Consider the following 143,221-nt stretch of genomic DNA (forward strand, 5'->3'; position numbering starts at 1 on the left):
AGTTCATCCACTTGCTGGGGAAGTCCCTCCGTCTCCACTCCAAGACAGGCTAATTCCTTGCTTCTTGGTCTAAGACTGTCAAAGACTGTCTCCCTTGAGTTGCTTTTCCTCTTCATCAGTATCTCTACCATTTCTTCCTAATGTCTTTTCTATTACCACAGGAAGCTATTTTGTATCAACTGTCTTATTCTCCCTCAGATGCAGACCAGTTGTTTGGTGGAAGGTGAAGAAGTTCCAGGGAAAAAATTGGCATTCACTTCAGACTAATGAAACACACCAATTATCCAGAAGGTCAGATTCCATGAGGGGGCAGTGTAGTAAGATCATCAAAATAACGCTGAGGTAGAAGAGGGGGAACTTTGGCTTTGTCCAGACTCTACATCAACTTACTGACTATCTTGTAGTGCAGGTAACCTCTCCATATGTCAGCTTCCAGTAAAATGAGTGGTGAGGATGAGATGATCTCGGAGCCCTCTTTCATGTCTAATATTCAGAATTAAAGGTGTATTTTGTGTCACTACAAAACAGGATTGTTTGTATGTTGAGAATAGTTTGAGCCAAGGCCAAAAAACTGGTCTTGCATTAGGGCCAAGAGTGAATCTGTATGATCTTAAAATAAACAAATGTGGTTAAAATGTTAGTGAATCTGATTCTCTACAACTGTGAGTTCACAGTTGGTGGACAGTTAAGCAGGCCCCACTGAGGAACTTCGTAAAATGGTTAAAGAAAACTGGACTGATTGCAGCTTCCAAAATGAGTGGGTCTGCTAATCACATGCTTCAGTGGTTATTAAAATTATAACCATGTGCTATGTCTTTCTTGTATCACACCAGCATCACATAGAATAGCCACTATTGCCATTTTCCTGTGCTATTCTTAAGAAAAAAAATGTTGTTGCCTAGTAATAGAGATTTGTTTCGCTTGAGACTGCAAGCACATGGATCATTCATTCATTCTTCAGTGAACACGGAGAACCTGCTATGTGCATTGCTTGAGGTACTGATTGCACCTTATATGTGAATCTGACATATATTCATTGGAAGTTCATACACAAATACCCTCTTACATACACTCATACAACTATTATAAATGGCAGGAAGTGATAAGTAAACCTCTTGGAAGAGATATAGATTAATAGAGAAGGGAGATATCCCAGTTGAGGGCTCAAAGCAAGAATTTTATGGAACAAGCTTATAAAACAAATCTTGAAGGCTGGCTTAGATTTGGACCTGTGGAAATGACAAGAAAGAGCAAAAGCAAAGAAAGAGAGTCTAGAAAGCACAGCACATGTGAGAAAAAAAATAACACCAGTTATAACATCTAACTTACTAACTGTTTACCATGTACTAAGAACTCTAAACACATGATCTTGGTGAATCCTTGTAATTCTAAGGGAGTGGTTTTATTAGTATGCCTATTTTCAGATGGGGAAACCAAGGCCCAGAAAAGAAGAGTACTTTGCCCAAGCTATCCCATTAAAAGAAAGAACAGGTAGTTCAGGATTACTGAAGCCTGTGGTTGTATTAAAGAGGAAGGAAAATATAATCTGAAAAGTTCGTTGTGGCTAGGTGGTAAACAGGCTAGAATACTAGACTCTTGCAGTGAATCAAACTTAAGAAAAACAAATAGCGAAACAAATAGCGTATAATATCACTTATATGCGGAATCTAGAAAAATGGTACAGATGAACTTATTTGCAAAGCAGAAATAGAGACACAGATGTAGAGAACAAATGTATGGATACCAAGGGGGGAAGGGGGTGGGATGAATTGGGAGATTGGGATTGACATATATACACTACTATGTATGAAATAGATAACTAATAAGAACCTGCTGTATAAAAAAATAAAATAAAATAAAATAAAATTCAAAAATAAATAAATAAACAAATAAAAAATAAAAACAAACAAAAAGAGGAACACAAATGAACTGGGAAGTAAAAAGTGAAACCTTCTATATATATCTTTTAAAAAACTCTGCTCCATATCTTAATTAAAATGACCAAAATCAGTACTCCTTTAACACTTTTGTCAATGTTGAAGCACAAAACGGCAGTCACATCTGGAAGGGATATGGGTACCCTTGCCAGTACAGCCTTCTACTTTTTTTTTTTTTTTAATCTTTTAGTTTTATTTTATTTTATTTTTTTAAACATCTTTATTGGAGTACAATTGCTTTACAATGGTGTGTTAGTTTCTGCTTTATAACAAAGTAAATCAGTTATACATATACATATGTTCCCATATCTCTTCCCTCTTGCATCTCCCTCCCTCCCACCCTCCCTATCCCACCCCTCTAGGTGGTCACAAAGCACAGAGCTGATCTCCCTGTGCTATGCGGCTGCTTCCCACTAGCTATCCATTTTACGTTTGGTAGTGTATATATGTCCATGCCACTCTCTCACTTTGACACAGCTTACCCTTCCCCCTCCGCATATCCTCAAGTCCATTCTCTAGTAGGTCTGTGTCTTTATTCCCGTCTTGCCACTAGGTTCTTCATGACCTTTTATTTTTCCCCTTAGATTCCATATATGTGTGTTAGCATACTGTATTTGTTTTTCTCTTTCTGACTTACTTCACTCTGTATGACAGATTCTAACTCCAGCCTTCTACTTTTGAAGGTTGCAAAAATGAGGCTGAAATGTAACTAACTGTGATTAAATGTTCCATTCAACTTAATCTTTAAATGAAGAATATATATATATATATATACGTATATAGGCACATGACTATATAATTCTTGCCAATTATTTCCATACTACTGTTGGGAACTGACAACTAAAGATGATACTAAAGACTTAAAATCCCCTGGCATTCATGCAATCTATGCACTGCTCGGAAAACTATTAAGTTGTGTTCTCTCCTGTGCTTTAATCATAATAATGTGATTCTATTACTCCATTGAGTTGGTTGGTAACCAGAAGTACATAAGGCATTTAACAGAGACAGATCCCCTAAGTGGACACATTAATTCCCTCCTAAATGCCTTGTAAATAAAAGATGCACCAGTACCTCAAAGGATGTTCTGTTTTCACAGAGCTTAGTAAAGTGGCTTAGATTTTCTCTTGTTTGATCAGCTGTTCAGGAATTAACTTCCACTAAGCACGTTCATATTAAAAATGTGTATTATCTAACATAAATATTTTCTGTAAAATAAGAAATTCCTCTTAGATGTTTATATGCTCCCATCAGAAAGTTCATACTATGGGGATTTACACTGAGTTTCTGTGTTTATATTTGGTTTCTTATTCTAGCAGTTATGCAGAAATACAGTTGATAGTTAAAACACACATCCCCAAAGGGACACCTTTTTAAGGTCTCTGTGAATTAAATTAGCAATGTTTTTATCTCTGTCTTGAGCAGTACCACTTAGTATGTTATTATAGTACTAATAATAATAGCTAGCAGGTACTGACTATTTTTATTATTGTTTGCATTTTTATTTGACTCTCACTTTGATAAAATCAAAAGAAGGCTTGAGATATCTCCTTCTGTTATTCTGCAATTATGATATTGTACTCCGATACCTTCAATAGTGTTGCATTCACTGAGGTGACCCAACACACCTGTTTCTTGCAACCCATAGCTCTCATGTTGGAATCTTATAATTAAATTGGTATTTCCCCCTGAGGAAAAAAATTTAGGGGCTTACTTTTAAAACAGAAGCAGTCATTTAACCTTGTTCAGTTACAGAGAGGATTGTCAAAGAAGATATTAAAGCAATGTTCTTCTCTAGATAAATGTTCACAAACTATAAACACATTTTAAAAGCTCAGAACTTTATTTTAGCTATTTAAGCCAGCTTCTTTCCTCCAACTTCTAAGTGATTTTTCCCTTCTATTCTTTATATATCATTTATTTTACATATCAGCCTGGTGGTTAGTTGGACATTTCAGCCTGCCTACCCATTAATACGAATACTCATTTCAACATATAATTTTAAGGGTATTTAAAATGTAATTGATGTTTGTGGCAGCCCCTTCCAATAACTACCGCTGGATTAAAACTAGAATTCATAGAGTTAATTGAGATTATTTATGTTTAAAATAACCCAAACTATCTAGGTTACCATTTAAAACATAACTTTTATTACCACAGGGAATTTTAAACAGTATGTCTGTGAGATTTGGAGTGCATATCTCAAAGAACTTGACTGAAATCACAAACGAAGTTAATCATATAGTATTGAACAGAAAGGTTTAACTCAGTAAGAAACCAAAATCCTTTTTTTTGTAATTTCATCATAATTTTATTTTGTATTTACAGCCTTCAATTCCTAATGCAAGGGTCTTACTGAGGATTGGGGGGATTAGGGAGGAGAGATGGGGTTTGGAGGAGAGGAATCAGAGGTCTTATACGGACAACAATAATTAATAAAGTTAACAGGATGTGAAAGTCTTCCAGAAGAAATTCTTGCAGCCAGCTTTGCGTTCTCGGGGTGCCATGGCCGGGTTTGAGTTCGCGGATCTCTGCAGCTCCAGCCTCATTTCATCCTGCTCAGCAGCCTGGGACAAATCTTCAGGCTCCAGGGCATCGTTCTCTGTCTGGTTGGGTTCAGAGAGAAGTTCTGCCAAGAAGTACTTGGCCAACTCCTGTATGGGTTGGAAGGAAGAGCGAAAGAGAGAGAGAGAGAGGATAAGAATGAGGATGGTGGAGAAGGAGAAATGGAAAAGCCTGCTTGAAAAACAGATTTAACCACACCCAAACCCCAATTTTCACAGCTGTGCTCTTTTTGTCACACTTAAAATGGGTTAAGGATATAAAAACAAGGGCTGTTGTTATAATCACCAAGTACCCAAAGAAGCTTTAAAAACTCAAATGTTTCTGCAAGTTTTCTGCTTCTGTAGGTTTAAAATACACACATAGAAAGAAATAGATCGTTAGTTGTTCAACATGAGCCAACAGTTTCTTTAACTCAATTTCCATATCATGAGCGGCAAACTAGAATTGTTCTTACCATTTTTACTAAGTCAGCTGTGGAGAACGAGACCTTTCACAATCGTAAACATGTTGTGTTCTGGCTGTAGAGCGCCAGTTAGCCCCCAATCCCGCTGCATGGGAGGGAGGTGGTGCTTAGGACAGTAGCAGCTTCAGAGGTCTGTGCTTTCAGCACCTGGGTCAGCACCTCCCGCGGTCAGCACCGGGGGTAAATGCCATTATCCCTTCGAGCTCAGTTACCAAGGTCTTGGAATTTTCTTGAATGCTAAAGAACTCACCTGAACAGTGACCTACTGCGCTGATCAGGGGAAACAAAGAGGTAAAAAGGGATTCTGGACTTTGAAAGTTTTCCTGTGAGCTTTGGTAGCTAAGGGACCCAGAAAAGCACCGGCACTCTTTGGGAGCACCTCTTAAATTCACCCAAGGGATCAGAGGCAAGGCTAGGGAAGGTTGGGAGGTTCTGGAGAGGGGAAAGAAGACGTCGAGGGAGTCTCCTTACCTGCTTCCCAGCGGCAGCAGCCAGGGATTTCTGCAGAAACTGACGGAGTCGGGGATCTGAGGGCGCGCCGGTGACACCGCCCAGAGCCAGAACGATGGAGAGCGCGGCCAGCGCGCACTGGAGACGGCAGGACAGCATCTCGGCGGCGCCGGAGAAGCCGAGCTAGAGTGCGGTTGGTCAAACTCTAGGAGCTGATCGCAGGCAGCAGCAACGGCTCTGAACCTCGCGACTCCTAAAGCGGCTTGTATGCTCTCTTCCGTCTCCCCCTTTTTAAACTCTCTCTCTGACGTCAGACTAGGAGGCGCCCCCAGATCTCACCAGCGCTTTTACGCACCATTACCCTCGTGAAATCAATCACAGAGGTGAGAGGAGGCTACACAATCAGAAGTGGCTTATTAAAAAAAATTAAATCCTGCACAGGCACAGGCCCACACGATTCCACACGTCACACCATCTACACAATCTTTTTATATTCACTCAGTGCCACGCACATACACACTCCATAATTTCACTCACACATGTGCACACTTAATTACACACACTCAAACACTCAGCCCCTGGAGAAGCAAATGCACTATCACACTCAGCCGCACACACATAAATGTACCCAGACAATTCTATCCATCATCATGCTCAAACATTTTAGGAGAACCAAATGCAAAAGTATATGACTGTGACAAGTGGAGATGGTTACAAGCATTCTTTGTGACAGTGAATGTCATAAGCATTCCTCTAAGAACAGATTTGAAAATGGAATGTGGATTTTAGAAGGACTAAGTCACCTTTCTCCATTAACTCTGTAAAGAGTCTTGTAGATTAAGATGTAATGGGGCTCGAAAAGAACTTCACTTTTCCTTATAATGGAAGAGTACCTTAAACTCACCCTCCATCCCTCTTTCTCAGCAGCAGAGACACTTCTAGTCTGCTTGCCGTTCCACTGTGACAAAAAATGCTGAAGGAAAAAAAAGTGAGATTGACTTCATTTTGGTCCTAGAAACTTGGAGCTAGAAAGAAATCTCAGAAAACATCTACTAAATCTCAGAGTTTGAGTCACTGAGCCTAGAAATAGGCAGTGAAATTCTCTGGCTCACATAGTACACAGCTGGAGCAAGGACCAGACCTCCACATTCCAAGGCTAGGATTCTTTTCACTCAACTCTGAGTTTTCTAATGGATTCCTGGCTAGTAGTAGCAGTTTTAGGTCAGGGACTCCCAGTCTGGACATACAGAAGTCCAGGAACCCCCTGAATGTAAGTGACCATTATTGTAAGTCTCTGTGCGAGAAAAACATCAACGGTGCTCCCCTGCTCCCCACACAAATAAAAAGGAAGTTTGAGAAATGCTGTTCTGGAATTCTGGTTGTGGTCTATTTAGATGTTTGCTGTCCTGATCAGAGTTCTGGTAGCTTTTTCTTTTCTTTTTTTTCCCCAGAATAATTCCTTATCAAGGAATGGCCAGCTAATATCCTGGCATGGACCAGATGATCCCTGCAGGCTCTTCAAGGGCTGACATTTTATAAGCTTCAGGTTCATAAGAGCTGAAAAAAATTCCTGTATCTCCAGAAACCAAGTGAAGCAGAGAACTTGACTAATCCTGTCACCAGCCAGGCCTCACATATGTATTCTCAATACTTAGACCAAGACCACAGTGTTGAGAGGCAGGAGGGGTTGGGAGGTGTCCTGAATGGCTTGAATAATTGTCACCTTTTCTTTTTGTGTCTGTAAGCTAAAGCAGTAAGAGAAGGCACAGCAAGGAGTGCTAAAGCTTCCAGGGCTTGGTGAGTCCAGACAAGGCTTAGCACAAGTAAGGCATTAAAAAGTCACTCACATGTGTTGGAATAGTCTGGGAGAGCAATGGATCTCAGACTGCAGAACACAATGCATGTTATTTTCTCTAGATATCCTGGAACCCTCCTAGGCCTATAGCTGGGGGTTCAGAGTCTAGTTATGTCAACCCAACTGTCCCAAGGCACCCTCAGATGATCTCACATCTCTTCCACTCAAGACTTGCCCTTGGCAGCCCCATTGAGTAGAGAAGAATTTTCCTAAAACAGGAGCCAGCCAAAGAACAAATAGCAGCCCCTCCATCTTGCTCTATGCTCTCTTCTACTTCCCTCCCCAGACTCCGGCCCCTCTCCTTCCACATCTTTATCCTCCTTTTTCCTCTTTCTCCTTTCCCAAACCTTTCTCTGAATTTCTCTCTCCAAATCTTCCTTATTCAATCCCCCTTTTACTTTCTTTCCCCACTCCCTATCCTCATTCCTCTCTGTTGGACTTCCCTCTCTCCAGTCATTTTCTGACTTTGGTCTGGTTCTATCTGGCTTCCTTCTGCCTTCTCTGCACGTCTCCCTCCCTTCCCATTCTGCCTACCCAATATCTATCCCAGTCTCTGCCTCTAGTCTCTTCCTCTCTTAAGCCCCTCCTTCCATTTCTTCCTCTTTCCTTCTCAGCTGTTTCTCATAAAAAACACTCATGGTGCTCGCTTCAGCAGCACATATACTAAAATTGGAACAATACAGAGAAGATTAGCATGGCCCCTGAGCAAGGATGACACGCAAATTCTTGAAGCGTTCCATAGTTTTCAGGAACAAAGAAAATGCAACATACAATGCAATATCAGAACTTAAAAGGAAAACATTTCAGTTCAGTCAGTCTATTTCAGTCTAATTTATATCCAGTAAAATGCAAAGGTCTTAAGTGTACAGTTCAGTGAGCTTTGACACCCCTATAAACCTATGAAGCCAACGTGGGAATGAAGATATAGAATATTTCATCACCTTCAAAGTTTCTGTGTGCCCTGTTTCAGTCCATTGCTCCCCAAGAGGCAAGTACTCTTCTGATGTCTCTCATTATAAGTTAGTTGTGACTGTTTTTGAACTTTATGTAAATGGAATGATTTGGTATTAAAAAAAAAATACTCATGATCTTTAGCTGTTTAAGTTACTTGGGAATAGTAAGTCTGGGTGGCTTCCCTCATACCTCTGCTGAAGTGCTGAAGCTGTGGATGAGATGACTTCCAGGCTTTTTGTTTCATTTAGTTTTATAATCCTCAAATTGTTAGGAGTCTAGGAGCCACTTAAGAAAGAAAGAAGAACAGAAGGGGACACAAATTCTGCCTTAAGCCCCCTCCCCATGACCAAGTTTTGCATAAAGTTTGATTTAGCACAAAAGCACTTGAAACTTCCCCAACCTGAGCCCTTTGCAGCTGACCCCCAGGGTCTTGCTCCCAAGTCCCAAAGGCTGGAGGGGGCGGGGGGGGGGTGCTGTCTGTGGTTGTACTGGGGACCCTATTTCCCGGACCTTGGTCACTAAGAATGATACACCCCACCCTTGTGCAGCCCTCTGTGGTTCACAAAGTATTTTCTCACCCAGTACGACAGGGCATGCTAGCCCCATCTCACAGAGGAGGAAATTGAGTCCCTGAGAGCACAGCTGCTTCTGCCCCGCACAAGGGCACGCAGGCAGGAAGTGGCAAGGTTGAGGGAGGCTGTTGATCAGTTTAGCAACTTTCCTTCTCCCCTGACTCAGGGATGCCAGAGACACCTCCTGGCTGAGCAGTCTGCAGCCAGGATGCAAGGGCTTCGAGGGGGCATCTAGGCCTCTTTCATGTGCTGCTCTCCAACTGGGATATGATTTCCCACCTCCCTGTGAAATGTACATTTGGGCGTGACTACCTGCCAATAGGAGGAGCAAAAACTCATTTTAGTAAGAGACAATAAAATCTATGAGTAATCAGGTGTTCAATATTAAGCAGTGCAGGGAAGCAGAAAGTAACTGTATTTGGAGTCCAGAGGCCTGGGTTCTAGTTCTGGTTCTGCCACGGTCCAGCTGGGGGCTTCCTCTCTGGGCCTTAGTTTCTTCATCTGCAAAATAGAAGGCTTGATAGGCAACCTTTGTGGTTCTCTCCAGCCCTGATCATCAACAAGCTTGAGTTTGAGAAAATAAAGGGGCAAACTAGAGCACACTGTGATGTTAAAATGCTGTTTCTCAAATTGAGAACTTTATATTGGAAAAGAATCTGGCTTTTATGTAATATGAGGGAGGAAGCCGGATGCAGCGGGTATTTCACAGGCCTGTTAGAAGGAAAATTTGCTCTTGCATCTTGCTTCTGGTGCTGACCTGCCCTCCCCACCTGGACCTCAGTCTCTCCATCTGTAAAATTGATTCACTCAAATTCTTTCTACAAATAAGTACTGAGAATCTGCATTGCTTGAGAGGTTCATAATATAGTAGTGAACTAGATAGACAAAGTCCTAGTGAGAAAGACAAACAATAAACACATCAATTAATTAATTATGTTCAATTTGCTAAGAATTAACACAAGGTATAAAGCATGATGACTAGGGGAAAACCCTCCTGAGGAGGAACCATTTGAGCAGAGACCTGAATGAGATGAGGGAGCTAGCCATGCAAATGTCTGAATAAAGATATTTCCTTGTCAGGTGGAAAGACAATCTGTTCAAAGGCCCTGAGGTAGAAGCATGCTTGGTACATTCAAACATCAGAAACAAGGCAAGGGAACTTGAACAGAGTGGGTGAATCAGAGAGGGCTGGGAGATGAGACCAGCAAGGCAGAGAAGGGCCAGATCACATAGAGCCTTGAAGACCACAGTAAGAAAACCACTGGAGGATTTTGAGCAAGGGATTGACCTGATTTGATTTTTTTAAATCAATGCCTTCTGCTAAAGTGGAGAATTAACTGTAAGAGAGCAGCAGAGTCAGGAAGATAACTTAGGAGTCTAAGAACCATTTAAGAGAAAAGAGGAGCTAGGATAAAAGGGACACATTCTCCCTTAAATACCCAAGCTGGTTGGCTTGGCATAAAGGCATTTCATACCTCCAACCCGAGACTACTGTAGCCAACCCCCAAGGCCTGTTTCCATGGAAGGGAAGGTGGTTTGTGCTTGTTTGGGGGACTTTATTCCCCAGACTAGTTCAGGCAAGAGAAGACGGTATTTGGGCAAGAGTGACAGCTATGAAGGAGCTGAGGACTGGTTAGGTTTGAAGTTTATTTTGAAGTACAGTTGACAAGACATGCTAATGGTTTGTTTGGATCTCAAGTTAAGGAAATGAGAAGAACAATTGGTAACAAGTGATCTAGACATTCCCTAAAATGCTTTCAAGTTCCACAAATTTCTGAGAGTGCAGGAAGTGGATTTCTGACAAAAATTTCTCTTGGACCGTTTGTAAGTGAAAAACCATTTTACTTCCAAGCCAGAATAAAGCGAGAATTACAGGCAGTGGGGAAAAGCAACATGGTATAGTGTAAAAAGCCCTGGCCTGGATGTCTGAGGCCCTAGACTTAAGTCCTCAGTTTTCTCTTGCTTAAAATGGGCCTGATAATCCTTGCTTTTGCTATAATTATGATTTAAGAACCAGATCAGACAGTGTAGGTGAAAGTGCTTGGTTATCCATAAAACATGATAAAAAGATAAAGTCCTGTTTTTGTTGTTGCTGCCCAGAGGGAGGCCGTCAGCCAGCGCCAAGGGGTGATATTCAATGAGCCAGCTTCTGGAAGCTGGAGTGTCCTCAATGATACTCTGACCCAAATAGTCAGACTGCCCTTCCTCTGGGGACACTGTAGGGTATGATCTGAAGATCCAGGAAGATCTCTCACAGAAATGCAGCAGACTGGTGCTGAAATTCAACCCTTAGAATTAGTCTATGACTATTAGACTATTAGAAAATAGTCTCTTCTCTACATTTTCTTGGAGACGTAGCACATTAAAACTTGATAGTTATTAACACTTTAGTGTGAATATATATGCTGAATTGTCTTCTTGCTTATAGCCGCCTAAAGGATAGTTTTGACGTAAGTAAAGTTGGGAGATCACTTGGAGAAGAGGCAGATTTATTGGGATGTACTGCTGGGGATGGGGGCAGGCTATAGGGAGCACGCAGACCCCTCTTGCCCAAGGGCAAGGGTGCTTAGGTGAGGATACACTAAGGACCTTTCCTTCTAGAGCAACCCTACCACCACGGACCATGAGAATGAGAGCTTGCAATTCTCTAAGGGCTTCTGCTGAGTTGGATTTCAGCTGGAAGAGTGCCAGCTCATGCCCCTGGAGTTGCTGATGGTAGAGAAGCCAGACTTTCCCACCAAATTGGCTTTCACCAACTTCCACAAAGCCTGGCCTAAAGTGATCGCTTTAGACAATGAAGGGTGAAGGGGTCACTGAATGAAGCCCAGGGCTGAACTTTTTCCATGGGTGGGTGAGTGATGACCGCTCAGGCCTGGTCTCCTGCAGTAGTCTCCTCTCTGGTCTCTATCCCATCACTTTCCGGCTCAGAAGCTCTCAGTGACTCCCCAGTGCCAGCTAGTTCAAATGCAAACACATCAGCCCGGCGGTCACGTTTCCTCAGACCCTAACTGTCCTGTACAGTCTCGCTCTGTGTCACTCCTAACCTCTCCACCTTCCCATTCCCCACCACCACCTGCTCTTCCCCGTACACACTCTGCAGTTTCCCGCATCCACTTCTGTGTGCGTGCTGTTCCCTCCACCTGGAATACCTTGGACCCATCTCTGACTGTTAACATCATACAGCTTACTTTACGTCAAGAGCTTCTCATTTAGAATTACTATGGCCCCCTCCTGTGCCCAAGGGTGTGTCTTTTGTTCCTCTAGTAGAGACCATTCTAGATCACTTCGCATTCCTGTTCCTTGAGAGTCTGTATGTCTCATCTATGAGCCTAGAGTTTCACTGAGAGCAGAAATCTTGTTTCTGTCATATTTGTATTTTCCTCAGAGACCATAAAAATGTGAAGCATAGAGTAGTTGCTGAAAAATGTTGATTTAGTGGAAGACACATTCTTCTTCTTATATGTGAGGTCTCTGTGGATTCTGTAGGTAGAACGAACCTCAGGTGAACCTCAGGTAACTGAGGACTGTATCACTTGACCCCCAACCCTAGGTAGCTGATACTTTCAGGAACACATATCCATTGATCCCTTAGTAATCTCTGAGCTTCAGCAAAGGAAAAAACCCTAAACACTGTTCTGTGTAATTGTTCCTATCTGCTAAAAACTAACTGAAGCTATCATATGAATATGCTAATATAGTCATTGGAAAGATAAGGGACTTCACTGGAAGGCCTAGGGAGGACACATCCACCAACCAATGAGGAACACGTATGTCCCTGGCACACAATAGAAGAGAGTAGCACTGCTGACTCACCTTTGCATAGTTTCATGTTTGATCGTGTGTTAATATCAACCAAACAAGGGAATGGAGGCCTCAGGTTACATTGTTAGTGCCGAGCTGGACTGATGTCAGATCCCTGTCTGCCACTCCAACATTTCCTCTCTCACCAGAGAGAAGCAAGGAGACTTTGCCCCTAATTATCCTCTCAGATTCCTTTCTCTTTGTGGGTCCATTGGACTCTCCAGAAGCATCCCACTTGCTGATCTATGGTTCTGCTCAGAGCTCCCCAGTGAAATGAAATCGAGCTGTGCTCTGCCCGACTGTGCCACCCAGAGAACGTCTCCCAGTTCTCTTTACCTATTTTCCTCCTAAAAACAAGGTGTTAAGTCTCAGGTCTTGCACGAGCCTTCCCGGTGCAGTTGGCAGAGGAAGAGCTGTCTTGACCAATGGGGATTGAGAAATGAGGCCAGAGACCTACGGCCCTGTTCCTGGAATAGTACACAACAGATGGCGAAGTTCCTCTTCAGGGTGCTCCTGAGACCCACCCCCCCCCCTTTGAAACGGCATGATAGGGGCTATATAAACACAGAAGTGCCCCATGGAGTGAAAGTATCCCTTTTACAGCTCCGATTTCCCACGCTCAAACTATAATCTTAACCTAGACTGGTGGACCTTAACTCTGGCTTCACACCAGGATTGCCTGGGAAACATTTTAAAAGCACAGATGCCTGGGACCCAGCTGCAAAGATTCTGACATATAGGTCTATATATTTTAAGAACTGAATTATAGTCTGCTACTAGGATGGGCTCCACCTTTGTAGAAAATGATGGAGTCACAAACCACCGCCCACCACTGGTCTTCTCTCATCTGACTCTGCCCAGTTCCTTCTCCCTTCTACCATTCTCTTCTTTCCCACCTTTGACTTGGGGACCCCCAAGCACAACGGACTTGGCTTGGCCCCGTCAGGGCCAAAGCACCTGCTTCATTGGCTTTCCTGATACAATACCAACTGTTGAGGGCAGAGGCAGGACTGCGGCCGGAAGTGGACCCAACCACAGACCAGGACCTTCAAAAGCATCTAGTGCTTCCCCTGTGTTTACACGTTGGAAAATTGAAATCAAGAGAAAGGAAGGGTCTCTCTCAAACCCACATAACTAGTATTAGAGTCAGATCCTCTGATTCTCTTAGTTTTATGTTTTTTCTGTGAGGTTTCTTGAATCCCTTCCACCCAAGTGGTTGAAATCATGTTGTAAGATTGGCAGTTCCTACCCTGTTATCTATGTGTCTCCCCATCAGCCTGAAGCAAAACCTTATTCCCTGACAAGAGTATGATCCTAGAGAGAAAGCTTTGGGGATTAATGTGTTGGGCCTTCATGCTTTGTGTCTCCATCCTTTTCTGGCTGTGCATTTCCTAATCCCATGAAACAACTGGACCTGCTCCTCAAGGCCACGGCTAAGCGTGGCTGCCTCAGCTCACCCAGAGGAAGCTGTTGTTAAACTGAGCTCTCCTGCCCTCTGCTGGCTCAACTGGTAGAAGACAAGTTCATCTAAAATTTTAGGGCGGGATTGTATTCGTTCCTTCATTTATTTCCCTCACCAACTTTTTTAAAGCACCCACTATGCGGAGAGAACTGTGCTTGGTGCTAGGGTTGTAAAGAAGTACTCAGACAAAAATCTTTTCCTTCACACAGTTGATTATTGAGCACGTTGTGCCAGACACTGTGTTGGAGATTCAGAGATGATCAAAACTCAATCCTTGGCTTTGACAAGTCGCAATCTAGGAAATTATACAGATTACTATCTGAGCCGTAGAATCAAACAATTAGCACTAGAAGGAACTTCAGACACTTTGTAACCTGTGTTATAAAGGCTTCCCAGGCTTCCCAAATTAGGTCCTGGGCTCCCTGCACACAGGCCACAGCTCCTGCAGAGGCAGGGGGAGGGGGTGTGTGGCAGGAATTCTACTTCATTGAACAGGATTCTGCAACAAAGTTTCATAGATACAAAGAGCTTGAAGGGGAAGCAAAGTTGGAAAACCGCATTTCTAATACAAACCATCCTCATATTTAACCTGAATACCCTCCAACCTCATGAACCTGTACTCATAATCAATGTCACATTTATAGCTGGTCTCAGATTCACTGACCTAATCACCTTTTTGAACCCACATGGCAGTGAAATCTCACTCCCTTTGCAAGGTGCTTCCAAGAAGGTCTCACATGTGAGGGATCCCTTGCCCCCAGGTCATCGCCAGTGTTGAGAACCTGGGAATGTGACCTTATCTGAAAAAAAAAAAAAAAAAAGGTCTTTGCAGATATAATCAGTTCAGTTCGTCAAGATGAGATCATCCTGGATTATCTGCATGGGCCCCAAATCCAAAGACAAGTATACTTATTATTAAAAAATAATTATTTAAAGATCACCTAATATGCATCTAAATCTATATCAGTTATTTACTTATAACTATCTTGTTCTAGTGAATATTCAAATTAGTTTACAGGAGTAGATTTTTATAATGCAAATTAGCAACTAGTAATTTGAGGTTCAAGATAGTGAACTCAGCCTGTGCACCCACCTATTTTGCAAACCTTCCAAACTTTGCAAATTCCTCATTGGCATAATCAAATGCAAAGTGGGGAGAGAATAGGGTTTTACTTCAGGCTGATGGGGAGATACATGAAAACAGTCTAAATGCCTCTCTCTCCCCTATGGACAAAGTTACTACAAGAAACAATAAAACAAACAAACAAACAAGCAAAACCTTAGAAACTCTCCAGCTTATATTCTCTACAAGACTTGTGAAGTTATTGCATCAATTTTTTTATATATTACATTAGGCAATGTAAAAGGAAAGAAGCATTAGGCTGATAACGGATTTTTTTTCTACCTGAATAAATTCCAGAAGACATTGAAATAATGCCTACCAAGTTTTGAGAGAAAAAAAAAGATTGTTGTGATAAAAAATAATACATGGCCAATCTATTTAGGGGGGATAAGAGCAAAAAAAGGCCATTCTCAGATAGGTAGACCAGTCACATACTCTCTCTCTCTCTGAAAATATTACTCACAAAAGTAAGAAAAGAAGAGAATAAATCAAAATAAAGAACTCAAAAGTGGAGTCGGCTGGTATAAAGATGGTGAGGAGAAGTAAACCTATATGATTTAAGAGTTGATTCTTCAATTAATATTATGAAACATAACACATTTGTCTAATATAATTCTTGAAAGAGAATGTATGAGCTATCAAGTATTTTATTAATTTAGTTATAAAATACTAGATTATTCTAACAAAATTGGAAATCCAAGTTGACAAGAAAGAGGGTATGTGAAATTCTTCCCCATCTACCAAAAGAATTAATAACATGTGAAACTTTCTTGAAATAGATATAAGAATGTGAATGAAAATGTATTTTCTAAAGATGCAAAGATAACCAGTATTAGAATAGACATTTGTTGTATAACTTTCTGTGGGAAAACGATTTTTAAAAGTCTAACAATACTGTGAAATAAGTTTTTAAAGAACTAAGAAGCACTAAAACAGATATAATTTTTATATGTGATGCTTTCCTCCCTAATTTCTAAATAAACTGCAAATATATTTTATTTCATTTTTATCCTAAGATTTAGAAACACCCATTTTAAATTTAAACACACGTGTCACTGAACAAAGTTGGATTTTTTGACTCATTGCAAAGAGGGAGGATGCCCTTGGGAACCATGAAGAATCTCAGTAAGAGGGTTTAGAACAGGCACACTCTAGCACTGGGGCATGTGTCAGGTGAGGGAAGGTTGTAAATGACTTTGCTCTGGATTGGATGCTGTCAGAAAGTGGAGAATATTTTATGATTGGAAATCTTAATGATTCTTATCTAGAAGATGAGAAGACAGAGAGGAAGCAAGCTAAAGCTGTGACTGGTAAGGTAGCAGCCCCTCATAGTGGCCAGAATAGGGGGTTGTAAGTCGTTTTTGTGGTTTGGACCATGTTTGTGTTCTTATCTATATTCAAATGTGACTACGGAGTGGTCTTAGGCTTGCCTTGATCTAGTATCATCCCAGAGTGGTCTGGTCTGAGGTTGCTGCTCAGTGGAGATATGTTCAACAGGAGAGCACCATGACCTAGCTGGGAGTGCCAGGCCGGCTCTCAAGGCTGCTTTTCTCTTTCTCATCTTTTATATAAACACTTTGATATATGAACACACACACACATAAGCATACACAATCAAAAGTTTTATATATTTTATTTTATTAGGGACATTTATTCTTGTTTAAAGAACTATGATATGTATATAATGAATGTGGATATATACATATTTAAATCATAAGAAAGTAATTCACTTTTATTGTAGAAATAAACAAAAAGGAATAAAAAAGCAAAACGGAAAATCAGCGGTACTCTAATTGTTCTCAAACGAATTCAGCATACGTGAACAATTAGGACCAGAAACAAATTGTCTACTTTCACTAATTATTCAATTAGTTAATTGACTTGATTTTCAGCATGGAATAAACAAATCTTTCTGTGTTGTTTGACCACAGTTGTTAGTTTTGGGACTTGCAGCCCAAATTCTCCTTACCCACAGCACGTCTGAAGAGCTCATTCATTGCTATACCTAAAGATGAGAACTGGGACTATTCTAGCCCCTTGAGTGTGAAAGAAAGATGCATGGAGAAAGATCAGAAAGAGGGCGAAACTGAATGCTTCCTTTAGTACATACATAGTGCCTAGTATAAAATATGTAGGCATTCAAAGTTTTGTAGAAGACACAAGGGTAGGATTGCTGTTCAGCACTCCTTTTTTTTTTTTGCTTTTGAAGACAAGTTCTAAAAATGATAATAAAATGTCTCTCATGCTCCCTCCTCACTCCTTAGTTGAGCCAAAAGAGCTGTCTTTACCTAAGTCCAGCCCACCTTGCTTTTCTGCCCTCTTTCTCTGGTGCTGCCAGATTCCTCTTGGGCTCCATGCTGCTCTCTTCTGGTACTTGGTTGCTTACTCTTCCTGAGCATGAAATAAGCTCTGTCTCTGGGTCTTCCTTTTTCTTCTCTCAGCCCAGGATGCCCTTGGCTCCCTATCAGCCCCATCCTTGACCCCCTGACCATTTCTACAAAACATACCCCTGCATGACTGGTTTAAGAAACCATCTCTGACCCCTCATCTCCAGCTATGACAAAGTTGTTCCCTTTCCTAGCACTGACTAGCACACATTGTGAGCCCTCCAAGTCAGGGATTATGTCTAATTATCTTTGTAATCCTAGAACTTAGGACAGACCAGGAATAAAATAGACCAGAGTAGATAGATGTTGACTTTTGGATGAAAATGGAAGGATAACTGCTGTATAACCATAGGATATACTCCATGCAGTTTTTCCTGAATTGGTAATGGGTTTATATTGACTCACTCCACTGTATTGTTGGACTGGTACCCAGATATCCTGAGTCTCAGCACAAACTCCTTTCCCTGCATCACTGTCCTCTTCATCAGGTACTCTGCAAGCACCTGCCAACCAGCAATCAGCACAAGCCATATACGCTTACTCAGCGGTATAAAATCAGCACAAAGACACACACAAGGGTTATAGGGCACTGCCTTCTTGTAATACCTATAACACAGATGCAGTTACAGAATATGCACAGAAACAAAAGAATAAGAATAGTAAGAAAGGGCCTCTCTTGACAGGTCACCTAGGCCTCATGAGAGACGAGGAACAAATATTCACTCCACATCACAGCGACAAACGTCCACGTCCACAGGGTTAATCTCACACCAAGTATCGGCAAAAGTTCTCTCCTAAACCTCTTGTCAGCCATGCTGGCAAACAATTTTTGCACATCTTTCAGACATTTCTGTTTCCAGGTTTCTAGAAGTCCAGTTTCCCTCCCTGTCTTCAGATGCTGGCCTGAAGTCCAGCTGTCATCCAGATGTTAGTGGGTGCCTCTGCCCTCTGGCAAAGTGTTTCTTGAGTCCCTCTCAATAAACGGTATGTATTGTTAGTATCTGGAAATGAGGTGTGCCCGGCTAATGAGACTAAGTGTTATCCACTAGCAGGAGAGAGCACAAGCAGGGGAGAAAGCCGATCACATCCGATTATTAGAAAATCACCCCAGGGTAGTGGTAGTGTGGAGGGTGGGCTGTAGCAGGGGAGGCTACAGGCATGACAATAATGAAGGAGGCTGCAGAGGCAAGGGACACAAATGATGAGTCTGGGCAGCAGTAAATGGGAAGGAAAGAAAGAAGATCAGCCTCAGAGGTATTTGGGGAGAGCATTCAACAGGCCATGGTGACCGATTCTTGCGGGATGGGGTAGGGTGGTGAGAGAGGTCAGGAGATACCTCCCAGGTTTCTGAAGTAAGAGGAGCAAACAGGATGGCAAAATGATGAGATCAGTTTTGGTCATGCTGAGGGATCTCCCAGCGGACAGGTCAATTGGTCTGTGGGTCTGGAGTTCAGTAGAAATACTTAGCGGAGCTATAAGGACCAGGAGTTCATATGCAGTAGAAACCTAAGTCATGGCGGGTGTATGTAACAGAGAGCAAACCAGCAAGGTGAGAGAACCTCAGGGAACACCAGCACGTAAGGGATGCTGAGAGAAAGAATATCATCACAGCAGAGAGGAAACAGACGTGGGAGACCGAGGAGCGAGTGCTCCCTCCCTGACTCGGAATCTTCCAGGAGGGAGTGCAAAAGGCAGCAGGGAGACCAGGTGAGATAGAGATGATTTGGCAATGGGGTGCCGGGTGACAGTTTTAGGGACATGGAAATGAGACTTCCACGAATTAAGGAGTAAATAAGAGGTAGAGATAAATATAATCTACTCTTTGAGAAACTGGGCTTTGAAGGAATTAAAAAATACCTGTTAATAGTCAAAAGGGAAGTGAAGACAGTGAGGGGGTCATTGGCATTAAATACGAAGAAGACACAGGTATATTTATATACTGAAAAGAAGTGGCTGCGGAAGGAGAAGATGTTCATCTTCCGGAATTTTTCTCAGATCTCATCTCATTTCACCTACTCTACCCCCCTCACCCCCACTCTATTTTCAGTGGCTCTTCATCCCTCAACCCCCAGGCCCACCGCAGAGGTCTCACCTTTGCTGACCCACCTGAGGCCTGACTCTCCCCCTGACACAATCTGAGCAGTCGACCCCTAACCTCATACCCCACAATTTCAGTAAGAGCTGCTGCTGGTGCTGCTTCATCAGGCTGGGAGCAGTTGGAGACCTCTGGAAACCTCATGATACCTGGCCTGCTGACATCCCTCTTCCCAGAAGCCACCATATGTCTGCAGTTGAACAACACCCTGTGAGGCACAAGCTCTACACAGGCCCAGCTGAGTATCCTGTGTAGCTGGCAGAGGTGAACACAACCCCACATGCCCACTGGTTCACAAACACACCAGCCTGATGCTCTTCCTGTACCTCTACTGCACCCAGTCGAAGAAAGGTAGATTCTTCCAGATTGCCTAGCTCTCGGTCCCTAGAGGAATCCGGACAAGTCACCAGAAGCTCCCTGCCAAAGCCAGAGAAGAGTAAAGCCAGCCTGCACATAAGCGGACAGGCGGGACACAGTGTCCAAAGCAGTCCGTCTCTGGAAACACATCCAGACAAACACACCACCAGACAAACACACCACCTTGAACTTCATCTTCAGTTTTCAGGTCCCACTTGGGGCAGAAACTCTACAGATGAGCTATAGAAAGGTGTGAATGTCAGAGAACAATTAGGGGTGTGAATGGGACAGTTTTTTTTCCTATTCCAGATAATAATAAGCACAGGGTCATCTGATGTCAGTCCATGAATCAAATTGCCCAAGTCACAGCTATGCCTGAGGGAACAGGCACAGCAAATACGTTCCCCCTCATGGGGCAGTCTCGTGGACTGGGCAAGGGGGAGGGGCTGGGAGACAGGTGCTGTCTCCACTGCTCATGCTTCCCCTTGGTCATCACGCCCCCTGAATGGAGACACACAGCCCCACTGTCACCTGGAGGATCCCAGATCTGCCTCATCTGCCCTTTCCCTCAGCATCCCCAGGATCTAGGACAGCTATAGAATCTTCTACAGGGTATTTTCATCTAGGAGGGCAATATCACACCTGATACTTCATCATGTGTAAGTAGTGGTGCCACAGCTCACACATTTCTGCAGAGCACAGGAATATATTCTCCAGGCCCCAAACCAAGACACACACACACACACACACACACACACAGTCATCCTCTTGTGGTGAATTTCTACAGCTCTTCCTTCCCAGGAAATAAATTTAGGCAACACTGGGACTCATAGATTCTAATCAACTGACAGAGCACAGAGGTTACATATTTATTTGTGTATCTATACCCCACCCCACCTGTCCCTGCCCCCAGAAGGCTTCAGGCTGCGCCTTTAAACCTGTACCCACCTCTTCTTTTATGAGACAAAATACACTGAAGTGGGAATTTCAAGTTCTAGACCAGTGCTATTCAATAGAAATTTCTATGAATATGTTCTATATCTGCACAGTACAGTATGGTTTCCAGTAGCCACTACTAGATATATGGCTTGATATATGGCTGGTACAACTGAGGAACCGAATTTTTCATTTTATTTTAATTAATTTAAATTTAGCCACACATGGCTGATGGCTAACATATTGGACAGTGCAGCTCTAAATAATTCCAGACAAACAGATTCTAACACCAGAGTAAAAAATGAAGCTTTTCAGAATGGTGGGAGCTGGCTCTCAAGGAGAGGGACGGGTCAAGACGCACTGAGTATTGACTGAAGATGCTTTGGGGGGGCCACTGCCCGCCCCAAGGGGAACCATGGTAGGACGCTCAGAAGCAGCTGAAGATGAGCTTGAGAATCAGGCGGGGACAAGACGGGACCTAATGGGGTCCTAATGGGGTCCTAACGGGGTATGGGATACGGAAATGCAGCAAAAGGAGGTGTAGAGATGGAGGTGGAGGAGGTGGAGGGAAGAGATACCTCCCTGTGAGATAACTACTAACACCAAACCTGGAGAGTTCTAAATCCACCTTAGACCCTTCTCCCCGTGCCCCCATCACTGTAAATTTTAATGGAAAGATCATTAAATATCTCCTAGAGCAACTCACATTCTGCAGAGTAATAAACTGAGGTCCAAAGAGGTAACTGGGCTGTCCAGCGTTATATATTGAATCTGTAGCAGAATCAGGACCAGAACCGCATCCCCACTCTCACCCCCACGCACCCTCCTCCCACCCTCAACCAGCTCCACTAAAGGAAGGTGGAGCTTCGGAAGGAGAACTGCAGGTAGACAATGAGCAGGCAGAGTGAGGCCCAGAAGAGGCCCCAGCGAAGGGAGAAGAAGTTGTAGCCCGACCCCTCCTGGGCACGTGGCTTGGAGGCACCGGAGAAGGTCGCGTCCTCCTCCAGCAGCTTCTCGCTGGGCTTCCAGTGCACGATGCCCTCCTGGCAGGCCTCGCAGAACTCGCCGCGGTGAGGCCCGCCATCCGGGCGGCTGGCCACGTGGATGCGGTACTGGCCGCCGCGCTCCCCGTAGCACTGCTCGCGCAGGCTGGTGATGAGGTTGTCCACCAGGCTCTCGATGTTCTCCTCCAGCATGCTCCACTCGTCCGGCCGCGCCGCGCCGCACTCGTAGCACAGCTGCTTGAAGACGCGCATGCGCACCGAGCCCGCCCGCTGGGCGCGGTCCAGGTGCATGTGGAACAGGATGACCACATGGGGCGACTGCCAGGTGTGCCAGCACCAGGTACAGTGGAACCTGCGGGGAAAGGAGGCAGGGATGGAGAAGGTGGGCCTCCCTCCCAGCCACAGCCGGCCTGGAGGAGCCTGGAAAGGAGGAGCCCTGTGTGCCTATACGTGGAAGTTGAGGCGGAGTGTTTACCGCCCCCTGGGTACATTAGTGCCTGAGCCGGCATCTCCGTCTCCTCCTGGTGAGCTCCCCTCGGCCTGCAGCAGCATCCTCAGGAGCCAGACGCTGGAGCCATCTGGCTTCCAGCAGTGCTCTCCAGCCTGCCTCCTGCGGGCCCTCCCGTGGCCTTGGTCCCCCCAAGCCTAATGCACTCAGGGCATTGGTCTGGATGCTGCACGGGGTCACTCCCCCCAATCTGGGCCTTATTTCTCATCTGTGAAATGCAGGATAATTGTGCCCAATAAGCATCCTTCTATCAGACCTCAGTCTGATAAGGGGGATGACCACACATCTCACTCGTGCATCCTGTCTGTTCTGGGGCAAAGAGATGCCTCTAGCGGTCCCAAGCACAGATCACCAAGAATCCACCGGATGGACAGGGGGGTGGGTGGCGCACCAGCAGGGGGAGGACTACACAGTCTGGTCCCTGCACCTTCACAAAGAACACTCTCCTGTCCCTTGACAAATCATCCCTAGATCCCACTCCAGGCCCACAGAAGAGACTGGAAAGGTGTATCCTGCTCTGCATCCCCCTCCACACACATACACACACGTACGTTTCCGTACACACAGGCCACTTTGTCTAACCTGGGCCCCTTCGAGTTCCAGCCTCAGGAAACACGGAGGGAAGTGGCCTGGGACGCATATGGCCTAGACTTCATCTCAGCCCCCACCCAGTGCTGGCACCCCTTCAGTGGCAGAGAACTCATTACGTCCAGTGGCAGTTCCTTCCATCCCTGAGATAAAGCTCTTCCAGGCCCCTGTTACCAAGGCTTTACAGGCAGTCCAGGGTACACTGGGTTGAGTCTGCCCTCACTGCTGACCCTCTATGGGATCCCTGTTGATGGCCCTGAAGGACCTCTGATGAGGAACTCAGTTCAGACCAACAGACACCACCCAGCACCTACTGTATGCCAAGCACCACGCAACGCAGTGGGGTGGAGATGAAGCCAAGCCTGGCCCTGAGCCCTGGGGCCCACAGACAACGTAAGTGCAGCACAGTACCCAGTGCAGCCCAAGGCAGGATTGGCAGGCCAGAGCATCCTGATTGGTCCTGAGCCAGAAGGGGAGTGTCCCCCTCCATCCTGCCTCCCTGTGCTAGGCCAGAGCTGCAGGGCACCAGGGTTACAATGCTTACAGGTAGGGTGAGCCGCTGCACAGAATATGCACAAGGATGATGCCTCTCCAGCCCTGCCTGAGGCCAGCTGGGAGCCACAGATCACCAGCCAGGAATAGGACCAGCTGATCCCTGAGGCAAGAGGGGCCACGAGCCTATGCAGCTCAGCCCCAAACCCCTGGACCCCTGCACCTGAGTTTCCAGCCCTTTGCACCCCTCCCACCAGCCAGCCCGGAGCTTCACGTCTTCAGTCCCCTCCTTCTGCACCTTTTTAAATCAAGCCAATCCAGAGGTGTTTCCCCTCCCTCAAGCCACACCTCAGATCTTAAATCTCAAAGCATCAGACCTAGTAGGAGGGAACCTTAGGGTCATCTAGTCAAACTTTTATTTCACTGAGAGAAAGAGAGCCCTCTGCACACACAGCTAGTCAGAGATGGAGCCGAGACCCAGCCTGTAACAGGTGCCCAAAAGATGTCTCTTGAATGGATTTGAATTGAAATGAACCAACCAACCTCTGCCTCTCTTGACTTTTGTCCCAAAGGCAAGTTCACTCTAATATTTGCAGCTCTTGGGGCAAGAGTACAAGTGTAAGCTCCTCACCCATGGCCTGCCCCCTTCTGTTCCCACCCCCAGCACCATAAGGAGCTTAGCATGCAAGCATGTGTGAACAGCCCAGTCTGTGTGTCCACACCCCCAGGACACAGCCCCCTGTTGCCCTCCCCAGGGGCCTAGGGCTACTGTCTGTCCTTGATTCAATGGACCCAGGGAAGAGGCCCATACAGATCCTGGAGATGAGCTTGAGGCAGCTTGCGCAGGGAATTCTGAGGCCCCAACCCCAAGCCATGCTCTAGAAGAGGGAGAGGCATGTGGGCTTCAGATGGACGTCCTGACCTCAAGGACTCCTTGCTTTATGAGAGACTTGCAGCTCCTATAATGTATGTGATGCTGGACCCTAAGGACCTACCAAACTCCTGCCCAAAGCTTTTTGTCACAGACCCATATGTAAAAGAACCGGAAGGGACTTGATTGATCACCCAAGGCCAACTCTCTGGTTTTGCAAGTGTGAAAACTGAGACCACACAGGGAAAAGGACTTGCCCAGGTTCACAGTTAGTTAGCTGCAGAGCCAGTTTCTAGAACATGGCAGGTGGACAATATGTGTTTTTTGTATTCAAATCTAATTGCACTGAGTTGACTGAACGGACCTAGGACCAGAGCTAAGGCTTTCCCCAGTGGACCTCATGGCCTCCTCCGCTCAGTTCCTACCAATCTTTAACAAATTATGAAAATACGAAAACACGTAAAATGTCAGAGATTGCAGAGGCATTGAAGAATTACAGCTCTTTATTTACCCTGGAAAACCCAGACCCAGAGACAGAATACAATTTGCCAGGAGCATCCAGGAGTCAGTGGTACAGCTGGGATTAGAACCAAGGCCGGTTCGACTCACCTGGCAGCTCCTTCTCTGCCCCCTAGCCTGAGTTGACCCCAGGATGGGGCTCCACGTATCTCTGCCTCCCCTTGGAAGGAGCCCCCAGGGCTGCGCTGCAGGGCTCTCCACAGCCCGCCACATCCTTCCTCTTACCTGCCCGAGGCGTGCTGCTCCAGGTACTGCTTCCAGCCGGGGGCCAGCTCACTGGGCTTGAGGTTGGGGTCTATGATGAACTCCCAGCTGTCGGCCGGCTTGGCCACCTCCATCTTCTCATAGAAGACTTTCTTCCACTCGCAAGTGGTCAGGCTGGTACACATGGTCCTGCTGGCAGGGCTGGAAGTTTGAGCTCAACCTGAGTGAGAACACAGAAGATGGCCAGGTAGGTGGAGAGCAGTGCAGTCCGTGAGGTCTGAAAATCCTCCTTGACAGGACCAGAAGGAAACAGGACTGAGCATCTTCCTTTGTCACCCTGGAACCTGTTACCATGGCAGCTGGAGCCGGGGCTGGGGAGGAGGGAAGTCCCAAAGGAGCGTTCCAGGGCCCCGAGCTAGGCTGGGGGAAGCAGGGCTGGGCAGTGACATAAGCGCAGCAAGCAGGGCACGCTGACCCAGGCCTCCAGGAGTCTCCAGGAGGCAAGGACAATTCGCTTCACCCCTACTGTTCTTCCAGGCATTCTCCACTTCATGTGCTGTGGTGACTGTGACACCCTAGGGGACCAAGGAGAAACAAGGGATGGGGAAATGCAGAGCCTACAGTTCCCACACCCCCTGATGTGCTGGGACCATCATTTACTGTGTGCCAAGCACTAGCTGCTTGACCTGTGCGCTGGCCAAGGAGGGGATTATTCTCTCCTTCATCCAGATCAGGAAGCTGAGGTTTACACACCTCTAAGTGGTTCATCCATGATTCAGATTCAGGCCTTCCAAACCTAAACTCATATGTTCATTTACTGCAGTACTATCGCGCTCCTGACACATAAGGATTGAGAGAGAAGTAACATGCGGTTCCCTTGCTTGGGGAGCTCGCAGACCAGTTGGCGAGATAGACTATAACTTCATGTGCTGTGAGAAGCACAGTAATAACGATGTAGATTCATAAAGTCCTAGAACCGTTAGAGCTCCTGTTTGGTTCCTGGTCCCAGGCAGCTGCTGGGGAAGCAAGCTGGTGCTGTGCTGACGGCCGCTGCCTCCTCCAGTGCTGCTGAAAGAGGCGGGCGATAGGGTGCCCACAGCTCCCTGATGCCCAGTTTAAATCCTTTAGGGACTAAAAGGGAACTTGGCTCCAAATTTGCATAATCCAGCTGAAGGCACAGTCCCTGGCGAGAGGCAGCCTCTGCAGGGAAAAGGCCAGGTGATTTGGCAGCTGCTCCCAGCTCTGCCCCGAGGTCTGTGCCATCCTCGGATCCAATCATTTCCCACAGTGGCGCTCAGTCTTCTCACCCACACAGGGGAGGCCATGCTAGGTAACATCTAAGGGCTCTCCTGGCTGTAATCATCTTATGGTTCTTCAACCTGGAAATCGGATCACAGAGTGAAGAGCATGCAGCATTAAAACAGGCTGCTGGGAAGCAGAAGGAAAGCTTTCAGTGTTGAGCTCCAGACTTGGTACTTGCCTCCGAGTGGTGTTCGCCTAGGGAGGGGCCGGGAGAAACACCATTGGAACCTTTCTTGGAAGGGGGAAGTGTCCTCCACTAGCTGTGTGCAGAAGACCTCAGAAAGGACAAAACTCTGTCTTAGAGCCCTTGACTGAGAGCACTAGAAAGGCCATTTATTTATTTATTTATTTTTAGCACTCAGACACAGCTTTGCTTTATTTATTTATTTATTCCCCCCCCCCACACACACACACTGTATTTTATTTTTACAAGAGATAAATAAACTGACACCAAGCATTGTAAATGGAGGCCATTTATTTTTAAAAATCTGATTTCCTCATGGTACTCCTCATCTCTTACCTGAAACCTCTTGACACTGAATTAAGACAGCTCAGGCCCACAAATGGGAAATTAGTTGGCCAAGGAAATTACTGGCCTCAGGACCGGGCTGCTCACTCCTTGCTCACTCCCTCTCAGCAGTCAGCTACCAGCCAGGAGAGATGGGGGTTCGCGTGAGCTCCCGGGAACCGAACCAACTGAGGAGCTTATGGCCCAGTCCGGAGGGAATCTCTGGGAGACATTGTGTCATTGTTCCCAGAACAAATGACAATGAAGAAAAAAACAAAAAGATAGAGGGTGGAATTGTCAGGGTTTACCTGCTTGCTTTTACTCAAATGATGCAACCCCCTTAGGCCTAGAATCAGACTTTATTTGAGTGGGAGCCGTCTCAGCAGAGACCAATATGGCATCTTTCTGTACCACCGACCTGTTTTCTCTCAAGAAGAAACGCTTGCTATACAATCAGTGAGCACAATTACAACCTCACTTTTCTGCACATGGGTTGCTCCAGGAATCCCAGTGTAAGAGCTCACTAATGTATAAATGTATGTAGCTGTGGCCACATCACACACTGGCAGTTTCACTATGCATTGCTGCCATACTTTTTAATCTAGATAATACTTCCAAAAATAAAGGAATTTGTATTCCTTTATAAAATTAAATACTATGCGCCTGTATTCTGCAAACAAAATTGGCAAAGGGGTGGGGGATGAAAGAACAATTCCCCCTCTCCAATTTGGAAAGTGGGTTAATAAATACTTTTGTAAAATATTCATGATTTATATGTTACTTCTTAGAATAATAAGGAATGTCAATGGGGAACCTAAAAATAAAAGTAATGAAGAGTGAGGGAGGTGAACAGATATCCCTGGGGGCTTTTGAAAACTCTATGTACCCTTACCCCAGAGATTTCAATACATGGTCTTGAGGGGGATATACCCCCTCCACCCATTCTGGTTCTGGGAAGACCCCCTGCCATTGACAGCCATTGTTACTGATGGGAATATGTTGTCCCACAGGCATCTTGGTGCAAAAAAAAAAAAAAAAAAAAAAAAAAGAAGGTTGGGTAAAACTGAGATAGTGGTTCAGGATATTTATTTACTCAGGAACAAATCCAGGGGAAATGCAAGCTGAGTCCTGTCTTCTCCTCTTTCTCCACAATTCAAGGAACCAAGGAAGGTGCTACAGGGCAAAGCAAAGGTCCCAGGGGGAATCTTTTCAGTAGCGGTTAGGATGGCCTCTCCATCCCCAAGACGCAGGGCTCAGAGGCAGCATGGTCCAAGCTCCACTCTGGGCGAGAGGTGACCTCTGAGTGTCAGGGCATTCACATGGTCAGACCAGCCCACAGCTCTCAAACAGTGTGTGTAGTGAAACACCCTCTGGGGAAGATTTCACACCGCTCTGTTATCAGTTGGCAGCAGACAGGACAACAGCAGGCAGGCAAGATTCTATTCCTGCTGGTTTTCAAATTCTATGGGCTGTGCTTCCTAGGCAGCCCAAAGTCTGTATTAAGGGTGGCCATACCTACTGTCACTTTTTTTCAGGGCCTTTTTATGTTAGGCAGAGATTCGGTGAAGAATTGTCACACTATCTACGGGAAGAACATAAATAAAAAGAGGGAGGTGGAAGCAGGGGGCACTCTACACAAGGAAAAAAAAAAAAGAGGATGGGGTTTGAATAAGTGAGTTAGTGGTTCAGGAAGGAAGACTATAGAACTCTCTGCTGAAAAGAGACAGTTGGATTCAGAAGATCTGGAGATACTTTCAGCAGGTGCAGCCAGTGCTGACTTCTGTCCAATAAGTAGAGGGCCTCCATCAGAGTCCCCTAACTATACTGAGAACCTGTCAGTTTCTGATGAGCTCAACACACACAAAGAACCATGACTCCTCTCTGGGACAGTCATGGCAGAGCAAAAAGGAAGCTTGGGAAAGCTTATGCTGGCTCTTAAAGCTCCCATTCTGAAATGACATTTTTCACTTCTCCTCACATTCCATTGGCCAAATCAAGTCATGTAGCCAAGGCTGATTGGGCAGGGAAATATATTTTGCCAAAGGAGGGAGGGGGGCACCTTAAGGAGTGGTACCGAGCACTTTGGACAACAATAAAATCCATCACAGCATCCACCTGAATGATGGGCACTCTCCTGGAACAATGCAGCTAAACAGATTTTATGGTGCAATGTAGTCAGAAATGCTGAATTCTAACCTCTAACTTCTCTTAGACCTTCTCTGTGACCTCAGTGAAAGGGAGACCTGTAGAGGATGGAGACCACATGTCCTGAGTTCTCCAGAAGGATCTGCATTTCAAGGCCACTGCGATGTTTCCCTAGGAGAATACATACTTAGCAGACCATGGGGAACTGCGGTCAGTATAAGTTGTTGAACCGTACTCCAGACCCTTGAGAATCCAGCCCCAAAGTCCTAGAAAAATGGCTTTACTAAATTCCCTTGCATAGTTGGACAGAAAGACATATTTGTAAAAATGGTAATTAACAAAATAAAAGCATGCACTTAAACACTGCAGATTCTAACCACCACCAAGACTGTTCCAGAGGCGATCATACCTGAGTTTGGCAGCAAGGATGTTACTCTGTCTAGTTCCAGTTCTTGGAGGACAGGATTATAAAGACCAACCTTTCTGCTGACCACAACTAAAAAATACTGCTTAAAATATTGTTTATAAAAGCATTAATTATATAACAAGATCCTTTTGCACCATTAGGGCAAAATCTCCATGAAGGCAGGAACCCAGAAAGACGAGCAGAGCGCTAAAGCTGCTTTTACTCTGAAGGCACTTGTCAAATCAGATGAAATAGAGCTGCTGTATTTATCCCTTCAGAGGACCCAGCACAACAGGAGACACAGTCTAGGGTCCACCTAAGGCAGGGAGCATAATAAGAGACCCTCTGCCCAGAGGGCTGGAACCAGGAAGGGCAACACCTCCAGTGTAGCAATGAATGGGAAGCATCAGCCCCAGCCACTCCCAGAAGACTGCAAGGATAATTGCCTTGACCATGAGGAGGAAAACGTATTGGTTAGCTTCAGAATTGGATAAACACTTATAATGTTATGGGGATAATTACTAAATGAATAGGGACAGAATATATCTAAACTTTCATACTAACAGAGAGAAAATAATATAATTATTAGAAAACATATAATCCAAAAGAAAACAAGAAAGAAGAGAGAGATAATCAAAATACAGTGATACATGAATTCCTTGGTGGTCCCAGTGGTTACGACTCCGCGCTTCCACTGCAGGGGACACAGGTTCAATCCCTGGTCGGGGAACTAACATCCTGCATGCCGCACAGTGCGGCCAAAAAAACAGTAGAAGAAGAAAAAGAAGAAGGATCTTTAAACAAAATACAGTGAGGCATAGATAACAAAAAATCAGATAATGGCAAATAGATTAGCAAATACATTAAGTATAAATAAACTGAATGTCCAGTTATAAGTCAAAGATTGTCTGACTGAATTAAAAAACAAAATCAAATGACAATCCCAACAGAATATTATTAGACACCCATCTGACAGGCAAAAATGAAAATGTGTGATCAAGCTAAGGGCTGGTGATGTTAACAAGTAACATGAACTGCAATGTGTGGTTGGTGGAAATTTATATAACCCTTTTGGGGAATTTGTCACTGCCTTGCAAGGCTTAATATTCAAGAACCGTATGATCTAGCCATTATACTCCTGGGTGCATATCCTAGAGAAACTCTTTCACATTTTCACTAGATTACACCTATGATAATGTTCATACATCATGTTTGGAAGGATCCAAATCACATTCCGATGCATTTCATTCCACTTCTCTCTACCCTATTCCATTCCTCTACGTTCAATTCTATTCCTTCCCAGTCCGTTTTATTCTTTTCCATTTCCCTTTACAAATGTCCATCAACCAAAGGATGGACACACACACACTGGAACACTACAGAGCAATAAAAATTAGTTACTTCCACTCACATCAACATGATAAAATTTCATCTTACTTCTTTTTCTCCACTTCTATCATGTTGATGTGAGTAGAAGTAATTAATCTGTGATTTAATGAATTGATATATTAAATGTATATATGTTAAAATATTTAAATATATGAATAAAAGTATATATAGTTATTAAAGTAACTATAAGTTTTCTCCGTGGGAAGGGAGAGGGGTGCTTGTGTTAGGGGATTATTACATACTGTGAATGAAAGAGTTTTCAGGGGGCTGGCAAAGTCTTTCTGACCTAGGTGTTTGTTATGTAAGTTTTCAGTGTATAATTATTCTTTAAATTTTATGTGTTATGTCTTACGTACACTTCTGTATATAGGATATATTTCACAATTTACAGCAAAGTGGATACCACCTCCTGTCTGGGAGAGATCCCCTTTCCCATTGCTCAGATGGCCCCAAAGTACCAGCATCTAACAATGGCCCTTCTGAATATTTTCATTAAGATGGTCATAGATTTTAAAACTGAAAGAGGACTAGAAAAACCATCATCCCCCTACTCTGAGAAAAGCTTGGGCAGATGAGCAAAGGAAATTCAAATAAGGAAATAATGAGACAGTGCCTGGCAAATAGTCAGCTCTTAGTAAATATTCCAGGTTCTTCTTCCACAGCACCTGCCATACTATCATTGCATTTCCTCCACAAGTCCGATTATTCTTTGTTTTCTCCAATGACTAACAAAAACCTTACACAGTAGGTACTCAGTAAAATTTGTTTAATGAATGAATAGTGGTGAGACGTTACTGTATATAACCTTTACAATTTAGATTGAATGTAAATTTTAATAACACAGGAACCATAAAAATATGTCCCTACAGATCCCATAGCATATGGATTTGCATATTATAGAAGTACAATAGGTGTTGTGAATTCCATTCACTTCACAGCAACAAAGATTCTTTTAACATCCATGACGTGCTAGGATGGAAGCGAAGTGCCATGGGGGACACATAATTACGTGATCTGCCCACGTGGGCAGGAAACAGCCCTCAAATGGTGGGATTGAAGGGGCGCTCTAACACCTGCAGCTTCTTGGAATTAGGTTTACGATGCACAGGTCTGGAAGATTATTCTTCCAGGCATTGTAAGCTTAACACAATGCCAGTTATCAGAAAGGGGGAAAGCCCTGAATCTACCAAAAACTACCCTCAAAGAGGATATCTAATTTTTAAATAGAATTTTTATTTCACTCAGACATATCAGACTCGTCAGTCACTATGTATATAATGGACATAAAATTTCTAGTATTATTATTAAGAATCTTTCTGATGCAGCACCCAGAACTCTTGGTTTTAAACTTGGGGCAAACTGCCATTGACCTCAATGTTATAGGCCAAAAAGAATGCAAGACAGGTGTTCATTTTTTTAAAGATCTTTACTTCACATCAATTTTTAAAAATTTATTTATTTATTTATTTTTGGCTGTGTTGGGTCTTCGTTGCTGCGCGCGGGCTTTCTCTAGTTGCGGTGAGCAGGGGCTACTCTTCATTGTGGTGTGCGGGCTTCTCATTGCGGTGGCTTCTCTTGTTGCAGAGCACGGGCTCTAGGTGCCCGGGCTTCAGTTGTTGTGGCTCGCAGGCTTTAGAGCGCAGGCTCAGTAGTTGTGGCGCACTGGCTTAGTTGCTCTGAGGCGTGTGGGATCTTCCCAGACTAGGGGTCGAACCCGGGTTCCCTGCATTGGCAGGCGGATCCTTAACCACTGCATCATCAGGGAAATCCAAGACACGGTTCTTAAAACACCGTTTTTTACACGTATCCAGCTCAGCCTCAAGTTCACTAAATCCTTTCTCATCTTTTCTTAATATTAAAGTCTTTACATCTGTCTTTCCTCCTTTGCAACACTACAAGTTTTTCCTCTGAGCACACAATATATTTGGATAAATATGTGCACCACACATATTTAGAAGAGACTTCCAGAAGGGGTGATGCAAACCCTTGAAGAATGAGCAACTGACAGCTAAACAAAGAAGGGGGATAAATGTATTTAAAGTAGAGGAAACCATTGGCAAAGACTTCGAGGATGAAATAATCTAGAATCGTTCTTGAAACTCCACCGAGAGATATGTGGGACCTGGATTATAAAGGATTTTTCAATGTCATGCAAAGCATTAAGACTTTGTCTTAGAGGGAACATGGAATCATGGGAATCATTTTAAGCCTGAACTACCTGATCAGATTTGCACATCAATAGTGGGCCAGTAAAGGGCATTGCTCTCTCCCCCTTTCCCCAGGAATGGCTGGTGCTCCACAGTGCTGCTCCCATGACACTGTAGCCCTGGGCTCTGATCTGTCTAACTTCTTGCGAATCCACACCCCTCTGCAGGAGGGATGGGGAGAACTTTCACTCTGTCATACAAAAAAACTCTAGAGAGTTTTGCTCTGCCAGTTGAGACCTACTGGATTCAGTGTCATGAGAAAATAGAGAAATAAATAGTTTACAATGTTTATACTGGAAAGCAATTAATACTCAGAATTTGAACATTAAACGTTTTAATCAGTTTATATTGTCAATAAAGCTTCTATGGATTGTTTTCCAACAATGGAGATCCATGTGAATAAGAAATAGATACACTGATGCTTATGTTTGCATTAGTACATCAGTATTTGTCAAATGAACACAGACACCCCGAAGACATACATATCCATCAAGTTGCCTAATATCTCCTACTTAGTTTTTTTTTTTTGAGACAATCTTTGTTTTTATTTTATTTTTTATAGTTTTTAATTTTATTTTATTTTTAATATTTTAACTTTATTGGGGGTATAGTTGATTTACAATGTTGTGTTAATTTCAGGTGTACAGCAAAGTGAATCTGTTATATATATATATATATGTATATATATATATATATATATATATATATATATATATATATATATATATATCCAATCTTTTTTAGATTCTTTTACCATATAGGCCATTACAGAGTACTGAGTAGAGTTCCCTGTGCTATACAATAGGTCCTTATTAGTTATCTATTTTGTATATAGTGGTGTGTATGTGTCAATCCCAATCTTCCAATTTATCCCTCCCCCTGCCCTTACCCCCTGGTAACCTTAAGTTTATCTTCTACATCTGTAACTCTACTTCTGTTTTGTAGATAAGTTCATTTGTAGATATATTTTAGATTCCACATATAAGCGATATCATATGACATTTGTCTTTCTCTGTCTGACTTATTTCACTCAGTATGACAATCTCTAGGTCCATCCATGTTGCTGCAAATGGCATCATTTTATTCTTCTTTACAGCTGAATAATATGTCATTGTATATATGTACCACATCTTTATCCATTTCTCTGCCGATGGACATCTAGGCTGCTTCCAAGTCCTGACTATTGTAAATAGTGTTGCAGTGAACATTGGGGTGCATGTATCTTTTCAAATTATGGTTTTCTCCAGATATATGCCCAGGAGTGGAATTGCTGGATCATATGGTAGCTTTATTTTTAGTTTTTTAATGAACCTCAGTACTGTTCTCCATAGTGGCTGTACCAGTTTACATTCCCACCAACAGTGTAGGAGGGTTCCCTTTTCTCCACACCCTCTTCAGCATTTATTGTTTGTAGATTTTTTGATGATGGCCATTCTGACCAGTGTGAGGTGATACCTTGTTGTAGTTCTGATTTGCATTTCTCTAATAATTAGTGATGTTGAGCATCTTTTAATGTGCTTTTTAACCATCTGTATGTCTTCTTTGGAGAAATGTCTAATTAGATCTTCTGCCCATTTTTTGATTGGGTTGTTTGTTTTTTTGAAATTGAGCTGCATGTGCTGTTTGTATATCTGAGAGATTAATCTCTTGTCGGCTGCTTCGTTTACAAATATTTTCTCCCATTCTGAGGGTTGTCTTTTCATTTTGTTTATGGTTTCCTTTGCTGTGCAAAAGCTTTTAAGTTTAATTGGTCCCATTTGTTTATTTTTGTTTTTATTTTCATTTCTCTAGGAGGTGGATGGAAAAAGATCTTGCTGCGATTTATGCCAGAGAGTGTTCTGCCTATGTTTTCCTCTAAGAGTTTTATAGTGTCCAGGCTTACATTTAGGTCTTTAATCCATTTTGAGTTTATTTTTGTGTACAGTGTTAGGACGTGTGGTCTCAGAACTTAATGAAGCTCAGGTTCTTCATATCTCATGGCGGAAAGAATTCAGTGAGAGACAAAGTGATAGGTAAGAAGTGGATTTATTTAGAGAGAAACGCACTCCACACACAGAGTGTGGGCCATCTCAGAAGGCGAGAGGCATCTCCTACCTAGTTTTTAAAAGATGATATAGGAGGACAGGAAAATCTTAATGTGAATTTATGCCAGTAAGCATGGGACAGAGAGTTTGAAAACAACTTATGCTAGAGAGTAAATTCTGTGATGATAAAGTAGATGCTGCAGGTGCAAAAGGCATTACAATTACTTAATTTGCTTTGCTCCCTGCACAATTAAGCAAAGTCCAAAAGGGTGAGGGGACTCTAAGGTCCAGTCCAGAATGGTTTCAATGTCCAAGGGGACCTATTGATGGAAACCAGTCAGAGTACAACACCAAACTCATGGGTAGCTGCAGTTTCCACATGGGAATCCAGGTCATTCTTCTGAGAGACTTTATATGATGCAAGAAACAGCAGAAGCCACAAACCAATTCTTGAGACATCAGGAACCGGCCAAGAAAACAACAGATTATTTCTTCACCTTAAAATCTAGTTGGGAGGAAAATCCTGATAAACCTCAATTATAATAAAAGTTAATAGTGACAGAGTGCTTACTTTACGTCATGAGTTTTTCTTAGTATTTTACATATGTTAATTTATTTAAGCACACAAGAACCCTATGAGGTCAATACTCTATTTATTATCCCCATTTCACATATGAGGAAACTGAGGCATCGGAAGGCTAAGTAATTTACTGGCAGTCACATAGTTAATAAGTGACAGTTCCAAGATTTGGACCCAAACAGTCTGGCTCACCAACTATGTGCATTTTATCCAGTAAGCTTTTCCCTAGGCCCAGTTTTAAAAGTAATAAGCTCATTGTAAAATGTTAAGCAATACAACAATATATTAAAGAATAAACAAAAGTTCAACATTCTCTTCACCTCACCTCTCCCTGCCCTTCATTTTTTTGTCCAGTGAATATTGGTAAAAATTTAGAATTTTTGATTACAGAATGTGTTTGATTAAAAATAGAATCATAACATTTTTAAGTGTTGTACAGCACTGATATGTTTCCAGTTCGGTACATAATGATTCATGAGATACGGGGCCTTGTTCGTGAGCCTGTGTTCGACCCATCCAGCGCCAGCATCAGCACCTCAGCTGCAACATCTCCTTGTGCCTTGCACGTGCAGTACCTTGTGATGTCATTAAAATACTGCCTCTGTGTGAAAAACGACTATCAAAAGAAGGAGGAAACTTTATTAAAAGGTGAAAAACTGGTTAATTTGTGATGTGAGGTCATGCTTTGGCAACCCACAATTCTCCCTGACTGTAATTCCAGTAAGAGCCAGAAAGCTTTTGTAAACATTTCTGAGTTTTCAACTTGGGGATTCTTGGAAGTTCAGGTAAAAACAGTCTCTGGCAGTGTGAAGGGTCTACTTTTAGCATAAAGCTCTCTATGGAGAGCCGGAGACCTGCGTATACTTATCTCAAATTTGTAATAACCTAGGATCAATCACTTTCATTCCTGAGCATTGATTTTCTATTTCCAAATGTCAAAAGTCCTCACCACCCCAGCCCTGTTCGCTGCTGAGATTTTGGTGTCTAGAGGCACCGTGACAAGCAAAGTGGTCTCACCAAGCCTAATACAGATGTCCATCCCCTAACTTTACTGTTTCTATGTATCTTTGTCCCTGTTTTGGTGTGCTTTTGCTTCTGGAGACCCATAGCTTCCTCCAGCTTTGTCTTACAGATTTAAGGGAATCTAGGTATTATCCACCGTGAGGTATACTTTTTAATCCATTAGTAAACAGTTATTGACTCCTATTAGTGCAGAGTGAGGCTCTGAGGCTACTGGGATGAACAAAACACAGTCCCTGCCCTTCTGGATTCCATCTGGGGCAGCACAGTGTTGCCTTTGTGGCCATGAAACAATCGCACCTTCACTGCCATGACATTCTATCCATGAACCTGTAGCTCTCTTGTTAGAATAAACTCCTGCTTCTTCTTCTTTGACCGGTGAATTGTTTTAAGGGTTTTTTTTTGGTTTGTTTTTTAGTTTACAGACAAATGGAATTTTTCCAGTTCTCTTTTTTTAATTGATTTTTAGCTTAATTGCATTGTTTTGAGAGAACGTCTATATGATACCAAATCTTTGACATTTTCTGAGGCTACTGTTGTCCTTTCTTTATTATACTTTTCTGTATTTAGTTTTTAAAAATTTGTATTAAATATATTTAGAGAGACAGTATAATATTAAAATTAAAACCTCAGACTCTAGCACCAGATCTGGATTTTAATCCCAACTCTGCCAGTTAATGGCTGCGTAAAATTGGGTGATTATCTGTCTTCATGTCTGTAAAGTAGGGATAGTAATAGAGACCACTCCAATTGGTTATTGAGAGGATCAATGAGCTCATAACTGTACAGAGCTAAAAGCAATTCTTGGCACATAGTGAATGCTCAATAAATGTTATTTATTATTATTATTTCACTATATTATATTGCTATTAGTCTATTCCATTTATAGAACATTCTCAAAATGACAAAATTATATAGATGGAGACTGGGATGAAGGGAGGAAGAGGATAACTATGAAGGGGTAGCATGAGGGATTTTTGTGGTGATGGGACAGTTGTGAATCTTGGTTGTGGTGGCCATAAATCTCTACAGGAGATAAAATTGCATAGGGCTGTACACACATACACACACACACACACACGCACACACGAGTACATGAAAAACTCGTGAAATCTGAGTAAGATCTGTGGGTTATACCAACTGCATCACCTTCCTGGCTTTGATATTGTGCTCTAGTTAAATAATATGTTACCACTGGGGGAAGCTGGGAGAAGGGTACACGAACTTCTATGTACTACTTTTGTGACTTCCTGTGAATCTACAATTACTTAAAAGTAAAAAGTTTCTTTTAAAAAGATCCTAGAACATTGTGAATATTCAATAAATGTTATTTAGTATTATTATTTTGTCATAGCTGTTTTTCAAGTTTTTCTGCATTCAAAACATGTATTAATTTCAGAATTAAATACACAGCAATAAATGTTATTTTTAAAAGGAAGATTGTGCTTCAGCAAAGTTACAAATTGTTAAATATATAGAAACTCTGAGCCCCTTGTGAACTGTTAAGTAGGTTAGAGTTGAGAGGTTTGTAAGCCCCTCTTGAACTGTGAAAATATCAGGAGGCATGAGCAGGGAAGCCCCAGAGCTTGGGTGTGTGAATGTTGGCCTACTGGCTGCAGGAAACACTGGGAACAACAGATGAAAAAGGGCCAGCCTCCAGCAATTAGAACTCCGTGGTCTGGATGCCTGAATTCTATTCCCAGGACACCCCCAGTGAGAGCAATCGCCCATCTCTGTCTCCCAGCTACATAGGCTGGAAAAGCCAGAGTCATGGTTTCCAGAAGGGGCCTGGGAGACTGACTGAAAAGACAGTCTTTTCATTTAGAGCCAGAAAATGAGGGCCAGGGAGAAGCTTCCTGACCAAGGCCAATGACCTTGAGTCAGCCAGAGCAGTTTGCCCTGGATCTCACTGCGTGGAGCCCAGGTCAGCAAGGATTGGCTGATGTCCTCCACCTACAACTTCCCAGGGTCACTGAGGATGACCAGGGGAGCACAGCTTAGGTCCCCCCACCACCAGGCCCTTGGCATTGAAAGTGAGCGACAAGGCAGTCAGTCCACACCTGGTACCAGGCACTCAGAGTTCAGGGCAACGCTCTGACATAGGGGGTGAGCTCCATGCCATGCCTAGTGGCTTCTCTGTTTACATTAAGTTTGTGATTTTAACCCAAAGAGAATTCCAGTTCTGAGATCCTGAACTCTCTTCTTAGCCTGTGTTGTGCAGTCGGAAAAGCTATGCACTAGGGTGCATGAAGATAGCACAATGATGCAGAATTAATTTTTAACTCATCCGCCAGCACACAAAGGTATTGCCTGCGTGAGCTGAGCCCCCAAACGCAGTCAGAAGGCAAAGGTTCCCTTTCCAGGCCACCGCTTCCTCATCACACGTTCTTTCTATCCTCAGATTCTTCATCTGCCAAATGGGATTCTTTCTTTCTTAATTGGCAAGATGACAGAGGATTAAGAGAGCTCTTGGAAATGAAAGCTCCTGGTGATCTCTAAACTTAATTATTCTTATTCGTGTCATCTCCTTAGCCCCTGCCTCCTGCCAGGGTTCTACTAGGGATCGGTCTCTTTTTCCTGAGAATTGGTAAATGACCCCCTCCTTTCCAAGGAGAACTGCAAACACGAAACTCAAAGGAATTCCTTTCTGAGAGGAAATTTACACACTCAAGTAGGTCTCCGCAGGAGAGACTTGGGGGCCAGAGGACCTCAAATCACATCTCACAGGACACCAGCCAATTCTGCTGGATGGCTTTGCTGAGGTGAAGGAGAGCTATAGGAAGAAAACAGGCACAAAGGCATAAGAGGCCGATTGGAAGAAATAGCCCTGACCCCATTTACACCTTCCTACTTTCCGGGAACCAGTGGCACCTGCGGCCTTAATGACTTGGTCTACCCTGCCACCTTGTGGCTGTTTTCTAGACTGCACAAATAGAACTGCCTCAAACAATCTGGGTGCCAAAAGAGCTATAAACCCAACTGGAACCCTTAATCACATGCTCACTCTCTCAGTCCGCCATTCAGCAAACGTATACAGATGCTCACAGTGTTCCAGGCTGAGGAAATTCATGGATGGATGGTCTTTAAAGAGTTCCCAGGGTGGGGGAGAGTAGAAGGAGAAAAATGACATGCTAAGCAGAAAGCGTGGTGTATACAAAGACACTGAAGCCTGGTATGTTAGGGAAATGATGCATTTATCTATGAGCCTGGAAGATAGGGAGCACCAGGTAGGAATAGAGGGAGATGAGGTGAAGTCCCACTCTCAGCAAATGATGTGTGTGAACCCCCAAGAAAAACGAGATGGACACAAGCCGCCCCTGGAATAAGTTCAGGGGTACAGGAGCTGTCCTACCTACACAAAATGACCCCAGACTCATGTGATCATGCCCTTCTCTCTTGAGATTCATAGCAGACCCATACTCCTGACTCTTCCCATGATCAAAACCAATTTCTAAATGGAATAGGACCTTAGAAAACTCTCAAGCTTGAAAGGCACCTTAGAGTCATTTAGACCAACTCTCCCCACAAGTCAACATCACTGCAACTCATCGTGCAGCTTCTGCTTAATCATCTCAGGGATGCGCCCAGGAGCCCGCCCAGAGCCCATTCCGTCCTTAGCTATGCGAAACTCCTTCATTCTATGCCGCTGAGTTCCTCCTTTTTATAATTCTTGGCCCAAGTTTCACTCTCCAAGGGTCACACTGAAGAAGTGATTTGATATAGGAAGATATATGAAGCAGGCAATCATTTACGGGCTGTGCTCAGGTCTGTGGAAATAGAAAATCATGGCAGTGATTTTAGTGGAAAGAACACTGACTTGGGTGTTGGGAGAGCCGTGTCCGAGTCCTGCTAGAAGCTTTGCTTAATGTCACTTGGCTTCCTTTTATATATGATGAAGGGGCTGGATTAGAGTGGAGATTCTCCCCTCTGGCTGCATGAGTGTCGCTGGGGGGCAGGCAGCAGTACGATTACACGCTGTCTATGGCAGAGAGCCGGATTAGGTCACCACCAGGGTCAGTGCAAACACTCCACGACGTTTCAAAATACCATTAACTATAATAGCCTCCTGTTCCTGTTACGGGGCTTTTATCAAACCTGTAATGGTCTGTATACACATTCTTGGTGATCCCTATTCCATAGAGACCTACATGGAGCTAGATTTTTCTTCCTTCTCCATAACGGAAATGTGGTTGCTCACTGAGCACAGTTAGTTGGTCCCCTAGCGCTCCTCTGAGGTGAGACCCCCCACCACCACCACCTCGCATTGATAAGAGAGACACAGCTGGTTAGAGGGAAAACAGAAGAGGCTTTGCCCGACCTCAGCCAAGTGACCTGGCCTCTTCGTCTTGAAGAGGTCAAGTAAGCCCCCCGCCACCAGTGGTTTTTTGTGACATGACTGAGACCACGGTACAAAGCCCGGTGCCTGGAGTCAAGAAGTCCCTCCAAATCTCAGTTCCCTTCACCTTAGACAGCCGGGAGAAGGCTCAAAGCAGAGGTGAGGGTGGTGCCACTCCTGAGAACATCTCACCAACCCCCTCCCACAGACAATTCTTGTCCTGGTTGAAATATGTCCCTCCCCCCCCAATTCTTATGTTGAAATCCTAACCCCCAGGACCTCAGAATGTGACCTGATCTGGAAATAGGGTCGTGCAGATATAATTAGTTAAGATGAGGTTATTAGGGTGGGCCTACTCCCATTTGATTGGTATCCATATAAAAAGGGGAAATGTGGACACAGAGACACACACATAGGGAGAACACCGGGTAAAGATGAAGACAGAGATCAAGGTGACACTTCTGCAAGCGAAGGAGTCCCAAGGATGGCCAGGAAACCACCGGAAGCTAAAGGAGAGGACTGGAATAAGATGCTACCTCACAGCCCTCAAAAGAAACCAACCCTGCCGACACCTTGATCTCAGACTCCTAACCTCCAGAATGGTGGGACAACACACTTCTGTTGTCCTGGCCACTCAGTTTGCGGTACTTTGTTAAGGCAGCCCTAGCACACTTAACCACCTCCAGAAATGGCTCCTATTGGTGACATTGAGGAGGAGAGCTCTTTTCAGACAGAAGGAGGCACTGCAGTCCCACAGAAAGGAGGGAGATGCTTGCCAGCTCTGGGAGTGCTTCCGCCCAGCCCCCAGCTCCGCAGGCCAGCTACCCCTGTGCTGCCCTGAAAGAGCAGTTTGCCATCCGAGGTCCCCCTGCTCAAAGCCCCCGAATCCTCAAGAACATCATCTTGTAGCCACAATGGTATGTCTCTTCATGTCTGTTTGTGATTTTACTTCCATATTAGTCCATGTTTTGTCTTCCCAGAGTGACCGCACACTCCCTGGAGGCTAGGACCATGTTACAAACCACCTGGGAGTCAGGACCTCTTTGATAAAAATTCTGGGTGTGACCTTAGGCATGTCGCCTTTCCCATGGCTTCTGCACCTGTAGACTAGCATCATAATCACTAAGGCCCCTGCAGTCATGCTATTCCGTGATTCTGATTCTAAGCATGCTTGATATTTAACCAACCTGCCTGTTCGAAGTACAAAAGGGAGGAGAGACCCAGGAAACTCATCTCTTAAATGTACTGAGAAGCCAGTCCCTTGGGGTTACATGAGTCAGAATCATTTAATAAAAGGGCAAGACCCCAGGGGCTTAGGGGTAAGACAGCTTTCCAGGGGCTCCAAGCCCCACTGAGTGCCCTTCTTAGACTCCAGGACCCTCCTGCTTCAGTGCCTGCCTTTCTAGAAGCCACTTCCTTAGTGACGCTGAGGCTTTCTCCTCCTTCAATGAAGGTGCGTGGCCCTGGATACTATGTCCCGTGCACCCACCAAGGGCGGGGCTGCTGTGTGCCTTTTAGAAGCCTCCTGCCACTGCTTTGAAGGCTAGGAGGAACACGGTCTTTCCATGTGGTTGAAGTATGTTGGATGGACCACTCTTTGTGTCTTCCCTGGGAGGGATCACAGCATGCCTCAGCCTGAACCCAATCTAAGAGTGCTGAAGGGCCTTCCTGATGGCTGACACCTCAACTGGATACCTGTGTAAATTGTGCTCTTTCAGTTCCAGGAAGCAGGGACTCACACAGACCAGACCAAGTATGGTGGGTGATATAGGAGTAGAGGCAGAGACCTTATTATGAAGCGGTTATAAAAGGGATGGAATCTTCTAGAATTCTGAAACCAGAATCCCCCAATCAATGGCAAGCTTCCTAGAACGTGGTACTGGAAGGGCATTCTAGTTGCAAGCCTTCTCCAGGGACCTCACTGTGGTGCCATTAATGAAACCCAGCTTCTCTCCAGAGGGTCAGCTTCTCTCTGCATCATTCTCCTTCTCTTCCTTATCCCATTTCTCTTAGTGTTTTGCAAAGCATGTCTCTGGTAGAATACGAGACAATTTCTAGAAGGCATATGAGTGAACATTTTTATTTTGAATACTAACTCTATTTTTATTTATATGGGGAGAACCATATCTTAAAAGTGAGTCGATTTAAAGAAAAATAGTGCGTAAATATTCAAGGTATGATGTTACAGCAAAATCATGAAGGTGGATCACAAAGGACCGAAATTCGAGAAACACTGGACTGGCTGGTCATCTTCATGTTTCACTACAAAGCCCCAGGACACAGGATCTCATGGCCCAGCTCATCAGCACCCCCTCTCAGGCAGCACTTTACCTGCTGTGATAGGCTACAGGCCTGCCTGTGGGATCCAGTGTCCATCCTTAGACAAATCAGGGGTCAGGGAGGGCGGTCACATGGTATGAAATGTGGCTGCCCAAGGTCTGACTCTTCCTCCAGGGCTGGGGACAAGGCAGTTTCTTTCAGAAAATTCTGTGTACAGGTGTAGTTTCATGCGTTATTATGGGCCCCTGGTTCCATTGTAACTCCTGGCACTGCTGTTGTTGCGGAGTTTCTGAGGTTTCCATCCCTCTGTCACCTCTACTCTGAGGAGTGGTTGTGAGATTGAATGTGATCATTGATACCAAGGTGTTTTGAAAATCATAAGCACCTCACAAATGCAAGATGTTATTACCACATTTAATAAATATACTACTGTGAGTGACAGACAGAGGAATGGGAACCCAGGTTCCAAAGGAAATAGCTCATTTTTCCCAAGAAAAGGAAATGATTGAAGTTCTACCAACAAGCAGTTGTGTGAACTCAGATTAGTTGGCCACTTCTTAGCTGTGTGACCTTGGACAAGTCCCTGCCTCAGTTTTCTTATTTCTAAAATGGGAACATTTGTGACTGTGCTTCCTTCCCTCAGGGTGGGGTCAGGGGCAGGGGACTGCCCTCCACTCTCTGCCCCAGTGCACCCTAGTTTCTTTTTTTTTTGTGATACCAATCACTTGTATTTATTTCAGGACATAATATACTATTTTGACCCATGGACGATACTAAACTATAATCCTGTTAAGTATCTATAGGATATTTTATTTTTGTAAAGATAGGTCCTTAAAAAAAAAAAAGACAGATTAATAACATACCAAAATTAGATTAAAAACATAGGACATTTCTTTCATTCTCTGTCCTAGTGTTAAAGATGTTACAAAGACACACAGAATATCACCCAGCTGGTCTCTTTCGGGGAAGCAATATTCAAGTTGACAAAAAGTACCCCTACATTTACAGACACAGCTGTTGCCAAAGGGGTCTTTCTCTGATTTTAGCAAAGAAAAACAGACCAAATTGTATTCTTTATACTAGGTGATTTAACTAGTATATACCATGTTTGGCACATGGTATTATTTTTCTCCTACTGGAACAAGTTCTTGTTTTCTCAAAGCCTTTCCCCAACTTTTCTAAAATTAAGCTTAAATATCATTTATTTCAAGCCTTCAAAGTAAAATGCTATCCTCATATATACATGCACCAGGTTGGTATATTCATATCTATCCTTTCCAATTGCAGGCTAAGCAAAGACATGCATTTAGAGCTGTATTAATGTATTAAAACAAAGGACAACCCAACTTAATATCAAGAGAAATTGTGACCTTCCATGTAGTGCTTGACAGAGAAACACTGATTTTGACGCATTGTCTTATTTTATTCAAATAGCAGTCTGCTCACACATGGTCCAAGAACACCCAAATAACAAAGCAAAGATTGGTCTTCAAACATTATAGCCCACGATGCCACGCTTGCCTATGATCTCGCCAACATAAAACCACATCCACACCTCAGTAGCCACCAAACCATTCAGTAGAGCTTCCTTAACTGTGCGCTGTTTGAAGCTACCAGTTTGAGCACTATTGATAATTTTTTTCAAGCTCTGAATAGCTGTAGGGATCTCAGCAGGGGTTGGAGGAACCAGCTCAACCTTGGCATAGTGCCAAAATGTGGCCAATCGAGGCTTCGAGTAAGTCACAGCAGCGCTGACCAGCGCCGGGGCCTTCTCCGCGAGGTTACGGACAAACTGGGCCATGGTTCTAGGACGGAAAGCCCCCACCCTAGTTTCTTATCTCAGTCCCTTCATGGGTTGAGGACAGATTTGAGCTAGGTAATCCTTACCATCCCCCATCCCTTCCAGCTCCTAAATTGATTCTAACCGACCCCCCTCTCCAGGTCCACCCTCCAACCACCACTCTGGTCCTTAGAAACCTTTCCTCTAGAAACCCCACAACATAGAGAAAAACATCATGCACCCTGTTTTGTAAGTTATGCATTTGTGAAAAGTTGCGTTCATGTCACGCTTTTGTAATAAAAATTTTATATTCCCTTTGCCCTAGCTTATCTGCTTAGAGATGTTTGCCTTTTACTTATTATTGATTGTCAATTGGCTGCAGTTACTCTTTGATCTTTCCTTTTGTTTGAACTTGAATGCCACCCACACTGTCTGCCCCAGCCCCTCTATTAAACAGTAATGATACGTAAACAATCTCAGAGGCCCTTGGGGAGCAAATCGGCCCTGGGGCCAGCCTCCCTCGGGCCTGTGAATTGTCATTCCTGAAGCTGTCTGTTTTGTAAGTTCTTCTGCCAAGTTTCTGTGGGATCAGAGGGATCATTTTCTCCCTTTTCAAAGAGCAGGGTGAGCTGAGGCCTCGAGCTGGCAAGTCCTTTAAAGTCATTTTCAAAGGAAACCTGAGTTGCAAGGCCATGTGGCTGGCAGAGGGCGGTGTGACTTTCTGAGGCTCTCTCTGGGGCTTTGGGTGGTCAGCTCCCGCAGGCTTCCCAGCACGTGCTCGGAGTCTGCTGCAGAGGCACTGCCAAGGGACACCACTGTCCAGCCAGAGGCCCGAGGGCGCAGAAAAGGCTCTGCTTCATGTCCCCACCCCCACTGCTACCCAGGCATGGGGACAGAGGAGTGAGGACTTTCTCCTCTGCCCCGGTGGCCAGGACCACATTTGTCCTCACCATTCTTAGTTCTCATCAATCAAACTTGGCTCTTGAGGTTTTCTGAGGTAAAATGAAACGGGGTGTCAAAGTAAGCTAGGGTGAACTTCTGTCTGAATTATGGAATCATAAACAATCTAGTTAATCCAATCCCCTCAGGGGTGGTTGGGAAGGGGACCCAGAGAGGTCATGGTTGTCCCAGGTCACACAGGAGGAGGTGGCTGACTTCCAACACAGAGTTCTTGGGACAAAGAACACTTCTGCAGGGATGGAGATGGGCTTGGCTCGTATCAATGCATAAGGTTTCTGAGTCTATAGATGTCTGTCCATCACACAGCAGACAGCAGAAAGTCTCCAAAGACACCAAGGCTGAGGAATGCGTGAGTTGAGGCAAATGCCTCCGTACTGTCCTTGGACCCCAGCAGAGAGAAATTGTTTATGAAGCCAGGAGGTGCTGAGCCTTCTCACTTCACAGAAAGGGCAAAATCTCCAAGGCCCAGGGGAGGAAAGGACACATACATTGGTGTCAGAAGGGCTATAACTGAGGTCATTCATCTAAAGCTCAGCCTAGAGCTCTGAGTGAGAAATAAAGTGAATGAAGCTGGTTAAAACAACAACCAAAAAAAAAAAAAAAAACAGAAAGAGGAGGGAACCGGCCAGAGATAGAGGCGAGAGGTCCATCCAAAACCCCCCACCTGAGCGCTTCATGACCAGAATCTGAAGTCTTTGGTCCAGCCTGTTGCCAGGGGCCAAAGGTGTAGGTCCCCGCCCAGCCAGCAGGAGCAAGCCCCGGCCTCTGCCTCTCCGAGCCCCGCGGCCAGGAGCGGCTGCCCTCCGTGAGCACCTCCCACCAGGTGAAGAGCTGGGGAAACAGACTCGGATATCCAAGTCTCAATTCCGGCACAAGGAAAAAAATCCCAGAACAAACCGAATTGACTTTTCAACATTTTATTCTTGTATTTGTACAGCTATATTTTACAACTCAGTAATGCAGTTTAGACACAGCCAAACCCTGTCTCCGGAGTAGTTATAACACAAGCATGACGCAGAATGGGATGAGACAAACATTCCCAAAGAGAGCTTAGTTAGTGATAACTCCAAGTCCCTGTGTCTGCCTACACTTCCAAAAGGGATGGTGCGGTCGTTCCCCGTTGAAAACTTCCATGAAAAAAAGGCACCGTAGGACACGTTGTACAGGTATATACAAACCGAAAACTAGAACAAAACTACACATTTTTCCTTCCGCAGCTTTTTTTGTTCTTTTTTTTTTAATACACACTTTGTAAATTGTAAACCTTCACTTGCAAAAAAATACAAATACACTGAGGCATTTTAGACAAAATATTTTCTTACTTATACAGATGCAATACTTAAAATATTCTCTTAAGTGCTCTTTCTCAATAAAGATTCTCAGATCCGTGTCTGCCTGCAGATACAAAATCGAGCCTTTAACGCAGTTTTATATTTTTAATATATCTTTTTTAGGTTTATATATATTTATTTTATATATATATATATTTATATATTTACAACTCTGCCATATATTCCTTCACCTTTGGTTAAAAAAATTAAAGCCCTCTCTTTGATAACATACCGAAGTCTCTTCTTTTAAAAGAATGCACATTTACATACAAAAGAAACATCTGATCCCACAAAACATACACATTCCTCATTTTGCAGACTAAGTCAAGTCAGAACTTTTGCATACTCCCCCAGCTTTGATATATAAAATGATTTTGCTTTTTGCTGACATGGTTCGCCTTACACATAGGAGAAGAAGCAGTATTATTTTCTTAATGTTTTACGGCAGTGGGGGAGGGGAGCGGCCTTGGCTCCCCCTCCCCCCGCCCCTCCCCCCCCCCCCCCCCCACTCCCCCAGCTATGATTTGCACTAGTGGATGAAAGAGGCACTACATCATGGGATGAACATGGTAAAGTGTTACAGTATCCTTTGGGTAGATTCTGAGAAGGGGCTCGAATGGAAAGCATCAACACTCCATGCTTCAGCAGGCTTTGGGGAGCTCCGGGGGCAGGTCAGTGGCGGACACACGGTATTGCACCTTGGTGTTGGTAATGGCACCGTGCTTCTGGCGCAAGTGAAGACGCAGCTGGCTTTTGTGACGGAAATGCAGGTTACATTTCTCACACTGGAAGAGAACCAGAGGCAAACTGTTAGTCATCAACTCAAGAAACATGTCATTGCTCAAGGACCTTGACAAGGAGATTCTCCCTTCAAGGGATGGGGCAGCTCTTCCCTCTGGAAGGCCAGTTTGAGAACCCACATGAATTCTGGCTTCTGCTAAGGGACAAGTAAGTTGTGTACAAATGTCCCTTCCTTGCTTTCCAAAGTGTTGGTCATGCTTTTACCCTGCTTGAGATGCATTTCCCTGCTTCAGCTCCACAAGTTCAAGTCTAAACCAAAAATGCAGTTCCGATGCAGACTCCCCAGATTTTTAAGGCTTTCCTGAATCCCTCAAGGATGAAAATAATCCCTCTTTCCTTTGACTTCTGTAAGATTTCTAGCCTTGCCATGTAATGCCATCCCATGCATTAGCATCCTTCTCAGGTAGGGAATCCTTTGATGGTGGTGATCACTTCTTACTAAACCTTGTAATCTTCCCAGTTCCTAATAGAATATACCTCAGACAATTATGCAATAAATCTGAACATATTTGGATAAATGGATTAGAACCGTCTGAATTCATGAAAATTCTGGAATCTAGGATATGCTTTTAAAATGCAGTTATATTCCTTTAAGTTAGTGTGTATACCTCGGATCAGCTAACAAGGCATTAGCAAGTACAGCTGTTTCTTGCTTTGATTCAATGAATGGATGATAATGGTTTTAGTGGGAAAGTTCTTTAAAAGTAAAATGGATGACTAAATGTAATGGGGTAACCTGATGCAATCCTGGAACAGAAAAACATTTTAGGTAAAAACTAAGAAAACCCAAATAAAGTATAGACTTCAGTTAAAAATAACATACCAGAATGGGTTCATTAGTTGTGATGAATGTACCCTAGTAATAAGACGTTAGCAACAGGGGAAACTGGGTGCACATGGGAACTCTCCATACTATTTTTGCAACTTTTCTATAGATCTAAAACTATCCCCTAATAAAAGTGTAATAAAATATGTTCATATAGAGAATATGTTTTAAAATAAAAATGGAAATAAATTTAGAAAAAGAAACAAATTAAATGGGCAGGCAGTGAGTAGAAAGAGCCCCGGTCTTGGGAGACAAGGGCCCCTCATATCTATGGCACCCACTGCTGTGCGTCCTGAGTGCGGCATTTCTCTCTGAGCCTTGGCTTTTCCTTCTGTAAGGGACCGAGTCAATATACTTGAAGGTCACTCTTAACTCTGACATCCCTGTGCATCTAAACATCCAGAGAATAATTGAAACAGCAAATATGTATTGGACTCTCACTATGGGCCAAGCACTGTTCTGAACGCTTCAGGGAATCCATTAATTTAATACAACTCCATGAGGTAGGTGTTATTATCAGGCTAATTTTACAGATGAGGAAATTAAGGTACTGAGAAGATGATTCATTTGCCCAAGAACAAAAGCAAGTAAGGAGATATTCACTCAAGGATTGATAAACAACTGAATGAAAATAACCACCTTTTCAGGTTAACATTTGCGATACGGGTTAACGATTCATTCATTCGTCCTTGTGCCCATCACGACCTACAGCGATGCCATAAACTCAGCAAAGCCAGCCTCATCTATAACAGTAGTTTCCACACCTGTAAACCATGGGACTCTTTTTTTCAAATTAAATGGAAACTGGAAAGGGAAAGAGACTGCTGCTGTCTCATTCCAGTCCTGCCCTGCGGGGTTGCAGAACCTCAACGATTGAAAAGAGCACAGTTTGAAAACTGCTCATCTACAGCATCTTCACTATTTCATAGAGAAAGAAAACTGTGGCCCAATGAGAGGGTCAGGGTTTGCCCACAGCCCTAAAAAGGGTCATTGTCAAAGCTGGAATAAGAACCCAGATATCTCAGCTACCTGGCCAGGATCTTTCCCCTTTACAGCAGAGATCGGCAAACTGTTTCTGTAAAGAGCCAGACAGTGAATATTTTACACTTTGTGGGCCTGATATTCTCTGACACAACTACTCAGCTCTGCACTGTAGTGTGAAAGAGGCCAGAGACATACGTAAACAAGTGAGCCTGGCTGTGTGCCAACAAAACCTTATTTGTGGACGTTGAAATTTAAATTTTATATAATTTGTATGTCACAAAATATTATTCTTTTGATCTTTTTTTTTTAGCCATTTGAAAGTATAAAAACCATTCTTAGCTCATGGAATTTCAAAAATTAGCCCACAAGCCATAGCTGGCTGAGACCCTGCCCTAGAACACTGTGATTCCTATGGCCTGATCATGGCCTTTTGCTGCTGGTCACCTGCAATTGCCTTTTCTCTGTTTTTTTCCCTTGTATCACCACATTCTTCTGGGTCTCCTCCTACTCTATTGACTGCTCCTTCTCAAACACCTTAGCTCCCCTGAAGTAGACATCTAGCCCAGTTTAGGGCCGTGTTGGAAGCACTCAATAAGCGATTGTGGAATGAATGAATGACTCCGATATCTATGTCTTCACAATCTAGACCTCCTTCCTAAGGCCCAGATCACCTCGCCCAACACCTCCACTTTAAAGATGAGCAAACTAAGACTCAGGCCAAGGTCAAGCTGGTTGTCTTTGAAAATCAGGCCTAAATCCAGGTCTTAGGACCGTTAGAGTTCAGTGGTCATCCCACTGCGTGCCTGAGATTAGAGCAAACAGTCCTGCGGCCTCAGCCCTCCACCTCCCCACCCATCCCAGGCCAGCCAGCAGCCACGAGAGGCTAACGTACATGGTAAGGTTTCTCTCCCGTGTGGATTCGCAGGTGGCTCTTCAGAGTCTGAAGGTGCCGGAAACGGGTGCCACAGATTTCACAGGGATAGGGCTTCTCGCCAGTGTGGATGAGCACGTGGGCACGGAGGTGGGCCACCTGCGCAGAAGAGCAAAGAGCGAACTGAGAGGCTCTGCCGGGGTGGGCTACAGACGCCCCGCAGCCTCTCAGCGGCATCCGGGGTTAGGGTCCTTCCCCACGCCCTCTACTCACCTGGACAAATCTGGCTCCGCACGTTTCGCACTTGTAGGGCTTCTCTCCGGAGTGAATTCGGGTGTGGGTTTTCAGGTTGGCTGGCCGGTTGAACTGGGCCCCGCAGATGTTACAGCGATAGGGTTTCTCACCTGTCACCGAGAGAAGGGGAAAAGGCAAGCCACACTCAGCAGACGTCTCCACAGTCCCCGGGCCCTGGATTTCAAAGCAAGCTGCCCTTCCTGGGGCCACTTTAGCTTTCTTTCCCTTGGAAGATGTCAGAGAGAGGTGTCAGGGGTTGGCCACCCCCGCCTGCCAGCCCTCTCTTACACACGCACCAGCACACCTCGCCTGCCCACGACCAGGGTCAAGAAGCAGGTGGTGACGTGGAGGGAGGGAAACGATGCAGGGCGTGGGACAAGGAGGGAGCGAGGTTCCAAGAACCAGCCTTTTCATTGGGATTATATAACTGTGGGATGTGGACATGTCACTCTCCTTCTCTGGGCCTCAGTTTCCCTCTCTGGAACCCAAGGGGTGAGTTTAGATGACCTGGGAAGGCTCTTCCAGCTCTTCCCTCGGGTAAGACTGATTCAGTCATCAACCCACTCCCCAGAGAGACACAATCAGGCCGCTCTAGTTTCTCTCTTTGAGAACAAACATGCTTTTCCGCTTGTGGCAACTGCAGCTGGATTCCATTTGCAAGAGGGCTGGGGCCTGAGTTGGAGTAGCTGCTCAGACAGAGGAAACCAATAGGAGGGCCGAGCCTTCCTTCATGGAAAGTTTCTGGGATAACAGACCCATTTAAAATACCAGGAGAGAGTCAACTTTGGACAACAATCAGGTTATTAGGCGCTACCTGGGAAAGGAATGTGAGTTGATAAGGAACAAGCCCTCAGAGGGAATCAAGAGGCCTGTAGCGTTTTTCTGATTTATAAAAACCGAATCGACTTTGCCCCTCTCAGCCAAAGTTTCTTCCCCTGTACAGTGGGATTAACACTTCTGACCCCAGCAAAGGTGGAGAAGCAAGACAGAGCATGTCAGAGGAAAGACAAAGGATGCAGGGAGTGGCTGGGTCACTAAGCAAAGGCGTGACAGGGCTAGGCCCGCACTCAGGCCAGGACAGCACCTGCTCCCTGCCTCACCCCACCGGGCGCCAAGGCCCTACACTGCTTTCTCGAGAACGCTCTCCCCGTCCTGCCCCTGGGGAACCCTGGTGAGCTCGGGGGGTGGGGGCAGGGTGTACAGGGCCATACCCGTGTGGACGGTCTTGTGGCTGGCGAGGTTGCCCTTGTAGCGAAAGGAGGCCTGGCAGCGGTCACACTTGTAGGGTTTGTCACTGTGGGTCTGCAGCATATGCCTCTTGAGGGAGGCCTCCTCAGAAAAGCGGCAGTCACACTCATTGCAGAAGAAGGCCCCATTCTCTGTTGGAGGGTGGGAGGGGGCACCAGCGTCAGAACCACAAGGAAGGGAGGTAGGGCTCCGAGGCCTCCCTCCTCCGGAGCTACCCCCAGGGCCAAACTGAGCCCCCAGTGCCCTGTCTGCCCAGTGTTCACGGGAGCCCAGAGCAAAGGGCCTGTGCGGATTCTCTTTTTCTTAGCGTTTAGAGTCTCGATCGTGGAGGAGAAAGGAGACAGATTTGAATATTAAGGTATAGGAGGGAAACTCAAACCCACAGGTACCCACATGGCCTGCGCCAGCTTGAGGAAAGTTTGGCACTTCCTTCTCTCGAGAGCTCTGAGGACTGACTTTCCTTATCAGGTCATAGTTCTACTTACATTCATACCCAGAAGCCCTTGGGTAAGACAGCCTCTGTCTGTGTCTCTATCTCCAAAATCAGGATAATAAACCCCTGTCCTGCCTACCTCGCAGGAGCACGTTGTATAACATAAAGCATCATAGGAATGTAAGATATGAATCAAAGTCAAAGATACTTTGAGGTCATCGAAGGAGGAATTAACGATGACCATGGTCACCCTTGCACCTATCTGGATTTCATGTCTCCCAAACAGTTCTGAGATAGGGAGACCAAAGATGATGGTGGAAGTAGAAACAGAGGCCCAGAGAGAAGGAACTGGAGTGTAGAGCAAAGGCAAATGGCCACGGGGCCAGGAGGGGACAGTCCCTGCTCTCCCAACTATCGGTCCATGACCCTGTGCCAAGCCTCTCAGTGTAAATAACTAATTTTCTCTTTTGTTTTAACAATTTGGAAATGACACATCATGGTGGTTTACCCCTGAAGAGGTATCACTGGGCTATCCTGCTACAGACAGAGCTGGAGGAAGAGGTAAAACCTGGGGAGGCCAGTCACACACTATCCAGAAACGTCAATTAATAATCAGTTCAACTAATCGAATTCAGCTGACAAAAACTGAGTGCCTACTCTGTGCTAGACTCACTAGGCCCGATGGGAAATGCTGGCATGAATAAGGCCGGATGCTTCTCCTTCTAGAATGTACAGCCTAGCAGGGTGAACCAACATGCACACCAATCAGTTTGGGACCAGAGGGCCTGAGAAGGCTCCGGGAGCTAGTTATGGCCAGCCCCACATCCAACTTTGCTGGAAGGAAGCTGAAAGGGCTGTGTGGTCCTTCTGTAGTCCCCCAGATTAACTCAAATTCCCCATCCCTTGCTTTGGTCAGCCTAGTTCCCTACGAGGTCAAGCGTGGGACTATGGGTTGGTGATTTAAATGCCAACGGACTTCCAGCCAGGGGCTTCTCCCAATCAATGACAACAGCGTAAATAAAATGGAAACACAAGGCCTGTGGAGCAGAGGCTGAGGCCAGGGGAGGGAGGGGGAGGAACTCACCACAGCTGGAATCTGAGTACTCGGACTGGGTCTCTCCCAGCTCCTCGGGGAACGTGGGGCCAGTGGCGTGGAGGCACATCTCTGCGTGCTGCGGGGACTGAGAGCCACAGGACGTGCACTTGGGGGCGTGCAGGTAGAGCGGAGAGTGGCTCTCACTGCTGCTGCGTGGGGAGCCGGTCAGGGACCTGTGGGGAGGAGGAAAGGGCCTCAGCAGCTGGAGCAGGGCAGGGCGCTCTGCCTGGCCTTTGTGCATCCCCTCCTCCCTGTGCTCAGGGCAGCCCAGAGGCCACTTGGAATCTGGAGCCACAGAGTTATTTGTCCCCAAGCCTCCCTCCAAATAGCAGACACATCGAGATCACGGACGGGGGCCACACTGAGCCCGAACTCCACTCCCGGGCCCAGTTTCCTCCCCGCAGTGCCACAGTCCACAGCCTCCCGCGGTCCAAGGCAAGTAAGAGGACTCCCCCCTGCCACAGAGATTGCAGGAGCTTGGGATTCTTGGAATGCTCATCTACCATGGAGGGGAATTCTCTCTCTCTGTGAAAATATACCGAAGCTTAAGGTCCTTCCTTACTTAGGCCAGTTCAATCAATAGGCCTTGGCCCATAGCTCCAATGTGCTCAGCATTTCAGGCAAGAGCAGAACACAGCCCCCTGCATCCATCAGAAGTGACCCCAGAACCCTGCCCAGGTAAGCCCCGACCCCAGGTCCGGACTGCCTCTGAAATCACCTGTTGACGATGTTATTGAGCCTGCTGGCCTGTGGGATGGTGGAGTCCTCCCCATTGGTGCTGAGCTTAGTTGGGGACTGGAGGTCAAGGGTCTCGGGCTCCATGGGCGGCTGGCAGGCCGGCGGGGCAGTGTAGGCTCGAGGGGAAAGGCGGCCCAGCTCAGCCTGCTCGGGCCCCTCTGGTTTGGCATTCTGGTTGAGGCTGTTGAGCACGATGAACTTGTACTTCTTCCAGTTGCAGGCTTTGGGGTCAGTGGGGCTTTTGGCCGGAGGGGACCCGGAGGTCTGGAGGATGCAGGCGTTCTTGCTGCTGCAGGACTCCGTGGGCGAGTTGGGCTGGCAGTCGGACTTCTGGGGGCTCTGCGGGCTAACCAGACCCTTCCGGTTCAGGGGTGCATTGGGCGGCTCGAAATGCAGGGCAATCTCATCCTCCGACGAGGGCCTCTCTTCCTCTTTGCTGGCCTTGTCACAGGCGAAGTATGGGGCGCTCCGGGCCGAGGGGGCGGCAGGCTTGGGGCCCTCGGCCACACTGTAGTGCATGTCACTCCGTGCCTCCTCCAGGGCTGCCTCCTTGGGTGAGTACACGTTGTTGTGGCCCACAGTGGGGGACAGCTCCATGGCCGGCCGACTGTACTCACTGGGGACTGGCCTGGCGCTGTCGCAGGGGAGGGTCCGCTCCTTGGGGAAGGGGTTGGCCACAGGCATCCGGGCGTCCCGCAGCTCCTCGTCGGAGAAGAGGAAGCTGCTGACCGGAAGGTGGCCATACACGGGGTACGAGGCTGGCGGCGTGGACAGGCCGTTGTACAGGCTGGGGGCGAAGGCTCTGCTCTCACAGCCAGGGGCGCCCCTCAGGGGCAGGCTGTTCTCCACCACCTCCCGGCCCCGATAGGCCATGATGTCTTGGGGCATCAGCATCCGGCTGTTCAGGAAGTCTTCACGGGGAGGCTTAATGGCAGGGACCATCTCTGCTTCACTGCAGGAGCAAAAAGAGAGAAGACCCCGGTCTCCAAATCAGAACCTTCCAAGTGACACTGGACTATGAAACCACATTTGCACTTGAGTCAGCCAGACATGGGCGATGTGGCCCTGGAGTAGGGAAACACTTGCAGTTACAAGGCAGTTCCGCTAAAAGTCTAGCAATCTAGCCCACAGCTGGGGAAACAAAACCCAGAGAAGGGAAGTGAGTTACCCACACAATCAGTGCCTGTTTAGATGTGATTTTGTATGTTTAAGTCCCATATGTATACATATGCATGAATCTATAATTATTCAAATGTTATAGAATATAAAGCTGTCAGAGTCCTTATCTTATTTCATCCTTACAGAAGGGATGTAGATCAGGAATTACTGTCTCCATTTTACACACCTGGAAACTGAGCTTCAGGGAGGGAAGAATTTATACGATGTTGGTGCCACATGTTTGGAGGGTCATTGTCATACTGGTGCCCTGTGAAGAAGGGACTCGCTCTACATACTGCCTGGAGCCGTGGGGAAGTTTACTTTGGAGAACAGGCAGCACGTGCCAGCGTAGGAAGCCCTGGCTCTGCAGCCGCCAGACCTGGTTTCCAGTCTCCGCTGTGCCACTTAGCAGCTCTGTGACCTGGAGCAAGTTACTGAACGCTCCAAGCGCAAGGCCTGACCCAGAGAGAGCATTCATAATGATGATCTTGCCACCATTATCACCCACAGGAGACAAAGAGCTCAAGCTGCGTATACTTGAAGGGACATTATGTGGGTGAAAAATAGGCCAGCTCAGTCTGACCGCAGTTAACAGAGCTAGAACCAAGGAGTGAAGGTGAAGGGAGCCAGATTTCAACTCGCCGTAAAGAAGAGCTTTCGAACTATCCAAGGGAGAACTGCATGGCATGGCTCTGGGAACACTGAGTTCCTGGCTCCTGGAGATGTTCAAAGAGAGGCCGGAAACCTTTCTGTCTGAGAAGGGATGCAATTACCCTGGAGTAGCTGAATCAAATGGTTCTACAGAAGTCAAGGCCCAAGTCTCTGTCCCACTTAGCAAAGCTCTTCCCTTCTTTGGCTCTCAGGTTCCTCATCTTTCCGTGATAGTCATGTCTTACCAGCCCTCAGGTAGGGGGCTAGATCCAGTGAACCCAATTTAATTCAATAAATGTTCTCTCTAGTAGGAGCAGGGTGACATAAAAGATGAGTAAAGCAGCCCACAGTCTGGTGGGGGAACTAAGGGGCATATGTAAATAGTTACAGTGGAAGCCTAAAGGAGAACCAAAACATGTATGCAAATAGTGAAAACAGAGGCAAAGCCTAAAAGACAGGCAAAAGGCTTTCAGACACAGCTGAAGAGCTGAGGAAACAGCAAAGTGATAACTGCACAAACGTCTATGAAGAAGCTGGCATCCAGGCGTGGTCTTGCAGGATGGGTGGGAGGAAAGGGTCTATCAAGTGAATGGAAGGAAGCAAGAAGTGGGGATGCACACGGCATACCTAGGTAGCAGGAGTGTGCAAAAGCAGTGGAAAGGTAGGCTGTGGCGTATCCCAGTGGATTATCTTTTCTGCATGCAAGCATTATCAAGCATTTCTGACCCTGTCTGATCCCTTCCGTCTCCAAGGCTTCCATCTGGGCGGCAGCTCACCTGGCCTTGATGAACTTCCGGCAAGTGTCCACAACATGCTCCATCTGCAGGTACATAGCTGTGGCCATCACGGCCATGATGTTGCCCTCCCGCAGATTGAGCCGAGACGTGTACATGAAGTCCAGGAGGATGCAGAACCCCTCCGGGTTGATCTCAGGATCCAGGTTGATCACACTGAGGTTGCATTTCAGCTGGTCTGTGAAGATGCTGTAGAACAGGCCACTGTAAAACAAAGAAATGTCTCACTGTAACAGACACATAGAAACTGTTATCAATTACAGTCAGCACGGACGCTCAGCCCCTCTCCCCTGGACCTAGCTTCAGAGCTTCCGTGGCAATTAATAATAGCTGCCATTTATGGAGAATTTACTAAATCCCAGAGAGTCATTACACACTTTACATACGCTATCCCGTGCTCCTCACAACCTTGCAAGGCAGATTCTATCCTTCTCTCCCTTTACAAACGGGGGAACTAAGATCAAAGAGGTCAAGTGATTTTCACAAAGTCACAGAACCTGTATTCTTTTGGTCTTAACTGCACAGCTTACCAGAGCTAAATTTAGCACTCCTTTGCAGTAACTATTTTGAGTCTATATCTTTGGGATAAGCATTTCTTTTCTTGTTCCACCAAATTATCCTTATTTTTAAAACCTTATTGTATTTTTTTAGAAGCAAATTAGGTATTGATGACAAATAAAATGATGCCTACATCTACAGTTTACTGATTTTCTAAAAGTCCATAGACTATCACAAGGTCAATACTCCTAGGAGAGCCAAGTCAGTGTCAAGCCATGCCTCCAGGTACCATGATGTCTGGTAGAGGAAAGAGCACTCAGTGAGAGGCCAGAATTCTGGACTGTCACCTGGATTCTACTCTTTCTGAGCGTGTTGCCAGAAGTGAGCTAGACTTCACCCAGTAGGTAGCTAGGCAACCTTGGGTAAGAGACTTCACTTCTCTGCACCTTGGTTTCCTTCTCTGCAAAGCAGAAACAAGAGTGTCTCCCTTACAGGCCTGTGGCAAGAATGAGAATGTAAAGGGGACAGATTGATGCCTGGCACGTAGTAAGCATTCGGTTAGCGTTAGCTATTATTTTTCTCTCTATATAAACCTCTCCACTATTTAAAACAAAGGTGCTTGTTGTAGATGTTGAATAAGTCCTCTACTAGCAATCAAAATCCCTGGCTCTACATCAGTTCACCTATGAATGTCTTCATTTTATCAACTATGAAATGAAGCTAATCGTGCCATCCATAACACAGGCCACTATGGAGATCCAGGGAGGTGCTGTAACATAAATTGCTCTGAACACTTGAAATACTTGACAAGTATGAAGAATTAGCCAGCTCACTTTCACCAACATACATATGCTCTGAAACACCCATAGAAATATAGTCATGGTATAAATAAATACAGTCACAGAAAAAAAGAGCAAAAGATCTCAAATTAACTTGCTTAAAATATTTTAAAACTCGCTTTCACTTTTCATTTTTTCACTGGTTCACCGAAGTTAGTCTCCATGTTTGCCCAAAACACATCTCTTCTGGACACAGTATATGATTTCTTCTCCCTCTATCCCCACAGAACGGAAACTCTTTCTTTTCTGAAAGTGTGCTCATTCGTTTGCTTCCTGGGAACCCACTCTGCCAGGCCATGTGCTGGAGATCTGGAGAAAAATGAGATGTGATCCCAAACACAGCCAGAGACCTCCGCGCTCCACACTGGCAGCCGGCACCATCGCTCCCCTTATATCCAGCGTCCGCCTTCCGCTTCCAGACCCCTCACCTGCAGGCCATGAGGACCGTCTTATGGGCTCGGAACTGCTCCCGGCTCACCACGATGACAACATCCGTCAAGATGTCGCGGCTCCGGAGGCGATTAAGGTTGAGAAGAACGTCACTGGCATGGCGGGTGAACTGGATACAGCTGTCAGCCGGCGAGGCCATTTTTTTTCTTCACCTGAAAGAAAAGGTCAGAATCCTGTTAGTCCTCCAGAACCTGTTTCTTTCTTACCAGGAGTGTGAGAGCAGGCGGCTTAGCCTGCTCCCTTGTGTTTGCTTTTGAACAATTCATGGCCCATCTCTGGGCATTACTCTTCATGTCTGTACAATGAGCTAATAATCTTTAACCAACTTGTTAACAGAAAACCCTATTGGGGAAAGAGGAAGGGAATGAATATTTGTTGAATGTTTTGTCCACATACCAAACATGCTGCCAGCATTGAGAGGCAGTGAGTGTGTGACAGGGGAGAGAAAGCATGCTTTGAAGGTTAGCGCATGGGCCATACCTTTTGCAGGCTGTGTGACTTGGAGCAAGTTGTTTTACGGTTTCTGGACTTCAGTTTCCCAAAATGGGAGTAGTAATTCCTATGCGGTTGTAAAACTTAGAGATACGTGCCTGGTCCACAGTAGATTCTCAAAAATCGTAGCTATTCTCATCGGCATCTCATTTCATTATCCCAGCCACCATCTGTCTCTCCCCTGCTAGGCTTCAGGATTGTCTGACTGTATCCTGAGCACCTAGCGCCTTGCTGGTGTATCGTAGGTGGCTAAATTAATGTGAACCAAGAAACGAGTAAGGGGCTGAGTGATCGCACACAGTGTTAAGACAGTTGAATGCAGGGGCAAAGGGGTGGGGGCTGGGTGTGACGGACAGGCAATTGGCTCTCTTTTATCTCATCTAATGAAAAGTGGCACCACTCACAGAGACACATGCATTGGCAAATTAAAAAAAAGTTTGTCCACAAAATTGTAAAGCATATAATTCAATTTACTTACCCACTGCCTTGATTCACAGTCCAAAATTTTGCTTAAAACCTGCAGGGAAGAGAAAAAGCAAACAGAAATTGATTTAATGAATGTAAGATTGTCCACTATAGTCTTATTTTGGGACACACATATTTAGTTTTACTTTGATAGCTGCAGCCTGCCAGCTGGTGCGGTTTTACCACAAGCTAGCAAACATTTTTTCCAGCTCGGCTCTTACGGAAACAACGGGCATCCAAAGCCATGCGATAATAATGTTTTTACCCTGAGTACTGGGAATACAATTTCATACATTAATTACATATACATAGACACATTTATTTCCTCTCTCAGAGTAAAAAATGTATGCCATCCAAAGGCCCTTGAGTTTATGGGAAAGAAAAAATTAATAAAAGTGATTCTTTCACTACTAACGAGAATGATCCTTCAGGAGCCTAAAAACTCTGGATGCTTTTCGAAAACTGCTAAAATATTATCTTTCAAGGCCTAGAATGATTCCACAAGGCCAACAGGGTCAACATCTTTATCCCTATTTCACTGATGACAAAACTGAGACTTGGGTTCAAGTGGCTTGCTCCGGACAAACAGCTAGGCAGTATTTCCTGACTAGCTGAAACACTTAAGACGGAATAAGGAATCTGCAGAATACAACCTGAGATGGTATATCTACTCTTCTCTCCTTTTTTGAAATTTCCCCTCCCATCCCTCTTGGGTCTAAGACCAGATACAGGGCTACAAACTTCCAAGTTTGTGCTTCCCCCTGCTGGTGAAAGATTTAACTGTGTGGTTTGACTGAGACCTGGCCAGGAAGCGCTTAGGAAATATGGACCCTCTCCAAATTGGTTTCTCTAAAACAAAATAATTTAAAGCATAGGTGAAAGACTCTCATTTATGATCACATGTGGGCTGCAAAACAAAACAATATTTGAAACCACCCCCCACCCCCCATGCACGACTTCTTTTAAAGTGTAGCCCTTTAGAGTTATCTTCCGGGAAAAGGGGCCCGAGGCCAGGGAGGTCATATTGGGCCACATAAACGGTGAGTGACCTGGCCCTAGGTCTTCTGGCTTAAATTCCTGTTCCCTTTCCAAATCAGCCTACGTGCTGTAGAACATGCAAGACAGCACCCTGATGTGGGTGAATCTCATTTTTAAGTTCCTTCCCTCACACAAGCACTTTGCCCCCATTCCAGGCTGCTGAGTCTTACCAAATGAGCACTCTAAAATGAGAGGTTTCCTTGAGTCTGTAACCAAACACTCTGACATTTCTCTGTGGTCCCAAGTGCCAGTCACTCAATCTCATCGGCTTCAAGGTTAATGTGTGCATGTGAGTGAGTGGGGACAGGGGAAGGAAATGGGGGAAGGGAGAGGATAGAAAAAGACAAAAGAACCTATTTATTTCCTCCTCTCCCCATTCTAACTCAAGATGGGCAAAGAGAGATACACTGAATGGGTCCTAACCAAAGTCCGACGATGGTCTCCTTGGAAAACGAATGCTGAAGACACATGTGAGGTTTATTTATAAACCTTCCCCTCTTCCCCCATGGAAGAGATCCCTCAACCCTTCTGGAATACCTAAGGCTGCCCTGGAACAAGCTTCAAACACCATCTTGCCTGTGGATTTCCAGTCACAGACTTTTGGAACCGCAGGAAGCCCAGATTTGCCATTTCACCTTGACAAGTGGCAATGACTCACTCCAGATGCGGAATGAAACAAACAAACAAAACAATTCCCCTGGGTTCACTGTCAGCCAGGCCCTAGGCTGGGCACTTTCCACTGTAAACCTCTCGGCCTGGCTTGACCAAAAACAATGCGCATACACTAAGGCCCCTGTCCTTATTAAGTCCACTCCTTTCTCAGCTAGCGTTGTCTTCGGAGCCCCACAACTAGTGAGTATGTGGGTTACAGTGGGTGTGGGCAACGCTGCCGCCCTCTAGATGCTGCAGGTGTGGGAGCACTACAGCATCTGGTTTGTTTTTCGGGACCACTCAGCTCTTTCCAATCCATTATTGTGGCTGATAACAATAACAGCCCCCATTTCCTGGGACGACACTGAGGCTCCAGGGGATGTCTTGCCCAAGATCTCAGAACTAATTCCAAGCAAAGCCCGGGACAAACCCCGTCTCCTAGCTTCGGCCATCCCACCAATGCCAAACACAAGACTCATTCCACAGAAACAACCAAGACAGCAGAGCTGTCAAGGAGAAACTGACATCTGCAAGGGCCCAGACGTGGACTCTCCCCACCCCAGCCAGCCCCAGTCGCGGAAACCACCAAGTGAGAGTTAAACATGGTCTTTTCCACCCCACACACGTTCTCTCCTTTGGCGCTTTCCCTGTGTATTTTCAGTGAGGCACCTTGAGAAGGCAGATCCTTTAAAGGGTTTGAAGAAGAAAAAAAGAGGGAACTCCCCCTCCAAAAAAAAAAAAAAAAAGTCAAAGAGAAAAAAGACAGCAGAAAGGAGAGGGAGAGAGACAAGAGGTGAGGAGAGCGAAGCCAGCCAATATGAAAGACCCCAGCCTTTTCCTCCCGCCTCCAGAGGCAGCCCCCGTCTCTTGCTCACACACAAGGGCACAAACTCGAGCCCTGCGGCCAGGGCAAGCCCGCGCAGATCCGCAGATTCGCCCACCCCCATCACACCGTACCTGTCTGCCAGGGACCGCCCACCCCCGGGCGTGCTGCCCGCACCGCGGCCCGTCCACCTCGAATCCCCCGCAGGAGCGGCGGAGGCCCGGCGGTACCCCGGTGGCAGCCCTTAATTTGGTTACATTCAAAAAAAACTTTTCGTGCACCTCGGTAACGAACATTATGTGTGCCTTTTTTCTTTCTTTTTTTTTTTTTTTCCTGTTACGCCGTCAAGGCAGGGGGCAGTGAGGGGAATGGCACAACCCTCTCATTCCCGGAACGTAGTCGATCTCAACTCAGCGGATTTCAAAGAACACTCTCTGCCTATCGCCGGCTCCAACGAGAAGTAACTTTCCAGGAAGCTGCCGGCCCGGACGGCCGCCAGGATCGCAGCCTGCGCCGCGCGGGCCGCCGGGGATTCACCCGGCGAGGTTGGCGGAGGGGATGGGCGCCCGGGGAGGAGGCTTGCGAGGAATACGGCACACTTTCCCCTAAATACCTCGTCCGCTCCCGGTCCTGGACTCCTATAGTTCACTAGTTCAACCCCTTCCCCATAACAATTTTATAAATAGGGACAGTCAGGCACAGCTGGTCTAGAACCCAGGATTTCGAGTCCAATCCCAGGCTTATTTCATGACTTCAAGTTGCCGAATTCCGGTGTTTGTTTGCCTGGTGTGTCTTTTTTTCTCTCTCTTTCTCTCATTTTGCGTGCCCCCCGTCCCTCCCCCTGTTTTAAAGGGAGTGGTTAGGCGAGGCCTCAAGGTCAAAAAGATGGAGTCCCGAGGACTGAGGGTCTCCATCCAGCGCGCCCCAGCCGAGTTGGAGGAAAACTAAACCGAAAGCCCCTTCCGCCTACGTTGGCAAGAAGGCGAACCCAGCTCGGCTCGGTTTCCGCCTAAGATCTTTAGAATAGGAGCTGTCAGGCCGAACCTGGCCAGATTTCAGAATTTCCGAATCCGATTTCTCCGAAACCATGGAGAAAAGGTCGGGATTCGGCAGGGGCCTGGGCGCAAACCCTATCGCGTTCACGGGCGCGCTCCAAGGTGGCCTCGCCTTCCCGTGGCCTTCCTCGGAATTATAATCCCTGGGCGTCATCGCCTAATCGGTCTCAGTATCGGGCTCCGAGAGGCACTTTTGGGGGCCGGGAGGTGGGGAGTAGGGGGCGCGAAAGATGCAACCTGTAAGGCCGCAGTCCACTCCTAAAACTGGCGGGTAGCGTCACAGTGCGCCGCGTATCGCATCAGCAGCGGAGGCGGGGTCAGTAAAGACTGGGCCTCTTTGGCTTCATAAAATCCCACTTTCTCATCCCTTCGCCCGGTGGGATAAAGGTGAAAGCGAAGGCTGAAATTTAATATGGGATGGGATGAGAATCTAGGAAGGGAAGCTAAAATTAAGTAAATGCACTTATTGGAAATTAGGAGTCCCGTGGTTCCGGGACTAGCTCAAACCTAATCATGTTTTACCGCTGCCTAACACTAGAGGGAGCCCTCCATCAAGGCTTAAAACCGACAACTCCTTGTCGCCCCGCCCCTCCTTCCCATTGACCTAGTTTAGACACAGTCTCCCGATTTGGAGAATGCCTTCCGCGCTTCCCCCTTCAATATCCCGTTCGGGTTTTGGATTATTGGTAATCTAATAACTCCAATAACTCGTTGAGAAATCCAAAGGAGAATCTGGAAGTGCAAAGCACTCTTTAGGGGCAGGGACGGGGGATTTTAATAAGGCTGGAGCTGCCGCAGGGGAACCAGCATCAGGGCTCCTTCCGGAGCGCTCCCTTTCTCCGCAGCGTCTCAGCTAATGAGCTAGCTGCTCGGGTCTAGCCATGGTGATCTGGAGGTGGCGGGATAGGGTCAAACCGCCGAGTTGTTTTTGTTTTGGGGGAGAAACACTCCTCGCGCTCTTGGCTGGGGGGTGGGAGGGTAGGAAGACAGTAGATGAAAGTGAATTTGATAACGCGGTGGCTTCGGCAGCCGCTTTGGGTGACCGAGGAGGTGTTCAGGGACATTATGTCCTGACTTTCATTTCTATCACACTTCCTGCCAACAGCGCTCTTGCAAGCCTGCAAGCTTCTAGGAAATGCAATAAAATAGAGGGATGTGTTTTATCATCAAGATCTGAAGAGGAGCTGCAGAAGGGACGCTCCCCAGGCGCCCAGCTCGTGACGGCCTTCCTGAAAGGGCCGGCAGTCGATGCCAGCAGACCACGAGCAAAGATATTTTGGCCATCCTGGCTGGACTGGGCTCGGCCTTTGCAAAAGGTCTGGCGGGAGAGAGGAGAGGCATGATCTCCCCAGGCAAACAATGCTTTTAAAAATCCGATCTGGACAGAAGTCAGCCAAGGTCTTTATTCACGTTAATGAAGATGGAAGGCACTAACTGTCCTTGGAAAGCGATGAGTCAAACTTGACCGCTCTTCAAACACGTCCCCAGATTCGTTTCCAACCCGAACAGAGGCGCGTTTCTCCGACGCGGCCTCCAACAGCTCCCGCAGCGGGAGAGGCGGAACTCGATTCCGGCGGACCAGGGCGGTGGAAACAACGGCTTCTCCCGCGGGTGTGCGCGCCTGCGGTCGCTAGGGGTCGCCAGCACGCAGTCGCGCGTTTGCCATCTTAAATTTTGAGCTCCGAGAAAGAAAACTTTGCTGAGAAGCTGTTGTGGATTTCACTCTGCCTGTCCATAGGACCCACACACACAATTGATTTCTCGCCAAGCCACTAAGCAAAGTTTGGAAAGAAGGGGAAGAGAGCTATTTCAGGATCCAAATGCGAGCCTCGGGAGCAGCGAGGTTCATCTCTGCAAGTCTAGGGACTGGGCTTTAATCACGCCCTAACACACACACAGCCCCCTCCCAAGAACTGAGACCCCCACCCCTGAGCACTACCGTAGGCTTTTCATGTCTGTTACTGAAAATCTTGGGCCATGCTTTCTAAACAAATTCCTCGGAGACAGCTGGGGAGCCCTTTCCAACAACGGTTACCTAAGAGGTTAAAATCATGGCTCCCTCTGACTTCTGCTCCTTTCTCTTAGATAACTCAAAGGGGCGGAGATAAACTCGCCTTTGACTTTTAAGTCACTGACCTGGAATTCAGAAGCTTAAAATCTGGTTCCGGTTAGGTCACTAACTCACCATTAACCCTCTCATCAGGCCTGTTTCCTCAATTGTAAAGCGACATATGTCCTAGAGCCCCTGTGGCATCCCTCCACTATTGACTTTTCCGGGGGAGAGGCCACAGCGACTGGGAAATCGTGTTTTCAGAACCCGGTACTTCTTGGTTCTCTTAGCGGAGGCAGATGCCAGTCGCTGAGTGGCTGCGGATGGAGCAAGCATCCGCAGGCTTTCTAATTTTTATCCATCGTACCAAAACTTTGGAGGTTGGGTGTCATCCTCATTGGAGGGTACCCTCCCTCTGTCAGTCCTAGCACCTGGTTGGGATACTTGGGGACCCGTAGGTGACGCGGTCGGTCCACTGCCCTAGGCGGGGAACTCAGCCAGGACCTACCACTAGGTGGCGGACTCAGTCCGTGAGAAAATCGCCGCGCGACCACAGCCTTTCACACCCGACTGCCCCCCACCTTTTTGCTGTTGTTGTCTCTTAAGGGAGGGGGGGGGGTGCCTCTATAGGGCAAAGCTGGAAAACACTGAATTTACTAGATGTAATTCCTTATTCCCGATGCTCAGGCCTCTAGCAACAGAAACGCGGTATCTGGAGCTGCGTTCATGTATTATGTATATACCTTGATTCTTCCAGCCCGAAAGGCTGAATGTATTGGGAAGAGAAAGAAAAGGTGCACATGTCTTCAAAAAGCAGAAGGCACTCGACGGCATTACCAGAGCTTTCTGCCAAACACTGGTCGACCAGCAAAAAAGTCGGGAATAAACTGATTCCCACGTAGAAAAGGGGTCCTGGAGGCCAAGGGCAGGCTTAACAGCGCTCGGCTAAGCCGGGGATGGGGGAGTGGGGACGAGTTGGTCTTTTGGTGGGGCTCTCGTCTCAGAGTGGGAGGCGGGGAGGGCTGGGAGGAGCCGTTCCTGGCTTCCAGTGGGGCGAAGAGAAACCGGCCAGCTTTCCCACAACACAGCACCCTCGCTCGGATCACTGCGGCGGCTTTCCCACTTGTTGCGCAGTGCAGGCAACTGGCACGCGCCACACTACTTTGACTCCCAGAGGACTCCAAACCCGGCTACGGATCAGCCTACCATTGCCCCAGTCCATCCACAAACCTCCCTCCCCGACCCACCCCCACATACACCATCTTCACCGCCAGCAAAACGACAGGACTTCCAGTCGCTATGGTTTTTTTACACCAAAACATTCCTCCTTGTCTCAATATCAGACAGACAGCAGAATTCGGGTGCCCTGAGAGGTCAAGTCCAAGAGGGAAGGGGGGCTACCTCCGCCAGGAGAACTCGCCTACTTAAAGCCAACCAGGCAACCCTCCCCGAGAGCGCGCGCGCACACACACACACACACACACACACACACACACACACTCGAACTACTTCGCCTATTATGACACCATCCTAGCTTTTCTCCCTCCTTTTGAGAGATCAACTACAAAGTCCTTGTTTAAAAAGCTAGTTTTATCTCCCCTTCCTAAAGAAAAAAAAAAATCCTCATAAGGTCATTTCACAACATTTTTCAAATATTTGACTTTTGCAAATAGATAGTTTCACCCACCGAGGGGTGGCGCTGCCGCACCACCTCCTCTGAATCGCTAAATTTTTCACAACAAAGTGGGTTGTGAGTGTGGCTACCCGGCAAAGGAGAGAGGGAAGGAAGAATTTTGACATCTAGCCATGGCTACCATTTACTCAACCAATAACTGGAACTCTTTAAGGCTCAGCAAACGACAGCTTAAGAGTTTAGAGTCCCATTCCTGTCAACCAAACCCACAATAAAAATGGGACAGGCTTTTCAAGAAAGCAAGGGGTAGAACCCTTCAAAACTGAGCATAGAGGAAATGGCCAATTGGAGAATTCCCACTTCTAGCTGCCTTCTTCAAGTTGCCCGGTTTTTACAAACAGCTACTAGCCTTATCGTCGCTACCAACAGACCCTTAAAACCAGTCAATGCTTGGGCCTGCAGTATTGGAAATCTTCCAAATAGGATATTGGAACCTTCTATTTATAAGTGGGGGGAGGGAGGACTATTTCCCATCTTCAGGTTTCTATTTTGGCCTGAAGACTCAACTACAGTCATTTTAGCAAGGGAATGCCCATCTCCTGGTACTCCCTTTCCATTTCCTCCTCCCCCAGAGACAAATATCTTTTCTCCTTTAAAAAAAAAAAAACACATATATTTTAAAGCAAGAATGTGATTTCACCTCGTTCCTCTGAGCTCATGTTTGCTACCTCCAGGAATAGCGGGTGGACTAGGGCCAGATGAACTTCAACTTGGGTTGCAGATTTACGAGGTTTTGTTCCAGTGCCAAAGGCTCTTAGTAGTAAATAATGAGCAAAATAGATACCTGTCTCCTGACCGATCCTGCGGGCCCCCCTCTTACTTTTTTTTAAAGTTATTTATTAAAACCACACACACCTTGCAAAGAAAAAGGGAAACTGGCAGTCTCTGTAGAGGAAGCCGGTGGCATCGCTCAGAGCCACAAACTGTATTTCTAAACAGCCCTTTCCCTGGTTCCTTCTCTCCTGCCCCACTTTTTTTCTTTTTACTTAAGTAAAAAAATGCACCTACTGACATTTTACTTTAAAAGAAAAAGAGCAAAGCATTACAAGATTTACCTCCTGGAAACTATAAACTGAACAAAAAATCCATAAAGGATTAAATCAGTTTCCTGAGGGGGATGGCCAGCTCACAGAAGAGGTCAGGGACCCAGTAACAGCTCTGGACTTTGAGCACCCACTTTGGGGTCATTCTTTCGGCTCAGCTGTCAGGACCCCCACCACCAAGTCAAACATTTCGAGAGAGTCCACAACATAAAAAGGGTCTTTTTCATGCTTTTTTTTTAATTTGTAGGTTTGTGTACTTGTTTCCTTGTTTAAAACTCATTATTGCCACACTAGTTCCATTTTTGGCCAGAGTTCCAAGATAATACGGCATCATAAAGGCAACGCAATCCACAGTTCTCAAGACGTTTACCACGGTCACTGCATCCGGCAGCGGAGTGGCCCCTCGCTCCCGCTGCTCCCCAGCGCAGCCGATTTCCGAGGCTCCAACTCCCCACCCACTCCCGCCCCGGGCCGCCGCCGCCGCCGCCTTCCCGCATTCTTACTCCCTCGAGGAGAGCCACAGGTTGCAAATCCAACCAACCTCGCAATCCGTTTTTGCAAAATCACTCACAAAGATCTCCCGTTCGCGCCCGCGCCCCCTTCTCCCGCGCCAGATCCCCCAGCTGGGGCCACAAAGTGCCCTTCTCTCCTCCCGGGTCTCGCACGTAGGACCGCGGGCTGGGGCTGTTTGTTTTTCCCCTCGCCCAGTGCAAGGGGAAATCTGAAGCCTTGACGCCGGCTACTCTCCGGCCCGCAGTTTTTGTTTGTTTGTTTGTTTTTACAAAGCTTGCACCATGGGAAAAATAAAATTTAGAAAAGCGGAGGAACAGCCATTGGGAGCTAACACCGAGTCACGAAGCGCCCAAAATACAAACACCGCGACCGCCAGAAATCCCGCCACCTTCCCGCTTGGCTGGGCCGTCCTGCGAAGGTTCCCGGAGTCCCCGCACGCTGAACAGCACCGCAGGTGCAAAGGCGCACCCCTTTCCCACCCACCCCCCCAAATCCCCGTCCCGCCACAAGCTTCTCTCCCCACGATGGGGAGAGGGAGCGCGCGGGGCTTCCCGACTCCCTAGACTGCAACCAAGAAAGAATAATTTTCAAAGTATTCAACATCCCCGCCCCCAGGCAAGCTAAACCTCCCCCAAAACGCAGGGGAAGGGGACACCAAAACACTCGGATCTCGTTAGGAAGATCACGGCTCTGAAAAGAAAGAGTAGAACCCATACTTCAACTGGGTTTGTGAAAAACAAAAAACAAAAACAAAACGAGGAGTTCGCTTGCATTTTTCCTCCCAAATCTCGGCTCGGAGGTAGGGAATCTAGAGGACCAAGGCCGGTGGAAGGGAGCCAGCGGGGCGAGCGAGCGGGCAGCCTCCCTCCTCGCCTCCCGGAGTGACCAAGAAGGACGGGAGAGGGGAAGGAAGGAGAGGCGAGGGAAAGGAGGAGGGAGGGAGGGAAGGCGAGGCTGGAGCGAGGGAGCAAGGAAGGCAGTTTGCAAGCGAGAAAAGAGGGAAAAAACACAGCCGCACGAATCCAGCGAGATCACAAGCCGTACGCAAGCAGCAGCAGAAAGAGCGAGAGCGCTAGCGCGCGTCCTCTCCGCCGTCTGGGGCCAGACAGCCCCCAGACTTGCCCGAATCACCCCCCCCACCCAAGCACTGTCTCGTCCTTTCTGCTCCGGCCGCCCCCTAATTCCCCTCCTTCCTCTCCTCCACCTCCTTTTCAAAAACCAAAACAACACAAGGGAGGGTGGCAAAAGCCTCCCCAAACCGGCCAATTCACTCAAAGACAACAAGAATAAAATAGTAAATATATAAAAATCTATATCCTAGAGTGGGAGAGACGTGGGACTAATCTTCGGCATTTATTTTAACACCTGACAGCTACAACAAATAAATATATACATTTACATCAATAGATACACATAGGAAACTTGTAGCCAAAGCATTTGGCAAGAGCGGAAAAAAAAGAATTAAAAGGTAAAATAATGATCATGAGCAGCGGCGGCGGCAGCGGCACCAGCGGCAACAGCGGCGGCGGCGGCGGCAGCAGCAGCAGCAGCGGCGGCAGCAACAGCAATAATCACCTGGTGTCCGGCCTTTCCTAGAAACTTCTTGCATCACCACTTCTAAGAACCCCAGTTCTAAGAATCAACAGAGCTCAATTCTCGGAATTTGAGCTGCGGGCTTTACCACTGCTACGTGGCAGGGGAGGACTCGGTGTCAGCTCTCCGCGACTTTTGCCTGCTCCGGCCCATAAAAAACCCTCAAAGCCACAATATTTTCCCACTGTCCGGCATATTTCGGGTTCCTCACAGGCTGGGCGTCTCGGGTTTGGAGGTTTCGGTGTGAGGCTCGAGGGGCCAGACGGTGGCTCTCCCTCCCTGGCCCCCGGGCGATGGTACAGCCTGCTCCGCCACCGTCACGTGGGCGCCCCCTCTGTGACGTCGGCGTCTTTGCTGTAGCAAAGCTCGGCCTCTGGAATTCTGAGAACTAATTTGCTATTCGGTGACATAAGAGGGGGAGTGCGCTTTGCTTTCCCGGGGTCTGGGGCTAATTCCTCCGCTCTTCCCCGTAAACTCAGCTCTTCGAGCTCAATACACAAAAGGGAGCGAGAGATTCGAACCTTTGGGGAAAAGTCTGTTATATATAGTAGGTTTCGAGGCGAGTAAGAGAAAAAAACAATAAACACCACAGCTCTTTCCAGCTAGAATATTAGGCACCACGAGAAAAATATTTGCCAAGCAGTTTTCGGTGGGTTCATTTGCTTTATTTTTATTTGGGACAGTTTTTTTTGTTTGTTTTTTGGGTTTTTTTTTTTTTTTTTCCTTGTTGGTGTGGTGGCCCGGGATTTGGGGTTGTTGTATTTTGATGGGTTTCGGATTTTTGCTTCGGATTTTTGCCTTTTGCAACTTTGTGGTGTTACGTAAATCGTAGGATCCCGCATCGGTTGGATTTTGTTTTGAGTGTTTTTGCCCCAATCTCATCTCTCAAGCGCTTTAAGGAAGATGTGTTATTTTAATACTGATACTATTGAAAGAAGCTTGAATTTTTTTGTCGTATGTGTTACATCCCAACCCCCATTTTTGGGGGGGGGTAGGGTGCAATTTTCTTTCTCCCCATGGACTTTTACTGAGAGGACGCTCCCCTGCACTTGAGAGACATGTTCAAAGGATTTGTTTTGGTTTGTTTCTTTCCAGGACAGCAAGTGGTGGGTTTACTCTTTCTGTTATTGTTGACTCTTAGGAAATTTCTTGCTGCGAGAAACGTGTGTGTATGTGGGTGTGTGTACGCGTGTGTTCTACAAAATTCCGTGAGCCAAATACATGTTTGTGTTTTGCTTTTTCTTAAGGTCTTGATTCCGCCCCCCCCGCCCAGCTCGCGTCAAGGTCGTTGTAAAAAATCTCTCCTGTCTGTGTTTAAAGAGATCAGCCGGAGGGAATTCTAAAGGCCTACCGTGCCAGTATCACAGATACTGCGTGTGTTTAGAACAGACTGTGCTACAACTACAACGCGCTGCACGCAGCACAGTCCTCTTAGCTTTAGAGCTGAGTTTCGGGGAGGAGGAGGAAAAGGGGGAAATCTTTCTTTCTTCCTTACTTCCTTTCTTTTTAAAGGCAAATGTAGTGCAGAATCATTCCACTGTGGGCCTTGGTTTGTTTATTCAGAACTGCCAGTTTCCCTATTTAAATATTGGTTGGGGTTTTTTCCCCTCCTACTCATCCCTGAATGAGGGAGACTCTTGTTTCTTTTATGTCTCTCTCTTAAAGGAAGGGTGTGAGGGGAAAATAATATTTCAGATTCCTCAAGTATTAACCCAAAATGTTTGGACCAGAAGCAGCTTTCAAAGGTCAGGCTGTTCTGAGCCTTGGCTATGAGAGTCCTTCAGGCAACTCATTAAATTACAGACGAGTTCTTAAAGGTTCCACAAAATTTCTGCACATGTTAATTTCCAATAAAGATATCTCCCAAAATAATCTACCTCTCCCAACCCCAAATTTGGGTTTATAGAACTGAGCAGAGCTATGAAAGATTGCTGGCTGTTTCCTGGGATATTTGGGATCTCTTTCCCAGAATGCCATAAGAAGTTCAGACCTATCGCTGAAAATGTTGTTGTCAATGCAGCCCCCTTTTGGAAAAGGCTGTGTTGGGGTTTTTAAAACCAGGAGAGATCCAAAGGGGTAGACTATTTTCACAAGGGCTGGAGCTTAGGAAATATGCATAAGTGTCTGTCCCTGTGAAATCTGAATATTTTAATACGTATTGACAGATGAATTACTGCAGCCTCTGCAGAAAAGCCTGTCTTGTGAAGGATTTTTGAAAAATATACACAGGCCTAATGCTGTCACTGTTGTCGAAATGAACATTTTACCCCCAAAGACACATGATATCATCCAGTGCAGATCCATTTGGCCGGAAGGGAGACTATCTGTTTTTCTGATTGTCCCCTTCCCCCTCATTTTCAAAGCTTTTTAAAGGAATCCCACTAGATTCAAAACGATACCCCAATTTTGCTGAGGTGATCGTCTTTGTGTATTTGTAGGAGTGATAATTTTTCTTTTATGAGTAATAAGAACTTCAGGGTTTCTCAGGTGTCTCTGTATGGTTTGGAATGTGAATTGTATGGCTCTGCCCTATTACTGATCCTACAATGAGATTACTTTTGTGATTTGGGGTCACTTTTCTTGTCAAAGTTGCCATCCTGCCTCATTGGCTCCTCCCCCCCCCTTAAATACAGAGCTTGCCCCTCCCGCGTTCTCTTTGCCACTCCAATCTTAGCCCCATGGGGGCGCTGCAGAGCAAAGGGAAATCTGCTCCCTCTGACAGCAGAACAAACCAGAGCGGGGGCTGGGAATGAATTCACCCTTCTTTAATTCTCTGCGGGGAGCCCTTGGAGGAAGACCCCACCAGGCCTGGTTTATAGATAATTAATCCTACCACCAGGGACCGCAAACCTTCTCAGGACGTTATTTCTGGGACCCAGTGCCAGGGTACCACATTTCTACTTTTTTTTTTTTTTTTTTTTTGCCAAATTGAAGTGTTTACACCGAAAGAAATTAACCAGAACAGGAGACCGTTAAATGAAAAAAAAAAAATTATTGAAGCTATTTTAAAGATGAAGATTTACTTTTAGGTAGGTCCCCTTTTCTCTACGGAATGAATGGTCAGGAAAATCGTGTACCCACCTCTCAATCTCTTTTCAATTCCTAGGAAAGTAACTTTATCAAATTTTATACCAGTTGAATTTCTTCCAGAATGTCTTCTCTCATTCTTGATCTCTCCCAGGTAGTAACCAGTTGGCATCACTTTGTGGACCTCCCTCATTCCAGCAGTGCTAGGATTAAAGAAAGGATTGACTTGAATATATTCAAATTCTTTTAAATCATCCTTAAGAAGCTCTAAAGAGAGATTCCATGTCTGGGGTCTTATGTGTGATTCCTGTGGACTTGGAGGGGCTGTGTATCAACCAGTCCTATGATTTAATGGTTTCTGGCTATTAATACTCAGAGTAGAGGACCAGGAGCGGCTGTGTATCAACCAGTCCTATGATTTAATGGTTTCTGGCTATTAATACTCAGAGTAGAGGACCAGGCCAGCCCCTTTGCCTGGTGTTCTGGGCATAGTAATAGGTTACTAATCACAGGTTCTGGGTAAATAAAAGCTTTGTTACAAAATAAAATAGCTTGGTCTTAATATTACATCCATTTAAGGAAAGGAACAGATTTTGCATCCAGTTCCCCCCAGAGAAACTTCCCCACAATTCAATCATAGCTGAAAAGGAAACTATCCTTGGAATAAGCACTGTCCTGTCCTCTTTCTAAGGGGACTCCAAACAGGAAATTGGTTTCACCTGTCAGGAACTTCTGGCACCTTGGTAGATCTTTAAACTATCACATCACAGAATTATAGATTTTAGAACTGGAAGGAACCCTGCAGATCAATCACTCAGCTCCTCAAGGCTTCTTTCTTTCAAGAGGACAGGATAGCCATCACTGAGGCGTGTGGGACCGCAGGACACAACTGAAAACGGGTCTTCGTGGTTTGATGGTCCTGTGTCAGAAAATCAGGGTGATCTGACTACCTGGGTTTGGAGATGAGCATTTTGTTTTCTGGCAGAATTGAGGAAAGCAAGATTGCTTTGGGCTCTGTGTAAATTGTAAACTGGTTCTCAGAACAAACTCCAAGTCACAGTGAGTATTGAGTTTTGATTGTCATCTGGGCTTGGTTATGCTTGTCACCTGTGCTGTGGTACTCAACAGCTACTTTTGATGGGTATGGGAGATCTTATTTACCCATTAGTTTTATTTCAAATCCTGCACTTAGAGCTATTATAAACAAGCTCCTTACATTATCCTTGGAGAAAGAAAGGTGTTTTCTTGGTATGATTTAGAGAAATTGAGCAGAAAGTTTTGAGACATTAAAAAAAAAAAAATAGAAGATGACTTTCAGCCACTACCTTCAGAAAAACAAGTGTCAACGTTTAATTTTGATCCATATGCTGCCTGCTTTTGGCCTGTATTATTCTGATACCTTTTTTTTTTTTTTTAGTTTAGAAACCTTTTTTGGCCTAGCTCAGAGTTTCCCCCCAAAGCACTGATTTTTTTCCACACTTTTCTCACTTATTTTAAATGGAAATAAATATCGGGAGCTTAAAATAGAGAAGTGATGGGGGGTGCATAATCATTTGTTTACAGTACTCTATCACTGTTTTGAATAACAGCGTTTTCACTTCCTATGAAACCTTAGCATGAGGGAAAGCAGCAGCTGGACCAGGAAGGGGATTCAGGGAGGAAAGCACTTGAGTGTTTGTAAACTCAGGGTGGCTGGCGCACCCTCCCACCCGGCTGCTGTACTTAGCTGTCTTTACTACCTAAGGCTACAAGTGGAAAAACTTGATTTGCGTGTTGTGCCTGCATTTTTCTTTTTTTTTCTTCTCCACACCGCCCTCTGTACACCTGACCATGCCAAAGCCTATCTGAAGCTGGCTTGACAGCAGGCAGAGCTGGAGAGCGGAAGAATGTGCTGAGGAAGGGAGTGCTCGGTACTTTTCCATTCACATCTCCACAGTGGCTTTTCTTGTTTATTTCAACCTCCACCAGCGGAACCCTGTCAGCTGCCTGAAATCGGAGTCATTAAACTGTTCCCTGAGGTCAGATCACAGATGCTCGGTGCATGTTTCCTACATGTCGGTGTCTATGTAACATATGTACATACAGAGACACACGCACATACGTGTAACTCCGCGGGGGCACAGTGTAAGGTAGGGGGAAAAAGAAACTGGATTTGTTGCCAGAAAACCTTGGTTTCTAATTACCTTTCTGCCTGGAACTCCTTATGGGACGTGGAGCAAAACCACTTGTCAGGACTCAGTTTCCTCAACTGTGTGAAGGAAAAACCCAGATGGTTTGCAGCATGTCTTTCTGTTCTAAATTCGATACATTGTGTCTAAATATATATTTATGTAACTTTAAGGTGGAGGGGGGATGGAAAGGGGCTGAGTGTATGTGTCCCTGGGGTGGGAGAAGGAGTTAAAATGTAAACTTCTAAGTAAAGAAGGCAGTCCCAGAATCTTCACCTCTATCAATTTTTAACCAATTGTAGACCAAAGTCTGGGATTCTGCTGAGTAGGTCCAAAAGCCAATTGAAGATTTTAAATGTTAAGAGTTGGAAGGGGCTGATTCTAAGACCTTGTACCTTTGATCTCCTGCATTCATAATCAGATGTGACAGTTCCCAAGTGTCTTTTCTGCACTAGAGTTCTTCTTCTTCTTTTTTTTTTCCTTCTTCTGTTTGGAAGCAGTCCCAGTCAATGATAGGAAGGAGATGACACTTGTAAACTGGGCACACCTTAAGCCACTGGGCCCCATGTGGATGTAAAAAAATATGACATAATATTCATACACATACACACACACAAAAGGAGAAAAAAAAAGAAAAAACTAGATAGAGATTCCTGGTAAGAAACTTAGAGGTAGTTCAGCCATCACTGCATTAAAGGTAATTATTTGAAGTCAGAGGAAATAACAGATGATGAGTTTGCCCTTACCAAAAAAAAAAAAAAAAAAAAAAAGCCTTGCTCTACCAGAACAAACTTAAAGGTAATGAAAGAGATACTTTCCACCAATATTTCCTATGCTTCTTTTATCTACATTCTTTAAAAAGAAAGGTCTAATATTTCTCAGGCCTGATTGCCTAGCAAAGCCTTTAACGGACCTCAGCATCTTCAGGACATAATTTAAAATGTAGCTCCTATTTATTAACAGCGACCTCCCCACCACCACCATCCCTCCACTTAGACCTTCTGGAATATTGATGCCCATGTACAAGGAGAGATGGAGCCAATTACATTCTCTCAATGAAAAACTATTGAGAGTTACAATATGCTAGCACTGGGAAGGTCCTTAGCAATTGTCCAATCCCACACGACTGAATTTATATCATTGGAAATTGAGGCCCACACAGAATGTATTTGCCACACACACTGGATCAGACTGAGCCAGGTCCAGAATTTTGATGTCCTGGTTCTAAATCCACTATGTTTTTCCATGGCTCATCATGAAAAGAGGACGTGGGGTGGGCAGCCCTGCAAAAGAGCCATTTGCTGTGGCCTTACGTTCAGAGAAGGCCTCACATTTGGACTTTTGACATCATCTCCACTGAGGTTCTACATCAGTCTTAGCAGTACACGGACAGGATGGAAAGGAGCAGACCCTCATCCACAAGTTCTGCGTGTGTGTCCCAGGGTAGGACCCAGTGTCGGAGCCACCACAGGCTCCTACGGTACTGTGATTTAATACTGTTAATAAACCTATAATTATCTTATGAATAGTACAATTGCATTGTAATTGTGTGTATGCTGGTGTTGAAAATGTAAAATTTAATATATTTTTGACCTAGAAACAATGATGCTACACTAGCAAAGAGCTCACCTGGTACCAGATCTTGATTTCTGATACCTCTGTGCAGTAATGGAAAACAAGGCACCTTGGGGAAACGGCTGATTCTAGATCTAGGACTGGGGCAAGAAGTATTCAAAATTAGAATGGAACATCTTATAACATCATAAATAAAGAATTGCTGAAAAACAAACAAAAACTACATCCATGGGGGATATTTCAAAGAGACACTGGAGCCACTTGAAGAGCTCCCAATGGGCAGAGCTGGAAGATTTGGAGTAAAAAAAAGAAATCAAGTAATATTAGATTACAATCCAAAGTATAAAAGAAATATCCATGAATCCACACTGATATAAATTATTAAATAAATGAATAAATCAGAGAAAAGAGACAAATCTTCCTTGCAGAAGAATTCCAAATAATTTACGTAGATACACTGCCGGCAAGGATGGGGGCAGGGGGCGGTGTATAACTCCTCACTCTTCAAATATGAGTTATGCACAGTGACTTCCTTCCAAAGAGTACAGTATGGGAAGGGAGGAAAGGAGGGAGGGAATAATTTTACATGGAGAAACCTGACAAACACTACACCAGCCAATTCATCAAGGTCAACGTCAGCAATTATAAGCCATGTTGATTGTATGTACCTTTGATCTGAGGAGATGAAAATGGCTTCTTACCTCTGTGGTCTTCCTCCCACACCCCAGTCTATTTATGAGAAAAGTATCAGACAAATTTCAACGGAAGGGCATCCTACAAAAGACTTCACCAGTATTCCACAGAACTATCAAGGAAAGTCTGAGAAATTGCAGCAACCAAGAGTAGCCTCAGAAGATATGACAACTTAGTGTAATGTAGTATCCTGGATGGGATCATGGAACAGAAAATGATAAGGTAAGCCCAGACAAATCTGAATAAATGAGGAGCTTTAGTTAATAATATTGTATCAGTATTGTTTCATTAGTTGTTACAAATGTACCATAGTAATATAAAATGTTAATAATAATGGGAAACTGGGTATAGGGTTTTTCTATGCACTATCTTCTCAATTCTGCTGTTTAAAAAATATTTGGGGGGGGGGCATATCTTTATTATTATTATCTTTTCAATACCAGAAACCTCCAAAAATGAGCTAGGTCTCTTGAAATCTGAGAGATTTTCTTCCCAGTCGACCATGCCCCCCAGATAGAGTCAGGAAAATGAGGGAACCTGCGTTTATTCTTTTAGTTTACTAAATTGAAAGCAATTTAGCTAATTTCTGTATGTCACCATCTGGACACAGAACTGTGAGGAGAACACTAAGGAAGCACCAAAGGCCAAGTGTTGTCATGGTGGTGACAGCCCTGCTTACTCCACATTCCTTTCTGAAAATCCTCCATGGAAACAAGGCCCTGAAAGATCTAGCCATCAGTCCATACGGGACATATAATACTTAGGGATTCATCACTGAGGTTGGGGGAGCCCCAAGACCTTCCCAGAATGTCTGGTATCTCATTGTACAACTCCAAAAGAACTGTAGATCTCATCAGAGTTTAACTCTGGGTCTAGAGAAGAACGCTAACTGGACCCTATAACTCTATGAGTTTGTCTTCATTATCTGAATATGACCCCATTACCTAAACTAGAAAAATCCAGAGAGGGAAATGGTTTGCCAAGACCATCCCACAAATTAGTGGTAGAGTTGCTTCGCATCAACCAGTCTATCCTGAATCATTTATTTTGCTGTAATATTCCCTTTAGTAAACTAAGGACTGCTATTGCATTGATATACATTATTTCAGAAACGCCTCATTCATTTCTAACCACCCGTCAGTTACCAGTGGTGCCCAGTTCCAATGTGAGCTTAAGTGTCTCTTCCTTCTTTCCCTTCACCTTTTCCCACTTGCATCAGCCTCTCTGCCAGGTGGTTACAGATCTTTGAACCAACACTGCTGTTCACTATGGAGGCTGACATTTAAATTCTTGTTGGTGGAATGAGGTAAGATTGAATGCTATCATAGTCCAATTTGGTTATCATTACTCTCAGCAATCTGTTTGGTTACATGTCTCAAGAATCATAAATGTAGTCATGCCCTTTGACCCAGTAATTCTACTTCTAGGAATCTATCTTCAAGGCACAATTCAACATATAGGGGAAAAAATCTTTGAATGAATATATGCATTCAAGCATCATATCTAGCAACAAAAAAGTTGAACAACCTACATGTTCCATCATGACTGGGTTGGAGGGAAGGGTATTGGATGGAGAATGGTTAAATATAATACAACTAATTTTTAAAAATTAGAATTGGAAAATACTTATGGTAACAGGTAAAGTGAAAAGCAGTATATATATATGTATGTAGTATATTTATAACTGTTTAAAAATACTGTACATAAAAAATAAACTGGATATAAGCAAAAGTACACAATTAACAAAAAAACTATTTACATTGGCTGTCTTAGGGTAGTAGGATTATAGATGCTTTTTTCTCCTTTTATTCTTTTCTCTATCTTCCAAATTGTGTAATGTTTATATATTAGTTTGATTTCGATCTATCTCACAAGCACACACTCAAGACACTGAAAAGCCCTAGGTGAAATCTTTTCAATGCAAGCAATTAGTCCTCTAATTCACAGTTTTGAATGTTTGACCTAAAGTTGAAGCCTCCCACATTTTTAGGGCCTAGAGCAAAAGTGAGAACTGCCCACTCATACTTGGAGAAGACCTTTCACTCTGGGAGACACTTGTCTCCACACCAACAAAACCTCACCCTTTCTGAGCACATTGACCATAATGAGATTAAATAGATCCTGTAAATCTTTGATCTGTCTCCGCCCACTGGGTCTTAGTGTGCTTATCTTGTTTGTTGGTATTTCACAGCATTTGAAAATGTTAAAGGGTTTCCTGGGGCTTCCCTGGTGGCACAATGGTTAAGAATCTGCCTGCCAATGCAGGAGACACCGGTTCGAGCCCTGGTCCCGGAAAATCCCACATGCTATGGAGCAACTAGGCCCATGTGCCACAACTACTGAGCCCGTGTGCCACAACTACTGAAGCCCGTGCGCCTAGAGCCCGTGCTACACAGCAAGAGAAGCCACCGCAATGAGAAGCCTGCACACCACAATGAAGAGTAGCCCCTGCTCGCTGCAACTAGAGAAAGCCCACGCACAGCAACAAAGACCCAACACAGCCAAAAATTTAAAAAATTAATTAAAAAAAAAAAAAAAAAAGGGTTTCCTGGTTACTTTACTGTCTCCATGAGGCCACCCAGGAGATCTCCTGGTAAAAAGACATTCTTTGAGATGCTTCTGGGGCTACAGGAGATTTGGTTTTCATTCTTATAACATGTTTGACTAGTGAATTCTAAGGAAAACAATTTAAAAATAAGCCCTATCAATGTTGTTTCCTTCAGATAATCACAAGGTTGTTAGGAACTGGGGGTAGGTGGTTACCGTTGTTTGAATCGCTGGTTCTTAGAGAAGGGCATGGGGGTAGACATCAGGATCTAGGAGGTGAGGTAAGGACCATGGTTCTGTTAAACCTTCTTCCCTTAAACCACTGATCTAATTCCTCATACTCAGCTCATTCATTCCCTCATTCGCACAACACCCAGTTCATTGGCAGTCTTTTGTGGGTTAGACACTATTTTCCCTGGATACTGGGGAAATGAATATAAATACAACAGGAGATTCTGACCCCAGGGGACACACAATCTACTGAGAAAAAAAAGGCCGAGAATGGTGCAAAAGCTTGCTTTAAGTCATGCAAATGATAGCCCCCTTGCCAGGCCAAACATCCTGATTCTGAGCCAAATAAAACTCTCTGGCCTCCTCCCAGATGCTGTGTCCTACCTCCCGCTCCAGCACCAGTGTGAGGCACCGACTCCCTCCTTGGGCAGGTTCAGCCTCTGGGTTTTTCATCCAGTGTTGATTAGAACAGGATATAACCCAGCTGCCTCAGTGCACCATCCAGTACTACCCAATACCCAATGCAAAGAAAATCCACTAGAGCCCGGAGCACACACAGCCTCACCACCACCATCACCAGCTTGGCTCAGCCTGCAGGCCAGAGCTTTGCCTGGGCTGTGATTTTTATAACTTCGAGGGCCTGACAGGTTCTACCATGAACAGAGAGATCACCCAGCATCATGCTATTCCAAAGCACACAGCCTCAAGTTGCATCCGCAGCCTGGACTCTAGCGCCCAACACCACCTCTTAACAGGATCTAGACACCTAATAGATCCTGAAGCTTACTCAACTAAACCCAAGTTTACCCCAACCCTCTGGGCATCCCAGACCTTTGGATAATAAACTAACAGGTGATATAAACAGGTGCCAGCCCTGCACCCAGACCACTTTTCACAGCACCCTATTGCCAAGGCCCAGACTGCTTGAGGGTTGGGCCCATGTGCCAGGAGTTGTAACCATCTCCTTCCTTTGGCCAGGCAAGGATGAGTTGGATATAGAGATGGCACATGCATAAAACCACCAGATACAATTTCAGCAGTCTTACAATTAGTTGGAAGTCTAGCAGCTTTCAATGTCTCAGCATCAAGGTTGCTAAGAAACACCCACCCTTTGGAGGGTGAAATGCCAGCGGAATGCTCAAAAGAAAATGGGACAGAAAAAGATTAATAATATCATTAATAAAGGCCATAATTTGGGAAGGTATATTGAAAAGACTTGACGATGGTGATGGTGAATCAATAAATCAAGCACCTTAGGCCCTCAAACTTCTTTCCAATCCCGTCTCCTGTAAGTTTTCTACCCCAGACTCTTAGCATTCTCCAAGAACCCAGGCACTTACCTCCACTCCACACCCAGGCCTTGATTGCTGCCTTTGGTAGGCTAGAAGCTCCTCAAAGACAAGAGAACTTCATTTTTGTTGTATTGGACTTGCGTCCAAAACATGGTGCTCACTTAGGAAATGTCGACTGAATTCAAGTAGGTAGAACTGAAAGAGAATTCAGGGTGAAATCTGATGATCTGGGTTCCAGTTAAAGCTCCACAACTGACTAACTTCTGTGAGTCTCAGTTTCTTGTTCTCTAAAATGGTAATTTCTGTACAGGGACTACATCACAGGATTCCCATGAGAATCAAGTACCATGAAGGGGAAAGTACTTTGGAAATTATAATGCACAGTTCAAAGTGGTCGTTGAATGTTGAGCGAATAGACAAACTAATGAGTGAATCATCACAGAGAAGCAAAGCCATCAGGTTATTCCATAACTGATTTTGTGACTCAGGTTTTATCTGGGGAACAATGTATTTGAAGTGTCCTGCCTTGACTTTGTAACCATCCTTAAAAATGGTGATTTCACTTCCCGAAATATTTTAACCCTTTCAGTACAGGAAGACATAAATTACTGTGGAGGATTCATACTCATCCGAAGAGAATAAAAATGATCAGAAAGTCTTTATGTCCTTGAAATGCAGAATTGGAAATGAACCATCTCCCAGTAGTGGGAACTGAAATCCAGTATTAGATCCTCCTTTTTAGTACCTTCTTCCTCTTCCTCCTCTTTCTACCTTAGCCCCTCCCTGCCCATCCCCTTCACCCAGCTGGAAAAAATCATTTGTTTTGAGCTAACTTTAGTCTTAGAAAAAGTTATAAACAAAGCACAAATTTATCAGGGCTGTTTTCTAGGAGCAACAAGGCGGATTTCTATAAATTTTTTAAGTCCTGAGTTGATGGGTGAGTTACTAAAATAGGGAGGTAGTATAACTTTCTACCAAAGGCCTGACCCAAATGACAGGGAGAACCTTGGGCCAGCTCTGTCCCCTAAGAGAATCTGTGCAGCTCTCTATCCTTCCTACCTCTGCAACAAATGCACAACAGATCTCACAAATGTCACAGTGAATAAAAAAATGGATTAGGAGCAAGTTGTTCTTGATAGGGAGGAGGAAAGAAAACGTGAGCATGGGTGCTGGAGAGAAGGTAAGGGCTTCACTCTAGTAACAGAACAAGGCAATGATTAAGATGAAGCCAAAGGGGCCAGGGCATGTATCAAGAAAAAGTTCCTTCAATTGAGACCACATCGGCCCATACTTGCCAGTTTTGCCAGCACCAAACCCATGACCAACGGCTCATTTATTTTTGGTGGGAGGTGGGAAGAAGAGAATATTGGATGTATATGGCATTTAAAAAAAAACACAAAAAACCCTCCAACGTGGGAGGGCTGGGACGATGTCCAAGCTGTACAAGGGTGGCCACCTCCCCTATATGGTTCCTTTTTTTTTTTTTTTTCCCTTTCTACCCTTCCTGTTCCCAACACCTCTCATCCAACCATACCTGTGGAAGCCACATTCCTGCACAACGCTAAATGTGTCAGTGAAGGCAGGGGGATGCGGGAACAAAGCAAAAGAACATAAAGATACTTCCCTTCTCAACTCTGAAAGCTGGGAAGTTTCAGTAAGAAAATGGAAGAGTGCTATAAGATTCTAGGGATTAGGAACTGAAAAGGTTGGAGAAACAGAAAATATTCAACTCTATTCCCTTATTTTATCACCTGTTTGGTTGGACTTTTTCAGCATGGAATAAACATATGTTGATATTTTCAGGTCTTATCAATATGCAGGCACAAAAATTATGAATTGAGCACCTCTGCTAAGTACCAGGCTAGACTTTGCACATACAGAGAACAATTACAAACCTGTCCCTAGAGGAGCTTTTTGTCTAGTGGAAGAGAGAAGCATTACACAAGTAAATCCACAGATGAGTATGCATTATAATTATGATAACTGAGAATCAGGAAATAAGTAACGTGCTGTGAGATGGGGGAAGGACAGAATTTACCTAATGGCCTCTCTATTAAAGTAAACTTTAAGCTGAGATCTGAAAAAGGAGAATGGGTTAGTCAGGCCAAGAGCGTGGAGGAAAGTTTGCTGAGCGGAGGGAACAGAGGTCAACAATCCTAAAGGGGGTAGAACCATGACACGTTCAGAGACCTGAAAGAGGCCAGCATGGCACAGAGAGAGTGGTAAAGATGGATTTGGATGGAGAATCAGGAGCTAGACCATGTAGGTCTTTGTAGACCATGGTCAGAAATTTAGAGATCGTTCTAAGTGTGTTGAGAAGTTATTTAAGGTTTTTAGGCAGGGTGATGCCATGATCTGATTTATATTTTAAGAAAAACACCCCAGGTATTGTGTGGAAGATGAATTAGAAAGAAGCGTGAGGAGATTCTTGAAGAGGCTGTGGTAGGACTCCCAGGGAGAGATGAAGGTAGCTGGGCCTGGGGAGGTAGCAGTGCAGGTGGTGAGGTAGCAGTGCAGGTGGTGAGGTATGGAAGGTTTGAGACCTACTTTGATGGTAGAATTGACAAGATTGAGAAAAAGATTGGGTTGAGTAGGAGTGGGTAGTAAAGGAGAGAAGGGTATCAAGAATGAATCCCAAGTTTCCAGTTTATGCAATTGGGTGGATGTGTTTCTATTTACTGAGTTAGAAACACTGCAAAGGAAGAACTTGCAGGGGGGTAATTACTGGCAATCAAGAACTCAGTTTTGAACGTGGTATGTTTGAGATGTCTCTGAAGTAGGTGTCCAAGTAGGCAGTTAGATATTTAAGATCTGCTCTCAAAAGAGACGTCTGGTTTGGAGATATCAATTTGGGATTCGTCAGAATAGAGGTAGTATTTGAAGCTAGGAGAAAATATTGGTTTTCATATCAGACCAGGCATTGAAGAATAGAATAGAAAATGGTAAAGGTGGAATGGATCTTAGAAATACTCCAGTCCAAACTCATTTCTCAACTGACAGCAAAATTGGGAGCTAAAGTGAAGCCATTGGTGGAAATGGAGTTGATAGGAGACTAGGTCTCCCTTTTGGAAAAGCACGTTTCTTGTTTTGCAATGTCTTGTCAACATTTGATATCAAAATGGGGGAGACGGAGGAATCGCCTATGTGAGACATAATTATACAGGTATGGCTCATGGTGTCATCTCTCTTATTTTATATTTTATATATGCTGTATGTAAACCACCACGTCCTCATAACTAATTTGCTCCCCTCTTCCTTTCAGAAACTTGGAACCTTTTCTGCTGGTTCCCTACTTATTGAAAAGATGATGCAGTCATCCCAAATGAACATACCTGGGCAATTTGCTATCGAGGGGGTCCATGCCTTACAGTGGGGACTGAGCTGCTGAAGGCACTTTCCTGTGCAGCTCCATTCTACTCAGTTTAGCACCTGTGGCCCCTGCAATTATTTAGTAACCGGACCATCTCTCCTCCCGAATGTGAGTGCCTGAAAGTCAGGAGCTACTTCTACTTTCCTTGGTATGTATCTTAATCTCGACCTGGCACCTGTGATAAGTAACTTAGTCATCTAATACATGTTTTGAATGAGAGGGACCCAATAAACTGAAACCTTCCATTGGATTTAATGCATCTTTAGTTATCTTTCCATCCTTCCAAGTAAATACATTTACAGAGCACATGCTATATGTCAGGTATGGTGCTAAATGTTGCAATTGTGTTCAGTCTTTAAAACACAGGTATCATGTAACAGTTGCGATCAGCTCTCATCCAGTATATTTAGGCTTATTCATCTGTATACTTTGCATACCTTCCATCCAATTCAACAAATATTGTGCATCAGCCATGTGTATAGAGGTAAGAAGGGAAGCCTCTGTCACTCAGGGCTATAAGGCCAGTGCAAGAGAGAGATATACTGGACACCAGCAATGACAAGGGCCATCACTGAGCTACAAACAATATACTTGGTTAAATATGGGAACGTGATTGCTTCAAACTAAGAGATCTAACAATGTTTCTTGGAGGGGTGGAGTTTGAACATAATAATAAAATAATGTAAAATAATGAAAGTATCCTTGAAATAAACATCAAAGTAATAAATCTCTGAAATAATAAGAGCTAACACATATATGGGACTTAGTACGTACTGTTCTAAAGTACTTCACACTTGTGAGCTTATTTTATCCTCACAATAATCTTACAGAATGGGTGGTACTGTTATCCTCACTTTACAGATGGGAAACTGAAGCACAGAAAGTAACTTAACTAAGGTCAAACAGCTAGCAAACAGCAGAGATGGGGATTTGAACCCTAGTGATGTAATACTTTGCTCTTAGTCATTATGCTCTCCTGCCTTATGAATGAAGGTTAGAACTTCAACAGCCAGGTTCAGAAGAGGGGATGTAGGGAGGAGGGCATTTCAGACAGAACGTAGAGCTGAAACAAAAGCACAGAGGTTGGGTATACACCTAATAATGCTTTATTTTGCCTAGAAAGCTGTCTAGTTTGCAAAGAACTTTCTCAGTCATTCTTTAATGTGCTCCTCCTTGTGACCCTGTGAAGTATGCCGTGATTATTATTCCAATTAGAAAGATGAGGAAATTGGGAGCCAGGATGGGAAGGCACCAGCTGGGCTAGTGAGATGCAGTGTGAAATTCAAAACCTAGTCATTTCACTTCAGACCAGTGTCTCTTCCCATGTTGTAGTGCTAGCAACTAAATATATTCGTTGCTCCTGGTTCTGAGCAAGGCTCCAAGCTAGCCTTTTCATATATGTTCTAATTTCATCTCCACAATGGCCCTGAGAGGTAAGTGTTGTTGCATTTCCAAAGAGGAAACAGTTCAATTCTGCCTCTACTTTTTTTTTTTTTTTTTTTTTTTTGAGAATACTAATGATTCCCTATGAGGCATGTTGATTTTCGGGTTCATGCTTTGTCCATTCTTTGGTCCCTGGGAACCCCTGAGGCTGGAGTATTACCTGTGCTTGAGCACAGGCAGCTTCTCTAAAAATGGAAAATCCCAATTCATCTCTTTGCCAAATCCTTCCAGCCACTCCTGCATTTGGCCAACCTTTGCAGTGTGGTGAAAGTCAACATTTAAATATGAAACCCGGCTTGGTTTCCAAAAATTTAATTGCATTATTAAGAATTAGTTGAAACTGGGCTTTGTGATTCTCTGAGGGGAAAGGCTGGGAACGAGGCTGACCAAACCCTCAAGGCTGGCCAGCAATTTGGTGCAATTGCTGAAATACTTGATGTAACCTGGGTCCGCACTGGTTGGCGGTACCATCTGCAACTCAGTGAGTACCCACTGTGTAGGGCATAGTTCTAGGCCCTCCAGGAGAAATATAAATTAGTGGCTAGAGAAAAAGATTGGCTGTACCATGGATCCAGTGACACGTATGTCAAATGCCAAAGAAAGCCCATCAGGCAAGAGCTGGTAAAAATTCGCAGCCAGCCACACGGCCCGAGGCAGCAAGGGCTGGATTCCCAAGCATCAGCTTTGTTTGTGCATGTTCAGTCTGGGAATCAGGTAGAGAAGACTCTGTAGCCCTGTTGCCTTCCGGATTTGATTAAGGCTCTTAGGAGGGTCACGACCTCAGCCTCGAAGGGCAACATTGGAAAAAGACAACAAAAAAGAGAGAGAAGATGACTAAAGCTTTTAGTGCAAAGAGGAGGGAGGATGCATGGAATGAAAACTGGGAAGTTTCCACTTGATTTTCACGGCCACCAATCTAGTGAAGGGCCTCGTTTTTAAAGCTGTTGTCAAGCCTGTCAAGAGTCTCCCTGCAAGCCGGATGCCAAGCCAGAGGTCTAAGATGATTTCTCTCTATGCCTCTTGCCTTGGTATGCTGATTTATAAAAGGGGAAAGCAACTGCTAGCTCACAGGTATTCTTTTGAAGATTAAATGTGGTAAAGCACAGTAAATGGCTCATTAAAATAAATGTGTAGAAAACAGACTGTTTGATATCTTGTCCAGCTATCCCAGCCATCTGGTAAACAATGGGACTAGACAGTTAGACACATTTAACAGAAACTTAGAAATCATCTGATCCAACACCTGAATGTGGTAGATGAGAATGGAGAAGGCACCCAAGGGTGCCGAGGAAGTGAGAGGCTGAAGGGGGTTGTGGATGTGGGGAGGAGTGAGATCCTGAGAGCTTTGCTGAGCCCCTTATGACATAATCTAACTTCATACTGACGGGAGACATAGGCAGGGGTCTTCATTTCATAAGCCAAGACCCAGAGATTCCAAATGGAAATAGCATCCCTGAGATCAAAGAGCTACTAAGCCAATGAGGGGAGTTCGAAGCCTGGTTGAGTTCAATCCAAAGCCCATGCTCTTGGCCTTACACTATCTCGCCGGGTTTTCTGCTTCCTTACAAAGACCAGTTTTTCAAGGTTTCCATAGCACCTTCAGAAAGCAGTGGCGGCTAGGGAGAAGGTTGTTTTTATTTATTTATTTTTTTTAAAGTCTGTCTATGAGTCACTGTGTAACCCTGCTTTATGCAACTCAGTTTTACAGTCTAAAATGTCTAAATGCACCAGATGCCCCAGGCCTCTTTCACCCCTAACACTCTAATTGGTGCTTCACACCAAAGAGAAAATGGTTCTCCTTTGCCTCCAAATCCAAGTAGTTCTTACCTATAAAAATCACTTCTTTAAAATTGTCTGTATATGTTTCTTATGATTATCTGAGGCCAGTGCAAAGAGATTATCTCCCTTTCCCTACCACTAGCACCCAGTAGGTGCTTAATACACTTTCAGGTGCATAAACTTTTTTTTTTTTAATTGGGGTATAGTTGTTTTACAATGTTGTGTTAGTTTCTACCGTACAGCGAAGTGCAGTAGAGTTCCTTGTGCTATACAGCAGGTTCTTATTAGTTATCTATCTTATACCTATTAGTATATATATGTCAGTCCCAATCTCCCAGTGCATAAACTTTTAAAGCAAGCATTCTATCAGCATCCTATGCACCGTTACGGGCTTTGTTCTTTTCTTCTTCATTTTTTTTTTTTTTTTTGGCATTTCTCTTACCTGTGACTCCAGTATCCATCTATCTGTACATCCATTATCCACCCAAATGAATTTACATACTTAATGACCAAAATCACACCTATTACGTACATGGTATACATGCACGTGGAGGTGCCTGCATATATTTAGTGGACATTGATTAAATCCCATATGTGGCAGGTAACAGGCCAGTTGCTGCAGAAGGGTTATAGGTTAAAATCTAGACTGGGTTGTTAACCATCCAAAAAGTTTTTTCTTATACCATCGCTTTAAAATTTTTTTTCTGATGCTTAGAAAGACCAGGGCATTGCTATAAGCTATATTATTCTTATGCTCTGCTGAAAATTTAGCTCAAAATCCTGATTTCTTCTAAATTGTTACCATGTACTGCCATACATAGTACATTTATAGCACAAGGCAGTGGCCTAGAGAAGGGTTTAGATTCACAGGTGGCACATGGACCTTCCTTTTCACTTTTTGAATTACATTTAACAGCTCAGAGTCTGTTATGTGCCTGGACCCCTGATGTTAGACTCGAGTATTATTCACTTGCCCAAATTCAGGTGACCGAGGCAGCGCTGTTGGTTGCTGAATTAGTTGCATCTAGGTCTCTGAAAAGGCAGCCCGTGGAAAGAGCACAGACTCTTAAAACAAAGCTAGTTTCTTCTGGCTCTGACGCCAAATACCTGTGTGACCCTGGGCAAGTTACTTAACTTCTCTGAGCCTCGGTTTTCTTAGCTCTAAAGAAAGGGGGAATAATACCCAACTTCCAAATTTATGTAAGGATGAAAAGAGAAGTAATTCCCAGAACCTGGTGTACAGGGAATAACAGGATTCAAGCATGTCTCCAAGTTCTTTGGCCTGAGCGAGTGTACCAAATGGAATTGTTATTTACCAATAGCACAGGGGATAAATAGCACCTCATCTGGACACTATCCATGTCTTCAGGAAGGTACATCTTCCAATCCTGCCTTCCATGTCCCTCCCATACTTGAAAAGCCCTGATGAAAGATTTCTGAATTCATCACCAATTTGGAGCCTCCTTTCCCCTTTCCTTGCCACTGGGGTAGATCATCTACATGTGAGTCTGAGCGATTATTTCAGCAACATTCTCATGCATTTCACTAATCCCCTACAATCATCCCGCTTTCAGAGTGTAAAGCACTTTCCCATCCATCACCTCATTTGATCTTCACAACAGCCGCATGAGAACACAAGCCAGTGTTGTTATCCTTCTTTGACAGATGAGCAAGCAGAGGCTTAAAGAGGTTAAGTGGCTAGTCCAGGGTCACACTTCCAGATTCAGGTGTATGACTCTGAATCCTATCCATGAGCTTTCTATTATACCAAGCAGCCATGGGGTTTTTGCTACATACTAAAAGACAGACGATAGGTATCCTGGAAGAAGTAAGAACAGGAAGGTATAGACTCACAGAGAGCAAGTCCGTTAGTCTGACCCTCCCCATCCCCCCTGGTCCCCACCAGGCCCTTGCCCAGTGCTCCTCTCTCCTGGGCGCTCCTTTCTCAGCCTCCGGCCATCCAGGTCCTCCCCACGGTTCAGAGCATCTCTTAAACCCACGCTCCTCCACGAAGCCTTTGGCCAACCAGCCACCCACTTTTTAATCTAAAACTTACTGAATGCCAGTCTCTGTGCTCTACTGTCTTCTCGTGGGGAGACACAGACAATAAACTCAAGAGTAAACAGAGTTTATTTTATTACCATAAAAACATTAGTTTTTATGGTAATAAAAGCTAAAAAGGAAAAAAGCAGAGAAGAGGGACAGGGCATGTGTGAGGGGTAAGGATGCAAAGTGAGGCAGACTGCTAGTGTAGGTGCACTGAGCGGGTTACACTAGAGGCAGAGAGGAGGCGAGCGAGAGGACCGCTTGGGTAGCGGGGTGACAGCAGCAGGCAGAGGCTGCGAACACCACGGCCCTGAGCCAGCGTGTGCGCTGGGTGTTTGAGGAACAGCACAGAGGCTGGTGTCTCTGGTGCAGAGTGAAGGAGGCCAGAGCAGTGGGAGAGGAGGACAGAGAGGAAGGGGAAGTACATTGTACACATCTCACTGGGCACTGGAAGAACTCTCTAAGACTCTGGATGAGATGGAAAGTCATTGAGGGTTTGGACAGAACCTAAAGTTTATTTTCACATGGCTGAAAATAAACTAAAGTTTATTTTCACAGCAGAGCTTTGGCTGCTCTGTTGAGATGGGCAAGGTGGGAGCATATACACTATTTAGGAGGCGTGATAATAATTCTGGAGAGAGACGATGGTGGCTTGGACTAGGAAATGGTGAGCAGTGTTCAGATTCTGTATATATTTTTAAGGCAGAGCCAATAGTATTACTGATAGTTTGGATGTAGGTCATGGAGAAGGAGGAGTCAAGCACAGCTCCATGTTCTTTGGCCTGAACCACTGTAACAAGTGGAATTGCTACTTACCAAAAAAAGAAAGGCTGCAAGTGGAACAAATCTGAAAGAGTTAGGGGAACACCGAGAACTCCAGCTTGGAGGTGTTCAGTCAGAGAAGCCAAATACACAGGCAAAGAACTATGAGTGAACAGGCCGCTGGATTTCGGAGTCTGGAGTTCCAGAGAGAAATGGAAGCTGGAGATAGAAATTTAGGAGTTGTCACTCTTCAGATTTTATTAAAACTGTGAAACTGAATAAGATCCCCAGGGAAGTGAGCACAAACAAGAAGAGGTCTGATGGCTGAGCCTTAGGACCCTTTCTGGTCAGAGGTTTGGAAGAAGTTTACCAGCCAAGATGAATGAGGAGTGGCCAGGGAGATAGGGGGAAACCTTGATATCCTTTCTGTGAAGACCTGACAAAACCTGTCTGTCTTCTTCAACTCTTGGCTTATGTTTCTTGGGTGGAGGCAGACTGCAGGCATCTTTAGAGTGAATACACATCACTTCTCCACCCTCCACGGTGCTCAGCATCTAGGAGCCCTTCGGTTAAAACTCAGCTGGTTGTCTTACAGCTGAATCACAAAATGATCAAGCATAAGGGACCCAAGAAATCATCTGGCTCTATGATTTCCCAACTGTATTCTTTGGAGCAAGTCAGAGTTCTTTTGTTTCATCATTGGGAAACCTCTCTTTTCCTAGAAGAGCTAATAAAAGCAACAGTGTTCTGGCAATCAAAGGCCTCACCCCTTCCTTCTAAGAAATATTTGAGATTTCCATCAGACATCAGACATTTCAGAAAGCTCCAAGGGCTTGGATCCAGTCAAAAACATCCACCAGCCAGAGGGGCTAAGGAGCAACACGCAACATACTGTTCTCTGAGAGTCCGGCCTCATTTCAGATTGACTTGAGAAAGGAAGACACCATCTGCCATATTCCTTCCTCTTAATACCTGCTGAAGCCCCAGGATCCTAAACAGGATAGTAGAGATCATCTCATCCAACCACCTCTTAGAAAGATGAGGAACTTGGGCCTAGAAAGGCCCCAGTTATCTTGTTCAAAATCACATATCAAGTGTGTTGGATCCAAGACTAGACACCAGGTCTCAACTTGAAACTTTCTGCTCAGAATCAGATTCAACTAAACTCTATGAGCATTTACTATATGCCTGCAAACATGCCAGGTACTTTTACGTGTTATCATTCTTAATCCTCACCACCACCTCTAAGACGGATCTTATTATCCCCCTTTTACAGTTAAGAGCAATGATGCTCAGACAGGAAAGTGACATGTCCAGGGTCACATGGCTGGCATGTTGGAAGAGCAGGATTGGAGGCCATGCCTGTTTGTCTCGGAATCCAGTGCTCACCCCAGCACACCTGCTGCCTTCCTCAGCAGGTCTGTCTCACAAGGTTATGTATTCCCACAGTACGAGCGACTGCCCCAGAGACCCTGTCCTCCTACCCAGAGGTGACTCCCCTCCAGCTTGGTGTGTTAGTGAGTGACTTAACTTTGAGTCCAGAGCGTGGATTCTGAAACCAAACTGCCTGGGCTTGAATCATGACTCTGCCACTTATTAGCTATGCAACCTTGGGCCATGGAACTCCCCTAAGCCCCAGTTTCCTCACCTACAAAATGGGAACAATGATGTACTTACCCCCAGGGAGTTAGGATTAAGTAATAGATCGCATGTAAATCACTTAGTAATGTCTGACATGTATAACAGATATTCAATAAATATGAAACGTAATAGTCAACGGCTGACTTTTTAAAAACCCTGGAGCTGTTTTGAAACACACTGTCCAATGCTTCAAAATTCATTTCTGTTTTTTTTTTTCTATTCTTTTTCAAATTCCCCTCCCATTTAGGCTGCCACATAACATTGAGCAGAGTTGAAAAAGAATAGAAAAAAAAATTCATTTCTGGAATATGTCTAGGTGGGGAAGCCAGTACCAAAATCCAGACCTGACATGTTTTAGGAGTTTCAACAACATGCTCTGTATCAATTAGGGCTCAACTAGGAAAGAGAAGTGATACGGAAATAGAGGAATTAGATCTTACACAACTGATACAAGACCAAAGTTGTATCATTATGATAAGTCCTAAAAACCTCTTTGAAATATCAATGAAAAGGTGAAAATAGTAAATAGGTGTGTGTATGTATAGAAAAATTACTGGAAGGAAACTCATCAAAATGTTCACAGTGGATATTTCTGAGTGATGGGATAACGAGAGGTCTTAATTCACTATCATTTACTTGCTTTCTAATTTTGTATACTAAACAGGTATTCAAATCAGAAATTATTTAATTGTTAATATTTATTGTTCATTTCTTTCTTTCCCTAACATCTTTTTTTCTCTAAAAAACCCACAAGATAAAGAATTGGAAACACTTATGATTATAAAGCTAATGATGGAGAAGCGACAAGAAGGAGTTAGAATGGATGTGGGATAGGAACGTAGGGCAGATAGTCACTTGAAATTGATCTAAGTTAGGAAGTGTAATCCTCCGGATTCTGAGAATCGTGAACAGAAGATATTATCGTATCCAAGTGAGAGCTTAAAAAAAAAAAAGGAATATCCAGCGTGTTGGTGCCATGAAACAGGCACTCAGCTGGGATGTCAGTGTGTCTGGGCTGGAGTCCTGGCCCACCTCAGGAACTGACTGCATCTCGCCCTCCCTGTGACTCCCTTTTCCTCCCTCTAAAGTGAGAGCCCTCTGCATAAGGGGTTTCCTGTCGTGTCTGTGCGTTTTATTTGCCAGAGCCTGAGGTCGTTGGTAGACGGGCGACTGGGGAGGTTGGGAGGCGGGTGCTGGGCGATCACAGTGAGACCTCTGACTACTGTGGGGGAAAAGGTGCTGCTTCTCCTGCTCGCTGTCACCCTGGCAACCCTGAGAAGAGAGAGGCGAACCAAAGGCAAGGCAAGAAGTTTGAGGATCTTTTAACATTCTTGGTGAAGCATGTACAGACCAGAATCTGATATTCTAGATAGAGCCAAAGAATGTCAGGCTTGGAAATGTCAAAGACTATGTAGTCCAACCCCCCCATCTTTAAGATGGGGACACGAAAACCCACAAAGGCAGATCACTTGTCTTAAGACCACACAGAGCCTGGAGAGAAACAGGCTCCTAGCTGAGTGCACTGGTCATCCTACCTTGATTTCTCCAAGGTCCCACCAATGACTGACGTGAATATGCTGATAATGACTGAGAGAGGAGGGCCTTAGCCTTGATAGGAACTAGAAACTCTCTTCCATGAGTAGGCACCCTAAATTGTTTAGTTTTCTTCAAGAACTTGATCGCCCACAGCAGCAGACCCAGCTTCTGATCAATAGTCATCACTTCTCTCCCTAGAATTCCAGAGGTGATCCAGGTGTGATCAGTCTAGACTCTGCTAGACAAAGCTCTTGGGCAGTGCCGACCGGCTTGGAGCGTGCTCTGTAACTGGTGCCTCTCCCTGATAACAGATATGGACCTGCCTAAATTTGCTCCTGGATCTCAACAGAAACCACATAACTGGTCATTGCTCCCAGAAAACCTCCCTACTAGTAAACTTGCACATAGCTGGCGACTCAGCTAAGACAAGTAGTGAGCCAAGAAAAACCAAAAAAGAGTATGGTTTTGATATACAGGATTTTATTACTGGCATTAGTCAAGTAATCGTGGGCCAGCCAATTTTCAAAGCAGTCTTAAAAAATAATCCTTTCCCTTGATTCCCAGACAGTGTGCGGAGAAGGCAGGATGAGAATATAACATTTTCAAAGCTCCTTTTTTCTGAGTCCTTTTAGTAACTCCACGGACTCAACTCTAGAGTCTAAAGACTTAATCTTAAAAGATTATTTTGTGGGAAGAGGCAGTGAGATGTAGTAAAAATCACACTGAGCCTAAAGTCAAAAGAGTGATGTTGTTTTGATGCTTCTATCCGCCAGGTGTTCAATGCTGAACACGGCATTTCACTTTCAGGCCCTGCTTTTCCCAAAAACCTGGGGTAATATTCATACTTTTCCCTTCAAACTCTGTTGTGTTGTTCAGAGGATAAACACAGTGAGTTTAAAACCATTTGAATACTATTGTTTCATTAATTATAGTTTTAGTACAAGTTTTCAACAGCATTAGGCCTCTGCACAAAATGAAATGGGTCTCTGGGTATCAACTGTAGATGCACATTTCTGAATGGATTGGGAAAAGAATGTAGAAGGACCAAAAAAAAAAAAAAAAACGAGAAAGAAAAAAAGAAAAATTCATTCTTTTCCTGGAAAGCTCTGTTGTTTAATCCTATTCTTGGAGTAGAAAATCCTGGCCAGGCTGTAGGGAACAGAACACAACTTCTCTTTGATGTCACCCTCACCCCACAGCCAGTATCACTTCCCTTTTTTCCCCAACAGATTCAAAACCCTTATGTTTGGGCTTCTCTGATGACCACGTCAAACGTTTAAATCCCCTGCGAACATGTATTATAACCTATACAACCAAAAGGAAGACAGAGAAGGAAGAGGGGAGAGAAGAAAGAAAGAGGTAAGGTTGTATTCTTTGAAAGGAGGATGGTTACTGAGTCTTATATTTTAGTTTAGAGCCAAATAGTCTTTTTCCAAACAGAGAAGGTTAGTGCAACTCCAGACAGCAGCAGGCAGGAGAAGAAACGTGGGTGCTGCTCTCCAGCTAGTGATATTACCGCCCATTTGTGATTCCTGAGAGAGAACAGAGGAGCAAGCCAGGCCTTAACACCCCACCTGGCATCAGTGAGCGTGGACCTGGCCTTTCAGGTCCAGTCCTTCTAGGGATGGGGCTCTCTCCTTCGTCTTGGGTTCCACCTAAGTCAGGGTGAGTCCTGCAAAGATTCCAAACCCTTCTTGATCCACACAGACCAAGCTGCCATGCCTGCCAGCATCGGACTGCACTCCTTCATCCAGCCAGCAAATCAACGCAAACCCAAGGTGAGGCATGGGAGTCAGAAAAACGAGGTGTGGGAAGAGCCACAGGGCCGAGTAGAGAGCCCAAGACGAGAGTTAGGGCAGGAAACCTCTCTAGTGGCTCCTTTACCATGTCATTCTTTAACTCATGAGTCACTCTCCACACCCCACCATGCACACCAGGACTCAACCGCCTTACCACATCTGGCCAGATGCTGCAAACGCTGCCTCCAGAGGCTATGACAGCTCGACACGGTCTTCTCCCCGTTGTATTTTAGATCTTTCTGTGCACCGTTTTTCAAGTGGTCAATTCTCCGCTGGAGGGAAAGACAAGCCTGGTACAAGACCAAGCCGGTGATCATTAGCCAGCTCTGTGCCTTGAGCAATGCATGTGTAGTTATACTAATCAGTTGATTGATGCAGGTTCAGTTGGGAAATACTACATTTTAAGGAAGTGCAACCTTTAACTTCTGAGTTGGAGCAGGCAGCATGCCAACGGAAGGAGGACTGGATTAAACTAGAGAACAATTCTTTGAGCCATGGGCATTGAGCTGGGCACAAACCAAGCCGGGTCCCGGGATTCTCGGAGGATCCAGGAAGAAGTGGGCAAGCAGGTAAGGGTCGGGCACCACAGCAAATACCAGCTAAGTGATCTTGCCCCTTCCTGTGTGCCAAGTCCAGGTTTGGGCATGTCAGTTACCTCTACTGAACTTTTTTGCACACTGCTGCCGTTCATATTTAATCGAAATTTATAACCCATGGCTCAGAAACCTGAAATATTGGTGTCTTTAGTCTTGAAAGACTCAATTAGCCCATGTGCAGAGTTGGCCTCTCTCTCTTCCTCAGCAGGGTTGAAAAACTCGTTTCTTTTTTTTTTAATGTAAAGATAAAACCCATCACCCACATTCCAGAATTAGCCTGATAAGATTAGGTAGGATCAGAAAATTGTAAAATTGTTGGGTTCAGAAGGTCTTTAGAGATCACACCATATCTGAATCTCCAACATAACACCCCTAACAAAGTGTCTATCATATTCCTTCTTAGATATCTCCAGGCTGGGAATTTTCTATCTCCCAAGGTGGCCCATTCCATGGTTGGTCAGATTTAGAAGTTGGGTGTTTTAAACTTATTTATTGGTTCAATTATAAGGAGGAATTTATCACAGCAAGACAGCACTCACCAAAGACATTTGGGGCTGTGTGTAGGTTGGTGACCTCAGTGGATGCAAACAGGATCCATGACCACAGACTAGACCCCAAATCCCAACTCATATACGTCCTTGGTCAGCAGAGTGAACAGAAAAATATTGGATGTTGCACACAGGGCCAGGACTAGAGATATATTTACAAATGATAGACTTAGGTGTTTATGGTAAAGTTTGTGTGAAAATCCTTCATTGGTCACAGAGAAAGGAACTTGAACTGATCTCCTTTGACTTTCACTTTTAAGAGAACATATGAAATTCAGGTCAGTATCATAGTTTTTCAGACACCAGATGGACATTTAATCTTTCCCACCAGCTTAGTAATTTCTATAGGTTTTCTTCCTCTTGAACCAATACCTAGGTCAGAAGATCATAGACTTGGGCGCCTAGTACAGTTTTAGGGCTAGAAGATTCCCAGAAGAAATCTTGTCTGATTTCTTCATCTTCAAACTAGGAAACTAAGGCCCAGAAGGGAGGAAGTGACTGACCCAAGGTCACAGAGCCCTTTTGGGATGGAGTCAGGACTAAATCACTGGTCTCCCTACTCCTAGTAGAGTACTCTGCTCTTCATTATCAATGGTGATATGCTGAGTATGTACAAAGAGTGATGATCTCTCTAGTGTGCTTTGGGACAGGTGCTACAGAAAGTTTTATGGAATAGAGGAACGAGTGTGCCTCTCCCGTCTCCCCATGTGGCAACCTTGTGGAGGAAGGATTGCTAAAATGCCTCTTAAGATATCAATACACGAGAACAACAACAAAAAATACGCTGTGAACACTGTGTAACTGTATCTGCATGCAAATATATCCAATGGTCTTCATCATAAGACCTGCTAGTTATCGTACATCTACTATGCTCCAAGCACTTTACATAACTTATTAGTTCTAATCCTCCCAAAGACTCTGAGAGGTTAACGTTATTGTTTTTCATATGAATAAACTGAGGCTCAGATGACACATGGCCAGTGTGGCAGAGTCAAGATTTGGGGCCGAGTCTTCCTGGCTCCAAAGCCTGTGTTGTTTTCACCATAGCCACCACCTTCTCTAGATGATCTCAAACCCACTCCTGTGTCCCACCCACCAACAAGCCCCAAATATTTTCTGTGGCTGGTCCTGGTGTGGAATCAAGTTGAGATTTTTTTTGTTTTTTAATTCTTTGACGATTCAACTTAGTTATCTCCTCAGGCAGTTTGGGAAGTATCTCCCCTTTCACTGGTGTGTTCTTTTATTTAAGGCATCTTGTAGAAAACAGGGCAAAGTAAGACCCTAGCATCTGGTGATAAGTTGCAATGTTTGATATGTAAACATAAATAAGTAGAAATAATAACATTCCGAAAAATGTATTCATTAGTCATAAATTTAAAAACTGTTGTTTGTACTAAAACATCTTTATATTAAAAGACTATCTATGAAATATAAAATCAGATTTTTTTTTTTTTTTTTTTTTTTTGCTGTAGAATTAGGTCCAGCACCTGGTGATAAATTCCTTGCATAAGTAAAAAATTTTCTTTAATATATATGTCTTAAAGCTATACATTTGATGTTTTAAATAGAAAAGAAATACAGGGATTAAATTTGCATTTGCCTTAATAAAGAAATATCTACTTTCTAGGTTAGAGTGACATTTAAATACCAAAAAATAGATCATGGATTCTGATAGATACAGTGGTCTGGTAAAGTGAAAGAAAATATACCTGTGTGACTTTGGCAGAATTATTCTATGCTCCTCTTAAAGTCTTGGGTTGAAGTCCACAAACATGGAACATCACAGCCCTCTTGGAGTTCTGCTGCAGAGGACAACTGTACGGCAGTTTAAAGAAGCCAGCCCCCGGCCAACAAGAGTACTGTCACCTTAGGAATGAAGTAGTTATAAGGTGCAAGATGTATGATTTATACTCCTATTTCATACCCAAGTGAAAGGTAAGCATCCTCTCTTCCTTCTAAAATTCACTAGGGATTCTTCAGTTCACATATACAAACAATTAGAATCAATGATAGAAGTATGATAAAAATAGCTAACCTTAGGTGAGTGCTTCTTATAAGCCAGGCATTGTTCTATGCCCTTTTCAGGTATTAGCTTTTTGGTCTTTACAACAACTCAGTGAAAAAGGAGTTGTGATTATCTACTTTCCTAAATGCCCTAATTTGCAGAGCTGCTACCTGAGGGAGTCTTTGTTCAGAGCGAGGCAGTGACTGCAAGAGTCTGGGATCTCCCACCACAGCGCTGCCGTGCCTCCAGCCCTGGCCACTGAATGGGTCCGCCACTCCTCAGCCACTAGCCCAAGCGGCAAGGGTGAAGTCGACTGTGGTAAGTATTTGTTCAGGATCTTCGTGGTTTCAGCCGCCTGGATGCCACCATCTTCCTTACCAGACAGAGCTTCCTATTTTGATGGGCGAGTCATCAGTCACTCTTCATGATCTTCAGCTGTATTTCCTCTTTAAGGGGAGGCTCTTGCTCCTTCAGCGCTAGGCTTACCTCACTTTTCATCTCTGAATGTTTTGTTGGTCATTCCCTGAGCTTGAGTTATCTTTACTCTGCCAATGTCTGCTCTTATTCAGACTTGAAAAACTCCAGTCAATTTTCATCTTACCAAAACGTTAGCACCCACAGACCAGGACTCATGTCTGATTTATTCTTTATTCCATATCATCTTCGCAGTATATAGCAGCCTAAATGCTGAAAGACTAAATAGTGGTGAGTAAATGTTGAATGACTCCCCTTTGAGAACTTTCTAGACTCAGCAGTTCCCTGACATCTGCTCTAGTACTGATTCTTTCATTCATTAACTCTGCAAATATTCCTTGAGTGACCACTACTTGAAGAGAACTTGAAGTCCTGTACATAGAATGGGAGTATTCATGCTTGAAGACTCACACTTTCTTCATTCATCTGTTTGTTCGTTCACTCAATTAATAAGCATTTACTGAGTACTTCCTATGCTAAGAAAATGCACTGAGTGGAGGCATGGGTGTTACGAACCATGGATTTATACTGGAAATTCCTGGTTTCCAACTTGACTTCATTACTTAGTAGCTGTGTACTTGGGCAACTTTCTTAACCATTCTGGGCCCCTGTTTCCTTATTTGCAAAATGAGGAAAATACCAGTATCAACATCCTCAGTTAGCTGTGAGGATTAAAAGAGATCACACACATTAAGTGCTCAGTAAATCTTAGCCATTAGCTATTGTCATTTCCCTGGTAAGTGAAACGAAGAGGAATTAGACATAATCCTTCTCAAGGAACTGACAAATTCATGGGAATATAAATTTTTAGAATATGAGGCACAAATAAAAATGCTAGGGATGCTCAGATTAAGTAGAGATGATTTACAAACAGGGAAAATCAGAGACAGCATCATTCCTGGAGAAGGCTGCATTTGGGCAGGTTTGGATATGCAGACGTGTAGGGGAAGGGCGTTCCAGGAGGTGGAAATAGCCCAACAAGTAAATGGAGGTATTAAAGAACAAGCCCATATTCTGGGCTCCTGAGTCACTGGGCAATTAATTTGATCAATTACCAGAGACATAAGTGGGATAGAGAAAGAGGCAATGGTAGTAAAAAGTATCTTGAGAACCAGTGAGTGAGTTTGGGTTCCATTCTATGTCAACTGGGTGTGTATCCATGGTTTTATGTGCATCATTCACTAGTTTCATTTCGTTTTCGACTGTGGATGGGTATGGTCATCTATATTCAAAACTTTTAAGATTTTAAGTTATTTACGCCTTCCTGTTTGGGAAATTTGATCACCTCCCAATGTGCTTTAAGGTCCTTCATGTCACCTGAGTGACTCAGTAGTGCTGTGAAGTCAACCACATGGGGAGATGAGGAAACTCACGGGGACAGGTAAGATAACCTGTCTGTGGCTAGTACTTGGATGGACTGGGATATGAATGTCATGGCTGCTAATTCCAAGACTTTCTGTTTTCTGAGGAGGGGAAGTGCAAATATACTGCAAGATGGAAGCCAAGGCCATGTTGCCTGAGTGACAGAGAAGAGACATTTTGGTGACAGGGCCCTCCAGCTGGGGGTTGTCTCTGCTGCCACTGGCTGCTTTCTTTAGCTGTGATTTGCAGCAGTAAATGCTATGCAGAATGAAATCAGCTATAGATATTTCCCTTCTCTCCTGGCTTGGCCTGGTGGGTATGTCCCCTCTGTCCTCATCCCAAGTTTCTTAAAGGACTTCAAAAGAAATAGATATTGACTGAACTCTGGGGTTATTTATAATGGAAATCCGGTCCCTCATTCCTCCTGTCCTCCACAGAAGAGTTGGGCTGTTAATCTGAACCTTGGGGAATCAGAGGCCCAGTTTGCTTTATTTAGCTTTCAGGACATTGGATTTTTTTTTTTTCTTTTGCAAAGACCTCGAAGTTCCACTGAAGATAAAAGTATCCTATGTCCCAACGTCTTGACCAATTTAAATAAGTCACCTCTTCTTCAAATCCTATCCTCATATTTCACAAAGTTGGACATTCTCCCTTATGTCTTTTCTTAAGCAGTTGTATAAAAGGGCAGTTTGGGTAAGAACCAACTTATGAGCCTACCCCAGAGGCAATTTACTTAAGTAGTACATATACACACACAAAATAATTTCAGTGCATTTATCTAACAATTTATCCAGGAGTTTGTGAGGTCCAAGGAGGAGGCTCTGTGACTAAGTGTTCTCTGTTCCCTAGACTTGAACACTTGTCCTTGCACATAATAAGTGCTCAGTCATTTGTTGGTTAGTGAATCAGTTAGTAAGCATGCAAGTGTCTCTCCACATGAAGAAGTGCAGAGGGACAACTTGTGGTCAATCACAGTGATTTTCTTTAGCTAGAATTTTCTTATGCTTTTTTGCCTGTTTCCCATCCCTTCTGACACACACACACACACACGCACGCACAAGTTCACTAGTTATGTTTTAACATTTTGCCTGTGTTCTATTGTGCCAGAGACCTTGATTGCGAGTCACTCAAGACATTTGAAAAGTTTTATTTTGACAGATGTAGTATAAAGTAATATCAAGTACACTGTGTATATATGTCTAAAAAGTTGTCTTTTTTACTTAAGAGTTGTGTGACCTTAGTCAAGTTACTTAGATGCTTTGGGCTTCAGTTTCCTCATCTGTAAGATGGAGATAATAATGATACCTACCTTTTGATAATTAAATGAGGTGATAGAGAATAGAGTATTTAGCCCGGTCTTCGGCACCTAGCATGTGCTCAATAAATGTCTGTTAGGATGACAACAGTGATTTTTTGTTTAGATAAACGTCTTGGCACAGTGATATATATGCATTTATAAGCAATAAGCCAACTTCCTCTTTTTTGGTAAGATGTCAGATAAAAATCCAATAAAAGATTTTAATTATTCATGCACTTATTAGCTATAGACTACCCATTTAATCAACATATTTGAGAAGGCTTACAGTAAAATAGTGTAAACAATATCATCATTAACATTTGGATTAGGAAAAGCATGAATCATTTATTGAAACAAAATAGTTATATAGTCCTTTATTGACTTCCTAATGCTTTTTCAGACATTATCTGTTCTAATCCTTAATTTTCACAACTCTTATCAGGGAGGCATTATTACTTAACCTATCTGATGGGGAGTAATGTGACTTGCTCTAGTCCTCACTGTTTAGTATTTGGTTTAGGGATCCAGAAATGTTCAAGAGTCCAAGATCACAGAACCACCCTCCCCAGTAGAAGAGCTAGGAGCCCTTAGTTTGAACTTAAACCCCTGATCAGGGCTGTGCTCAGAAGATGTGTTGTTGGATGAATGAACAGATCCCCAAGTATAACTCCTAAAGTCAAATGCCATAAAACTGGCATAAAACCCTACCCTGGTTTCACTCTCTTGGTGAAAGATAGGACTCAGGTGAAACTGTTTACCTAGACATGCCCACTCATCTTTTCAGGAATCAGCCTAAGGAATACAGGTAATGGCACTTAGTCATTTATTGAGTGGTTTGCATGGAGTCCTATTTACTTTGAGAGATTCTCACACTGTTTATTTCATGCCATGAGGTGGTAAAGCAGGAATTGTTTGTGACTCATATTTTGCAGAAGAGAAGACTACGGTCTGGGAAAGTTGAGCAGCTTGCTTGAGCTCACCCAGGGTGGAGTGGCTGAACACAGATTTGAAATCACCCACTGAGGCTCTGGGCCCTTTTCCCAGTGCTCTTTCCCTGTGTGTATCTCTCCCACCTCCCGCAGTCTCAGCCACACAGGAATACTGCCTGCCCTAGCCCAAGCCATCGATAACGTTAACACTTGTAGAATCAATATAATATGACGGCCTTACAATCTACAGGCAGATCTCCACATCAGTACAGCTACTGTCAGGTGACATAGCAACATAGCACCTCTGTCTGTAAAATTAAGTTCCCCAGGAGGGAAGGAAAACACTGGTCACTTGTATATACTCTACAGCTTGGTAGAATTGGCCTCATGATGGATGATGGAGTCAAACTTCTGCATTTTCAAGTCTCCTGAACTTTATCTAGTTGACCACTAGCTCAGCCCTTTTACAGTGCCCTGAAATTTGCCATGCTTGGCAATGATCTCAGAGGGACTTTTGACGTTTTTTGTGGTCATTGTTTTTATATCTGAGAAAAAATAAAATTTTCCTAATTTGAATTATTCTGTACCCATTGCCCAATAAAATAAAGTCAATATACAAAATACATACAAAATATGTAAAAAACTACTCACTCTGAATATTCATTTAATAAGTATTTATTGAATGCTGACTATATGCCACACTCACTTCTAAGCCCTAAAGATACAAGAGTGAATGAACATAACAGACAAAATCTCTGAACTCACAGAGCTTATAGTCTAGTGGGAAGAAACAGGCAAGAAAGACACGGAAAGGAAATATAACAGGTATGCTACATGCTATGCAGAGCACATTAGGGGATGGCAGATACAGGGCATGGATGTACTATTTAGCGGAGGTGAGATTTGAGCCAAGGCCTGAAGGAAGGAGTGCATCCTGTTGCCATCTAGGGGAAGAGTGTTCCCAAAGGAGGAAACATCATCTGAACGGGTCTTACGGCGGGAGACTGCTTGGGTGTCCTGGGAACAGCAAGGACGCCAGGGTAGCTGGAACAAAGTCCCTAAGGGGAAAGGGGAAGGAATCGAGGTCTGACAGGCAGCAGGCGAGCCTGTTGGGTCTGGCAGGCCCTGAATGGGACCATGGCTCTGACTCTGAGTGAGACAGGAAGTCACTGGAGCATTCTGAGCAGAGGTGTCACACGATCTGACTTGGGTTTCAAATGGATGACCCTGGATGCTATGTGGAAAGTAGACTTGGGAGGTGGGTACAGTGAGGAGAAGAGAGGTGGATGGATAGGCTGTTCCAAGAGTTTAAGCCTAAAATGACTGTGGCTTGGACCACAATAGTCTATACTGTTGGCCCCAAATAAAGGAAATCTCTGGGCCAAATTTAAGGATAATTTATCTTTAAAGGCTTGAACTATGGGAGAGAGTTCAGGAAAATTTAAACAGAATTTAAAGTTATGTGACTGTTTCTACCTCTCTAGGGTAATACAAATAAGTATTATCTTTGGTTAGTAAATATATAGGCAACTTCCCCTTCCAACTTTGGAAAATAAAGTAACATTCCATATTACTTCTCTTGGTTCTTCTATGACTTGAATCATGAAATGGGTTGTGAGCTGAATAATTTAGCCAGTTGTTAAGTGATAAAAGAAGCAAAAGAAAATAATTGTCAGGGCTCTACAGAAGTTAATGGTAGAGTGTGTTGCAATCAGAAAAGTTGAAGTTCTCTCAGAAACGTAAATATTGTTATCTGAACATGTGATAGAGGCACAAGTCACCAGATGTGGAGGAGATCCCACTTTGTCCATGAAGAAACTGAGACTCAGGAGGGAGATAAACTGTCCAAGTTACACAAAAGTTAGTAAGTTTGGACCAGAACTTGATTCTCACTCCGGCATGATGCCTAATCCATAAAAAGTTTTCCTTATAAATATACTTTGTTGCTTATGTGTTAGAGGGGTTGAAGTATCATTCACGGCTCCTCCTATTAAGAAGCCCAGTCTTCTCAATTTCTTGCACACCTGACAAGAACCGGCTCCATCCGCGTTGTCCTGACCCTACCAACTTGGTTCCTTCATCTCCTCTCTCCCTGTCTCACACTCCATCCTCACATAACCCCATGGGGATTAGCTGTCTTCTGCTCTGTTTTACTTGGGGAATCTGCCTGCCTGGCTTGTATTATCTCATTCCACAGAGAGGGAGAAGCTAAGCAGATAATATCTGGATGTCCTGATGGGTCGGAAGAACTCCCCAATTTTAAGGTTTTTGCTCCTTCACAAAAAGGAGTCACATTTTCAAGCCTTGGAATTTCAATATGTGGCTTTGTTCCCACTACTTTATATGTACTCATGCATTAATTTTCTCAGGAAGGAACACAGTGTGAATTTGAATGTCAAAAAATGCATAGGATTTTTTTATTATGTCTATGGTAACACAAATTTGGAAAAAAAAAACAAAACTTGAAAACAAGGATCAGTCAGCTCAGAAAAGCACTAGAAAGCTAGACCCAGCTCTAGGACTCAGTGGCTTTGTCACCTTCATTGAGGCCATTTTCCTTCAGGAACTCTACCATCTGACCTATGAAATGAAGGGAAGAGGAGATTGGAGTTTGCTGCCAGCATCTGCTGGGGCATCTCAAAGCCTCGTTCCTAAGACTTTACCATGCACGTGCCAGATTTTTCTTTACATCCCCAGGCCGTTTATGCAGTCCCTTCCTCACCCTACAATCTCAACATCCTCCTTCATAATCTCAAATTCTGTGACTCACACTCAGATGAATACATATTTACTGAGAGCTTCTCTTGTGCTCACTGCTGTACTGGGCACTGCAAAGTAATGAAAAAGGAACATAAGGAATCATTTCTTCCCTTAAGGAAAATTAATTGAAAGAGAGACCTTTTGGCATTAGTGAAAATTTTGCATTATAGATTTTTTTAAGGAATGAAGTTTTAGTGTCTCTATGCACCTTTCATAGTTCAAAATAAGCCCAGAAAGATCTGCTTAGGAAAGCACTTAGAGGAATGCTTTAATTAATCCACCAAAATGCTTCAAAATGAACAAATCAAGGGCTTTTTGTAAATAGGGGGATCAGAGAGTCAGAAAACAATTGATTCTCTTAAATATCTGAAACATTTTTGTCATAGTTTTACAATATTAATTTGTTCTATTACAGAAGAAAAAATAACAATCTAGATATTTTCTGAGGGATCACATTTTCAGAATGATTGGAATCTAAAATCTGAATGAAAAGTACAATCCCTTTGCCTGAAATGCTTTGTTGCTCCATTCTACTTGTCAAAATTATAACCATCTTTGAAGGTTGAGTTCAAATATTGCCTCATTCATCACCATCACCATCACCATCATCATCATCATTCCCTCTTTTAAATCTGCTTGGTTGACCATCTGCGCTGCCTTACAGCACTCATGACCTCTACCTTTCCTCGTAGCGATTTGAGTACCTGACATCTTTCGTCCTGGGCTGGGCTCTCTGGAGCAGGGAGCATGTCTAATTCATCTGCTCACACTGTGCCTTGTAAGTAGCAGGATTCTGCGTGATGTTAGAGCAATGGTCTGGTTGCCATTCTGTAATGGATGACTGTATCAGTTGGGGTACAATTTCACCTGTTCTGCAAGAGACCGAAAATAGTAATGGCTGAAACAAGTTAGAAATTTCTTTCTTTTTTACATAAAAAAAAACTACTCACAAGGAAATTAGGGCTAGTAAGGTAGTTCTAAAATATTTGGAAGCCAGGCTCTTCCTATCTTTTTGCTCTGCCATCTCCAGAATATTGCCCTTATCTTCATGGTATAAAATGGTTCCTCTACCATGTCTATATTCCAGACCATTGAAAGGAGGAAAGGGGGAGATGGAGGTCCCCCACTTCCACTGAATGCACATCTGGGCAGTTGTACACATTGCTTCCACTCACATCCCATTGAGAACTTCATCTTCTGGTCCATTTAGTCAATGGTGTGCTGGAGCCCAGTCCCAGGGCATGTGAAAGCCCACTGTGTGCATTTCCTCCCAACTCCACATTCAGTGAGTCATGTTGGCAGCTTGAAATCAGTCACAGGAGAATTAACACCACAGAAATTGGCAAATGCTATGAATCAAGGCTTTTGTTTCCTTCCATGAGAGCTGATTATTAAAATTTACTTGTAATCTGCTACACCTAGCTGCAAGAGAAGCTGGAAAATGTAGTCTTTTTTACAACTCCTTGCTCCCAGATATGGAATTGTTAGCTGGGCAGCAGGTGTCTAGCTAACAATTCTGTATATGGGAGGAAGGAGTTGTATTTCTATAGAAAAAGCTAAGGAAGAATATTTGTAAACAATTAGAAGTCTCTTTAAACATGACACCATCTGGGAATAGAGAAAAAGAAAATTGGAAAACCTGTTTTTAACTGAGAGAATAGATCTATCTATAAGTGTATGTACTTGCAGCCTTTCTGCTGCCAACTTCCAGCTGTGAAAGACCATGCTAGAGAGAAGTTAAGCTTCTTTGTGTGAGCTCAAGGTATAGGTCTCTGGGCAGAGGTTACATGAGCCAAATTCTGCTCATTTTTGACTATTTGTACTGCCCAAAAATGCAACACTGGTTTCCATCACTGCCAGTGTCCAGGCAGGAGCTGGATAATCATGCACAGGGTTTCCATAGAGGAGATTTCATTGTGACTGGAGGTTCCCCTCACCATCTCCAAGTCTCTGTTCATGCTTCAGATACTCTTCCTGACCCCTCAGATTCTTAGGGCTTCCAGTACTTTCCTTTGTTCCACTTACCACAGTTGTAATTATTACTATACTAATTCAGTCGATGTCAGTCTCCTCAACCAGACTGCAAGAGAAGCAACTGAGTTGTTTTACTCGCCGTTGTGTCTGCTACATGGAGCAAAGTGCATGGCCACTAAGGGCACTCATTAAATGCGTGCCAAATGGAGGCTGAATGCTGTGACATATCATGTGTGAAAGTGCCTTGTAAACTGCTCACAATAATTATTCTTTAGAAATAAGATACTTAGATACAAAACAGAACAGAAAGCAGGTGAAGGAAGTGGCAGTAAATACTACCAGACATCTAGAAGGAACTGAATTTGATTGTAAGCTTCCTGGAACTAAGTACAAAAAGAGAACACACTGGGTTACTGAATTTTCTTTTTCTAATGAGATATGACTTGTGAAGTCATCGGCAGAGGCCAAGTTTCCCTAGTGATTTATGAAAATGAGACCATTGTTTCCTCCCAGTTAATGTTTAAGCATGATCAAATTTCTCCTAACTTAAAAAAAAAAAGAAGAAAAGACAAAGAACAGAAAAGAAACGTGCCTTGTCAGCTGTCCGACCCATCCAGATTCCTTTGTATATGGTGTGCGCTGTCTCACTGCGCTGTCTCCACTTCCTCACCTCCCGGTCATGACTCAGCTCACTGGAGTCTTGCTTCTGCTCTGACCATCCTACCCGAGCTGCCGTGCTGAAGGACCATAGTGAATGTGTCCTGGCTCTATCTCTGCTTCAATCTTTTTTTTTTTTTTAAGATAGATTTTATTCATTTTTAAAAATTTTTGTTTATTTATTTTTGGCTGTGTTGGGTTTTCGTTGCTGCGCGCGGGCTTTCTCTAGTTGCGGTGAGCGGGGGCTATACTTCGTTGCGGTGCGCGGGCTTCTCTTGTTACGGAGCACCGGCTCTAGGAGCCCGGGCTTCAGTAGTTGTGGCTCGCGGGCTCTAGAGCGCAGGCTCAGGGATTGTGGCACATGGGCTTAGTTGCTCCACGGCATGTGGGATCTTCCCGGACCAGGGCTCGAACCCGGGTTCCCTGCATTGGCAGAAGGATTCTTAACCCCTGCACCACCAGGGAAGCCCTCTGCTTCAATCTTTATTGCAGTAGACATTTCTTAATTATTTGAAACTCTTGCCCCTGCTAGATCATGTCCCTTGGTTCTGTGACACAAAACTGTACTGGTTTCCTTCCTGGATCCTCTTTCTCGGGCTCTTTAAAGGACTGCTTGAGCTCTGTTCTTCCAGTAACTGTTGGCATTCCTCGGGGTCTTGAAATTTTTTCTTTGACCCTTTCCTCTTCTCTCTCTACATAGCCTCCCGAGGAAATGTTATTGATGCTCATGGCCTTAATTACTCTCTAGATCTTAATGACTCCTGAGTTTTGATCTTTAAAATGGATGACCCACCCGAGTTTCAAACCCACATATTTAACTACCCTGTGGATATCACCTTGAATTCAGCATGCCCCAAATACAGCCCATATTTTTCCTTCTTCTTAACCCTTTCTTCCTCACGTGTGCCCCATCTCAGTGAAGGGTCCTCCCTTCCACCCAGCTTCTCAAGATAGAAATCTTGTCATCCTCTTGAACTCATCTCTCTAACTCCTCATCCCCCCAACACTCAACCAGCAAGTCCTATTAACTCTCCTTCCTAAATGTCTCTCAAATCAGTCCACTGATCCCTATCACCAATGTCGCTGCCTTAATGCAGGCCCCTGGATTTCGGTCACGGCTCTTAACCAGCTATGTGCTGGTCTTACCCTGCTTCTAACTGATTTTCCACAAAGCAGCCAAAGTGGTCTCTCTGAAGCAACACTCTGAACTTGTTCCTGCCCTGCTTACCACTTATCAATGGCTCTCTGTGGCCTTCATAATAAAGAACCTAACTCCGTAATGAGGCTTAAGCGGCCCTGCCTGTTCTGAACCCTGCTTACCTTCCAGCCTTGTCTCCTTCTGACTCCTAAACCCCACTCCTGAACTCCACACTGCCACCACCTGAGCTGCCTCTGCTCTCCACGGTACCCGGCTCTCTCTCGCCTCAGCGTCCGGGCACGTGTTGTGCTCCTTCCCTGCTCATCCCTCCACACTCTTCCTAAATTACTCCAATCATCCTCTGACTCTCACCTTAGAAGTAACCTCATTCATTCATTCATTCCATAAATATTTGCTGAGCAAACTACTATGTGCCAGGCACCACACAGGCACTTGTAATACCACAGCAAGCAAGACATATGTGATCTCTGCCCCATGGTCCCAGTCCAAGTGGCCTTCCTTGACTTTCCAAGTCTGTGTTAGGTCTCTCATGGAACCCTGTCCTCACTCTACATGGCACTGTCTCTGGTGTATTTTAAGGATTTTTAAACCAGGGTACAAACCAAGTCAACAGACGTTTTCTGTAAAGGTACAGATTACAGATAAGAAATAATTTTGTCTTTGTAGGGCATATGGCCTCGGTCAGAGTTACTCAGCTCTGCAGTTGGAGAGGGAAAGTGGCCACAGACACTACACAAACTAGTGGCGTGGCTCTCTCCCAATAAGACTTTATTCACAGATGCAGATGGTGAGCCAGACTTGGCCCATTGGGCGTAGTTTGCTGACCCCTGGTCTATGTTCTTATCCACCTTTGTATCCACACTGCAGACACAGTACTTGACATACAGGCTCCTCTATGAAACTTTGTTGGATGAATGAGTGAATGGAAGATGAAAAAAGAAGGTTGGACCTTTTTCCTCTTTTTCCTCGGTGGCCATATCTCCTTGGTCACAATATGCTCCATGTGCATTTTATGTAGTCAGTGAACCCCCATGAGGTGGTTTTCATCTGGCGTGCTCATCTACACATTTGTGTTGAGCAAATACCGTCTCAGAAGTTTTGGTTCCTTTGGTGGTAGTGGTCAAGTTTTAAATCCTTTGTCACTACTTCCCAACCATCCCCCACAGCACAGTGTTTTATTTTTTCCTAGGTATGATAGTTAAATGTTGGATTCTCCAGATGCCCTTCATATCATCATTATAGACTTCAGTCATTTTATTTGTGTGTGTATAGATGTAGTCATTCCTTTGTTCCATACTTATTTAAACCTATCTTAAAACCTTTTTTGAGCAGGTAAAATATTAGAGAAAAAAAAAACCTCAGTTAAATCAATGAACAAAGCACTTATTAAGCAGAGGGCACGAGGTGAAGTTTCAGTGTGCAGTCAGTGGGGACAAAGATAACTCAGATAAGGTATTGTCTCTGAAGGGCTTATAATGCAGAAGGGAGATAAGAAGGTGGGCAAATAATTTCAATACAATGTAGAAAGTGCTATGTCCTTTGAGGAAGGGATCAGCAAAGTACTCTGGGACTTTGATAGGAAGTGAAACTTGTCTTTAGCCAAAGAGATCAAAGAAGGCTCTGAGAGAGAAGCATTCAAGCTGGACATGGAAAGGTAGGTATTTGGGACACTGATATGTCACTAAAGGGTCTTCGAGACAGAGGAAAGAATAGGCACACCCACAAGTTACTAGAAAGCAAGTTTTAATGAAGCTACGTCCAGGGACCGGCTGATAAAAGTGCAGCCAAATCCCTTCAAGGAGGTGCCAAGTCCATTCTGGTCTGGAATGCATTGATAATTGGGACATTATGCTCAGAGACTGCAAATTGACATTCTGTCGTCATCCCTCTTGGAATAGAAGCCCTGATCCTTTCAAGTAATTAGCACCAATTTGGAGCTTGTGTGCAAAAATAAATCACAAGTGTCCAAAAACAGATACATTAAGTTCAATGGTTAGGAAGCAAACATTCTTATTAGCTCCACCTACATCAACAACATCTGAAGCAACTAGCATTTAAAAATAGAAGAGACAAGGAGAGTTCACAGTTCCTACTGGAAAATTATTATTTATATAAATGTCCACAATGATGACCTCCATGCACCCTTCCTGACCTCAGTCATGTTATTTCAATGGCTAGAGGATCAGTTTTCTTTTGTGAGGGTTAGGGAGGAGAACCATGATTCTGTGTGTATTGTCCTGGTTGAAACTGAGAGTTGTGTGTGGCCTCTAGCACTCCAACAGGTAGGGCTCCATCTCCTCTTCACTGGGCATCACCCCATCCTCTGCACGGATGAGAAGAGGATCTGATGTGTCTCGAAATGCTCAGCAGATCTGCCCCCAGAAGCCCACTTGAATGCAGTAGTGTTGACTTTCACCCATGGGACACCTGCCTGCTGGAGAAAGCTTCAGTGGTCCTCCCTGAGGAAGGGTGGCAGCTCCCAGGAACCCAGCAGTGCACACTTTGTAGTGGCCCTTGATGCACTCTCTAGGACACGGAATGTCTCAGTCAAGGATGGAGTCTGACCATTGGCGTTCGGTGTCAGACTGCAGAAGCAGACTGACCACGGAGCACCTGAGGGACTGAGCTGTGATAAAGAGCACTGGCCGCTGGCTCGACAGGGCTCTAAGTCCAGGCTGTGTCACTAACTTGCTCTGTAAACTTGGTCAAACCACTAGCTCTTTCTGGGCCTCCTTTTCCTCATCCTTAAAATTAGGGGCTGAACTGGGTTATCTTTTTGCTTTATTCCATATGGTTTTTTTACCCTTTGAAAACTCAAGTCTTTTTCTGCCTCTTTTTATCCCCCTGCTTGGAAACATGTAGTGAATGGCAGGCTGGAAGGTAAGGTGTAGGACTCAAATATTTTTCCATTCCTCAAAAATGTGTGAAAATATACCCCATACTCCCTTCCCCCAAAAGACTGTGGCTTTAGGAACACAGGACTGGCAAGGAAGACACAGAAGGCCCACTTGGCAGGGCCAGGGCAGAACCCAGCAGACAGCCATCAGCCTGAGAAACAAACATCACATTTAAAGTTGATGGGGGGGACTTCCCTGGTGGCGCAGTGGTTAAGAATCCGCCTGCCAATGCAAGGGACACGGGTTCGAGCCCTGGTCCGGGAAGATCTCACATGCCGCAGAGCAACTAAGCCCTTGCACCACAACTACTGAGCCTGCGCTCTAGAGCCCGCGAGCCATAACTACTGAGCCCACGTGCCTAGAGCCCGTGCTCTGCAACAAGAGATGCCACCGCAATGAGAAGCCCGCGCACCGCAACTAGAGAAAGCCCGCACGCAGCAACGAAGACCCAATGCAGCCATAAATAAATAAATACATTTATAAAAGTAAATAAATAAAGTTGATGGGACTTTGGAATCATTATGGGCTGAAGGAGGAGAGACTTGCTCGAAGTGGCAAGTTAAAGACAACTGTGATTCAACCTATTGGCTCCCAATCCTCTTTCTACCATGTCTTTCTTCCTCTGGCTTTGGTATTTCTAACCCGTAATCAGAGCCTAGGGTCTGATCACATGTGTCCGCGTTAAATAAAAATATCAGTTTTTTGTAGAAGTGGGGAGTGGATTAAATCTTTGACCATTAGTTTTTGTTAGGGCATCACTCATTTTTTCATACTATTCCCCCTAAATTTTTCATTCTTTCCCTCCTAAATTTTTCATTTTTCTCCCTTACAATTAATACCAGTTTCCCCAACCACCTTGCACACACACAAATGTTTTTCCTTTTCTTGCAAAAATGAAGAGTTGAGCTAGCTCCTTCTTGTGTATCTTCCCATCTGCCAGTCAGTCTATATTCCAACGCCTCGTCCATACTTTCCTCGAGGTTTCTAATTTCCCTGTGTACAGATCCGTCTCCTCTGGTAAGTCATAAGCTCTTTGAGAACTGGGAACATCTTTGGATTTCTGTTTCCAAGGCCAGAAATGCTACTCAGTTGTTGACTGAATACATTCATGGAAGAAAGAGGCACTTCATCCGTATCCAGATTGTGCTCTTGAAGCCCCTCAGAGTGATGATAAGCTTAGCAGTGGCCTCCATTTCATCCTTCGTGAGGAATCAGCAAAGGTCAGAGAATGGGCAGATCTGGCTTGGCTTCATCGGATTTCCTACCTTATGTCTCTATGGCTGTAAACTCATCAAAGAGCACTCCTGGGTGGCCAGAGTACACAGAGGGACCCTGCCCAGGCTTAGGAGATGGGGGACAAGAGCAAGAAGCCAACTCCTAAACTTTGGGTTGTCAGTCTCAGCATGAGGGCATCCCAGAGCCAACCCCCCCACTGACTTTGGCCAGGGACCTAGGTCTGTTCACTGTGCATAAGCATTTGTCAACCTGGCCATTGGGAGGGGATCCTGGCAACAGACAGGCACCAAGGGTGGTACCTGAAACAATGTTGGATCGAGTGGCCTTTTTACTCAGAAGCTTGGAGGAGGAGAAGGAGGGGGAGATAATATAAAAATCCATGTGACCTCTGTCCAACGGTACAGGCAAGAGAAAAAGGAGAGGCTTCTTAAATGGTAGTGAAAGATGAGATGGCACAGGGATGAGGGAGTGAGAGAAAGTCCTTGTGGACAGGAGCTAGAGGAAGAGTCTGGACTGAGGCTGGAGGAATGAGAGACAGAGATAAGAAAGACTGAGAACAAATACATATGGGAAGGAAGGAAATGAGGGAAGGAGGGAGGGAGGGAGGGAGGGAGAAAGGAAGGAAAGAGGGAAGGAGAGAGGGAACAAATGAAGGGACATTAAAATGCTAAAAAGAGACAGGCACAGACATCAGGAGAAAAAATCAGAACTAGGTTGGGAATGAAAGAAAACTGTGAAGAGAGAGAAGAGGGATGCAATGAAGGAACGTGTGTACACACACGAAACAGGGACAACTTAACGCCAGCCTGACCTGCTCAGCTCAGAAAAATTTCGTTTGTGAGCCTGGCACAGGAAAGATCTGGACAGGGAGAGAAATGGGCTGACTCCTGCCCAGGGCCTGTCGGAGGAAACAGATCAATTAACCTGGGTGGGGATCTCCTGTGCCAGGCCTGGCACTGCCAGCTCTCAGTGCCCAGCTAGGCCAGGCCAAGGACTCTCATGTGATCCTTGAGCTATTAAAAGGCCATCAGCTGCAGGGCAGAATCAGCCTTTTACGCTGAGAAAAACCCTCTTCCCATGCGGACATCACTTCCGATGGCCCAGCATCCACCTCTCAGCCAGGCCCAGCCCTGGACCCAGTAAACCCGCACCCCTTGGCCTGGGGAAACTGACCATTGGGAATCTGAGCAGGTTTCGAGGACGCTCTGGGGGCCAGCACAGCCTGGAACATCCAATTGATGAAGTGCTCTTAGGGCATATTTGTGGGTGGAGCAGGAGGTGTCTGGGGCAGAATGTTCCCTTAGATCTTGGATCACTGGGTGCATGTTATAGGGAGAAAGATTTCAGCACCAGGAAGGACTTTGAAATCAAAGCTAGACAACGCTGGTTTCACTAATTTGTACATTTGTTATTTTTCCAACAATTTTTGAGCATCTACAATGGGTGGGGCATTGTGCTAGAGGCTGAAGAGATAAGTAAACGCATCCCCTGGCCTCAGGGAGAGAATAATGGCGACTTTGCTTCCTCTACCCAATTTAACAGTAGGAAGGTGCACGTGCACTGTGTTGGGTGCACGAAGGTGACTGATCCTGTTTCCAGGACAAGCAAGTTTTCCAGGGAAAGCAAGTTTTCCAGGAACTGCACATTGGAGTACAGCCATAAAGTTTGAGTAGGATCCACGAGGCAGAGAAAGTGGAGGAATCCTAGACCAAGAGAATCATAGGAAGAAGCTGGAAAGTGTGGAAGGGCAGGTGGATTACCTGGGGGATGAACCGGAGGAAACACCTTAGTAGACGTGCTGGCCTCTCTGGAGATAAAGGTGGGAGGGAGGTGGGTCCAGATAAGGACAGACAAATATAAAGGCACAGAGACACCCCAAATTTTAGTCAGAAGGGAGCTTAGAGATGATGGAAGTCATCTTTGTCCTTGTTACACATGTTTTTAATTTTAATGTGAGCGTGTGTGTGTGAAATAGGTTTCATTGAAGAGTATCCAGGGTTGGACACAGAAGAAGGAGGCATGATAGCAACTCAAATAATTTCAAACTGAGGACTTCCCTGGTGGTCCAGTGGTTAGGACTCTGTGCTTCCACTGCAGGGGGTAAGGGTTTGATCTCTGGTTGGGGAACTAGGATCCCGCAAGCCGCACGGCGCGGCCAAAAATTAAAATAAAATAAAATAAAATAAAACGTTCAAATAATTTCAAACTGAATATGTGATTCCTCTTCTCTGAAGAGACCTGCTAGGCTGGCTTTACTGACTGCTTTACCTTGAGTGGTGGCCCCCAGCCTCCTGCCTTCTCAGGGTTTTTTCTCTGCCTTCTTTCCCGTCTCAAGTCTTCACCCAGCCCTCCAGACTGCCCACCCCTCCAGACTGCCCACCCCAGGCACAGAAAATTCTCTGTTGGGTCTCCTTTAGGTAACAGTAAGTAATCGGAGAACAAAAAAGCCTCCTGTTTGCCCAGATCCTCCTTCCTTAGAGGGCAGATGTTAGTTTGTATTTGAAAAGTTCTAAATGCCCCAAAAGTAAAAATTACCCTTATGCAGTTCTTTTTAAAAATTACATAACGAACTTAAAGTTTCCTCCTTCAGTCTGTTAGCATTTATCAGTCAAGATATCTTCCCAAGTTAAAGCAAATATATCTCCCTCTACATATATATATATACATGTACACTCACACACGTATTTATAGAAAAGAAATTATGCCTTACATATTGATCTGTTTTTTAATTTAAAAATATGTTGTGAAAAAACTTCCAACCCCATACTTCATATGCAGTCTAGTCCATAGACTAGATAGACCACAAGTTTTCAACTACTTTCCTGTTGATAGACATTGATAACGCTTTAACCTGTTTGCTTGTAAATAATGCTGCTGCAAACATCCTTGCGTGTGAATCCTGACGTGCCCTCGTTATGATCTCTATAGGATGGATTCCTGGAGTTAGGTTGTCAAATCAAAGACGATGCACATTTAAAATCTTACTAGGAATTACTTCATTCCCTTTGAAGAGTGTTGTACTAGTTTACACTCCTACGGACAGTAGAATGGGACGGCCTCTTTCACACTCGCCCTCCAGCACTGGAACTGCCTCCTCATTTGCCAGATGAGGAAATGGCTTAGAGAAGTGAACAGTTCTAATAACACACCTAGGTACTGGCAATGCGGGCACCAAGATTTCAGATCTACTGTCACTATACAATGAGATAATGCGTGCAGAATATTAAGGAGCATGCCTGGTACAATGTAAGTGCTCAATAAATGTTGGTCATCGCTATGATTAAAGCACACTGCCACAATAGGGACCCATCAGAAGCTTTAACAGCTGGCTCAGCCTGGAAGATGAATTGGAGAGGAGAGGGGACAGAGGCTCAGGTGGCTCCTCCCAGGCTGGGTGGAATGTCCCTTCTCCTGTTCTCCTAGCACTCTGTGACTACCTCTTCATGACATTCCATTTAATTAGTTGATTCATCTTTCCCCATAATACTGTCCCTGAAGGACAAGCAAGTGAGAAGGTGTGTTCTCTGAGCTCAGAGACTGATAACCTATGAGCTAGGATGCTGTCATCCTCCTCAAGTACCCCAAAGAAGTTTAAAGTGATAAACTTCTGAGTTTGAGATTCTCTCACTCTGTTATATGTTTAATGCCTGAAAGTTACCAAAGTGCTTCTACATCATAAATTATAGTGTGGCTTTTTTTGCTTGTGACTCTCCTCTCAATCGGGATGCAAACTCTTTAAAATAGGAATTATATCCTGAACTTATTTTCTCTTCCACCGTGACAACTAGTGTGTTGAAGGGCACACAGGAGACACTCAGTACATACAAAGTGGGGGACGATAACAAGCCTGGTTTTGGGTTTTGGAGGAGGGGTAGGAAACTGGTTAAGGAAACCAGTCCCTTTGCTTTAGAGTCGTGACTCATAGATGTTGATTGACTAAATCACCAAGTGGCTATTTATCTAAAAGTCAATTTCATCTTTGCAAAGTAATGAATATACTCTTGGAACTACCCTCAGAATGATGCTAGCCTCTCTCCCACACATTCACCAAGGCATGCCCCACATTCTTCAGCTGCAAGTTTTGCATCTGGGTGGGCCAGAGAGGAATGTCTGGGGAAATGGGATTGTAGAAGGTAACAGCCACTGGAAGAATTTGGCCCCAAAGCCAAGGACTCCTCATTCAATATGCATGGTTTTCAGAATTCCTATTTTAATCAGCAAAACGGAAATGAAATTCCAATGTAGCTTTTAGTTAAAAAAAAAAAAAAAACAAATTACAAGTGGTATATGATATTCATGCATACCATTTCCTCTGAAATTCTTTTTAAGAATTGAAGAAAATAACCATATAACATACTGGAAAGAACACTAGCCTAGGCGTCCAGAGATTTAATTTCATGCCCTAAATTTATCACCTAGTAGCTGTGTGATCAAAAGCAGTCAGTTCCCCCATCTTACCTTATTTCACTCATATATAGAATGAGTGAGTTGATGACAGGTAAGCTCCCCTTCAGCCTCAATAATAAACGAGTCCATAATCCCCTGCTTAGTGTTGAAGATCCATCCAACCATCCATCCTTTCCACAAATATCTGTCGAATTCCCACTTGTGTTATGTCTATATGATTTGAGCCCTTCTGATTCGCACTGATAGGTGACAGCATCATCACCCTTCTAAGGACCAAGATTCAACATCTTGAGTAAATTCTGACCCCTCCTCCTCTCTCACCCTCTTCACCTTCCACCAGTTCCCGATGTTTGTTCTTTCTCTGTGTCTATCTCTGGCCCATCCTATCCCTTCTTCCTGCCCTTCATCCTATCCCTTCATCCTATCACTCTTCTTCCTGACTACTAGCTCTCACTTGAGCTGTTGCAAAAACTTCCTAAGTGGTCTCCCAGCCTCAATAATCTTCCTTCTCAATCCACTTGCATGCTCTGCCCAGAGTTATCTCCGATCTTTGATTTTAATCAATATTTTTTGAAGGTTTGTTGTGCATAGTCACTCAGCCTGGACCCTTCAGGAGTTCACAATCCAGAGAGGAAGGCAGACAAAATTAAAGAATAAGTACAATCCGATCTGGAACTGTGAGAGTGGAGGACCTAACACTGCTCAGTGTTGGATTTCTTCCTCTCCTCTCACAGAACTTTCTTCCTTAGTCGTTCCCTCTTCCATATACCTCACAGCACTTTTTCTCATGCCTCTAGCGTCTCACTTATCACATTCTTTTACCGTTCATTCTCCACTTGTCTCTCTCCTTGACTAGACTGTGAACTCCTTGATGATAGGGATCTAATCAACTTAAGCCAGCCTTCCAAGTCAGAAACCTTCAGTGGCTCCTTTTTGCCCTCGGGTGGAAGTCCAAACCTTCATACCGAGAATTCAAAACCCTGAAGAGTTTAGGTTTAACTATGTTTCCAACTAACTCTGCTCATCAGCCCATATCCAATCCCACTTCAATCCCAAACCCTCTTCTATTCTTTCCAAGAACTTTTGCAGAGAATCAGATCCACTTGTTCAGAATTAATTTTCACCTGTTCCCAAATACTTCTTATAGTGAATGTCCTAACACATATATGTCTATCTTCTGCAGAGATTTTGTGAACTTTCTGTCTACTTCCTATATGATGAGTTCTTGGGGGCAAGTGCACATGTCCCTTGGGTTCTTGGATCCTTCATAGCACAGGGCCTACCTAGTGCCTGGCACTTGGTCTGACTCTGTCCTGAGTAGTTGCCACCTGCCAGGCACTGCACAAGCTCTGTGATATTTTATCCTCACAGCAGACCTGGAAACTGGGCTCCAAAAGAGGCTAAGTAACCTGCTCAAGGCACCAGCAGGTACGTGATACAATTTAGATTTAAACACAGGTGCCTCTTAGCAACGAGGCTACACTGCTTCCCTACGAGGAGCCCCAGTAAATGTGAAATGATTTTGCAGCCTCTTGGAGAAGAGGTTGAAGATATACTCAACAAGCATTTCCTAGTCAGCTAGGGAGATTTCTATTGGTTTTTTGAATCAATGAGTTGGCTCTGATCTTGCCCTTGAAGACTGAAGAGGAATCCGACAAAGAAAAAAGGTAAGAGTATTCTAGTAAGAGAATAAAATGTGAGCTAAGTCCTTGATACAGTGAATAAAGGGTGTTTTGGGGGAGAAGAGGGGAGCTATTTAACTGATTCACTTCCCCAGCCAGACGGTAAGCAAGTGAGGAAAGGAAACGTCTTGGTCTGGCTCAGGGCTGTATGTCTATTGCCCACGGCAGACTCTAATACAGAGCACATGTCGAATATATATTTTGTATGAATGAATCTACTCAACAAATACTGTCTAATCAATTTTTTGTGTGTTCATGTAATTTTAAACTCACTCTTGGCCTAGAAGAATTTATTGCCTTTATCAAGTCTTTAAAAGCCCAAACCCAAACTTTCAGCCCCTGAAAGTGAAACCTCCAGTCCCTAGAAAGTTTCACTGACCAGCTGAGTAAAAAACATTAAACCAACAGAACAAGCTATGAAAAATCAAATAAGAAAAAATAATCTTTCAGTTCCAAGAAACTTAGGTATTTTCAGTAATGTGCCTCCTGCAAGGAAGCCTGAGGGCTTAGATGGTGTCAGTTTCATTTCCAGTAGAGAGCTTTGACCTTCTGTCTCCCAAGGAGAGAGGAAAAGGCTCCCACCTCCACCCCGCCCAGCAGCTGTGCCAGGGGCGTGGGTCTGAAGACACAAAGGGAACTGAGGCAGAATCAAAGAGGTTCTTCTCACATTGTATTAGGTTGTTTCGCATCTCCTTGTTCTGTGTTTGAATAAGCTATAAGCATGCCTGTGTCAGTGAGCATATTCAGATCACAACATTTGTTGAGTCAGTGAGTCAGACAATGGCTAAAAGCAGAGCTGGTAAGCGGGAAATTTAGCATGATGAAGTAGAAAATGCATTCAACTCGGGACAGGAGGACAGGCCTGTTCCTTCTCCACCACATATGAGCTGGTGACCCTGGGCAGTCACCTCTTTACTCTGGGCCTCAGTTTCCCCTTTCATTTCTGACATATTTGGTAGATCTTCATTATGGTAGGAGGGGAAAAATCCATGAAAACATCTATGGATGTTTTTTAAAAGGAGACATTCATGGAAATCTCCTTATGTACATGGGAATCTGGGAATTGGAGGGTTTTCCTTTTACTCTAACCTAGGGCTTTCCGACCTTGGCTCAGTTAATACTTGAGGCCAGACAATTGTTTGTTATAGAGGGCTGTTCTTTCCATTGTAGGATGTCTTGCAACATCTCTGATCTCTACCCTCCGGATGCCAGCAGCATCCACTTCCCTCTCCCCAGTTGTGACCACCCAAAATGTCTCCAGACATTGCCAATTATTCCCTGGGGGCAAAATCACCCACAGTTGAGAACCATAGGCCCTGAGTTGCATTCCCAACTGGGAATGACAGATTCCTTAGAATAATGTAGCTGAGGATGGACTTGGGAGGGTGTGGAAACCAGGCACAGGGTCTTCCTTCACTTGTAAGGGCCTGGGGATGGGGCATCTCACAGAGCTCAGGAAAGTTAGAAGTGCATGGGGTCTGGAGGCAGGAAATTGGCATTTGAGTCCCTACATTATTGCTGACTGGCTTTTTGACGTTCACCATACTGCTAACCTTTCTGAGCCTGAGTCCCTATGAATGTGAAGGAATTGGTACCTCTCCTCCACGCGCCTTCCTCCCATTCTCTCAGCCTCCACACACACCACCAGAACATTGTTAAGAGGACCAAAAGTTATGTATATGAAAGACACTGTGAGCTAAAAAGTCAAACATGTGTTATCGCTCTAAAGGTTTGTTTTTCCTAAGAGAGCACAGAAAAGGAAATTTATTCCTGGATAATTTTTCTGTCAAGAGCAGTAATGGTACCATTGCAGGTACCACCACAGCAATAATGAGAACAAATAACAGAGAATTCTTAGGGAATTACTGTCACGTTGCCAGCTCCAAGACTGGATTTCCACTGTGCCATGAATTTGTTAGCAGTTTTCGAGTAAAAATGAAAAGTCTCCTCAAAGAATGTGTCATGGTATTTATTAGGCAAAGGTGAGGATGAGCCTTTAGCTGTTCATGTACCTGGAAGTAACTGGGCCCTGGGCTGACTCTTTCTTCAACAAGGCTATCAACCTGGAAGATGCCTCAGGGACTCCTATCTTTGACAACAGAGAACTTCAGAACTAAGAGAGGCTTCTGAAGCCTGGTGGTTCCTCAGAGTGGGAGTCAAGGGGCTCTGGTCATGGTCAGGCCTGGAGTGGGTGGCCCTTCCAACACCTCAGGCCAAAAGCCAAATCAGGGGGGGTCCAGGGTGACTCTCCAGGAAGCTCAATTATCTCAGAAACAATCTAGAATTTCAGAAACCTCTCAGGTCGAAGGGACAGGTTCAAGTTAGAAGGAATGATGTAACACACACTTGCACATGTTTTAGCGTATGGACCACTTTTTCATCCTTTGGGGGAAGTATAGAATAGTGGCTAAGGGTGCTTACTTCTGAGCCCCGAGTGTGTTTCTTGGCTCTGCTCCTAGTTAGTCGTGGGTCCGTGGGCACCCAGTGGGTGCTCTGTAAATGTTAGCTGTACTGTTTGATGTGCTACCTGATGGGCACAGCAACCTCTGAGGTCAGTGGTGTGGTCACCTTCACGCTGCAGATGTAGACACTAAAGTTCAGACAAGTGTATCCCCACAGAGCAGCCCCCGCCTCCTTCTCCTCCTCTTCGTCTTAGCTCACTCTTTCCTCCATCTCTGCTATCTAAACGCCACCTGTCCCTCGAGCCTGTTCACATGCTAGCTCCTCTACACGTTCTACCTTCAGAGTTACTATCCGTTTCCTCCAAGCTCCACAGCATTTTGCTGGTATCTCTGTTGCACCAAGACACTCGGGCCATGGTAGGCAAGAGAAGGGACCAGGATAAGGCCATGACACAGGGCAGACTGTGACAAAGACTAGAGAGAAAAGCTCAGATGAAGAACTCAGGAGGGTCAAAGGAAGGAAGATTTCCTCCCTGAAGCGTGCCTTTCCCGCTTCTCCCATCTGCCAGTCATAATACGGCATGGTACCTTTTAAAGGCCTCATCGCTTTCCGGTTCCAATGGAAGTTAACTCCGTATATGCTCTCTCCCTTCTGCTATGGAACATCTTAGGGGGCAGAACAGATTCACTTCCACATCCCCCATAGCACATAGCTAAAGGTTGCAAGCACTTAAAAACGCACATGGCTCTGAACTGAAAAAAGCTTGCTGACAGTGGGTGATAGTGCTGGATGACGGCGGAGATGATAGTGATAACAGGGAGGTTAACTGAACCGAAACCCAGCCGTCACGAAGGGTGATGTACGCACGATGTTTCGCTATGACTGAGTGAACAACAGGAGATCCATGAATCAGACCTAGAAACATAGCCCACTCACTGGCAAACTGAGAAGAAACTGGAAAATGGAAAAGGCATTTGGGTGGGGACTATCTTATCAGCTTGGGCCTGATCTACAGATCAATGTAGCAGTGGCCTATGGAAATGTTTCCTCTGACTGTTTAAGAAACGTAACTTTCACAGTCGTTGAAACAGCGCTATTTATTATGATTGTTCATTGAGGAAGATATACAAAAATATCCAAAGGTACACATAAGAGAAAGAACCTCCATCATAGCAAGTGGGGTACTATTAAATTTCACTGCAGTTCTCTTGTTCTACCTGTTTGATTTTATGAAGTTGAGACCATACTGACTCTGTTTATTACAAAACATTTTAAATTTATTTTTAGAATAAATAACACATACATAAGGTACACAAATGAAAAGTCACGAAAGGGAGGGCAGGGAAAAGTCAGCCTCTCTCTTGTTCTTGCTTCTCACCATCCAGCTTTCTCCCAAGTCTCCCCGATCTCCTTTGAGAGGAGTCGATGCTTATCCCTTGTCCAGTTTTTTGAATGAATTAATAGCCCTTTGTCCTTCGAGGTTCTCAGGATCCAAAAATTGTCTGTAAGAACAAAACATGTCCCTGATATAATGTATCTGTGCTGATGAAAGATACAGTTATACCACCTGGATGCCAGTTACATAACCAGAATTATATCCTGCAAATCTTCCTAAAGAGCATTCTTAACTGACAAAGGCAGTAGCAGGTTCTCAACAGGTCTCTGTCCCAAAGATTTCCCTGAATCTTCACAAAGCTCAGAACTTGAAATCAGAGTCTGTGTGTCTGGATTGCAGTGACTAAGACACATCAACCCCAGGCGCACGTCCCTAAAGGCAGGCCGCTCTTTCTCCCAAGCTCAGACCTGGCAAGGCCGTCCTCATCTCGTTCTGCCCTCGGGAGATTGCTGGGCTGGGACGCGTAGGAAGAGTGGGTGGGGGAATTCCAGTTCCAATGAAGCAGTTTTTTTAAAACTCATTTCCTTAAATTCTAGCTCAAAATAGAGAAAGCCACTCTATACTTACCCAAACTTTGTCCTCGTCAAACTCACCACCCCGCCCTACACGCAGAGAAGTGGAGGAGTGGCCCAGGGTTTTTTCCTGGAGATCTGGTGACACATGCTGCTCCAGGGGCTTACAGGGTCACAAATCCTCCCTCTCTGAGTGTGTACTGGCCACCACCTCACTGTGGATTTTCTCCCCTGTAGGCAGTTGCAAGAGTTTTTCAGGAATCGGCTACGATTTGCAAGTTGATTTGCCAGGGCAGTGCATTTCCTTCTTTCCTCTCCCTCCTCGCCTCCCAGGATCCATCTGATAAAGTTACAGCAGCATCTTGGATTCACAACAATCCCGCCAGCTCCTCACTGAACAACACGTCGTCTGGCAACAGGAGGCGCTTGATTACATTTGGCTGGAGCGCCGGCATCAACTCCAGTTGTCCCTGAATGGGGATTGATGGGCCTCACGTGCTGCAGCCAACAGTTTGCCTTCTTCACCCACTCCCCTCTCTCAAATGAATCTTCTTCTGGGAAAACAAGAAACCTACGTGCCATCCTGGGTGAGAGACAAATGGGGGCTGCGTCCCAGCATCGAATCCCTGGAGTGACAGGGAAGAGCAGACTCGGAGGGGTTCCCCACAGCAAGCCATGCTTCGAGCATTTCTGGAGAGACCCCCTGAGCCACAGGACACAAATGCTCTCTCTGGAGGACTGGAACCTCTGTGTTCCTTTCAGCTCACGGGCATCGATTCTCCCTGTGTGCAGGGTAAGGCATCAAGCGACTGTCCCCTTTAGGCAAGCTTCCATGACCTCCCTCCCCCTATTCTGACTTATTTGCTCAGTGAGTCACTTGCGCAGGCAGAATAATGGCCCCGGAAGATGTCCACTTCCTAATCCCCAGAACCCGTGAATATGTTATATTAAATGGAGAGGGCTAATTAGGGTTGTGGATGGAATTAAGCTTGCTCATCAGCCTACCTTAAAAAACAGGGATATTATCCAGGACGAATCATGTGGCCACAATGTATTCACAAAGGTCCTTAAATAAGGAAGAGGGAGGCAGAAGAGTCAGAAGCAGACTGGTGGCATCGTGAAAAAGACTTGACCTGCTGTGGTTGCCTTTGAAGATGTAGAAAGGGGCCACGGACCAAGGAATGTGGGCAGTCTCTACAATCTGAAAAAGACAAGAAAATAGATTTTCCCCTAGAGCTTCCTTGATTTTAACCCAGTGAGACCTATTCAGACTTCTGACTTCCAGATCTGTAATATTTGCGCTGTTACAGCAGCCATAGGAAACCAGGACTGTCACCATGGACTCGCCATGTACCCGGCCTGGTACAGGTGCTGAGGGAACATTCCCCAAGCATGTGATTTCTACCTTGTATTAGTCATCAGGGTCCAACCAGGGAAACTGAGGCCACTCTAAGTGTCTAAACACAGGAAATCGAATGCAGGTCATTGGCTATATAGACGATAGAAGAAGTTCAGAAGCCAGTCCAGCCATTAGCCATAACAGTGGTTGCTACTAGGCTGAGCTAGAGGGACAAAGAGAGGAGGTCATATACCGGAGTCCAGAGGCCAGGATCACCTGGTAGAAGCTGGACCATCGTGGGCCTGTCTAGCAGGAGCTGGAGCTATGGAGGGAACAGAGCCCTGCTGTAGAAGCTGCCTGAGACAGAAAGGGAAAGAGATATACACCCTGGTTTCTCCCTTTCTCCTACCCTCCAATCTCCCACCAACACCTCCCACTGGCTGTTACTAGCTGGAAGGCAGCTGAAGTGGGAGCCTGGGGTACACAGGAGGAAGCCCTCCTGCAGGACAGAGCAGAGCTGGGAAACAGCAGTGAATGGATTAATGGATTTGTAGATGAATAGGCCCCAGACTGGTACATACCTCCTTTCTGCTTTGATCACCATGAATCTTGAAACATAATTTATTGTTTAAAATCCAAATTCTTTATCATGGCTTCTAAGACCTGACATAACCTAGCCCTCCTCTAATTTCTCTGCCCTCATCCTATAAAGTTCTCCCCTCATTCACAGCACCCCAACCATGCTGGCCTTTGTTCTGTCCTCAACATGCCAGGCAAGTCCCATCTTGGGACCTTGCACTTGTTTGTTGTAGTCTCTGCTGGACTTTCCTCCTCTTGTCTCTCCCCTACTGATCACTTTTTATCATTTGAGTTTCAGCTTATGTAACACCCTTCCCCTTCTGAAATAGGTCCCCTCACCAAAAGTCACCATCGTATTCCCCTATTTTTTTTTCTTCAGAGCAGCTATTATTATCTGAAATTATCTTGGTTATATGTGTATCTATTTATCATAACCTTCCCCAAGCTGTAAGCTCCTTGAGGGTAGGGATCTGTCTTGCTGCTTGCTATGTCCTTGTATCAGCGTTGGCTAGATGTTCACCAAAATCTATCTCTTCTTCTTGGAAACAGAGTAAGGCTCATGTTATATTCCTTTGTGGTTAGGTGTGATGGAGTTCTAGCTAATGGAACAGGAGTGGAAACATTCAGTGCCGCTTCCCAGGCTTGGCCCATGAAAACCTCTCATGCACACTCCTGCATGTTTTCCCCTTTCTGCCAGATGTTGACAAGGCCCTACGGGAGGGTGGAGGCACAAGATGAAAGGAACCTGGGCCGTTGAATGACTAAGTGAAGAAGGGTTGCCCCAGCAACCTGCATACCCATCCGGGACTATTATGTCAACAAGAAACAAATGTGTTTTGTGTTGAGTCATTATATTAGCCTGTCCTAACCAAAACAATTCCCACTGCCAAGAATTCCCAAAGCCTTGTCCATAATTGGCTCTCAGTAGCTATTGAATGATTGACTGTAAAACACTCAGTAGTTACATGTTCAGGGAAGGAATGTCTTTTCCTTACCCTCATGCCTTACCTGCCAAGCTCCCTGTATATTCATCTCTGGACTCTGGATGGCTTTCATGGAGCCTCAGCCTTTGTAGGTGTTTGATAGTCGTGTGTTGCGTTGAGTTTCTAGGCAGCATGAGGGAGACGGTGACCAGGCATGGTCTGCAAGTGTGAGTTTAAGCAGGTATTCTGCATCGCTATAACTACCAATGTTTGTGAGGTTCTTTAGAGTTAACAAAGGGTTCACTCACTTGATCCTTATAAGAACTCTGAAAGGAAAGGGCTATTATGACCCCCATTGTACAGTTGATGAGTCTGAGCTCAGAGGTTAATTATCTCGTTCAAGATCTTACTTTTTCAAGGGATGAAGCTGGTGTTAATTCATTGTTTAAAAACATTTATGGAGTACCTACAATGTGCTAGCCCCTGTCTAAAGCTTCTGTACCTAGTAGGGGTCTCAGGAAACATGGAAACCCAAAGTTCTGAAGAAACCTCCCAGAAAATAAAAGGGAGGCCCCAGTTCAAGCCCAGGACCGAGAGCTTTGCCTGTGTCTTGCAGCTTATGTTGTTAGCTATGACGCTGCCACGGCTGTGTGCCTTGGGGCAAGCTTCTGGGTGGTCTCCCAGACCTGCCTGGAGACAACAACATGGCTGGAACCCCTCAGCAAGTCTCCCACTTGCCCGGGCTAATGGCCCTGGCATTCTAAGTCTGCCCTTTTCCATACATTCTTTCCTCCTTCCATGCCAAGATTGCAGTAGACGATTTAGAATGGGTTCCAGGCCATTTAGCTCAGTCAGAGATTTGGGTGAAAGTTTCCTCCCACTCATCCCAGGCCTCAGATAACCCATCAGAGGGTGACAACCCGCACAAAGGAGGGGGAAGAAACACCGTGGAGGCTTTCAGGCACGGGATTGGAGCAAAAGTTTCAGCAGCTACTGCATTTCTCCACCCTTTTCTGGCTGTACGAAGTGTGTCAGTAGTGGTCAGTTGGAAAGCTTAGGACAGAAAGCCCAAGAGGATGTAACTTGTCTAAACAGAGATGGCCAAGGCCCCTGGAGGGTCACCCGCAGGCTGGGTTATTTGCCGACGCAGAGAAGGAAAGTGCTGGCATCTGAGAGGCCTGTGGAAGAGGAAGAGGAAAGTTAGATGGCCCGTCTCTGCCAGGGCTCAGCCTTTCCCAGCCGGACGACACTCCTCTCGTGCTTGGGTGCTTCTCTCTGTAAATAAATCCCGGCTGCTCTTAACAGTGCAGGACGTCCCACATACCGTACATCTGAGGTGGGGTGAAATACAAATATGCCTTTTCATAATAGCTTTACACCTGGAGCAGCAGAGGACCGGTTTATTGCCTTGGTAAACAGAAGTCTGAATTCAAGCAAAGTACAAACTTTGCCCAAGGCACTTCTGACTGTGCACCTTGTGTTTGCGAAGTGAACTCGGTATATATGCTCGATGTGAAGCAATGGAAGGCTGGCCTTTCTCTCTCATCTGATTTCCAAGGTTTAAAAGTTCAGGTGTGTGTTCGGGGGTGGGGTGGGGTGGGAGTGCAGAGAGGGAATTTGCTTTGGCTCTGTTGTTTTTTGAGCATTTTGAAATCATGCTACATGGTGTGAAAAAAAATCTGTGAGCCAATTTTTATTGTTTTCTAGGGAGAGTATACTTCTTGCTGCTCTCAGGGTGACAGTTAGGATTTGTGGGTGAGACACAGGGTAAACCAGTTTGGGAAACACATAAAAGAATCAGAATTTGCCTTGAACTTAAATGAAACATTAAAAAATAATAAATATTTATTCAGCACCTATTATGTGCCAGGCACAAAACCATGAACTTTTATAAACATTATTTTATCTTCACAACCACATGAAGTAGGAATTGTTGACGAAAATAGCCATTTTACAGGTGAGGAAACTAAGGCTACTGTTGCTGAAGAGATTCAAGCCACAGCTTTCTAATTCCAAATTCAGAGTTTTCTGTACTATCCTCCAACCTCTTAAAGGGTCACAGACTCTGTCCTGTCCTGTCACTTTGTTTGCCCTCTCTGTATCCACTATTTTTCTTTCTCACTTTCTGCCTGCACTTGGGGAAACGACTCTTCTCCATTCTTTGACACATTTCTGCTTAAGAGTTTCCCTACTATTTAGCCGTCACCTGGCCATCTGGGCTGCTCTCTCGCCAACAAGCACCCCCCATGCATTCAAGTGCAAAGGAATCAAAACGTGGATTAGATTTCCCCTGAACTTTGCCCATCTCTGTCTGCCTGTTCACTCCTCAAACGTTCAGCTGGGGCTTGCCTGATGCAGAGCTCAAGCCAGTGAAATTTTAACTCTTTCATCCACAGATTAATTCCTAAGCCTCTAAAATGAGAGTGAACTCATTAGGCTTACTTTTAAAAGAAGTCCCTACGAATGTGTCAACTTGTGCCTGTCTTCACAGAAGAAGGATTCCTTGTGGGAACATATTAAACTGAGGCTAGAGAGAGGTGATGTCATTAAGGCATTGTCAACTCAGCAGTTTCGGGGTACCAGAGTTGTGGCTGCTTGTGCTTTTCCCTTTTCAAAGGAAAGCCGAGTCCCCCTCCTCCAGCTCTGAAATTTTTCTCTCCTCCTATCTTTACCCCCTACCATTAATGCATCTTTAACTGCAGCTCCGTGAGGAATGCCTTTGGCTTAGTTATTGCAAGCTTTTAAGAAATTATCGGAACACAAATACTCATTGCAAGGAAACAGATATGAGTTGCAAATGGATTAAACACAATCCTTGTGCTGGAGCCCTTGAGGGAAAATAGATGGGGCTCTCTGGGCTGTGAGACAAATCTTGGTCAAGGATGCTTGCTTTGGGGACTCTGCTCTAAAAACCCGGGTAAGCAAAAATGGTGGAATGTTAACTCTTAAATGAACTTTAAAGAACATATAACCTAACCCCTTTCCCTTGCAGAGGAGGAAACCAAGGCGCAGAGTGGAACAAGCAAGGCCAAGGCTAACACAGCCAGCCAGTGACAGGCCTCCCCAGTTTCCTGGCCAGGGCTCATAGCTCTCCCCAGTGCTGTCTTTCATCCTGGGAGAAAGTGAAATTAAATAAAGACAAAAACCTGGTCCTAAATCCTGGCCTGGACCCACTTATCTTAGCTTTTCATCACTGCTTTTCTTTCTTTTTTTTTTCTTTAATTAATTAATTAATTAATTTATTTATTTATTTATTTATTTTTGGCTGCATTGGGTCTTTGTTGCTGTGCACGGGCTTTCTCTAGTTGTGGCGAGCGAGGGCTACTCTTCGTTGTGGTGCCCGGGCTTCTCATTGCGGTGGCTTCTCTTGTTGCAGAGCACGGGCTCTAGGCGCATGGGCTTCAGTAGTTGTGGCACGTGGGCTCAGTAGTTGTGGTGCACGGGCTTAGTTGCTCCACGGCATGTGGGATCTTCCCAGACCAGCGCTTGAATCCGTGTCCCCTGCATTGGCAGGCGGATTCTTAACCACTGTGCCACCAGGGAAGTCCCCATCACTGCTTTTCAATACAGTTCCACAGATTGAGTCCATGGAAAGATGTTTACCCTGAGAAAGAAGAGAGATGAGAATGCTGGAATACTTCCACAAAGGTGATTGGAAATCTTCTTCAAGGTTAAGAGAACTTAGTGTTTTCTTACGTGGTTATGATTATAGAACAGATGAGCAATGCTTTAAAATCTATATAGTATTCCTTTCCTATGTTCAATTTCATTCTCATTCATTAGCTTTAGTGATTTTCTAGCTAGTGATTCTACTTTGGTCAGGGTTCCTATCACTGGGAAATATAGTTAGTCAGCCCATGACCGGTTCCTAAATTGAAGAAGCTGACAGAATGTTAGACTATTAGGGCTAGAAGGAAGCTTAGAGATTCTCTGGACCATATACCTCTGTTTATAGATGAGTATAATGGAACTGAGGCAAGGCAAGTGGGTTACTCAGTACATTCATGGACCACACCATTGATTCTCCCCACCATGTGGAAGGAGGGTCCTTCCATCTGAAAATTACAAAGCAGCTCCCTTTGTAATACTCAGGTGTCTTTTATGAATAATTAATGGTTGTGCCCAACTCCAGGGGGCTGAATGCCTATTGCAACCTGGGTGTGACTAATCCACAGGCACTTCCATAAGGTATGGATCTTGAGTTGTCCTTGCCATCTTTTGCTTCATGGAAAGATCAATGGAGAGAAAACAAGGACATTTTCCAAGATTTCATGATGAATCAGCAAAGGCTCTGAGGCAACATTCTGTTACTGGATGAGGAATCAGAAGACATAAATTCCAGTCCTTACATTATCTCTAACCATGTGAGAGACCTAGGGCAACTTACTTTTCTTTCTGAGTCTCAGTTTTCCCCCATCATGGAAGGGTTTTGCTGGGTGACCTCTAAAAACCTTTCAGCTCTGATGGCCTGTGGGTCTAGAAGACAAGGCTCAGAGCTATGTCATGCCTAAAACGTGATCGTTTGAAGCCAGAAATTGACTGCTACCATGACGTACCTCAAGGCTCCTCAACCTGTAAGGGATAAATGGGTTCTGCATCCAAAACAGAATAACAGTGTCTTTCAGCGATTTGCATGCAAAAAAAATATAAGTTCAGTTTTATTTTTTTCCATTGTTTTTTTTTTCTCAAGCTCTTAATGCCTGTTTTCACTTGTCTGCTTGCAAGGGCAAGCATATAACACAACAAATAAATGAATAACAGACAAATAGCACATGAAAACTCAGAAATACAGTATCTTTATCATTTTTCCTTTTGAAGTATAGTAAGGAAAATAATATTTATTGAATATTTTCCACAGTTTATATACAGCATCTTATTAAAGATCTTTAAACAATCAGTGTTATCATGCCTTTTTTGCAGAAGAAAGCACTAAGACTCAGAGATAAAAATCATTTGCCTAAATATCGTATATTAACACATACATATGGAACCTAGAAAAATGGTACAGATGAACTGGTTTGCAGGGCAGAAATAGAGACACAGACGTACAGAACAAACGTATGGACACCAAGGGGGGAAGGTGGCAGGGGGTGGCGGTGTGATGAATTGGGAGATTGGGATTGACATGTATACACTAATATGTATAAAATAGATAACTAATACGAACCTGCTGTATAAAAAAATAAATAAAATTAAATTTTAAAAAAGTTAAAGATTTCGGAAAAAATAAAATCATTTGCCTAGTATACACACAAGCAGTAAAGCCCAGATTTGAAGCCAGTTTTTCTGACCCCAAAGCCTACATGAATTTCCACAATCAAAAAGTTGCATGCAGAAAACACAGACATACTGTTTTTGAGCAAAACTGACTTTCTGTAAGAGAGGGAAATTAAATATATCAACATTTTAGTGGGTTCCACAGAGAACAACACCATGGTTTCCCTGGGTTCTGACATTGGAACATCTTTGAAAACAGGCAGATAATGTGAGGCTTTAGTCTGACTTTCCCCAAGAATTTTAAAGAGAGGGGATATCTATGTCTAGAAAAATTTCGATCAAAATATTTATTAATATATCCATAGGATTAAAGGTGAGGTGACTGTTTCTTCATTTAGAATTCATGTTACTTTAAAAATGCACCATGCACCAGGCTTTTGTCCTGACCCCCTCCCTAGGCATTCAATCCTGTATCCTCCCAGGGGTATAGGGCAAGATTAGAGTGGGCTTGAATGAACTCTTTCTGATTCAGAGACTCCCCTAAGATGGGAGTCTATATAGTGCCTTCTCAAAGTGGCCCATATGTCAGTCTCCAAATCTGTGGAGCAACTGGGACCAGATCACAGATTCTTTCATCCAACATTCTTTGACAGCCCTGGATGCTTCCAGCACAGGGCAAGACTAGCGCTACCAAAACAAATACAATTTAGTCTTCATGTGGCCTTGGACACCTAACCTATGTCAAGCCTAGACCCCAGGAACAGCTGTGGGAGGCTGCATTGTCCTATCCCTGCCTCCATGCTCTAGAGATAAAAGTCAAGTGATATGGCAAAGGGCGCTGCATTTTCTGTTCTGGCTTTCACCAAAATTAAATATCTGTGCCCATTTTGTCTCCCAGCAATTGCCAGAAAAATCAGAAAATATCAAAGTTTGAAATGACTCTGGAGAGCTGGCTATCACTTCATCTCAAACCTCTCCTTTCAGAGATGAGGTTACTGAGGTTCAGAGGGTGGAGGGTTGTCTAAGGTCACCCATAGAGTGTGGGGCAAGGCTGGACCTAAAACCCAGGTCTCCTGGCTCTACACTCAATGCTCCTTTCACTGCTGTTGTCTAATTGCCTTGGTAACGGGCAAGTCATTAGCTTAGAAGGAAAAGAAGTCACTCTTTGTTTAATGAAAAATTATAACTGAATGGATGGATAGATAGATCTGTACTTCCTCAAACTGCAGTGGCTCATGGTTATGTTGGACTGATTCTATGACCTAGTGACAAAAACACCTTATGCTGCCCCATTATGAACATCCTGAACACACCAGACCTTTTCACGTTCTGCAAATTATACTCCCTGGGTCTGGAATATCCTTCCCCTTTCTCCTTGTGGCAAACACTCTTTCAGACCCAATTCTATCACTTCCTCTATGGAACTGTGGTGGATTTGTTCTGGGGCACCTTAGGTAAGCTGGAACTATGTTCCCAGACTCCCCTTACATAGTAGCATTGGCTACAAGAGACATTTTCCACAATATTTGGAATATAGAAGTGAAGCTACTATGTTATAATATTTAGAAGGTTGTTGCAGGGCACCACATGTCTCAGTGTCTCATTCATATTGTTCCTGATCTGCTGGTTTACCTGTTGGGGTGGAGCAGTAGCTGAGCCCTCAGGTCTTCCAATTCCCATCAGAGCTCCTCTTGCAGCACCTCTGAATCCTGCACCAGCATGTAGGGCTCCATGGGGAAGGCCAGGTTCTCCTACAGGTCACCAAGGTCATCACCTAGAGACAGTGAGAGGCGGAAATGGACTCCAGTCGGTCCTTGCAGGTTGCAGTCCTTCATTGCTCCCCCCACTTCATGCCCATTTCTCTTTCCTAACTGCATGCCATGCTGACTCCAAGTCCAGAACCAAACTCTGAAACAACAGCCTCACCTCAGCTGAATGGGCAGTTCCTATAATTGTGAGAACTGAGCCCTGATAATGAATCTCTAGTTCTACACCACATGAAGTGGTTTTGCTTCTCTGATGGAACCCTAAGTGATCAGGCTTCTGTGAAGCCCCCAGAGTCAGTCATCTCCAGGCTGTGCCTTTCTATTAAAGCACACAACACGCTGTGCTGTACTCTCATGATGGACAAGTCTCTCTCTCATTAGCAGGGATAGCTGACATGTACTGTGTGCTGACTTTGTGCCAGGCACTATTTTGAGCACAGAGTTAATTCTTACAACTGAATGAGGTAAATGTTATTATTATTCCCATTTTATAAACAAGGCAACCAGGGACCAGAAAAGCTAAGTGATTTGCCCAGGCTTTCACAACTAGGAAGGGGAAGGCCCAGGATTCAAAACCAGGCAGCCTGGTCCAGAGTCAGCACTCTGACCTTCTCTGTGTGAGCTCTTCAAGGAACAAGTCTCATTCGTTACCCAACTCTGGCACTAGAATGAAAGAATGATCCATCTACTTCATCTGAAGATAAAATGACTTTTCTACAAAGTTGATGGAGGGTGGATGACAATGGAAGCTTTAGAGCCTAGGGTCCTACTGTACCTTGAATGCTATCCGTCCCGGGCTGGAAGGCGAGATTATAAACAGTCCATAGTCAAGGTCTTGTTAGTAGACAAGAGAACTGCTTACACACGAAGTGTGCATCACCTGAAGGCCATCAGCATGCTTTCTGGGAGCAGCAAACCGACAATGCGCACACCACCAGATGAGCCTGCTTTTCTCCCCAGCCCAGGCAGACACCCCACCCTGGGTGGAGCCCTCTCTACCCTGTGAGTCTCCCGGGCTGGAGGGCTGAGCCCAGCTGGAGGGCAGAATTCCCACCCAGGTGCTAGGTATACAATTCCTGCTTAATACTTCACTTCTTCTATGTAACCTCAAAACTGCTTGTTGTATGTAGTAAACATGGATTAAGACTCACATTTAGTTTTTAATGTGATTGCCAGTTTCTAGATATCAAACTTGAATGAAGACTCAAGTTTGGACTTCACGTCAGTGTATCTTGGGCCATAGAGTCTGTTGTTCAATATGAAATTGGGTGTTCCCTATTCACCTATCCAGAAGAGACATGGGGAAATTAATGGCCTCTATCTTACGTGCAACACACCAAAAATTTTAAAAAAAATAAGAGAGAAATGGAAAAAAAATTAAAATGTGTAGGAAAAATGGCAAGAAACAAAAATCAGTTGCTACATCAGTGAGGTACAATGCCTGTACTGCTCTTCTAGGACAGAGAAGGGAGGCAGGTAAAGGTCTAGAAGCTTCATGCAACTTGAAGTGTTCCACTATTCACGTAAGAGGAGAAAACCCTCGTGATATTTAGTGCGCCATTAATGGCCAGTGTCGACATCATGTACATGTTCTATATCAGCCAACCAGAAGGGCTTGTAGTATTCAAATTCAGGGCTTTTATTCAGGGTGAGACTTGGAGAGGACCTAGTCCAACCTTTCATTCACAGATGAGGAAACTGAGGCTCTGAGAAGGTAGATCCTCCGATTCTAGACTGATACTAGCCAACCTGGGAAGAGGTCCAGAGCAAAGGTGTCCCAGCCTGGAAGCAGGGAAGTCAGCTGAGACCCAGGGCTCTGGCTGCAGCATGGCAGCCAGCCTCCTCGCAGGGCTCCACCTGCTACCTGGAGCCCCACAGCAACCCATGCCTCCCACACAGGATGCTAAAACAAGGGGCTCAGAGTGGGCTGTCCTAAGGCCCTGCTGGCAGTAAAATCCTGTTGCCCAGCCTGTGTGGAGCGTGTTCAAACCTTCCTGGGACTTTAGCCCAAACTCATAAACTCTTTTCATTCTTCCCACACCTTCTGAGAGCTAGCTTTCCAAAACAGGCCCTGCCACACCCCTAAACCCCCAGACAGGAGCCTCTCAAGAGCTCTTTCTTCACTTCAGATCCAAAGGAGAAAAGGGACCCAGAGGTTGGGAACAGCACCTCTAAGGAGATTTACTTCCCTTACAAATCTTCCCATCCAGGAACATTTCCCCTGGAATGAAATAGCACCAATGCAGAGAGCCTTTAGAGACATTCCAGTTCAAGTCACTCATTTGTTGGATGAAACTGGGACCCAGAGAAGGGGCATGCTTTGCTTAAGGGCCCACAAAGAGTCAGGTGGGCTAGGGCTGCAGGAGGGTCTCTGGTCTCTGGGCACCACTCCTCCTGCCAGGTGCATCCAATCGAGTGAGTGTGTGTGTGTGTGTGTACAGGCCTGTGTGAGCATGCATTTGGTGCCAGGAACCCAGATTGCACTGAGAAGTTTTCTTGTACATCATGGAGGGGTGGAGGAGAGAAGGGGTTTGCTTGCAGGTAGGGTCAAAAGGACTTGCATATGGCAGATGACATTTTTATCTTCAACTGAACCAGAAATGAAGAGTCCACCTCACAATTTTACCTGCTACTATTTTGAACAATCATTAACTGGAAAGTAATATACGTTTATTACAGAAAATTTGGAAGTTAGAAGAAATGTGAAAGAATTTAAACTACCCATAGGGCTTCCCTGGTGGCGCAGTGGTTGAGAATCTGCCTGCCTATGCAGGGGACACGGGTTTGAGCCCTGGTCTGGGAAGATCCCACATGCCGCAGAGCAACTAGGCCCGTGAGCCACAGCTACTGAGCCTGCGCGTCTGAAGCCTGTGCTCTGAAACAAGAGAGGCCGCGATAGTGAGAGGCCCGCGCACCGCGATGAAGAGTGGCCCCCGCTTGCCACAACTAGAGAAAGCCCTCGCACAGAAACGAAGACCCAGCACAGCCAAAAATAAATAAATAAATTAATTAATTAAAAAAAAAAAGTAAAATCTTAAAAAAAAAAAAAAACTACCCATAATTCCACCACCTAGAAACCACCTTTGCCAATGTTTTGGTTTACATTCTTCAGTCTTTGAAAAAAAATGCAATTAACTGGCATGTTCTGTTTGGTAATCTGATATTTGCATGTTCTAGTGAAACTTTGTTTTCATAATGCTAAATACTCCTCCATGGTTTGTTTTCAGTGGCTGCCTAGTTATTCATGCTGTTGGTTTATCCATTCAACCCATTTCTTACTGACGGACACTTTGGTAACTCCTCTTTTCTCTCATCAAAAATAATAGTGAGATAAATGTCTCTGGATCTCTGGTTATTCTTGGATGAGATTCTTAAGATAGAATTAGTGTAACGGAGAGAATGACACTTCAAAATTTTGACATATTATGTTTCCAAGTCATGCTTCAGAAAACTTGGATCTACATTTTTACGTTCTTAGCAACAGTGTAATATATGAACATTAGTTTCTCTATACATTTTGCTTATAATTTTATGGAATTCCAAGGAACTTCAGAAAATATTTTAATTATTGCTATGTAGACATTCACTATTTTTCACTTGATTTTTATAAAAATTATAAAACTAACCAATACAACAAAATAACCTCGTTCTGTTTCACATTGTTTGAAGTTTGATCTTTCTTAATAAACTTGAGTTTTCACAGAATTATAAATAAGTATATACAGGCCACTTAGCATTCTTTATATAAGTATTTCTATAAAATGCTATAATGTGCATACTTGATGTTTTAAAACTACAAAATACTTTCAAAGCACTATAGTGGTTCAAAGTGTAGTATCCTGTCATTTGGTGAGCCAGCTCTTTATTTTTGAGTATTTGAGTTGTTTGCAATTTGATTGGAATTAACAGGTAGAGAGTATGAAGCCTTCCTTAGTTCCTGCTGGGCATTGGTAGCTCACATTGAACTGTGCTCTGTGCATCACTGGGAACAAAAACAACCTCCATTATTGCTTCTGGATGCCAATTTTTGCAAACATTTTGATCTTTATATGAATTAATGTTGTATATTTTCTCAAACCCCTAGATCTCTATTTTTCAGTTTACTGTGATCGCCCAAAAGGAAATGAAAAACTGAAGGAGATATTGAAGACATGGTTATATATATTTATCTGTACACTTTCAACTTTTTATTGTACAATGAATATATGTTATATGTAGAAAGTTATAGAATAGAAATAAAAGGAAGAAAATTAAAGTAGCTTGTAATCACATCATGCAAAAATAATGCTGTTACTATTAACAGTGCTAATATCTTTCCAGTCTTTTCCCTAGAGGAATATATACATATTGTCCATAGTGCTTTTTTTTTTTTAATTTTTACTTATTTATTTATTTATTTATTTTTGGCTGTGTTGGGTCTTCGTTTCTGTGCGAGGGCTTTAGTTGTGGCAAGCGGGGGCCACTCTTCATTGCGGTGCGCGGGCCTCTCACTATCTCGGCCTCTCTTGTTGTGGAGCACAGGCTCCAGACGCGCAGGCTCAGTAATTGTGGCTCATGGGCCTAGTTGCTCCACGGCACGTGGGATCTTCCCAGACCAGGGCTCGAACCCGTGTCCCCTGCATTGGCAGGCAGATTCTCAACCACTGCGCCACCAGGGAATCCCCATAGTGCTTTTATCACCCACAATGATATATTGTGACTGTATCATCATTCCAGCATACCAATAAGTACAGTAGGCCCCCTTATCCCCAGGGATATGTTCCAAGACACCCAGTGGGTGCCTGAAACCACAGATAGCACTGAATCCTATATATACTAGGCTTTTCCCTACACTAATGTACAGGTAGCATATACAGCTGCTTGGCTGATTCATGACCCAGGTGGGATGGAGTGGGACAGCATGAGATTGCAGCGTGCTACTTGAAACAGCTCGAAACTTAAAACTTATGAATTGTTTATTTCTGGAATTTTCCATTTAATATTTTCAGACCAAAGTTGACTACAGGTAAGTGAAACCGTGGAAAGTGAAACCACGGGTAAGGGAAGACTATTGTACCTACTTTTAATCAACTTCCTAGTATGTGCCAGGCACAGTGAGATAGTTATGAGCAAAACAAGACCCAGTCCTCAGGCCAGATTGGGGAGAGTGGGAAAGAACACAGGCTCCCTGAGCCCTGGTCCAGCGCCCTTTCTCCTGGTTTACTCTCATTACTAGGTAAAGTTTGACTCCTTAGCGGTTTTTATTTTTATTTATTTATTTTTACAAGCCCAGCAATTTTAGATCACAGTTTTCTTAAATTTGTCTTTAGGTCACAGTGTCCTACTTATTTACTTTTTTTCCCTTAATATTTATTTATTAGTAGATCTTTATTGGAGTATAATTGCTTCACAATACTTTGTTAGTTTCTGTTGTACACCAAAGTGAATCAGCCACATGCATACACATGTCCCCATATCCCCTCCCTCTTGAGCCTCCCTCCCACCCTCCCTATCCTACCCGCCTCTGGGTCATCGCAAAACACCGAGCTGATCTCCTGTGCTATGCTGCTTCTTCCCACTAGCTAACTATTTTATATTTGGTAGTGTATATATGTTGATGTTACTCTTACCCTTGATCCATAAAGAATCGAGAGTCTGGGAGTTCCCTTGTATGTTATATGTTGCTTTTCCCTTGTTGCTTTCAATATTGTTTCTTTGTCTTTAATTTTTGTCAATTTGATTACTGTGTGTCTCAGCGTATTCCTCCTTGGGTTTATCCTGTGGGAACTCTGCTCAATATTCTGTAATAACTTAAACGGGAAAAGAATTTGAAAAAGAATAGATGCATGCATATGTATAACTGAATCACTTTGCTATACACCTGAAACTAACACAACATCGTTACTCAACTATACTACTCCAATGTAAAAAAAAAAAAAAAAAGAATTGAGAATCTTAGTTAGATTGCCCCTGTATGGCCTGACAGAGCACAGTTCCCAGAAGTCGTGGAAGCAAAGCTTTTCCCATAGCAGGTGCACCTGCTAGCGGTACTACAAGTAGAAATAAATCCTGGCTTTTGGAAATACAGTTCTTCCTTGGACTGAAGGGTCCTTCCCTGATGCAGAAGGACCCTCCCAGTTCCACAGAAGGCTTTCTGCTCCCTAACGCATGCCGGGACCCACGCAGACTTCTGTGAGGTGGGGCAAGAAAGGGGGCAACGTGGCTGAGATCCAGCCTAGTAGAGACAGAGCAGAGCCAGGATGGAGCCCAGGCCTGGTGATGCCAGCGCAGCGCTCTTCCTGACCTCCCCCACCTCCACTGAAGGCATGGTTGACTCGGCTGAAGAACCTGAATGGGTCAAAAAGAGGCCACTACTGTCTGCTCTTCTCATACGTGCATACACACACACACACACACACACACACACAGACATACACACAACCCTGAAACACACACATGAAAACAGGCAATCTTAAACAAAATGCTCCCAGGCATTCCATAAGTGCTCCCACCCTGGGAGGATCTGCCTCATCTGTGGTCCTTGCACCACTGCTGGAGCCTGATTCATGCTTAACAATCGTTTGGACCAGACCCCCAACAGCAAGAGACCATCTCCAGACAAGCCAGGATCCCTTCCACTGGGAGTTTCCAGGCCTGCATCACACACACCCCAGGGACATGCTCTCCACTGGTAGGTGGAGTCAAGAGGCTCAGTGCAGTGAGTCCCAGACAGCAGACACCGAGCGAGCACCTCCGAAGAGCAAGATGCAGGGCTGGGCTGGGAAACGGACCCTGGGATGATCTAGTGCTCTAGAAAGCACTCCATATACATTAGAATCATATCATCTCACTATATGTGTACTGAGCTTCATGATTCACAGGCATTGTCTCGCCTGCATGAGCCCCGCATGAAGGATGTATTATTAATTTATTTAACAGATGAAGACTCTGAGGTTCAGAGAAGCTTACTGGCTGGGCCTAAATTAGACAGTGAGTAGCACAGCTTGGATGCAAACCCCAGATCTTCTGACTCTAAAACCAATGTCCTCCACCCTTTCAAAGGTTGACCTCAACTTGTGATGTGAGTCTCAGTTCTCACTGTGACCCAGGAGGTGAGGCTGGTAAAGCTCACTATTCTCATTGAAACAGGTGGGGGAACAGGTTCCAAGAGGAGAAGACAGCCACATTCAGCAGGGGCCTTCTGGCTCTACATCCAGGGCTCCTTCCTCCTCACCTGGTCCCTGCCATGGAATAGCTCCCCAGAGAGGAGGGAATTGTGAACAGAGCAAGAATAACAAAGATTCGGAGCAGATTGGGAGCTCCCTAAGAGTGCTGCAGACAGATGTTTTGGGTACTTCTGCTGAGAACCTCCCTGGGGGAGTCCCAGCCCCTGCCCAGCACGAGGGTGTAATGTATGTTTTGAGGTCGTGTCCACTTCCTCTTAGATGTTGTTGCCTGTGATCTTCTTTCTGGTCTAGGTTGGGATATCACTTTCTACTGACCAGGCATAGGGTCCTACTTTAGAACATCCAACTGTTGTTCAGCAGTGTGGTTTCTTTGAAGAAAAATGTGGATAGAGATAGGTGGGGAGGAAGTTGGCAGGAGAGGACAAACACACACACAGTGGCATTGCCTACTGCCTGTTCTTGGAAAGGGTTGTAGAGCATCTTACCCTGGCCCTGACCTGTTCCTTCCACTATGTATAAAGCAGAGTCAAACATTACACTCTTCATTTCATAGAGACGCTGATGGGAGGTAACAGCAGGGAGACTAGTTAGGAGAAACCCAAATGGGATACAACAGGGACTTAAAAGTGGCATTAGGGTCAGGAACTGGACACAGTCTAAAGAAAGACTTCAGAGAGAGAATCAAAGAGTGGGCTGTGTTGGTAGAATTCATAGTGAATAAAGGAAGGGTCCTGAGTAGGAGCAAGTAGGCTTCGCTGATTCCCTTACAGCCCATTATTTTCATGGATTGTTTGGTAGACAAGTACCAATGTCACATTGGCAATGTCATAATGGAATGACTTGAGCACCTTGAGTTAAAAGGTCTAGATTTGGTGTTATAAATTACTAGCTACGTGATCTAGGGCTAAACACTTAACTTTCCTGATCTTCTTTCTTTATAAAATGGTTGTCTTGTGAAAATGCTGTGTAAATTATAACAGGTTGTTCTCGGGTAAATGATCAGTTTAATATGTGATACCAACAAGCAACTAATTTTGTAACTGAAATTAAATGCTTACCAATTTGAGAAGCTAAAGCTTTAAGGAGGAAGTACTAACAGATTGGAAAAACCCAGTGAATTTTTTTAGAGCAAATTATAGGAAACCCTCAAAGCTCCAGCATCCTGTAATGACGTCTTTAGGGAAAGGAAGATGCAAGAATGGAAGTCGGGGGTTGTCCCACCAGCCTCCTTACCCCACTCCCCTCACCGCAGTGGTGACGCTTGCATGTGGAATAAATCTCTACGCTCTTGTGGATGTTGTGTTTGCTGCTCTGGCACAGCTATCTGTCAGTTTCTTAATCTTGGGTCTCACATAGGATTTTAGTTTGTCACCTTCTTGGGCACCAGCTGCTTATTATGACTCAACAAGTCATCACTTCAGCATCAACTCTTGAGGCAATAAAAGGGATAGAGGGCATGGGCTTCAATTTAATGAAAAACCAACTGTTTTTTGAGCTCCTTGGACGTGTCAGGCACTGCA

General features: G+C 44.6%; 4 protein-coding genes, 2 long non-coding RNA genes and 1 other non-coding gene across 18 annotated transcripts; 3 read left to right on the forward strand and 4 right to left on the reverse strand.

The window, feature by feature from the left end:
• Nucleotides 1-4,232: 4,232 nt before the first annotated feature.
• SST (somatostatin) lies at nt 4,233-5,685 on the reverse strand. Its single transcript, XM_036851239.1, has 2 exons — nt 5,437-5,685; nt 4,233-4,591 (listed from the first exon to the last, which is right to left on the reverse strand). The coding sequence occupies exons 1-2, from the start codon at nt 5,572-5,574 to the stop codon at nt 4,379-4,381; spliced, it is 351 nt and encodes a 116-aa protein (XP_036707134.1). The 5' UTR covers nt 5,575-5,685; the 3' UTR covers nt 4,233-4,378.
• Nucleotides 5,686-7,909: 2,224 nt separating this feature from the next.
• LOC118895084 lies at nt 7,910-8,016 on the forward strand. The gene has a single exon (XR_005019857.1). It is a non-coding gene; the product is annotated as a U6 spliceosomal RNA (small nuclear RNA).
• Nucleotides 8,017-21,805: 13,789 nt separating this feature from the next.
• On the reverse strand, nt 21,806-25,328 carry RTP2 (receptor transporter protein 2). Its single transcript, XM_036851735.1, has 2 exons — nt 25,165-25,328; nt 21,806-22,313 (listed from the first exon to the last, which is right to left on the reverse strand). Exons 1-2 carry the CDS (start codon nt 25,326-25,328, stop codon nt 21,806-21,808), a joined length of 672 nt encoding a protein of 223 aa, XP_036707630.1.
• Nucleotides 25,329-44,750: 19,422 nt separating this feature from the next.
• LOC118894481 (ATP synthase subunit g, mitochondrial-like) lies at nt 44,751-45,156 on the reverse strand. The gene has a single exon (XM_036850782.1). The coding sequence runs from the start codon at nt 45,139-45,141 to the stop codon at nt 44,830-44,832; it is 312 nt and encodes a 103-aa protein (XP_036706677.1). The 5' UTR covers nt 45,142-45,156; the 3' UTR covers nt 44,751-44,829.
• A 1,825-nt stretch (nt 45,157-46,981) lies between these two features.
• BCL6 (BCL6 transcription repressor) lies at nt 46,982-70,699 on the reverse strand. Of its 10 annotated transcripts, none has more exons than XM_036849784.1 (10): nt 61,258-62,676; nt 60,063-60,101; nt 59,071-59,244; nt 57,288-57,509; nt 54,683-55,654; nt 53,953-54,137; nt 52,399-52,566; nt 51,167-51,297; nt 50,915-51,052; nt 46,982-48,196 (listed from the first exon to the last, which is right to left on the reverse strand). In XM_036849784.1, the coding sequence occupies exons 3-10, from the start codon at nt 59,229-59,231 to the stop codon at nt 48,053-48,055; spliced, it is 2,121 nt and encodes a 706-aa protein (XP_036705679.1). In that variant the 5' UTR covers nt 59,232-59,244; nt 60,063-60,101; nt 61,258-62,676; the 3' UTR covers nt 46,982-48,052. The 10 variants fall into 10 exon arrangements, with proteins under 10 accessions (XP_036705679.1, XP_036705682.1, XP_036705677.1 ...); XM_036849787.1 differs by lacking the exon at nt 61,258-62,676 and adding an exon at nt 70,491-70,692 and having other exon boundaries at nt 47,898-48,196; nt 59,071-59,238; XM_036849782.1 differs by lacking the exon at nt 61,258-62,676 and adding an exon at nt 70,491-70,692 and having other exon boundaries at nt 47,898-48,196.
• Nucleotides 70,700-73,502: 2,803 nt separating this feature from the next.
• LOC118894906 lies at nt 73,503-98,908 on the forward strand. Of its 3 annotated transcripts, XR_005019784.1 has the most exons (7): nt 73,503-74,594; nt 78,007-78,193; nt 79,191-79,277; nt 82,352-82,500; nt 85,304-85,559; nt 95,848-95,977; nt 96,326-98,908. It is a non-coding gene; the product is annotated as an uncharacterized LOC118894906 (long non-coding RNA). The 3 variants fall into 3 exon arrangements; XR_005019785.1 differs by lacking the exons at nt 95,848-95,977; nt 96,326-98,908 and adding an exon at nt 92,718-93,152; XR_005019783.1 differs by lacking the exons at nt 82,352-82,500; nt 85,304-85,559; nt 95,848-95,977; nt 96,326-98,908 and adding an exon at nt 80,237-80,274 and having other exon boundaries at nt 73,507-74,594.
• A 158-nt stretch (nt 98,909-99,066) lies between these two features.
• On the forward strand, nt 99,067-104,236 carry LOC118894907. Its single transcript, XR_005019786.1, has 3 exons — nt 99,067-99,884; nt 101,344-101,421; nt 103,632-104,236. It is a non-coding gene; the product is annotated as an uncharacterized LOC118894907 (long non-coding RNA).
• Nucleotides 104,237-143,221: the final 38,985 nt, after the last annotated feature.

Source organism: Balaenoptera musculus, chromosome 4 (assembly GCF_009873245.2).
Source record: "Balaenoptera musculus isolate JJ_BM4_2016_0621 chromosome 4, mBalMus1.pri.v3, whole genome shotgun sequence".
Classification (NCBI taxonomy): Eukaryota; Metazoa; Chordata; class Mammalia; order Artiodactyla; family Balaenopteridae; genus Balaenoptera; species Balaenoptera musculus.

Bases quoted from the DNA above. Each gene is read 5' to 3' on its own strand.
- LOC118894481 (XM_036850782.1), bottom strand. From the start codon at position 45,141: ATGGCCCAGTTTGTCCGTAACCTCGCGGAGAAGGCCCCGGCGCTGGTC.
- BCL6 (XM_036849784.1), bottom strand. From the start codon at position 59,231: ATGGCCTCGCCGGCTGACAGCTGTATCCAGTTCACCCGCCATGCCAGT. The intron at 57,510-59,070 runs GTGAGGGGTCTG...TTTGTTTTACAG, and splicing joins ACGGTCCTCATGGCCTGCAG to TGGCCTGTTCTACAGCATCT. The intron at 48,197-50,914 runs GTACGTTAGCCT...GTTCTCTTCCAG, and splicing joins CGGGAGAGAAACCTTACCAT to TGTGAGAAATGTAACCTGCA.
- RTP2 (XM_036851735.1), bottom strand. From the start codon at position 25,328: ATGTGTACCAGCCTGACCACTTGCGAGTGGAAGAAAGTCTTCTATGAG. The intron at 22,314-25,164 runs GTAAGAGGAAGG...CTTTCCCCGCAG, and splicing joins GAGCAGCACGCCTCGGGCAG to GTTCCACTGTACCTGGTGCT.
- SST (XM_036851239.1), bottom strand. From the start codon at position 5,574: ATGCTGTCCTGCCGTCTCCAGTGCGCGCTGGCCGCGCTCTCCATCGTT. The intron at 4,592-5,436 runs GTAAGGAGACTC...CAACCCATACAG, and splicing joins CTGCTGCCGCTGGGAAGCAG to GAGTTGGCCAAGTACTTCTT.